The sequence below is a fragment of the Haliotis asinina genome, chromosome 14 (genome assembly GCF_037392515.1).
Source record: "Haliotis asinina isolate JCU_RB_2024 chromosome 14, JCU_Hal_asi_v2, whole genome shotgun sequence".
NCBI classification, from domain to species: domain Eukaryota; kingdom Metazoa; phylum Mollusca; class Gastropoda; order Lepetellida; family Haliotidae; genus Haliotis; species Haliotis asinina.
Window position 1 is genome coordinate 36,576,207 of NC_090293.1, and position 144,179 is coordinate 36,720,385.

At 38.0% G+C, this 144,179-nt stretch overlaps 2 protein-coding genes across 10 annotated transcripts in view; one reads left to right on the plus strand and one right to left on the minus strand.

Moving 5' to 3' along the window:
* Nucleotides 1–12,744: 12,744 nt before the first annotated feature.
* On the minus strand, nucleotides 12,745–121,324 carry LOC137261938 (MAP kinase-activating death domain protein-like). 9 transcript variants are annotated; one of them, XM_067799747.1, is made up of 33 exons: nucleotides 121,263–121,324; nucleotides 106,311–107,038; nucleotides 104,139–104,280; nucleotides 98,444–98,602; nucleotides 89,331–89,462; nucleotides 88,961–89,074; nucleotides 83,658–83,738; nucleotides 76,952–77,122; nucleotides 75,929–76,087; nucleotides 71,734–71,950; nucleotides 64,424–64,534; nucleotides 59,203–59,408; nucleotides 58,889–58,950; nucleotides 58,530–58,755; nucleotides 56,793–56,910; nucleotides 55,512–55,592; nucleotides 52,907–53,018; nucleotides 52,575–52,761; nucleotides 49,982–50,176; nucleotides 48,787–48,895; nucleotides 47,911–48,066; nucleotides 46,368–46,807; nucleotides 44,551–44,710; nucleotides 44,287–44,407; nucleotides 43,963–44,179; nucleotides 42,986–43,093; nucleotides 42,160–42,324; nucleotides 40,143–40,215; nucleotides 39,645–39,751; nucleotides 35,969–36,041; nucleotides 26,836–26,882; nucleotides 25,193–25,289; nucleotides 14,262–14,321 (listed from the first exon to the last, which is right to left on the minus strand). In XM_067799747.1, the coding sequence occupies exons 2-33, from the start codon at nucleotides 106,919–106,921 to the stop codon at nucleotides 14,317–14,319; spliced, it is 4,962 nt and encodes a 1,653-aa protein (XP_067655848.1). In that variant the 5' UTR covers nucleotides 106,922–107,038; nucleotides 121,263–121,324; the 3' UTR covers nucleotides 14,262–14,316. The 9 variants fall into 9 exon arrangements, with proteins under 9 accessions (XP_067655849.1, XP_067655848.1, XP_067655851.1 ...); XM_067799750.1 differs by lacking the exon at nucleotides 25,193–25,289 and adding an exon at nucleotides 32,025–32,079; XM_067799752.1 differs by having other exon boundaries at nucleotides 76,952–77,020; nucleotides 121,263–121,319.
* Nucleotides 121,325–144,177: 22,853 nt separating this feature from the next.
* LOC137261831 (uncharacterized) overlaps nucleotides 144,178–144,179 on the plus strand; it is a 14,976-nt gene continuing 14,974 nt past the window's right edge. The window contains exon 1 of the mRNA XM_067799629.1: nucleotides 144,178–144,179. This exon is cut by the window's right edge and continues 113 nt beyond it. The gene's annotated coding sequence lies outside the window, so the exon portion shown is untranslated.

A 144,179-nucleotide genomic window follows, 5' to 3' on the forward strand; every position in this document is an offset into this window, starting at 1 on the left:
TAACGCCCTGCATAACCAAACATCTCTCAACATAATAACCATACTTCATAATGTAAACCTTTAAAAGGATATATTAAGTACCACGGAGGAGAGTACAAATAGTAGTACAAATACATTATATAAATATATTGTATATTTCCTTCCCTTATTTGTTGTGTTTTACGTTAAAAAAGACTGATGGTTTATGCAAAATGAAATAATTATGAGAAGAAACTATGCAAAAAATTGCATAGTTGGTTGTAAACTTGATGTGTTTACTAATAAGTGTATTTTGAAAAAACAACCATAACCTTCACAAATTAAAAATACAAGATATTTATTTTTATAATGCATGTTTTGGGATAAACAGAGAGGACAGAGTCTTTCTTGCTATGTTGTATACAGTTGCTGCATCTGTAGCGTGGTAAGATCACTTCCATCTCGCTAACATAAGGCTTTAAGCGAGATGGAGGTGACGAGTTCAGGTAGTGTTCCACAGTAGACAAAAATTAAGCAACACCTGAATATTATGATGAATAACTGACGAAATGAACTTTGTTGAGCCAAACAATTGTTAATGAAATGTAGTACCATCAATTAATTTCCATGCACAGTGTCCACGATCATGCATGAGATTTTCATGCATTTGCATCAGGTGGGAGTCACCGTCATTCACATGGTTTTTCTCACTTGTAATCTGACATTGAAGGTGATATTCAGTAACATTAGAATGGATCGAACTCATGACACTGCAGCTGTGAGGTGGAAAATTGTTGGCATGCATGATGTTGGTATGTCCTAACGTCAGACTGGAGTTGCTGTTAACCTAGATTACAGTGTGGTAAGCATACTACTTTCAAAGTACAAAGACACCGGTGTTGTTAAGGATAGACCCAGATGTGGTCCTCCATTGAGACCACTGCCAGGGAGACTGTTATCTACTGGGCTTGGCTCGAAGAAATACCTTCAAGTCAGAAAATCAACTATCAACAGTGACAAGTGATTGGTGGAACTATATATGGTAGTTTGAAGGCATGTCGATCCCCCAAGCATGCACGTTTGGACTGGGCCTGTCAACGACGTCGTTGGAACCTGAAATCATATTATAGGGATGGACAAATCCCGATTTGGATTGCGCGTCAGAAGAACTGTTGGAGACATACTGAACCCAAGATGTGTTCTGCCATCAATACAATACAATTATACCATTCATTCATGCCAATGACATTCATGCCAATAGACACTTAATCCTCCAAGACGACAATGCACATACCTTGCAGGCGTTGTGCAGGACGTCAAAAACATCTTTAGAATGACCCAGTGTCAGTCCAGACCTGAACCCGATAAGACGTGTTTGGGATGAAATTGGCCGCAGTATTACCAGACATGACAATCATGTTGACAACTTGAATTAGCTCAGAAAGGCAACAGTCCGTGAATGGAACAGTTTGCCAATGCAGTTTTTTTAATAAAGTTGGCTCGGTCAATGTCCAAAAGGCGTGCATCTGTCATCAAACACAGAGGAGGATACAGTGAATACTGATTGCTTCCTGTACACTAAAACAGTGCTGGTGACATTCGACTGTTTGTTCCTTGCACTATTGCTCTTTATTCCTTTCGAACATAATTTTTTTCCTTCACATCGATTCCAAACATGTTCACTGATGAAATTTGTCTTTCGCTTACGTTTTGTTTTGTTCTCAGTAAACATGGGTAAATGTCTTTTCCCTTCTACTTCAGTTCCATTGTTATATCGTTCGTGTAAGACACAAAAACCAAACATACCAAGATTTCTATCCAACTACAGTAACTCCTATTTTGAGATGAGTTTTACACATTTTCACATGAACACCTTCTATTATGTTGCTGTAATTATATCCCCAAAATTCAGCGTCACAGCATAGGATAGGAGTAACAGTACTGTCGCACATCTTAAACATATCTTTACAACGAATATCATCTTGTGTCCTTTGAGTGAGTTTAGTTTTACGCCGCACTCACAAATATTCCAACAATATATGGCGGAGGCCTGTAAATAATCGAGTCTGGACCAGACAATCCAGTGATCAACAACATGAGCATCGATTTGCGCAATTGGAAACCGATGACACGTGTCAACCAAGTCAGCGAGCCTGACCACCCGATCCCGTTAGTCGCCTTTTATGGCACGCATGAGTTGCTGAAGGTCTATTCTACCCTGGGACCTTCACGGGTCCTCTGCTATCTACTTTATAACCATCACAGCTTTAGAACTCTGGCAAGCAAAAGAAAATTGAGCCGTATCAGGTTTTGTGAAATAGGCTTACAGTGGGCTTTTATGTACACCTGGTGGTGCAAAAGTTAAGCACCACCAAATTCAAAAAGGAATTTGAAGTATAAAAGGCCCTCATGAATACAACCAGTGCGATTTCCACCAAGTACCTACTTCCTACATGCTTGTTCAAAATCATGGCAAAATGTCAATGATTGTGAAATGCGTTCATCTACGGATATAAGTTGACCACCCCTTCCTCTGGAGAATCACAGTTTATCTGGAAAAATCTGACAAGCCATATTTTTTCTCTATTAAGTTCGTGCTGTAATCATGCACCGAAAACTATCCCAGGACACCAGATGGCAGATATTGGGTATGCACAGAGGTGGTTTGTCGTGTCGTGCCATCGGTAGAGATTTGAACATTACTGTGATAAGCAGACTGATTGACGAGCACCATGCCACTGGTAACGTCAAGGACAGACCAAGGTCAAGCCGACCTCAGAGAAGCAGTGCAAGAGATGACCGAGCCCATGTGCGCTTAGCCAGAATGAATCTTTGGCAGAACAGTAGGCAGTTACGCGAAGAATGCCACCAGATAACACAGTCTCGTCCAGTACGATTCGTCGACCGTACCCGACTAAGTGCCGGCCAACCAATACGACGGAAATTACTGATGGCCAGACACAAGCAGCTGCGGCTAGAGTGGTTTACAGTTCGTGAACAGTTTAACTTGAGATCTTGAAGGTGTGTCCACTGGTCAGATGAAAGCAGAGTTTTGCTTCATGTTATCGATGGTCGGGCATACGTGTGGAGAGCACAGATGACCGCCTACGCCAAGCGTAATATTGCTGCGGAAGTTCCATTTGGTGATGGATCAGTTATATGGGGTTGTTCCCATGATTGCAAACTACAGCTGGTTCAGGTTCATACAAACCTTAACGGACAAGGATACCACCAAATTCTTGACCATGAGGTCGTACCACACTTTGATGGACATCCACTAGCATCCAGACCAATATTTATGGATGACAATGTCAGACCCCATCGCGCTCGAGCCGTCACCGACTTCATACGAAGGGACGCCATTGAGACTCTTCCATACTGGCCAGCCCTAAGCCCGGATTTAAATCCCATTGCAAATATGTGAGACAATAACTGTGCAAGAACTGGCTCAGGCACTCCAAGAGGATTCCAATGTGGAGAATCCAACGACTGGTTCACAGCATGAGAAGACGTGTCTGAAATTTTATCCCTGTGCAGGATGGTTATACCCAATATTGGTGAGATTACACAGAGCGATGTTGCATTGCGGAATCCATGATTGGGCGAGATTGCATTGGTCAATCGTTCACGGTTTGTGACTGTCAGAGTTGTTTCAGGTCCCATGTGATAAAAGTTACGATTAAAGTCACCATTTTCGGCTAATTTGTTCCTTGTTGTGCTTTTCACAGTTTTTCACCAATGGTGGCTTTTCATCGAACACAAAACACCACGACACATAAGCATTACATACCCAGAGGAATGTATTAATAAAGCACTAACATCATAAAGTAGGTGGTGCTTAACTTTTGCACACTTTATAGTTCACAACAGATCGCCTACTAACTGAAAAAGTTACTGTGCATAACAGAAAATTGTATGAAATTAATGTTATGACGAAAAGGTCTAAAAATAACCATAAATATCCATGCAGTAAAGCAGTATACATGAAATTTGATGTCGAGCATAGCATATAGCACATGCATTCTCTAGCCTCTTATTGCAGTGGAAAACACGTTATATTCAAACTAAACTGCACGTACGTCATGCCACTGCTCAAAAAAAATCAGCGTCTCCGCATCGTGGGTGTACTTGAAATTGGAATGGCCTAAAAATGACTGGCCGTCCACGATGAGGCCATCAATGAGAACCCATCTGAGGATTCGATTCCAGATTGCCAGTGTGACTGCTAAGACCATTCCTGGCTTACGTCGAATCAGTTCCAGGACTGTACGGAACCAAATGGTGGAGCACAACAATCAGTCCCGACGCCCTGCAGTACGTTCAATATTGCTCCGGCATCTCCAACAGGTATGCTTTCCCCGGTGCCGACTGAATCTACACTAGTGGATGACAAGATTGGGATGGTGCTTTCGTCTGGACAGTTCTGGTGGCAGGACAACGGTGTTACAGACGATAAGGTGAATGGTATGCTGACACGTGGGCTAATCGACATTTTGGTGGTAGAAGCCTTATGGTATGGGGGTTAGTAATTATCAAGGTCAGGCACAAATCTGACAGGTCGCAATACAGGGATGAGATAAGCGGGTTTCACGTCGTGCTGTGACATATCCCATGGGACAGCTGGATATTCCCAATGAGGATGAACAGTGCATCAAACCTTTAGATCACATTGTCCTTCTTCTGATGGCTCTAATGACACGAAACATTTCTTAACTCAATCTTTTTATTTCGTTTTAGTTGGCAAGACAGACAATGCTTTGAATACATTAAATCTGCTTGCACAAATTAATATTGTACATCATACTAAACAAAAACAAACTGTACAGAAACGGATATTTTCAGGTTTAAAAACCCTAAAAATCACAACTGAAGTTGTAACAGATACAATGTATATGAAAAAGGATAAAACAGATTAAGTTAACAGTTTGTTTTTGTGACATGATTATAACATCATTGATAAGGATTGAATAGCTATACTCCAATTGACAACCCTCTAATAGTTTATTTACGTATAGTAATTTGTGCATGTCAGAATTCCTGCACTGCACTTTTTTTTCTCATGAACCACCACCCTTGAGAACGAAACACCTTGAGGTTTGTCCCACTTACTACACTATTACACTAGGCATATCAATACACTGGCTAAGAATTGTTTGTTACCCTTTAAATATAGCTATGATAAACTACTCATGGCAATTCTTACCTGTTTCATCAAAATCCATCTGTCTAAAATAGTGTGTCAACAGTTAATATGAGAAAAAAAGCTACTAGGTTCTGAAGCTCACCTGATTAGGTAGAAATAATGATAGCCATGATTATAAATGGGACTGGAATTCTGTGAGCAGTTTTTTTAGACCAATCCTGGAATTATACATAGCTTATTTCACCATTATAACAAAATATAAGACTTTGATAGTTGAGCAAGTAAACGTTTCTGAAGATCAAATCATCAACAGTTTGTTGTTTTGCTTTAAATTCTTCACTATCTGCAGAAATGCACTTGCTTAATGGGGAAAAGTTTCAATTAAATAGAAATGTGATAGGGAGACAACAGTTCATATATGGCAGCTTCAAAACTTAATAATATAATCGAACAATAAAATCTAAACTTTAAACTTTGTGGTACTGTCCTTGGGTTTGGCCTTTGTGATTTACACATTTTTGTGTTTTCTGTAAAATGAGTTACGCACAGTACTTGCATCAAGCCACTGATTTTTCCAAATTTGATAGAAAACATTTTAGATGTGAACATACTGTGGTTGTGAATGAATAGGACTTGTAATTCACATATATAGTGATAGACACCATGAACTGGAAGGAGAGGATTTGTAGCAAAGAAGTGGGATATTGGATATGAATTAATGGACAATTACATAAAATGAAATGAAACAACATGACCCTAAATCAGACCCAAACAGTGATATGGGATTTTCAAATAGATATCCTGATAGATTAGACCCAGAAGAGAATGCTGTGGTAGATTTTTCATGGAATAAAGTTTGTTTTCATGGTTATGTGGTACTGTATTTTATCCTAAGATTAGATCAAACAGTAATTTACAATTAAAAGTGAAATATAACTAACAAGATTAAATGCATAAAAGCAATTTTACATTTGGAAAAGAATCCAGATTGATGTTATTCAGCAAGATTCCTAACACCAATTACGAAAAGGTTTGTGAAGTTTTTGTGAATTATTGTTTAATTACCCGAATGTTACCATATTTTAGATTGTATGTTGATTGTCTTTCTAAAACATCCACCACAGCCTATATAAATGTACATTTGGTTCCATGAATGGTGATTTTTTTTTTTAAATTCACAAGTCACCAACAGAATTAAACAATGTTTCAACTGAAGTGGTGGAAATGACCTGACTTTTACCGTAGAGATGGTGGATATTCATAAAATGGATGGACAACAAATACCCATGACAAAAGCTCAGACAGAGAATATCTCCCTGAGCTACAAATAGTTTTAAGATGAAAATATACTTCTAATGTCTAAACATTTCCGACATACATTTGCACAATTAGGATGTAACTGAACCTCCACTGTTTTGTTTCCTACCAATTCTGGCGACCTGAAATAAACATGTCACACAAAGCATAAATAAAGGACTGATGCATATGCATTGACTATACAATATCAGTGACTGTCTTACAAACACCATGCTATATAACACTATCATAAAGGTTGCATGACAAAAGTAACATTAACAGAATCCAATCAAAAAGTGATTGGTCAAGTCTCTACATCCTGCCGTGTGTAACACAGGGAAATGTCTCACTCCTCCACAACTATGTACAAAATGCTACAGCTGTACATATTTTAAAACTAACAGTCTCAAACACTAAAAGACTATTGCATATTTGTTTATCTTGCATTTATGAGAACCTATAAAATCTATAAACACAAAGTAATATCAAAAATGAGTAAATGAGTAATGAGAACATGTTCTAGATATAGCTCCACTAAATCATCTTGTTTTGTGAGTAACAAGCGCTTAATTTCAAATATTATGTGAAACTTAAATTATTCTGCCATGTCTCAAATCCTCTACATTCACAATAACTTCTGCGAATACAGTTTAGTTCATTTTTAAAGTAACTCTGAGAACTATTCAAAAATTATGAAAGTAACTGTTAAAAATGTGAAAACAGCAATAAACATGCTCTGAAACTACTGGTAACATTACTGCTGTGTGTATTATCCTTTTAGCTAATAGATGATGCACAAACACCTTCTTTGACACTAACCACTGCCAGTGTGTTACAACAAAAACTTTTCTTTGAGAAGCTCTGTACTGATAATACTTCTGGTGCTTTGCTTCTTTGTTAATTCATTAAAATGCAGTTTGACTACCATATCCCAAACTACAACCGCCAAACCTACACATTACTGATTGTACATCACATGCTCACAGACATAAGTGAGAATTATATTATTGAGTAAGGCAATGACACCACTGTACAAGGGAAAATTGGGGATACATATATACACATCTATACAATATCATGCCCATTTCTAACTGACTAGAGAGGAGAATAGTGTATATTCTAAAAGTAGGTTAATATGATATCCGAAAGAGACCAATGTAACATGCTTTGGAAAACTTAGGGAAGGTAGGATAACTATATAGATGAGAACTTGTTTATTATATTATGAGACATTATGGTACAGATTCTAATACTGTTGTCTAGCAAAAGTGACTTGTAACAAGTATTTCTTTGCACAAGAAAAAAGTAGTGTGTATCTCTCCTGACAATGAGTGAGCAGATATCTAACTCTATATCTGCTTTAAAATACTTTTACTCCAATCTTGCAAAAAATATGCAGGGATTTAGCATGCTTGAAAATAAACTGATCCATGCATGTATAAAGCATTGTGAAAATCATCTCACACCATTCAAGTAACCACTTAACATACATCTTTTTAGTCATATATCTGAATCCAAACAAAATCAGGCATAATCCAGCTTTATTAGACAAGAACATATAAATTCTAAAGAATGAATATTTAAGTCATAGAAAAATGAATAGAATTGTTATTGGTAGAAGTTATTGGCCAAAATGTTTGGTTTCAAAACCCATGTTATGATCAGTCATAAAATGCAAATAGAAAAAACACATGCATGCACGCACGCACGCATGCACACACACATGCACGCACACACACACAAAGAGAGAAAAGTAAAACTGCGTTAGTGCCATGAATATGTATTTCTACTGACATCCTGCATAACCAAACATCTCTCTCAACTTAATAACCATACTTCATAATGTAAACCTTTAAAAGCATATATTGTAACAGAAAAAGTATGCATCAAATTATTGACAATAGTAACTATTGTTTGAGAATTTGTGCGATAACCAGACCTGTATTACACCATTGCCAAAATAACTAATGGGACAAAGTCCTCAAAGAGGCTTCAGTTGGCTCTGCATTAGTCCCTCATCATAATCATGATTATAGATTCCTTTGAATGACAATGACAATGAACTTCTTTCTTCTGGGTCTATCAGTGTTCTTGCTTCTTCATTTGTTTCACCTAAATTATGGTGGAGAACAGATGTGGGTCAAAGCATACAAGTCTGCCTTATGCCTTCCAGCAAGAAGTATATTTACCTTAAGATTATAGTTGAGGTGCAATGAGGACAAGTAGCTCTGTGAGACAAAGGGCAGAGAATTGTGTCAAAAATCTAAGTTGTTGTTATGAACACAACACAACAGAATTATGGCAATGTTGTGTGCGAGGTTAGGTATTTGTAGGAAAATCTCTTATTTGATCAAATACTAAACTCGACAACTCTTCAGAACTTGATCTACAGTCATGATGGAAGGAAGGGAAGCCAATTATTACAAAATATTCTAAGTAACTGGTGAACTAAGAATCATATAGGATCTTTACTTAGAAAATTAATCACAAATATTACACATACACACAAAAAATGAAGAAAGCTATGGAAACACTAAATTATGAAACACATGGTTAAAAAACTGTTTTCTTTGAGAATAGACTTATGACTGTTTGATTCTTGTTAAAGTTATGTTTCTTGTTCACTTTCAAACAGAAAAAATCCATCTCATTTCTGATATGATCTACAAGATATTGTGTCAAAAACAGTTTGTTTTACAAAGATTATTTTTATACTATGTACAAACATTAGGCAAGATATACTGGTATATAATGAAATAATCAAGTGACCTTTCTACAGCTTCAAAGAGACAAAAGCAGCTCTGATGAAACCACCGTTCTAAGACTTTACTTTCACATCCGATAGGTCATTCCATTTCACATGTACAATAATACTATGTTGTAAGATTTCATGATTAATAAAAATTCCAAAACCTTCATGATTATAGTATCAATATTTGTAACTTTACAGTGTTGTCATTCATGTATAAAGTTTTTCTTAAAACACATCATTAACCACTCTCTTCCAACAGAGATTGCTTCCCACGTACCTCTGTTCTAATACTGCAATATTTCTTGATTCTCATAACATCCTCTAGCAGCAATAAAAAACCAACATGAATTATCTCCTTTTTGTTATCAAATTAGAAAATGTGTTACATTGACTTAGATCCAGTATGGTGGGTGCCGTTAGTGGTGGAGTGGAGACACAGCAATAGGGAGTGAAGGTATCAGTCGACAAGATGGGTTTGTTTATACCACAACTGGTTGTGGCAAGTCACTAACTTATTCAAGTCTCCCATGTGCAAGTGAAACCAAAACGATCAATGTTCACTTTTGCGGTCTCATTTCTTTTATGGAAGATTAATGTAAGTTGAATTCATCAGCGGACTTGTGTTAATGAGACTCACACGACACGGAGTAGCAAGTTTGCTAAAATGCTACTGATTTGTCATGACATGACTGAGTTCTGTCTAGAAGAAAAATTTGCTCATCATGCAAGGGTGAAGAAGTTCTAGATCCCCAAAACTTAATCTGATTGCAACCAATCAACAATAATGAACGTTCACCAAATGAAAGGCCTGTATTAGAACAGAAGTACGTGGGACAATATGACTAGAGTAACTTCTGTGGGAAGAGAATGATCCCAATTCTTAGTAGACAGAAAAAAGAAAAAAACAAACATTCCTTAGTGTGATTATATATACTTAACATTTATCCGCATTTATATCCATATTAAATGTAGGATGCAATGCATTAGCTACTAAATTATGTTGTTGTTAATTAGTTGTTCAGTATCAGGCAGATTTTTGTTCACTTCAAATTTAAACAAAGTTAAATAAAAACCATATTGTCACATACTGTGTATGACTGAATGTGATGAAATTTGCTTTGTTTTAGCCTTTAAAACTTCGGACAACCATGAGCACTGTCTTTTATATCCCAAAGATTCATACCCTCATATTGGTATGTTTTAGTAAATCCATGCCAGTCTCAACTGTAACCCAAGTCAAAACCCAACTAGGACACAAGTCTGTACAGTTGTTCCACTTACCTAACCTAAAAACACAACAGACAACTAAAGACTAAAGTTATCACTGTCATATCAAGAAGGATCCATAAACCATTACCTAAAGCCTAATATTTTCATCCTTGCTCTCTGGAAGCACATCCTCATGCCACATTAGCTCAACGAATGAGGAACCTGAAGTATTTGCATCATTGCTTTGGAAATACATCCAAAACACAGCAGAGTTTTTAACTAGTATGCCTCATGCTTTTGAGTTACCTCACTTAGAATACTTTGAGGGCTTCTTTGTGAGTGATGCCTCTCTTGTAAAACCCATGCTTTTTAAAGAAAACTTTAAGTCCCTGGAAGTTACAGCTCAAACAATACTAACGAAATGACAGTTATACACACCTTTTTCAGTGAAAGAAGCAACTTTTCTTGTTTTTTCAATCAATTATGTCTCACAAGCACTTACATCTTTTCAGATAAATACTGACAATAAATGATTCTTTCGCATTACCATCACTGTACATGCATGCAATATATCAAATGGGCAGTCCTTTCCAAACTTGTTAAACCAAAACAGGAGGTTGGATAAGTGCATGAAACAAGTACCTCACAACCTTACAGGATATACTATTAAATTTATTTGTGATACCATTCCAAGCAAAACCAGCTAGAAATCCGGTGTAGATTTTAGTCCACTAAACTCTTGAAAAAAAAATGAATTGCTAATGTGTTATTTTTTCCCCAAATGTTTAAGAAATTCCTGGGCAATAAAGCAGATTTACCAGATATGATAACTTTAAGATGTCAATGCACCATGTGATTGCAAGATCAGATGTGGCAGCAGTGGTCAAATTTTTAAAGCATTTCTTTTTACAAGGGCCCGCAAAATTCCTTTTGTTAACGTAGAGATCTCGATGCACATAACCCAATAGTTAGCCTGGATCATATACATGTTCACGCTCAAATCCTTGAGATGGTGACTCCAAACTATTTTATGATTGAGAAATAACTCAGATTATATTTTACCCAATCTTTGGTGGGTATTAATCAATCTATATGCAACAACCACGCCATACTGTATTCCTCTGTGTGACACAAGAGAACCCTATAATCTTGCCTCCATTTGCCAACAATATCACAACAGCATAAACTAATGGTAATTCAGAACCATAAAAGAACAAAGCCTACCACTAGTGTTTTTTAACACAAGTACTACTAGTGAAATATATATACACCATTTCAGTGTAGTAATATGTTTCAAGTATATCATGACAACCATCTCTCTATTTAATAAATAATGCACACTGAAGTTAATTACATTGTTGGTTAAGAGGGCAAATAGGGCTACTGCAATAGGTCAAATGCTTGAAAACAAAACACCCATATTTGGATGTTCAGCTTACTAGAATTCAAAGTTTAAGAGATATTTTTAAGTGTTTAAGCCACTTTAAACTTCACAGATGGATATGAAGGTAACTCCTTTTTAAAGAAATAATAAGAGCCATAATTTAAGCACAATTCGAATTTTGAGTGCATTTTTGACCAATAACATAGCTGGTATCCAAATATCGTTTTTCCGCATACCACACAATACCTTTTTACCAAGATGCATATAGTATTTGCTGAAACATATTCCCAAATGACATTTTCTACGACAACAGAAAAATCAATGAAGCATCTTTCCAAAATTCCAAAAGAGTATAATGCACCATGTTGCATAATGGTTCATTAAGAAATTCTGAAGTGATATTAAAATGAATCCTACCCTCATACAATCCTAAGTCAATAATTTTTGGAATCTTTTTTCCAATCCTTGGATAGGTAAAGTCAGATGAACCTGCTTATTGAATGGGATAGAGAGGGTCTATTCACTTATCTTCCTCCTTCCGCATGAGAAGATTCAAGTTACAGTCTGCAGCTTGTGTAATAGATCCACATTATACCATGTGGTTTGTCTCAAATTTATCACTTAGTGGAGCAACTGATTTGTGATTTACTATCATATGGCCTTCATATTTTGAGAGTTTGAAATATCATCTATGATTTTTTTAACTGATCACATGACCCTGACATGCCACAAAGATGATGATCCAGGGAAACATCACCAGCTCTGAAAAGTGGAATGCCTAGGGAATGCAGCTCCAGACATAACAGAAAGGCCATGTACCTCATCACATTAGTCTCTTTCAACAACACTTATTATTGCATTACCATTCCTCTGGCAAATACAGTAACACTACACGAGGTCTGTATGATACCAAATGATAAAATGTATATTCTTTTTCCTTAGGATACATGTGTTCTAGTTGATATTTTCATACATTATCAAAACCAACCACACGTTATGAAATGCATTTTAAAAAACAAACACTTATCTTATAAAACATAACAGATTCAAGTTATTGTATGGCAGAGAAATGGTTTACATTTACACAAAATTCTTTCATTCAAAGTCAATTAAAAAACCGGTTAGTAACAGTAAAGATGTTATTTACATTTACAAACAAGAAATGCTACACTTAATAGTTACCACAGGAAATCTCAACTAACAGATACTACAGAGCACAATTTGCATGCATGTTGCAAGAAACAATGAAGATGTCTGTTGAAGAGCTTCTCTGTAGACATGTATCTAATACTGTGTTGATACTTGAAGACAAATTCAAATCCAGCAGGCTTATTCCATGGCTGACTCAAACTCTAAACCAAAACTACGTTATGAGGTCAGTCCAAATACTATATAAAAGTGACAGGGTTGTGACAATGGCAGGAAATCCAATTACATCTGAAGAGTTTTCAACTATTTTTGAAAAAAAATGACAAAATAACGCAAGACTCCATCAGTGTGATTAATACTAGAAAATTTCATAAACAGCAGAAGAAAGTTTTGCTCTTGGGAAAATGTACACATTTGCAGATTGAGCAAAAAGACTACAACATTATCAGAAAATGTGACAGATATATTTTGTTCATAAATGGGAAAACTGAAAAAACAAAAGTGATTTTAATTGAAAATCTCTTGGTATCAACAGAAAATACTTCACATGAAAAAAAGTAAGTTCTGCATAAAATAACATAAACATAATTTAGCATTTCACAATGTTGTCAGCTTATGTCATTTTTAAGGTAGTTTATTCTTTGTCAGTGTTTGATAAAACAGGCAGCAGTAGAACAGACAACAAACTGATCACAGTCACTACATAAGCACAAACAAAATACCTCCAGATTTGACGACAAATTCTAACATGAATGATGTTTGATGCATTACAAATCATTTGTATAAGTATATATATGTATATAATATATATTTATATGTAAGTAAAAAATAAATAATTTAGCACTTTACGAGGCACAAGAATATATTTATACATTAACAGTCTGAGCAGTATGTTGATTTTTTCAAGCGGTCAACAATGAGAGATCTAAACAATAATATCATCAAGCTACTGGATTTCCACTGGAATTGAACACAATGAAATATGCATACTGTTTACATAATGGTGGATGAATTTGATTCATGACCATTAATTGTTCTGACCATAATGGAATATTCAAAGGACAGTTTCTATTTATTCTGGCTTGGAAGACAATCCTTCCAAACAATTGAACACACAACTGTTGCAGAATAAATGTACTATCTGAAAAAATAGCTTTAAGCACCAATGAATTAAGAATACATTTCTCAGAAAAAACATAAGCTCTCAGTTACACTGTGGAATGAAAAAGAACTTGCTGGAGCAGATTATAAGATCTATGGTATCAACTGACTATCTGTTCTGACGGAAGGAGGGACAAAATGGAAGAATGTATCGTCAGGAGGAAGGCTAGAATCATCAATTGGTGACTGTGTCAAGATTGTTTTCTCTGTTCTAAACCTGCTGCAACATAAGAGAACAAACAGAGGACTGCATAGCACATCTGGTCAGCCTGAAACAGAAAGAAAACATGATTGTGAATTATCTTTCTATTAGTATCTTGAAAAGTACAACAGCATTATTATCTGCATACAATTATGACCATAAAATGCAAAAGTGAAAACACATATACTTTATGACAACTCAACAATCTTCACTATCATTAAAAATATAATAGGAAAAAGCCTTCAGTACATGTTCCTATTCATAGATATTCATGGGTTTGTAAAGGAAAAGGCACTTCACAGGAAGTTTTGAAGTCCTGGAAACATGGAGAAAGAAATGTCTTCATCTGTTACATAACTATAACAAATATGACAAATCATACAATATTGATACTGTTGTGTTTATGAAAATACAATACAATATAAAATTAATTCCTATCGATTCTTTCCTTCCAGCTTAACACAATACTGATCCCGAGTACATATGCCAGCACAGTATCATATATGCATTCTGAAATATTACTTTTTTGGTAAAAATCTTTGATGCAGGATTATCTGATTATATAATTTGAAGTGGAACCTTGTTGAAAGATACAAAGTCAATCTAATTTATAGGTTCATTGGTGAATTACTTTCATTGTGTATTTGAAAGATTTTTTCAGTGTTTTTATATAATGTTTTCACAGTGGTTTTGTTATTTAGGAACCATACACAAACTGGAATTATAAAAAAAAAATGCAAAAAACTGAATATGGTAACACTGAGAAACATGCTTGTGAACTTGACACATTGGTATCCAAGATAGAATACTGAAAGCTGACACAATTACAAGAAGACAAAAATGCTTTGCTTAGACTTCAGTACACACTGCACAAACGAGTGACAAAATCAAGCAAATGATAGCATGCATTTCAAATAAAATGAAGTGTTCAAATTCATAACTGTTATCAACTGGAATCACGCAACTTTCATTGCCTATCTACTAGATTTAACGTGAAGTTTATAGGCAACAGTGTTGGAACTGCAGGACTTGTTTTGAGCAATTTCCTACTTACATACTGTATCAAAAAAGCACACACTATTTGAATGAACCAGAATGAAATTAGTGTGTTAATCAATCAATGCATTTTGCTAAGCTTAAACCAGTATTAGGTGTGGGCATGAGAAATGAGGAATTGTATGGTAAAACTTTTATGTTATATAATAATGACAAACACAGAGTTTTCTCAGCTTCCCTCTACAATGGCCGCTTTGAAATTTTCCTTCAAACAAAGACTGCAGCTCTATCAATCAATCAAAGACTCTGGTGAGGGGCAATGAGCTTTGTAAAGGTAGCTTGGTAAGTGCATAACAAAGTTCAACACTTTCTCCAAAAGATATATATTCTCCCTTGACTGCCCAAAGGCAGGACGTGATCTTCTAAATATCTGTCTTCCATACAATTCTCAAGTTCCATTATATCAGTATAAAAATCTAAAACTTCAATACTCTTTGTTTGAGACAAAAAGTAAAAAACTCTTTCAAAAGAGGTCACGCTTTCTAGGCAGGTGCTTTCACCACTAAACCACGGTTGCGGTACTTGGAATACAGAGCTGTCAAAAATGACACGAGTAGAAATTGGAGGCATCTGTGAATCTTTCGTAAGACGGCTTAAGAAAAGCATGTGGGCACATCATTTGCCGTTTCTCATTTAGAGCACTCCAAAGACAAACTTCCTATTCCCTCCACATGAATACATGTATGGCAGCACATGTGGAAAACATCTGTCTGTAAACAAGATTATCAGGAGAAAAGAGTCTTTTAACATTTTATCTCACTATAAACCACTTTGATTATCAACAAAATGGTCTCTTTGCCTTAAACTTTTTACCATAATAATATGGACCCTTTACTTCATACCGAACAGCCCTATTTTCTGCTCAGGGTAGTTAGAAGTAATTATTGCATGGTGCAAAATCTGAAATCTGTTAGATAACCCCTCTTTTCAACTACATGTGCAGAAGGGAACATTATTTGATTTTTTTTTACCTTCACACAAAAACATCATAGATTATTAATCAAGACAGACACAGACACAGACACACAAAGACACAGTACTTTTGTACTTCTGACTTCAAGTTCAATACTTTTTTATAAACAAAGCCAGTTTGACAAAGTTTGGTTGAACATGTGTTATTTCTGGAAAGAAGTGGGCCTCTCTCCACATGGAGACATGCCATGGCATACTGTTTGAGCTTGTTGAAGTGAGGATTTATATCTTCTGAATATAGAGCAGGAACATGCCGATTTATCTTTACATGCTAGGGAAAGATAATTTTAGTCCAGCTATCAGCTTACGTAGTTAAGTATGCGATGCTTTATCAAGAGAATTTTTGCATCAAGAAAGACGGAAATTGCAAAGACTGCATTAGAAGTTCAGAATAGACAGCCTTAGAAGTTCAGAAATCTTATTGTATACTTAGCAGTACTTGTGACAGGACATTTGGCCCCCCAAATATTGTGAATTGTCCCTGACCAATGATCCAGTACATACATGCTGATCTTCATCATCTGCATATTGATTATGTCCACTTCTCTCAATTTGATTAATAACATATGCATTGTGAGTGATGGAGATAAGACCAGTTGATAGAAGTTGTCATAAGTGGTAGGAAATGAACAAAAAGGACAGTCATGTGACTTGTATATGACCAAGTCAGTATGATGGACTGTTAATCTGTTATTCACTCACATTTCTTCAGGGAATCATCAAACTGTTACAGATCTTTCTTCAGGAAGGAAAGAGCAATAATGCGAAATGTCCCACAAAAGGGACATGTTTTGCAAACCCTGCATGCTTTGTCAACTGGCAGAAGCTTGAACATTCATAACAGATGGCTTCAATTTGAGTGCAAGGCCACTGAGTGAACACATTACTACCAAGGTCATACCCTACAGCCTGTGGATGGGTAAGCTACTATCAGCTACGATATATCCTTATTTGGTTTGGTAGGACTGCTTCCTGCTATATAACAGTGACTCACAGCTACATGTGAGTCATCAAAGCTATTTAGGTGGATGACAGTACACACCTCATACATGCATCAGCAGCAGGTTTCACAGGGTTGTCCCAAACTATCAACCTGGTTGCATCTTTATGCTGCCATTACCACAAAGCTGAGGACTCTCTGGTACAACAGTCTTGTCCATGGGCAACAGAAAAAGTCAGTCCCCACTCTGTTTATACATGTTTAGTCATGTGGACTGGTGTCTTCTGTGGGCGAGAAGATTGTAGGTGGATCCTCCACCCCACCCCCAGGATTAGACATGCTTTCAAAATGCATGCTAGATAAAGGAGACATCATCAGAATCATCCTCAGTAACAACCTTTCAATTCTAATACACCATGCATTATACTGTCAAAACTGAAAACAAATAACAGGATTCACTGAACTGATTGGGTTATACCCCTATTTCACTATGCTACAACCTATCAAGATTACCACAACTTGTGCCCATTTGTCACCTACAATGTCATCATTCTCAGTTGGCCAGATTTTTTACATAATATCCTTTTCTATGCAGTATCTATGGTAATTCTACACAATAGGCAATAAAGAGACTGTACAGTTAGATGTAAATGCAGAAAACAATGCGACTGAGGACCCATTGTTAATACAATTTCACCTAGTATTGGCTGAATGGCTACATTTAATTCATGTTTAAGCAGCGATATATCAATGACTCACTCCTGATTTCACACAGTGCTCGCCAACATAGTGATGTAAGGCTTATGACATCCCAGACTCACTGCTGTAATTGCTGATTACACGCGAAGATTACAGATCAATGCCGAGTAAAATATGCATAATTGCTGAGTAAGACTCATAAAATTGGCCTCTAACCTACAAAATGGTCCCGATTCATGGATACAAAAGCTGACGATGACAGCCGATTCTTATTATCTAGCAACATGCTCTTAACTGAACCACTACTTTCTCTACTGCTACAACATATGGGATAGAAGATAGATATCTATCAATACAAAAGGAACAGGCACCAAAAAGCAGAAGGGTAAGTCTGTGGTTGAGGTTGGATGGAAGATTGAACGTTGGAAACTATGACAATCTCATGTCTTCACTCACATTCGAAGACACGTCTTCTTTCTTCAACTATCTATGCCTCCTAATAAGTCTGATGAACTGCTTAATTCCATGTTTCTCAGATGTTTTTAAAAAGTCAGCAACTTCAGGAAAGCTGTATGAAGTTAGCAGTTACTATGAGGCACCTACTCTCTGGTCAGCAATACTAAAGTGTCAACACACACCACAGCCATCGTTCACCCTGGGGTGTGCAAAGCTATCGTAAAGCACTACAATTGTACAGTGATTGCATATCCTGTCACACATGGGCATTGGAAGACCATCAGTCTGGAATATGAGATGGAATCTCCTTTACGCTGCTGAAGCCTTCGATGGCAAACACATCGTGATTCGTAAGCCTGGTTCTAATACAACTAGAAGGGTTTCTTCTTCATTGTCCAGTTGGTCCTTGTAGATGCTAATTACAGATTTCTAACGGTTGACATTGGAGGCCTGGGTCATATGTCATATGTTAAAATCTTCAATGCCTCAGAGTTGAACCACTGTAGAGAAAATGGCAGCATATCCTTGCCAGCTTTCGAAATAATTGCCAATCCGGAGGCCCAGCGTCAGTTGTTATTACATCGGGCTAGCAGTTTCAAATACATGTATTTGCAGGCTTGTGTTGCCTTCTGTAAATTATTTGTCTTTTTCAAAATGGAATATTTCCCATATTTTTTCCTTTATTACCGTTCTGAAATCATCCATGATCCATCATGTTAGAATAACTTACAGTTTCACTTCTTACTATTTCAGTGCATTGCGCATATGTATGTCAACACCAGTCTTCCACAAACAAAAGTTTTTCTCTGCACCACAGACATCTAGAATTCATCTGTGGAAAGTCTGTTTTCAATGGTTTGACTTTGCAGGGTTCATTCAGGCCCTGCTGATTTTAAAGCCTACAGGCAGCAGCAGGTCCTAATGGCCAACTAGCAAATTTACATACTGCAAACACTGGTCCTTGCTTGAACCTGAACCATTACCAAATGATGATCTTGACAAGCCTCACTTCATACTTGCAGATGATGCATTTGCCCTTCATCAGTATCAAACAAAGCTTCACTAAACAAGAGCTCTGTTAGAAGCTGACCTGACTGCCAACTACAGGATCTCCAGAGCAAGAAGAATCAAGGAGAAAAGGAGAATGCTTTTCGTATTCTTGCAAACCGATGGCAATTATTTGTTTCCATGACATAATTTGTATGGGGTTCTTGTTTTTCAAAAAAATATGGCGGAAAAGGTGGATGCTGAATACAACTTCATCCCTGGGTAGTGGCGTAGTGCTGATCCATTGATTGTGGAGGCTCGCCCTGAGAGACATTCGATAACGATTCCCAGGGCTCCTTACACAAAGCACTAAGTTAACCTTAGTGCAATGTTAAAGAATGGGAGTTAAGGTTAAGCTCAGTAAAGGTTACTTCATGACAGGAGTCTCTGGTGGTGAGGCTGTTCTCTTTGTTCTTGCCATGTTTGCATTAAAGCAGCTGAATTTAGGGTGATGTTGATTATGATTGCCGGTGCTTTTATATCTTTTCTGTCAGTCTGATGTGAATCGTACAAATCGTGACTAAAGCGAGAACATTACGTAACTGGATTGTGTCTATTTGGGAGGAGTCATGCTGATGCGTGGCTTTGACAACTCTGCTTTGTTAATCAATTAGCTTGTCGGTTTCATATTGGAGATGTGTCATGAGTTAATCATGATTGTTTGGGTGTGAAGCCTGGCATTAGCGGGATGACATATCATCGTTTCTGCCTCTCATTAATGGTACGACTCATCTGCACACTTCACCCATGGTTAAGCCAATTGCTCATGATGCCTGCTGATGCATTCCCGACAAACTCCCAACACACTGGTGACTATCCCATTCAGTCACGCATAATCTTTCAATTTTTTCAATCAGCTGTTCAAAAACTTGGGCCGATTCAAAAATCACATCCAGATTATGCAGACACACTCACATATCTTGCTGATATCTGTCAACTTCTCTAGGTATACTTCCAACATCATATGATCGCTGGTGATTATTTTTATAAACTACAATCGGGATCGAACATGGCTCAGTGAAATGGGGGTATTAAAGAAGTCAGGAAGGACTAGGTAAGATACAAAGATTGATTAGTCTTTATGACAGGTCCAGTGATACTACCTTAGCCTACACCCAACAGAGTACCCCAGTGAAATGTAATTTCTAGTTTCCTGCACAAACATGAAGGAAGAGGGGTTGTTGTACCCTCCACAGAATATAACCTATGCTGTAACATATACATGTATTCAAAGATTTGTGAAAAAAGGCAAATCCAAGTGAAAGAAAATGGAGTAGTCTAAAACTAGATGAAGAAAACTTAATGTATGATACAGCAATGATACAGCAATGAAATCTGGAAGACAAATGTTTTGCACACTTCATATACCAAAATATATAACCAGAATATTTTTTTCGGTATTTTTAGGGATTCTGGCCACACTGGATTCTAAGATAATTAGGTCTTCAGACGAATTTCGGGAGGCCTATTGTTATCATCCGAATATTATTATTATGTTTTACAGATTAAGATTGATATGCAGCAGAGATGGTTTGGGTGATCCTTGCACAGTCAGGCTGGTAAAGCTCATCATCAGCTCAGGGAAATCGCACCCTCTACACGCAGCCCAGACAGCGAATGGGACTTCTCCCAGGAAACAATGCCTAGTCGAACCCACCAAGGACCTTCCTGAGAATATGGAGGCTCCCCAACACTGCAGCCTTCTGCATTACCCAGATTGTCAGAAGGGCTGTGTTCCCGGTGGACAAGAGATCAGGAGGTACCAAACCAAGGGCACCGAGAACAATGGGGAGACTGACGACAGTGTACTGGGGATGCAAACGAGACATTTCAAAGGCGAGGTCCGCATATTTATCATGCTTTTCCTGAATCTTGACAATCACATTGCTGTCAAAAGGGACAGAAAATTCTATGATATAAATAATTTCATTGGTTTTATCAGAAAGGACAAGATCATGTTTGTTGGCTGGAATTCATCTCAGGGTGTATCTTGGCCTATTCCACAGAAAGTTTGAAAGCATCATTTTCCAGGACGCCCTGGACATGTTCAGGGTCGTACCATGAATGGACCTCGGGGTCAAAGCCGATTGGTGATTGCGAGTGGGAAGTGACTGGTCCTGAGCAGCAAAAAGGAAGCCCTCAGTTTCACATTTGAGACCAGCCGACTTCAGGCGAAGGAGTCGATTGGATTGCTGTTCTGTTCCACACACTGCATGTACACACAATGCAATGGCTTCTCAGACAGCTTCTCCACAAAAGCCCGACTCTGGGTAGACTTGGTAAAGGACTTCACCTGGTTTACTACCATCGCTGTACAGTACAGCAGTACATCACCATCAACAAAATGAATCTCAAATTTCATATTGTGTCAACAACCTTGGCACACTTAAAATAGCTTTCCTTGCTTTCATCATGAGTCTTGACGTGCATCACCAGAGGATAATCCAATAAATAAATATGTGCAAAAGTACAAAATAAAATTCTATCATGAAGAGACTCCACATTCATCAAACCTCAAGCTCCAGAATTGATTGGCATATATAAACAATTAAGAGAGGAACAAGGGTGGTATGCTCTGTTATCAGACATGATCCTTCTGGTCAGGCAGTCAAGACTCTGATTGTCTCAATTGGTCCAATCAGTTACTCCAAAGGAATAGGAGAGGACTGGCACAGCAAAAGTATTGGTGGCTTTGACCTTGTTTCGTGCATTTAGCTCTGAGCTCCAGATTTACACTCGGCCCAAAGCATATCTTGAATCTGGGCATTCTGGAGCTTGTCTCGACCTTGCATTCCAAGATAGGTGTATGTCTGATCTTCCACAAGATGCTCAATAACTCCTCCCCCTTGTAACCTGACCAATCCATCATTAGTTACCTTGCCACGTTTCAAATGAAGAGTATTACATTTGTCAAGTCCAAGTGTCATGCCAATATCATTAGAGAAGGACTCGATAACGAGAACCTGTTCTTTCAAATTAGTCTCTCCTTTGGCAAGGAGCTCGATTTCATCCAAGTAGAGGAGATGAGTAAGAGGTGTTGGGGATTTGTGCTGAGGAGGTCTGGGATGGTAACCCTCCTCCCTATTGAGCGGAAAACTCAAAGGATTCAAATTTAGACAGACTAAAAAGCAAAGGACAAAGGGGGGCAGCCCTAACTGGGTGATCTATGTTCAGTTCAGGGAATATAATTCCCCTTTTATTATTTACAGACTAAGATAGAATGCAGCAGAGAGGGTTCGGGTGATCCTGGCACAGACTGGTAAACCTCATCATCAGCTCAGGGCCAAGACAGCGAATGGGACTTCTCCCAGGAAACAATGCCTAGTAGAACCCACCATTTTTGAAAATCTTCTTCTACAGGACGGAATATATCACAATCAAGTTTGATACACCATTAGAAAGCCCATATACTGGAAAGCTTACTTTGTTCAAGGCATCTTGATATCTTTAATAGTTTCGGAGTTATCGCCCTTGAAAGTTGGTCAAATTTTCAAAGACACGTTTTCATAAGGTTCATAAAAATGTCATAACTCTGCAAAAGTACGATGGATTTCATCGTTAAGGACATCAAAGTGTAGATAATTGAATGGGGAACATCTTTGCTTCACATTATGGTTATGTAAAAATCAATACTTACGTCACATATACCACGGAAATACAATTTTCGCATTTCCAGCCAGAATTAACTCAAGTTTTAACAAGATGTTCCCATGTCGCACTGACAAAGAGATTTCAATTTTTAACGCCGCGATGGCACACTCAGAACACAAGTTTCTCTTCATCTGCATTACACTGGGTTAGCACTGAATGTTCACAGAAATACATGAGCATTAAGGAAATAGTTGATTCTGTAACAGCGAATGAGTTGAATTTTACTTCTCACTGAGCAATATTCCAGTTATTTGGCTGCAGTCTGTAAATGATCGAGTCTGGACCAGACAATCCAGTGATCAACAGCATGAGCATCGATCTGCGCAACTGGGTACCTTTGATAGGCCGTATCTCCTCTGTTCTTAGGTCTACAATCAAAACAATTAGTCTTCGGGACATGTCAGACTCTAATGTTTCCAGTAGTCTTTATATTTAACAGTCCCTTCCTCTCTGTTTTTCTGCCGTTTGTGCATTTTGTGTGTGTGTGTCAGCAGCGTTGAATCAGCGCCCAGTTAATGTAAAGAAAAACATTGTCATGGACAGTTCAGCTGGCATCCAAAGAAACTGTTCAAGTGAAGATAACCATGGTGGGTGCATGGGGGAAGTCTGAAGACCGTAGTATTGCCTTTGAGGCAAGCCTAGTTTTGCATTTTTCCCATGAATTCCTACTTTGAAAATCATTTCTTGTGAAGAAAGAGAAGTAAAATTGTCTCTTTGATGCTCTGAAATGAAAACACTGAAAATCAGAATGATTGATCTATCTTGTCTTTGAAAACATTTCATCTTGTCAATAGTTGCATCTTAAAAATTAGCTGATGAATATTTGCAGTTATCTCCATTGCACAACTTTCATAATTTTATCTCAAATTGTGTCAGTACATGAAAGGACAAAATCTACTTGAATGTTTTTAACAACTTCAGCGTCACTAGTTTATCTGCCAAGTAAAATGCAGGGAAATTCGGGTGGATGGCACTGCACCTTTTAAAATTTTGCAAATGGGATGTGGAACAAATGAGAAATTACTACTGGATTAACACAAACTAAGTGAAGAATGACCAGTTGCTTTGTAATGTGTCTACATCTCAAACAGTGTCATTACTAGTTTGAGATTGATAAGTTTCTGTAATTTGTAAATATGCAAGATACAAGGATACAAGGAAATTAGCACAACTTAACACAAGGGACACAACTACTGATTTTGTTCTAACATATTCAGACTGTTCATACCGAACACCCAGACTAGTAATTTACAGTGAATGGGGATGTATCATGTGCAGTGCTGAATTATGAAGAAGATGGTGCCTAGAAACATGCAGGTGACTGCAATATCACAGCATCCAAGAATGTTTCCTTCAGGTCCCCCAGTAAATATTATTCTGATCTTCAGTAACCTATGCTTGTTGTAAGAGAAAAATAACTGGGTCAGGTGGTCAAGCTTGCTGACATATGCCATCCTTTCCCAATTGTGCAGATCAATGCTCATTCTGTTGATAAGTAGATAGTCTGGTCCACAATTATTTATAGACCGCCACCACATAGTTGGTACTTTGCTGAGTGTGGCGTCACTCACTCACTTCCATAATATTTTGGCTATTGTGAGGGGAGCTGAGACAACTTATCTGTATTAGTAATAAATATGGTAACAGTGCTTGTTGGAAAATGTCTTTTCAGACAGGAACAGAGATCTAAGCCTTGGTACAGATCAAGGTCATAAGATAAATAAGATAAATCAGTCCATACATGTTCTAAAGATGACAACATATTACTCCAAAAGAAATATATTTTGTAAGTCCTCATGGCAGTGATATAATTTGAATCAATGTAAATTGACTTCATTTATATTTTCAATTGTGCCAAGGTCAACAAGTGAACACTTATCTTAAAATACAAAGGTCTATTGAAAGCACAACATCAAGCAAATTGAATAGTAAATACAATGTGTTAGTTGCTGAAATCTAAGACAATGATGTACTAGTAAACTACCAGCATTTGGTTTAAAATAAAACAATGCTAGCTAAATTTGTAAGCAAGGCCAGGTTAGGTGATGGTTGGAACGAAGGTTAATAAATCAGGCATGTAAAGCTATGGAAGCAGATGGTAAAGAGGACGTGCGTACTGTTTCCATTTTCATCAGGTAAAAGTAAGGCCTTGGCTCGTAACTTGGCGTATTGCACAGAAAATATCCTATGCATCATGAGTGCAGCCTCGTTGGCCTAATAAAAACAAGAAATTCATGCATAATCATTAACTCAGGGATAATGTTTAGGGTTTCAGGACAAGCTGATAATGGTTGTTGCTCTCTGTTATCTTCTTTAAGGTTTTCGCATTTTCTCTGTGTTTTATTTTTAATTTTTTGTTTTGTGTTGTACTAGCTGTAAAGACATTCAGAACAACAAGTCCAAAGAGAATAACCATCATGTGTATGACTCTTTTCCACTTATATCTAATGGCACCTAGGTTCCATAAAATATCAAAATGATTTCTTACATTCATCAATTCATTTATCGGTGTAAATTTAACTTTTCATTTCATTTTTTCTCCGAGTATTTTTTCATAAACATGAATGATTTGGGGGAAATGTATGCAGCAAGGGACAAAACGTACACAGAGGCCGCAAAATATCAAAACAAAATACCCCAAACAAAGACAAAAGCCACACTAGTATGTTTCTACAGACACACAAATCATTGTTATATATTTTATACACCAACTAGAATAAAAGAAAACAAAAACATGACACAAAATCCTTCACGACAAATATTAATAGATACGGAAAAAAAGAAAAGTCTGTTTAATGAAAGTAATCATTACATCTTTCGTATTTTTCCAAAACTAACTACATTGTAGAGATTTTCCATGTTAACATGGGTTAGGACAGACACCCTTTCATCTAACACAAACAACAGATTAATACGTGTGTTTCTGTTACAGGTTGATTGCATGTTTTCATACACAAGACAAACATACTTTTTTTTCAATTTCATGGATCACATGAACTAATCATGTTCATAGGAATAATAACTTGTAACTTCCTGATCATACTGAAAAGATTATCAACATGGTAATCCTGAAAAGCTGCCTGTTTCACTAGATGCATTGTACAGACCATGTTGAATGAACCCCCACCCACCCCCTCCCTCACCAAAACAATTGTTTTGTTGTGATTGTTTCTCCTCTTCATCTGATTTGACGCATTGATGTGCTATGGAATGTCTCTTAAAATATCAAATGCCTTATTCGCGATAATTTCAATCACTTTTGAAATCTGTATAAAACTAGTATCACTATCTTGACTTTGCATGATTATGCTCAGGGCTACTGTCCAGGGCTCACTTGCACAAAACGGTCTTAGAGCTACAATTATTGTAAATCCTTAAGATCACGATCTTAGGCTTTGGCTACAATCGCCATCCACTTGCACTTGTGCATGTGGATTAGGGCAATTGTACGGTGATTGTAAAGTTGATTGTAGGGGCCTAAGATTGATTGTAACTAAGACTGCTCTCTGCAAGCGGGCCCTGGCATTCTTACAACTGACCACACCAAATCAGTGTTCTTGCTATGGCTACTCAAATGGTATCAGTGCACTGTAAAATTACAAAAAAAGGCTGCCCCAAATTCAAAATCCTTTTGAAAAAAGGTGAGTCTCCAAAATGTAAACCACACTAATCATGTGGTAACATGATGGGCAAAGCAATGCAAACAGAAATGACATAGCAAAAAGTACACTATTTGATGTTCAAGGCAACTCTCACTTACCATGCTGGATTTGAATTTGTGCTGTATTACTTGTTTAGTTTTGGGATCTGAAAAAACAAACAATTGTTTTCAAACAATGCAAAAGATGACTACTAGAGGCAGAGAAAGGAGAGTAAAATGTAAATAGGAATACTGAGAGACATGATGACAGGGAAGTTAAACATCCTGATGAATGAGGGTACACCATACTGTCTTGCACAGCTTGTTCATGGATCTGTCAAATCTAATTAAAAATGATCAAAATCAAGCACATTACATAAAATGAAACCAAAAAGCTAGATAAAGTGGAATGTAAAATACTGTTGATATATGCTTTGTAAAAGTGGATAAGTTATAACATAGTACTCTGCACTCATGCCTGTTTGAGCTGTAGAATATTTATTACAAAAACAGAAAAATGTAAATGTAAACCTCTGATAAGGTAACGTAGGAAAAGATAACATGTCATTTATAACATCATGAGAACATTCTTAGAGAAATTTAACACAAACTACAACCAATACTCTTTCTCAAAAAACATTTAACATTGTTCTTTAGATGACAAAGTTTCATTTTCAGGTCTCAAAAGATCATTTTCTTTTAAAATGAAACAAAATAAATGTAGGGTAGAACTGGGTCTATGCTTGACTTTTAAGTGACAAGCAGGTTGAAAAAAAACCAGACAGAATAAATGTGATTTTCAAAAAAACATCCTTGAGGTTGAACAGTATAAATGCACTATTAAAACAGACTATTAATGAGTTAAAACAGGTCTGTGTTACGAATCCCAACACCAGTGTGACAAAAATAGGGAATACAAACATCAGCACCTTCCATGATCAGATCACTATTCATCAAATAAACCTAAATTTTAAGTTTGATAAGATTCAGCTTAAACCAGAGACCATCTACTGGTCTACATCCCATCACTCATATAACTTTCATAAGCAACAATTTAGCTACAAGATAAATGTTTACATAAATAGTGTAAAAAAAGGATTAAAGTTACACAGAACTGATGTAATTGCAGTGTAGGAAGTCACATTACACAGTATTTTCAACATAATATGCTCTGTATGTCCAAATCATGAGGTTAGAAAAAGTCTGCCGACTTAAACCTACCCAAAATTAATTTTGTGTGTGTGTGTGTGTGTGTATGTGTGTGTGTGTGTGTGTTTATAATGTTTCGATTACTCAAAGATGGATATAATTTGATAAACAGATTATCACACTTTTACATTTCACTACCATATATCACTTAACAGATAAAGTTGTGAACGGTGCTAAAAATTATACCGTACAAATTTCTTGTAAATAAAATGGAAACACTTGAGGGCAATAGCATCTAATTTATATTTTTGATACAAATTTATGTTGAGTGCACAGACACTCTACACTGTCACAAGCACACACTTGTGTTTGCTCATTATTACAGCAACTAGTCAATCATCCATTTCTGAAAATACATAGAAATGAAGAGTAGGTTGATAATGAAAAACATTGCAACTGACTGTTACAACTGATCATCAAAACAATGGTTAGCATGAATGCATGCAAGCACAATGCCTTTCAGGAAGAAAGAGGCTATTATTGGGAATACAGTTTCTCGGCGAAGCAATGATTGACTGAATAGGTTGAGTCAAGATCAGAACCCGTCATCTCAGGCTCAGGCAACTAACAACAGTCTGCAAACAAAGTCAGTTATTCATCACACTCAGCCACCAAAACTGTGGCACTTTCCAAAAAGGCATCATATAATAATAGTTATCACAGTTCATATAATTCTGAGAATACCACATTTTTTCATATCATTACCACAGTCCTATATTTTGGCTACACTAACTCCATCTTAAGATTTTTAACAAGAGTTGTACACTAATACAAACATAGAACAGAGTCCTCATGTGGGAAAGATGAAAACAACCTAAATTCACTTCTGTACAAAACCTGCCAACTTGACAGATGTTAAAGGAAGTACATTGAATCAAAAACAGTAACTCTTGTTTCAATCATTCTTGCACATACAATGCTTGTATTTCATCATTGTTAGAAATTATCAAAGGGTTGGAGAGTTCTCCCTCAACAGACATCCTGGACAGTACAAAAATGGATTGAGACTCTGTTGTTTCACTGTGGCTTGAAATTCAAAAGGTCATTGAATCAAATGACTTCAACAGCGTTTTTTGTGACAGATTTGTCTGAAGCAGTCTCCAAACGATAGAAAGAAAAAACATTCTGACTTTTTTTGTGAGGTTTCATTGCTCAGTGTTCTAACAGGACATAGGAATCAATCAGGATGAAGAACAGGCTGACTTAAGGTATAATATAAATTCAACATCCCAGACATGCGAACTGAATCTTGACTTAAATGTATATATTTACATCTAACTGCAACTCCAACCATCAACATGAATGTGTCCTGCTCAACCTTGTTCATAGTCTAATTTTCAAGCAGCTTCAGCTACAGCTAGTAGAGAGGTTGTCTTTGTGGATAGCTGAAGGAAGAACATCCCTGCTGACCCTGCTGAAGCTGTGTGTGCTTTATCAATCAACCACACAATACCAGAAATGACAAGTCCTACTTTTGAAAGATATGTGGAATGATGTCCTTGTGAACAAGGTGTCTTGCTTTGACAAGGCAATAATGGTGATCTGATAATGCACTTACTTTTAAGGACCTTGGAAGTCTGATGCAATGGAAATTTGTCATTGAGAGAAGAAAATCATGTCCATGAATTGTTTACTAAATCAATATTCTGGAAATGGAAAAAGATGTTTTGTTTCACTAATGCCCTGGCAGGAAAAGTGGTCACCTAAACTTAAAAGCTATAAGGTAAAAGACAATATTCAAAACAGTAGCTGTAATGGAAATGCATTATAACATGATCAAACCCCATCATTTGCACTGAAATTTATGTGAAAGGTTACTAAAGACCTTATAGTATTTTAGACATAACAGCCAAATCAGCAGTATGAAATGACTACATAATGGAAGACTTGAAATCTGGATACAGAATGACTTCATTCCCCACCTCTGGAAGTATGGCATGTCTCCGGTGCATAAACAATTTGTTAACCTTTAGTTGCAGTGGTCCACAGTGGGTTATGGCATTTTCTCTTGATTTCGATTTCTGATGCATGCTACTACTCACCATCACTCTGACGTTGACAGACTTGACACATTACTGACAAAAACCATGTCTTAGACATTTCCACAGTTAGTTTAGTTCCAAGTGAGAAATTACTTCTTGATGTACTTCAATACTCATAATAAGCATCTTCTATGAACACACAAAAAAAGAAATGCCCCAATTGGTATAGTCAGCAAGGATCAAACCACTATCAAGCTTCTCTTCCTCCCCTGGACTGAGTCAATGTATATCTGACCCTGGACCAGAGTTTCAGTTGGGAACTAGTCACAATCCTTCCCAGGTAATGTTCAAATCTGAGCCCAGAGCTTGTGTAGATGGTTTTCAATTTCAAGTTTGTCATGATTATCATTTCTTTGACTAAGTTGCATGTGCTCAATCTGGATGTATTGCCAGTGTCAAGTTTGAATCTGTGATTGATGAAGGAAAAATGGTCACTCCTCCAAAAATTCTGGCATGGACCAGCAGCTTCATGTTAGTTCATGCTAAATAAGCGTCTGTGACAGTAGATTGACCTCTTTGTGATTTCCTGTTTACTCAAATGGCATTCCTGCAACAGTCCTGTAATGTTCATGAAGAGTGTGGAGAGGTTACAAGTCTGACAGGCAATGATGTTCCTTCCTCAAACTGTGTAGTTGGAGGATGTTGGCTGGATAAATCAAGAGAACTACTACTCTGATATCTCATGATCTTAGAATTGCTAAGCTAAAACACTGAAGGATAAAGCCATGGGCAGCTGCAGGTTGCCTACAGTTCTCTTGAGTGTTGAATGGAGACAAGGTTCGGCAAATGAGAGAGGCTACCTTTATGCCACTTTTAGCAACATTCCATCAATATCACTGCACTCCAAGTACAGAATCCCACAGATGTTGGATAAAGACATTTTCACATCTAAATCTGATAAAGACATTTTATATCCATGTCCTAACGGCTGCTTCTTTATGCTTGGTTTTCTAAAATATCCCAGCAGAGTTGAGAGAAGATGAATGCAAGAGGGAAGATAGAGTATTTCACAGCTTGCACCATATGCAACCAAAAGCAGTAATCAAGATGCACCATCAAAATATTGTCTGCATCATGTACAGTGACATAAACAATGACATTGACAACACATGACTGTTTAATAGAAGTAATAGGGATGTTCATAACCAACTTCAACACCTCCAGAAAAGCTCACTTTACCAGATGTCTGAAAGGATATAACTAACTGACTGTTTCTTTTCAATTGAGATGTTCATTCATAAATATAATATATTTTCTACTTAGCAAATACAACTTGCCCAACAAAACATGTGACGTATCATACAGAGACATATAACCTTTCATAAAATGTAACAAGACTGTAAACAATGTGTGGTGACTGTACGTAACTGACTAATTATTTAATGAGCATGAAAACAGACTTATTTACATTTTTTGGTTCTGGGACTTAATTCATGTTTCTATTCACTTCAGGAGACTTGATTAATACTGGAACTGCTGCAATGCACATGTGGAAAATGTTACCTGCACTGACTGCAATCTGGCAATAGAAGTTACCTGTACAATTAATAATTGGTGCAGTCTTGATTACATAAAAAAAAAATCGATCACTTGAAGAACACTACTTTCTAAAATTGGAATGCCCTGATCATACATCATGGCACTTTGAAAAAGATAATAAATCATTCACACGTCTTGCAATGGGTATAACGATGTCAAATCATTAATATTCTGGATCATTCTGCAATCTACATCATTAAATGTAAGGGCATGTCAATGTGAACCCAAACAAGTATGTGCAATGTCAGTTTCATCGGTTTCCTTGGTCAGACAGACCGGTTTTAACCAATGCTGATCCGATTAATTGAAATAATGAGTTAGTTTAGTTTTACACTGCACTCAGTAATATGCCGACTGTATGACAGCAGTATGTAAATAATTGAAACTGGACCAGACAATCCAGTGATCAACAGCATGAGCATCAGTCTGCACTACTGGGAACCAACGGCATGTGTCAACCATGTCAGCAAGTCTGACCACTCGATCTTGTTAGTTGACACTCACAACAAGTATAGTCACCTCTTGTGGCAAGTATGGGTTGCTGAAGAACTGCTACCCCAAATCATCAGGTTAACTGAAATAACCAAAGACTGGTCACAGTGACTAAACTACCAAGGAAAATGTTTTCTCATAATCAAACATAAACAATTTTAGAACACCTGTTTGTTGTTTCAAGATTTTTCATGAGGTTGGTTATGTCTGTATTGTTACAGTTACATTTGATAAGCACTACAAACTCCTTCTAAGTCATGACTAAATTTATCTTATAGACTCCAGGCAATTTATCATTCCTGACATCCTTCAAAAGTATGTCATTTTAAAAAACCAAACCAAATAACAACATGTTGTTCCCTTATTTGTGCATTAACAAACATGACATGAAACTTTCATAAAAGACACCAACCCATTATTTTCACTGATCTGTTGTAATTAGCCAGTCATCAATTATGGGATCTGAACCAATTCACAACACTAGTTTTCACAGTGTGTTTGCTGACAAACAAAATGTCACAGCATTGTAGCTCAACTGGACATTCAGTAACAGGTGAACAGGAAAGAAGCAGGCTTTCAGTCAGGAACCAAAAAAAGAGCCACATGCTTATGTGGCTCACAAGGTTGCCAGACAAGCAACCTATGACATGACCATTTGGCTTTCAGACAAGTGCAATAGTTCATATTACGAGAATTAAGAAGTCTAAGCTCTAACAGTGTTTTAATATAGTTTCACCAACTGTAAAATTATTGCAATAGTTTGACAAATAGCTATACCATCAGAATTCTACAATACACATTTCCTTGTATGATAAAACACGTCTGCAAAAGCTCTTGATTCACCAATATGCTTGGGAAGCCACTGACATAATGGGGCTATCATTTAGTTTCATAAGAATATATTTACTTACTGAATGGCTTTTCCACTTAGGTCTCTCTTGGAAAATGTAATGAATGAACAGAATGTATTCACTTACTTAATGTATATAAACTATTGACAATGCAGCATGTCTTAAGCATTGATCATTGATATTTGAAAATTTTACCTATAAATTGGATATTTGTATGCTTACATTATCTCACATCTTGTACGCTTTCTTCAATTCGGCCAGCTGGAGTGGAAATGAACTGCAAACAAAATCCTAGGCCTCCCTTGTCCAGCCACACCATTAAAACATTTCAACTTTTGATTCACTGCCATGGCCATGCACAATTTTGATGCTTTGATAGATCAATGTTTCACTCTTAATGAATACCATGTGCAAAACATCACTTTCAAATTACTATTCAAAATATTTCCATATACAGAGTGTGGATATATACATACACTCAGAAAATGTGGCCAGATGTTTGAAAGCCTGTGAGCTGGGCACATATCACTAAATAAAGGAAACAAACATGACACCTTTATAAAGTGGTGTTCATAACTGTGTCATGAAAGTTCCGTAAAATGACCATGAACATGAATTCCAACAGCTTCATCTGGCACCCCATGCCCTGATGATCAGATCATTCTTCCTTTTTATGGTTGAAGTATACACTTAGAAGCATGTGGGATAATATCGCTGTCAGATCCAACAAGAGTCATCAGAAGATGGCATATCCCCTTGGCCCCATGGAACTGAGAAAATAACACATCATAAAAACCTGTAAATAGCAAAAGGCACCACTTTGGGGTCTGCCACACATATCTACCAAGTAACACTGACAGATATTAAGAAGTTTTTGAGTTCTTCTCCGGAAACAAAACACACCTCTCACTTTTGAGAGTAAGTCCGAAACGTTTCCAAGGAAACCGATAAAATAATAAATCACAAAAAATTAAGTAGCAAAATGCACCATTTTTTGGTTCTGATTGATACATCTACCAAGTTTTGCAGAAAAATATTGAACGGTTTTTGAGTTCTGCTCCGGAAACGAAGCACATCCCTCCATTTTGAGACTAAGTCTGAAATGTTTCCATAGAAACGGAGAAAAACAATAAATCAGAAAAACATGTAAATGGCAAAAGGCACCACTTTGGTGTCTGGCACATATATCTAACTAGTAAAACTGACAGATATTAAGGGGTTTTTAAGTTCTGCTCCAGAAACCAAACACACCTCTCACTTTTGAGACAAAGTCTGAATCGTTTCCATGGAAACCGAGAAACTAAGAAATCACAAAAACCTGTAAATACCAAAAGGCACCATTGCAGCTTCTGACTGGTATATCTACCAAGTTTAGGAGAGAAATATTGAACGGTTTTTGAGTTCTGCTCCGGAAACGAAGCACATCCCTCCATTTTGAGACTAAGTCTGAAATGTTTCCATAGAAACGGAGAAAAACAATAAATCAGAAAAACATGTAAATAGCAAAAGGCACCACTTTGGGGTCTGGCACATATATCTAACTAGTAAAACTGACAGATATTAAGAGGTTTTTAAGTTCTGCTCCAGAAACCAAACACACCTCTCACTTTTGAGACAAAGTCTGAATCGTTTCCATGGAAACCGAGAAACTAAGAAATCACAAAAACCTGTAAATACCAAAAGGCACCATTGCAGCTTCTGACTGGTATATCTACCAAGTTTAGGAGAGAAATATTGAACGGTTTTTGAGTTCTGCTCTGGAAACGAAGCACATCCCCACATTTTGAGACATTTTGAAACATTTCCATGGAAATCCAGAAAATAATAAATCACAAAAATCTGTAAATACTGAAAGGCACCACTTTGGGGCCTGCCACACATATCTACCAAGTTTTGCTGAAAAATATTGAACGATTTTTCAGTTCTTCTCCGGAAACAAAGTCCATTCCTCCATTTTGAGACAAAGTCCAAAACATTTCCATGGAAACCGAGAAAATAATACATCACAAAAACCTGTACATAGCAAAAGGCACCACTTTGGGGTCTGCCACACATATCTACCAAGACGAAGCCCGCCCCACCATTAGACTTACACCAAAACGTTCCATGGAAAAAGAAACAAAATAAAAATGCCAAAACTCTGTAAATAGCAAAAGGCACAACTATACGTTGAAATTATTATATCTATCAAGTTTGGTCTAAAAATACTGAATGGTTTCTGAGTTATGCTCCGGAAACAAAATGATTACGGATGGACGGGCGGGCAGACGGACGGACAGATGGACAGACGGGACATCAACTATATCCCCCCCCATTACATAAAAATATAAACGTCACATATCTGTAAACAGCAAAAGGCACAACCATAAGTCCAGTTCATTATATTTACTAATTTTGGTAAAAAAATATTGAACGTTTTTTTTGTGTTAAGCTCCGGGAAAAAAACGACTACTGACGGACTGACACACAGACAGACAGATGAGATGTCCACTATACCCCCCTGCATTACATGCCAGGGCATGAAAAGGAGATTTCAAAAGTATGGCTTTTACAATACCTTCTCCATTTATTCATTAGTTGGATGATGCTGACATTTATTGTTAAAACAAACATATCCATGCAAATCCCTTACAGAAGGGCCTGATCTGTCTACATGTAGGTTTGACTGATATCCATTACCCATGGTGGATATTCTTCACAATAGTCACAAAGAAATAAACAGTCTTCAGTTCTATGTTTCTTGCCGGATAACTGACAATAGACTGAGGACAAAACAAGGACGACACAAAGACAATGACAACACACATCTCTGCAGGCTCTCATCTGCCTTATATCTCTCAGGCAATAATAGTAGTATATTCAACACCTTTGGGACAATTGTGAAGAAAAACACGCTCAATAAGAATAAATCTTTAATAAGTATCAAATATTGTATCAAACCAATATTCCAAATCGACAGAATAAGACCACAATAAATGACATGAAGTAACATAAAAGGGCATGCAAAACCAAATTACCAAGCATGCAAGACAGAGTAGGATATATAAAAATAGAAGTTGATTATAAAACATGAAATGTAGAAATGGAAGAAAGTGTGTTGGAACTGGCTTGATCTCTTACCAAATTCTTCTAGCACAAAAATGCCTCCCTTCTGTGTGAAGCATTTCCTGATACGAGTTAGCTCAATAAAGAACTGAAATATAAATGTGGATGAGCAACTTAACATCAAATAAACAGTGGACTACTAGAGTGAGAGAGAAGACAACAAAAGGCTGTGGATGAGATGGTCTGTTGTACAGCTGGTGATGAGAAATGAAACACAAAGATAACAGAGATTACTGCCTTCCTACCACACAAGATGCATGACAGTTCACGCTCATAACAATCACACATCACACAAACGTAGCTTGGAGAAGGATTTCATAGAACTGAATGTTGATGCAGATAGATCCACGCCTTATCAGACTCCAATTTCCCCATAAATTTGATAACTGACATAAAATATAATTTATGAATAGATGTATGTAAGGTAAATAAACCTTGTTGCTTGTGAATCATTTAACTTGTCAACAACAAAAGGCAGCATGATCTGCATAAAACAACTATGCATCCTTTTCCAAATACTTCACCTTTTGTTACACACATCTGTCCATGACTACAACACAATGCAGGGATTAGCTGCAATGTTTCCACAATGAAATTTAACTGAACAAGTTACACACTGTATATAGTTTCAGTGTTGACAGAACACAGTAATAACTTCAGTGGTGTTAGTAAACTGTTCACACGTAATTTCATTGTGATAAACACATGTAAAGCAGACTAAATAGCCATAGATGTGGGGGGAAAAAAGGGTGCAATAAATGAAAACAAAAACTTAAAAGTGTAGAGATGAACAAAGGAACTTGAGAGATGGCCGCTAACTGCATTGACACTAGGACAGCATATTTCTAGTGGACCACAAAGTCTTTTACCTCAATCTCCTGAAATCACCCAGAGGAAAGCAGTTGTAAGAAGAAAAGAAAATACAAGCTGTTAGAGGCGATTGAGAGCCATCACCTTGTTGGTGAGAAAGCCATAGAACTCCAATGGTACATACGCCCACATTCAATGTTTGCATGAAGCACTCAATACTCAGGTCTTCATAACTTTTCAGAGACCTAGCACAAAGATGAACAGATTGACATCTTGGGCCATACAGATGCTGCAGACACTGGGTGAGCTATTGCCTGCTGGGGTACAATACAGATATTACACTGGGGAACACGTTTTCACTAACAGTTGGAGGGGCAAAGCTCTAACTTTACATTTTTTTGAGAAATTATACATGAGGCAGTATGACCTCCATTAACACAAATGCACTAAACTTGAAATTCTAATTTCTTCACAGTTATGAAACTCCTAGCTTTAGGTCTCTGCAAAGCATGCCTGATCAATGCTGATATATCTTCAGGATGTGGTGGGACCATCTCAAAAGTTCTGATAGAAGCACAGAGGTCATGTCAACAGCAGTACTGGGGAATTAGCAGATGTAAAATGTTGAAAAAAGATATCAAAACATGGCTGCAAACATATGCATTCCTTCAGCACTGAGAGAAAACAAAGACTAAGTTGTGCACAGCAGCTAGTAATAATACCCATCTACTGTTGGCTCAGGGAGATATGGGAAGTCACAATCAGATGTAAGTTTTGTTCAATTGGGTCAAATGCTGTCTCCCTGTTTTCAATGGCTTGTACCATTTAGCTTTAGTAACTGTGTATAATTTTCTCAGTGTTTAAGGACTGGAAATGGATGTGGTCAGAGGACCAAAACGGAAAATACTGTCATCCTATATGAAGAAAAATTAATGCCATAGATTGTTGGATTTCTTGCTATAAGACCTCCAATTACTTTTCTGTCACAAAACTGACAATTTCAAATTGCTTAAGAAAATAGAAAAAGAGCATTTGGACAAATGTTGTGTTACAGTTCCATATTTGGTAGCTTGTGTGACATACTGTTGAACATCATACAAAAGACCCATATACTTCTATCAGTTATTGAGGTCTCTGAAACAAACAATTGTTAAGCTGTTTTGCTTTGCTTTTTTTTTCTTTTATGACGACACTATTCAATGCTTTAATGACTAGCACTCTACACACTATAACTAAAAATGGAACTTTATAGGTTAAACCTAATTGTATTTTGACAGGTGTAACTAACAAGACAATATATTAACTTCTTGCATGAGTTAAACACAAAAGACAAATCAAGGTTTTGGATCCTGTTAATTTCCATTGTCAACACAAATGTATGTATACAGGAAGTGTCTTTTAACAATAGTGATCTGTTTCTAATGTTTTGTTTCACACACACAGACATACACACATGCTTAATTGCTTTTCCATTTTCAGTCTGGTTTTACATAGGTGTCTTCCTTGTGTTCTGGCTTAGGGAAGTAGGGCCCATATCACACAGACTAGGATAATCTGGAGAACATTTATCTGGATGATGTGAAGTGTGCACACTTGTCTTCTCATAGGAGTACACTGGTAATGTCTCTTACATAAACAATGTACACAATAAATGCAAATACAATCTATGTTTCATAACTGCAATTTTAAGTGAAACTGAACACAGCTGGTAGATTGTTACTTACAGGATGTTAGTGATACTAGAGTCTACAAGCTAATATCAGTGTGAACTACTTGAAGTGGACAAGTTAAGTGCACAGCACCTTAATACGAAAAGATTTCCTTTGACAAAATAAACTGCACTTACAAATGTGTTGGCTTTAATTTTAAATGTTTTCTCTGTAACTGTTATGTAATTACATATCTCAAGCTTGCTATATTTGGATGTGAGTATGCATGCATATAAATAGTCTATTCACATGTGCAACATCAACTACTTCCAGCAATCATGCACTAACGTTACTAACTACAGCCTATATGACTCGCCATTCTAAGCTGGGGATAAGCAAGCAAATTGGAAGATTGTGGATTGTCTCCCTTTTGAAGCAGGAATGATCTGCCCAGAATTTTTCAAGGACTCTTCAAAATACTTTTGAAAAATCTTTCTTATTCTACAAAAATAGTTCTAAGGTGGCTTGGCAAATAAAAGGAGATAATCCAGGTACAAAAGGCAATCCACTAGGATTTCAAGTTGACTTTAGATGAGGTCTTAGCTGTTGTTCTCACAAGTTACACAACCTGTTACCTGAGAACTACAACATGAGAGCACATCCATCAATCAAATAACATATACAAGCTGCAGGCATCATTTCAAATGAGAATCCTCACAAGCACAAAAATGCACAATTCATGCACAGAAATGGATTTTTAAATCCAATTAACCAAAATTAACTTCCTCAATGATACTGATCATAAACAAATTGATAACAGATTTGTGAAATCATAACATAGCAAGGTATACACAGTTTGAAGTTATCAACCATTTACTCACCTCCAATCTAATTATTTTACAATCACTGGTAGATTTCAATAACAGTGAGCACAAGACCTGCAGCTTGCACAGTGATCAAAATATGATGACTGACCATTTTGGCACTTTGATCCCAATTTTGAATCTAACTTAATTAAAATTAAATCTTTATTGCATCTATTTGGAGTGAAGAAAAATATGGAATCCATAGACCAATACTTTACCAAATAATTAACAAAAACAGCTAGTAAACAGTAAATGCAGTTACTTAATTACTGAGTGAAATAATCTAAGTAAATGCTGAGAGGGCATTATGCTACTGTACAGTGAAGTGTATCTATCATGGTGTTCAGATTAGCATGTGTGTCTTACTTTGCTGTTGGCAAGAAGCAGGCCTATTCCCTCCATACAGACTTGCAGGAGACCTCCCTGACCTGACCGGAGATCCTGTACTGGAAATTCCCCACCTAGCTCAGGACCTGCAGCGTACCAGTCATCTCAGCATTAACCTTACCAGTACACAGAACTACACAACTCTTCTCTCTTTAACACAAATATTGCCATTCAATATGGTTCAAACATATCAAGAAGAAAAAATATGTTCACTACAACTAAAAAACATACATATATGTGTGTGTATGTGTTCAAACTTAATGAAGGATGCAAAGGTACATAGATTATACACACAACTATTGGTCTGTACATTCAGAATAAATTATAATTACACAAAGGTTGGATGAAGCTAGAATGTGACTATGCTGTATGGTCTGTGTAATATCTATCAGTGTTATTCCTAGAGTGACAACAGCTACAAGAACATGCATGCTGTCACTCAACAAAGATAGACCCAGACAAGAAGACAAGATGTACCTGGAAGCTTCCCAGTGTTGCGGCTTGCAGCTTTCTCCATTGATTCCTTCACACAGAAGTACAGCTCTCGGCACTAAACAGAAAAAGATGTATACATGTATCATCACCAGCAGGTTATTTTTCTGAATATTCACATCCATGATGACAGCTCTCAATGACTACAGTCACATCATCATTATTTACCATCACACAGCTGAAGAAACCACATCACTGAGATTTGAGTTATTTGCTGTTACCTTCTAATAGACGTCTGATTAGGAACATGCCACATTACTAACCCTGCCATAATATACATGAACATTGATAGTCACACATGAACTTAATCATGGAGGGGCCTTTTAAACTCTAAGGCATATGTAACGTTTTGTGTGTTGAATGTGCACTTTACACATATTAAAACATGCAGTTAAGCATCTGATTTGAGCGCAATGAAACATTGTCAAAAACAGCTAAAAACATGGGGTTTGAAACTCATTAGGTCCATGTTTGATTCAAACTCCCAAACACAACTGCCTAGTGCATGTAGACAACACTATTCCTACGCACGTTAATGCTCATCGGAACTTTTGTTGGTTACTTATAATTGCAACAGAGAACCAGTCACTCAGTGTGCATGCACGTATGTATAACATTACAGCTTCCTATATATAATAATGGACATATGTCATTTCCTGCGTAAGGACTATAGTACAATCAGACATATTACAGTTCTACATGGCCAAAGACAGTAATAGAAATGGGAGGGAGGAATTAACAGCTATACGCATATAAAATAATAAATACGAAGATAAACTCAGTATGATATCATCAAAAGAAGACACATTCTATGCATCACAAAATTTTTCTTCCCTTCAATATCAGAGAAGTTGGCAGCATCAACACTCCACTGAAAAAAATTAAGAGGACATTGCTTTTCCTAACATCTCACACATGCACAAGAAGTTTCTGGCCTGGGAGATGAAACAAACCATTACCAGTGTAATTGTGGAAAAATGCTTAAAATCAAATTAACACCTTCCAATCAAATTCAGGTATCATTAGTGGGTCCTACAAACCATCTGCCGTCCATTTCTTATGATCAAGGTTTTGACAAAGCAGTCACAAAGACATTATGAAGTTCTAATGAGGCTCTGTGTATGTCTAATAATAACTTGTGTACAGTCATGCCCCGTTTATCCGAACACTTGTGTTTTATTGAAATTGTCCGGATAAGCGAATTTTCGGATATCTGAACCACGGGCCATATGTACAAAGAAACGTACAAAGAAACAACATAGTAGGCATCAGACATAATCTTTATTGATTAGACATAAACAATTAACAGTGCATACATAAAATGTCTCATACCTGTTCATGCAGTTATGCTCACTTGAAGAAATCAGTCATTGCTTTTTGCACTGATTGTGTAGAAAAGCAAGAGGACTTCCACCGATCAGTTTGTCACTGTCGACATTCACAAGATCATTGGCAGTAACAATCACAGCTGCAATCCTTGTGCATAGGATCGTAGTGCATCGAATAGTTCCAACAAGGCCATGTCTTCTTGTGGGTCCTCATTTGATTGGATAATATCCACATGACGAATGCAGTTAGCAATTGTCTTTTCGCTCACAGCTGTCCATACTTGCTTGATCATCCGGATTAATAAATAATAGTGACCCACTAATTGACATGCTTCAAAATTAACTCAGTGTCACCATGCTACTCAGAGGTAGTTAATCTTCTCACGCTTCAAAGACTGTCGACTTCTTTCATGTTACGGCACGCGAGGCCCTCGGTAATAGCGTGTGTAAACAGACAGGTGCTCAGCCATCCGGATATACAAGACAAAAAAATGCACATAATTTTGTGTTTTTTAAGTGAAAATGACTGTACGGTTATGGAAATCGGATTTCCGGATAGGCGAGTAATTTTACAACGTTGTGAATTCGTTTTAAGGAATTTTCGTTCAGAAGGAGAGTTTTCCGGATATCTGAGGTGCGGATAAACAGGGCAAGACTGTATAAAATGTACACACCTTTTTGGTATAAAATTGGTTGAGCTGGACTTTGTCTGCTTGTTTGCGCCACAGACAGAGAACCTTCGTCTTAGGGCAGTATGTCATATTGACAAGCTTCTCAAACCACCATCTGTCATGTATTGTGCCTGTCACACTGCGCAACAGCAGGCAGTCATCACACACCTGCAATAGTGTTTAATATGCACAAAAAATTACATATTTTCCATCCATCATTTTCATAATTGTTCCCTGAAATGCTATAAAGGGTATCAAGATACACGGAAGCAGTTGGGCAGCTCACTTTGTAAGCTACAAAAACAGATAATGCAAAGAGTGTGCAATGATGTTCCAATATTACCTGCATATATGCTGAAGTAGGAAAACAATCACACATAAAATAATAAATACAAAGATAAACTCAGTATGATGTCATCAAGAGGAGACACATTATATACATGAAAAGATTTTCCTTTCCATCTATATCAGAGAAGTTGGCAGCATCAATATTCTACTGACAATCAAATTCGTAAGTGAAGTTAGCACTGAGATCCACCACCATCTACCAAATTCAATTCCAGTTTGAACAAGCATTGTCACAAAGGTGACATATCCTCCATTTCACATTAAATGTGCAGCGGGGGCTAACAAAACTGAGTAATGGTCAAGAGCAGCTTTTTCAAATGAACTGGCAAAATGGAAAATCTGAAAGGAGCACAGTCCAATTACAATGGTATAATTTAATTTGTCAAATTCAAATCTCAAAAAAAAAACATGGATACGTGTTTCACATGAAGCTGATATTGATGATACTGGATATTGAGGATATTGAGCAACCTTGGCCTACCTCCATGAATAACATATCACCACCATTGTCAGTACCCCAGTGAACAGTGAATGACTGTTTCTGCATCTGCCGGCTTCCAAGAGGACGCAGGTCAATATCATTACCATGCTGAAATGGAGGAAAGAAGAACAGCTACAAAGTGGCATACACAGCAGCAACAAATTCAGTGAGGTTGCTACACGCAAAGTAAGATCAGTGTCCGTACCATAAATTTCAACTCAATTTGTACAAATGACCAAACTAGTAGGGTGTATACATCAGTTCCTTTCATAATGTGTAAAATGCAAGTAAGTTGCAAATCTGTGGAAATTCAAATAAGGCTGTTAATAGTGCTACATTTTATTTTGTGTAGAATGGAAGAAATTTCTATAAAATAGAAAAGCACAAACATACAGTAGAGAGTGGAATGCATGAATCCAATGACGCTTGCTCTTTTATTCCCACAGCAAGTATGGAAAACATACTTCATGAATAACATTCATTGCTATTTTGACCCTTCCTGACACTTTCACAATGTAGTCCCTAGGATGACCTGTACCCGGCTTCATTTCTTAAAGCTATGATCTGGATGACTGTGATCTAATATATCGACCAGACTGATGAGATGTAGAAGAGGCTAATAACTGAATATGCTCTATACCGTATATTCAGCAAGATTCATCTGAACATGACAAATCCTCCAAGCCTCCACATATTTGCAAGAACAAATCATCTGACAGACACTTGATGTTTTTTAAACTAAATCCAAATTGTTTCCATAGAAATCACAAAAAATAGAAATGTTCATTATCTGTAAACATCAAAAGGCACCACTTCAACAGCTGTTAGATATCTCTGCCAAGTCTTGTAGAAAGATATTAAAAGGTTTTCTAGTTGTGGTCCAGAAAATGAAACCCATCCCTCCCTTTTTCCCATGGAAACTGGGGAAAATAAAAAGTGGCGGCTAAAAGAAATTGTAAGAAAAATCAGATTCATACCAGGTTGTTGATCTGATCCAGAAGATTGTTGACATCCTGACTGTACATGAGTCCAATGTGAGATTTACCCAACAGACGTCGTACCTTCTTCTTCACCTCAGACTTGTGAACATTCATCATCACCATAAATCCCACTAAGTTGTACAACATATGGGCCAAGAGACGGTCCTCATCATGTTCTAGACGTTTCCGCTCCATGTCACCAAGGGATCGATACCTGGCAAAAAGGAGTCCAGTTGAATCTTTGCTCAGTGTTTATAGCATAAAAGGCAGTTCTGCATTTTTTATTGTAAGTCCTATCAATATCCAATATTTTTCACTTACCGCTCAATCATCTCTGAGGGACGTTGGTCCATGCCAATAATGTCTCTTTCCTGAGCAACAGCATCTAGAAACAAGTCCTCCCAAAACTGCATCTGATCAAACAATCGACTCCTACTTTTGCCTGCAAGACAACACACATAATTTCTGGTCATGGTAAAACTCTGCTATCCTCCTTTGCAGTAAGACTAAAAATTGTGATTCTGGAAAGAAACTCTAGGTGTGTATGGATTTGCAATTTAATATATTACAATAACAAGTACCAACCAAGCAAGCCTTCAAACAGGTATGTCTTGTAGAACTCTGGGTTCTGTGGACAGCTGGTGTTGATCATCTTGCCTTCACTGTAACGAAATCCTGTACTGAGATTGCTCTTGGAGCTCCACACACTTGGAGAACGGTTTCTCTTGTTGTGACGTGCAGACTGCTGTAATTGTTAAGTGAGGGAGTTGGGTTTCAAGACTCTTCTAGTTACATGTCACTTAAATCATTGTATGTGATCTTTCTGTTGTGGGAAAGACAGAAGAAACAAAGGTCTAATTAATTTTTTACCATTCATCAAAATCTTTCTAGCAGGCTTTGAGGGCCCAAATGCTCCCTCGCCCAACCAACCAAGGTGGTACACATTTAATGTTGGTGCACCGACACACAACATGATCAACACAAGAGTCATCAGAAGATGACATATCCCCGCGGCCCCCATATATTTGAAAGGATAAATCATCTGACAGTTTACTTGATGTGTTCAAATTGTTTCCATGGATATCAGGAACAAGAGTCAGCAGAAGATGACATATCCCCCGTCCCCCACATATTTGAAAGGACAAATCATCTGACAGTTACTTATTGTGTTTTTAGACCAAGTCTGAATTGTTTCCATGGAATTCATGAAAAATATAAATGCCATATATCTGTAATCAGAAAAAGTCACCATTTCAAGATCTGTCTCATATTTCTGCCACACATATCTACCAAGTAACACTGACAGATATTAAGAAGTTTTTGAGTTCTGTTCCAGAAACGAAACACACCTCTCACTTTTCAGACTAGGTCCAAAACGTTTCCATGGAAACAGAGAAAATAATAAGTCACAAGATCCTGTACATAGCAAAAGGCACCACTATAGGTTCTGATTGATATATCTATCAAGTTTTGCAGAAAAACATTGAATGGTTTTTGAGTTCTGCTCCAGAAATGGAAGCCCATCCCTCCATTTTGAGTCTGAAATGTGTCCATGGAAAGCAAGAAAATAATAAATCATAAAAACCTGCAAATAGCAAAAGGCACCACTTTGGGGTCTGCCACACATATCTAGAAAGTTTTACGGACAGATATTAAGAACCTTTTGAATTCTTCTCCGGAAACAAAACACACTTCTCACTTTTCAGACTAGGTCCGAAATGTTTCCATGGAAACAGAGAAAATAATAAATCACAAAATCCTGTACATAGCAAAAGGCACCACTTCAGCTTCTGATTGATATATCTACCAAGTTTTGCAGAAAAATATTGAACATTTTTTGAGTTCTGCTCTGGAAACGAAACACACCTCTCACTTTTCAGACTAAGTCCGAAAAGTTTCCATGGAAACCGAGAAAATAATACATCACAAAAACCTGTACATAGCAAAAGGCTCCACCTTAGGTTCTGATTGATATATCTACCAAGTTTTGCAGAAAATATTGAATGGTTTTTGAGTTATGCTCTGGAAACAAAACGCACCCCACCATTTGACTAACACCAAAACATTCCATGGAAAAATGAAAAAAAATGCCAAAAATCTGTAAATAGCAAAAGGCACAACCATAGGCTCAGATTATTAGATCTATCAATTTTGGTCTAAAAATACTGAACGCTTTTTTAGTTATGCTCTGGAAACAAAATGATTACGGACGGACGGGCATAACTTATAGAAATCCTAGGCTGATCAGTGACATGTTTCATTCCCACAATCAAGTTTGGTACCACAGTGATAACCACATTGATATTTTGGGAACAATATTATTAATAACATTTTCATTAACTTTCATAATTTCAAATATTAAAGTCTTCTACACTATTGCTTCTGCATTTGTATGTCCTTACCCCAGTTGAGCCTTCCATCTCACTGTCTGACATAGCTCCTCTAATGGTGTGGTGATTGATTCGACTTCTTTTACGGTTCTCATCATTGTTGTCTGAACTGGTGCTGACTAGAGTGCTAGCCTCTGATATCTCAGAGTCCACACTGTTAAACTTATCTAGCCTACTGGTCTTAATCAACTCCTTGTTCTTGACAAGCTCATGCATCATGTCTTCCCCTTCTCTGGAAGAACTTGTGTCAGTCACGATGATATCACAAGTTTGGGCTGGTGTTTTGCCAATGTTCCTGTTCATGTCGGTCATCTGTGGGCTGAGACCTGTTTGTCTAGAAACACCACCATTACTTCCTCCAATTCCAGAGTTTTCTGAGTGACCACTGCTGTCTGACATCACAGGGATCTCTATGTTCTCAAACTCATCACCATTTACAATCACAGGGGAACCTAAACAAACAGGGCAAGTTAACACTCCATATCAGATACATAAAAGACAGACAAAAAGAGTTTTTTCACAAAAATACAAATCAAACTTTAAAAAATTCAGTTGATTGTGTTTCAGGCACTGCCATAAGCACAAGAGCTCTGTATATCTGGCTTTGTTTATTAACTACGGGCATAATGATCAAATACAAATGGCATGTCCGTGTTGAATCACAGACCAGCCTTTTCGGATGTGCTGTTGAAACTTACCAATTTAACCTCCCCTATTTAATCATGTCAATAAAAATTCCATGCAAGCTAAATCTCAGCTGTATTGGAAGTCATTTTGTAAATTTGACTGAAAACAGCTAAATGTGGCAAGTGTCTGTATTTCATGCAAAAGACTGAAGCAGAATAACTCCTATCTAAATACCTCAACCAAAGTGCTCAAAACCTTACCACTTTGTCACAACCAAAGAATAACAAGTCCTAAATTTCACCCCACTACAACAGAATACTTCTTGGGTTTCTTCTCTAGTATTAATTGCAAGTATTTCAATAGAACATTCCATGTGAATGCAGCTATTAACAAATAAAACCCTAATTCCTACAGCACTAATTATATAAGAGTCTTTCATAACATTGTTATGGCACTACATTTGCCTTTCTTATGATACTCATAATTATGAAAGTAAAATCATATCCCATTAATGCAGAAATGAATGTTGTCTTTCCCTTCATTGTTTCATTAAACATGCACTCTTATTTTGGAGTCTTATTTAGAGTTGTTGCTGGAGCCTATTCAATCATAGAGTGTTTGGTCATCAACAGATTACAGTGGAGTATAGTGTGAGCGCCAGTTATGGACATGATAATACGACTTACATATACAGTGATATTTCAAAATAACCTTCATGTCCTCCATTATGCATACAGTATCAAGCATTTAAGTTTCGTACCACTCACTAAGCTGTAAAAACCAAATATAATGAACATCTAAATGCCACCTATAAAACAGGAAAAGATCATGTTTTATTCAAATGTAACAACAGGACAGGCCAGAGACATAAGCACACTATGCACAATGACTTGAACAAAGCTGGCTGGAACTGTTGGGCTGCACGGACCTGACTCAGTGCTGGTGCTGGTACTAGAGGACGACTGGTCAGAAATGCAGGCGGCACTGATTGACTGTGACTGGTCTCTTTCTCGCTCTGCCCACCAGCCTGTGCTGTCCTGTCGGCTGGGGGACAGTGGGGGTTGGCGAGGGGACGGGTTCAGGCCTAAATGTACACAGATAGAGGATGCAGCCAGTCACCACAAAACAAACAAAAGCTAGAAACATTCTGCTATTTGTTAGAAACTTAGCTGCTGTTTCATAGGAACTTGGTAAGGATTTCATGTTGGCTAAATGTAAACCAATACGGACATTTAACAACTCAGAATTGTTCTTTTCTTAAAAAAAAACCAGAACAGTTTTGACTAAGTTACATAATATCAACTATTTGTTCAAAAAATTCTAATTCACAGCAGAAAGTGACCAATCATTGTCAAGACATCTGCATGATAATCAAGAAACACAATGCAAATCTGTGCTGTCCCTCTTCAGTTTCTGTGTTCTAAATTAATCCATGCTCATATATTACATAGTACAGGTACATCACAATGTAAGCACCAATGTTTTCACCCAGAGAAAATATGAGTGGGGGAAAAATCAAAACAATACAGACAAAAGTTATTCCAGTCTTATATATGTGGTGTAATAATCATGTTTAAGACTACTGATGCAACAATACAACTCACAGGCATTTACAACAGGAAGAGGTCTTGACAGGTCTTGTTTTATTTAAGTAAGTACAATTGTTGTTATCTTCATAGCCAGTTGAAAGCTTGGGTGGAAGGAGATAAAAGCAATGCAAAGTTGATTATAAAGCATGATGCATGATTATGAGCCATGTAGCCTCCACCATAAGAATAAATACATAAAAGAAACTTATACTCACTGATGGTAGCAGGCATGTTTTCTGTTTCTGTGAGACTTTGGTTGTCTATCCTCTGGGAGTCTTCTCCCTTGGAAGAAAGGCTCTCATGACTGCCATGCAGAGAGGACACCTAACCATCCCAATCAGAGAAGAAACAGACATGGCTCAATGGCAATGTTAGCAAAGATATTGGTAATTTCAATTATTTGTCTCCAAACAGAATCTGGTTTGGCATTTGTAATAGCTGACAGGTTTAAGTCAAAATGCAAACAGATGTTTTGAAAGGGGTACACATTCTGGGTGTGTTATCAATTGGGCCTCTTGGCATCTTTGATGATGTGAAACAAGGAGGATGACTGAGGTAACTTGCTCTGATGTTGAAAAGAAGCCAATGACCACTGAATTCCTCCTGATCAGGCACAGGCTGCACTGAATCAAAATAACTTCTTGAACAACCAATTTGTCTGAAAAGGTGTATCTGGTTTAATTATGGTCTGACGATTACTGGTTCTTTGATGTGGAGGAAGAAGATCATGCTCCCTGGTTCTGTCTTGAGATAATACCAGACCTGCAAGACCAGATTTCCAAATGGCTTTACAGCTACCAATAAAGCTTCCTCTTACAAACTTCAGCTTAAGAGCTCATGGATAGGATTTATCCATCCTTGGGGAGGATGCCTATCTGTTCCGCAGAGCCTAGTGTGCCTTACCGTTTCAGGAAATTAGGCAATCAGTATGAGAGGGACATTTTTGTAACAAGTTGACAATGGGGTGAGAATTTTACAAATACTTAATAGAAACACTGGTGCTGGGATTATTCATCCGAATTTCACCTCCTACTCTCATCTGCCAATGGACAATACACAATGTGCTCTGCTTGCAACAACATAAGCCTACTTGAATTTCAGTCAGGTGAACAAAAAAGGGTATCAAAATAGTTAGGGATTGCTTTCTGTCTGACTGTTTAGATAGGACTCAATCATACCAAGTTTGATGAAAAAATTTCTGGACCATATATACACATCATGTCTTCATGTGTCTCAATGTATTTCAACATGTGATGTTTATCATCACTTAGCAGAGACAGAAAATTACTTATTCACTGCCAAGTACATAATGAAATCATCTTGTGTTTAGTGTTATGAGGCAGTATATTTATTCATGAAGCATAACTATGTTAAAGTGCTTCCCTGATAAGTGAAGGTAACCAAACTTACATCTGGTGTGAGGCTGGTGTCACTACGGTTACTGCTGGTGATCTCACGGGCCCAATAGTGTGTGTGTAGAATCTCCATTACCATGAAAGCACTTGCCATACCTCCAAGGCCATGGTTTTGGAATGTGTGCTCCAGACCATGGACAATTGCTTTTACCATTGCCAGCATGCCCTTGAACACATTCTTTGTAATACACTGTGAACAGGAAACAAAAAGACACATGGATTTGGGTGCACCACAGCTAGCAATATTAATTATGAAAGTCATTTCAAGTAATGCTGCTTAACATTGATGATGAATACATTGAAACTATATGATACATTTATTTCCAATGGACAATAATCGACATAAAAAAATTTGTATAACATCTTTGCAATACACATTATATAACTTTATGTAACACAAAGTCTTGGCTGTGTTCCTGAACATGCCTTCTAAGGAAAATGATTCTTCAGCCACTAATTTAGGTCTTAGAAAGTCTCTCCAAAAGGTAACATTAAAGGGGCACTGCGGAGCAAATAATGTTTCTCGCCAAGGGTCTAATTACAAAACCAAACTGCAAATTGGTCAGCATCCGCTCCCTCGACCGTGACAGACACAGGGACTGGGCTCCTGTCTACATTAGCAGAATTTCTTCACCCTAAAAAGTGAGGATGCCGTTATTTAAAAATATCCATGGTATTCCTTGCCTGATTGTAACAAAATATCCCACCAGTGTAGTTTTTATTTTTCTGATGCCTGGATGGAATAGTGACTGGTCCAATTTGATCATATTTCTGTGTTTTTTACCTCAATATTTAGTCATGTCATGTGAAAATATGATGTCTACATACACGTAGCAAGCCATTTGTTTCATATAAGTCTGAAAGATTGCAAAGCTTTATATTTAGATTAGTTTATTATTTAGATAGTTTTGAGGATTGGCCCAGCTGTCATAGCAAACATCATACATAAATTTTGGTAGCTACCACCCTGGTTTATTATCTATGATAATAAAAACACACAGTTGATTTGTCTGAATTTGTAAACTAATAACGACTTTGTCATCGGTAGAGAAATCTGAAAAGTTTCTTACATAAAAAAAACTGATTATACCCATTTACCCAAGTACACAGCAAATGCCTATGTGTATTTCTTATGTAACAACGAAGTTCCGTTGGTATCCTCAAAACAGTTTCGGTCCATAAGTGTTTTCACGCTGATTACATATTCCTTGCTGTAACTCGTGTTTGATGCTATAAACCTACATGTGTTATTTGTCATCATTCACTTGATGGTCAGTTATTGAATTTATGACTGGTATAATTAGCGGTAACACCACTAAAATTACTCAACAAAGGTTCCCATTTTTTATTTCTCCTACCTGGAGTAAATACTCAACATTATAAATTAAGGTCTGTAGTGGCAAATGTATTGCATGTTATGTATTGTAATATATGCATGTAAGTGATGCAAGAGGGTTTATCAGCTGAGTTACAAAAACAAACATCGATCAAAGGATTTACTAATAACACACTGATTGATTAATTATTTCCACAGTCGATTTGTCAGAAAGGCAGTGTTTATGATGGTAGATTTACAAATCTATACTGAATACGCCCTGTCGTAAAGTATAAGCGTAAAAACAACATCATTCCTACAAAGAATTAACCACCACTGCCTTGATTGATTGATTGATTGTTGCTCATTATTGGTTAACTAATGGCGGACATCATACAGTTAGTTGCCAGGTGTGCTATCCTGGGTGACAAATGAGATTATGTACACAACAATTTGAAAAATGTTCAAATGATCTGTCACTTTTTCGCATATTAGACTGTTGAAAGACACAACACATAGAGCAGGACAATTTACCAGCTGCAGATGAATGGAATATTGTTCTTTTATGCAGATATTGATGGATACATTCCTGAACAAGGTAATAGCCTGGCATTGTTGCTATAACTTTCTTCTGTCTTAAATCTAATATTTGTATTTTGTTTTAATTTATTTCTTGTAACTTTCAGCAGAATCTGTACTACAGAAAACATGCACTAGGTCATGAATAGGCTGTGTGTGAAATATAATCATGTTAGAAATTCACTGTAAGTATAAGCAGACCGTGTGGGATTTTTTTATTAACTTTCAAAATGCATACAAATGTGACAAGGAACTAATTACCTTTATAAGACAAAATAGAAAGACGTACACTGATTTTGTAATTTTTCAGACCTAACGGTTTGTTTATACCATTGGCAGATGAGTCAACTTCAAGGCGTTTGATTTGTTTTCATAATAACGAAGTAAAATGACTTCATATATGTTCATCAGTCTACACATAAAATATCAATTGCACATATGGGTGACGCAGCAGAGATCACGAACCAGTCATGAATACTGGGATATCATCCGGGTACTCACAGGAGAAAAACAATAACAAAAGAAAAACAACTGGTCCACAGAAATTGCTCCGCATTAGTGCCCCTTCAACACAAAAACAATTTAGGTCCTGGCAGTGGTGCATTTACTGCAAATCTTCCAACAATGCTCATTGTTTTGGGGCTGCAAAAGTATGTTCCATTCCTTGTTTTGTGGATGTGACCCTGGTACTCACTACATCCTCAAGGTGATTTGCATCATCAGAAATTTTTTTGTCAAGATTACGGTTGAGTCGACTGATAACAAAGTTCCTATAGTTCTCATCTTCCATCAGCTTCTTCACGCGATTCAGCTTGAGCCATCCCATCCCTTGCCCATCCAGGATCAGATTGACCACCTCCTTCAAGAATTGCTGGTTTTCACTATAGGTACAGAAGTATTTGTGATCAAAATATGGTCAAGATTATTTTCAACATTCCGTAATAGTTTCAAGTTCAGGATAATCTGATTCTCTACTGATACAAAAACTGACAAAGATAACATAATCATATGTCAATGTTCACTTACCTGTTTGAAGAACCCCGAGACTCCTGTGGTGCTGGTTTCACAGGCTCTTTTTTCTTCTGACTGGTAGCGTGTTTCACTAATCCAGACTTCTCGACAAGAGCTTTACGGGTACCTGTCGAGTTAATTTGTAAAACCCCTCACTTCAGGAACTGCAGAGTGATAGAACCTATAAACTAGTAACTGTAACGATTTCTCAATCACCATCTTTATTCGTAACACAATGTCTGCTTATCTAACCCACCCAATTGATACAGGAATGGTACACATTTATCATACAGGACACCTACCTACATATTCACATACCACACTGGATTACATTCCAAACTCTAACCCATAATGATTTTGTTTTTTTCAAATGAGCAATGATTAATCATATGATATAGTCATTTCTGTCAAATCTGGACAAGACGAAACACATCTTATGTTTACTGCTAATATTCAATCATTATAGAGCATAAGAAGACAACTCCTGTCTGTGACATCACATCTGGAGACCCTAGCACTTACTGTGAAAATGTTACATTTATGATTTTTCATTTCATTCCCTTCCTATACTACACTGAAAGTGATAGATGAAACACTCAGTGGATGAGAAGTTTCTCAACTTTTGCCAAGGTTTATACATGAAAGCAGTCAAAACTTTCCTGGTATTAAAAGAGCAATATTTCATGCATGGACAAAGCGTGTCATGTTTTGTTTTCAGTAAAAGAATACAAGACAGGATGTATGTTGCACAGTGTCGATAATAAGAGTCATCAGAAGATGATATATCCCCCTAGCACTCGCATATTTAAAAGGAGAAACCATCTGACAGTTACTTGATCTTTTTTCAGATAAATGTTGAATGTTTTCCCTGGAAATCATGAAAAATGTAAGTGTCATATATCTGTAAACAGCAAAAGGCACCACTTCAAGATCTGTTTCACATATCTGCCAAGATCAGTTGAAAGATATCAAATGGTTGTGCTCCGGAAATGAACCCCATCCCTCCATTGTCAGAATTGTTTCCATGGAATCCGGGAATATTGAAAATAGCAAAAGGCACGACTTTGTGGTCTGCCTCAAATATCTGCCAAGTTTCAAGTTGTGCTCTGGAAATGAAACCAACCCCTCCATTTTGAGACTCAGTTTGAAACGTTTCCATGCAAATAATGGAAAATAATAATTCACAAAACCCTGTAAATAGCAAAAGGCACCAGTTTGGGGTCTGCCAAACATATCTACCAAGTATTGCTGACAGATTTTAAAAAGTTTTCGAGTTGTGCTCTGGAAACAAAACACACCTCTCACTTTTGAGACTAAGTCTAAAAGTTACTAAGTCCAAAACATTTCCATGGAAACCGAGAAAATGGTAAATCACAAAAACCTGTAAATGTATGTATGTAACAAGTTTTGCAGAAAAATATTGCACTGTTTTTGAGTTCTGCTCCAGAAACAAGCCCATCCCTCCACTGTGAGACTAAGTCAGTATCATTTCTGTGGAAACTGAGAAAATGATAAAATAAATACCAAAAGGCACCACATTAGATTCTAACTGATATATCTACCAAGTTTTGTATAACAATATTGAACATTTTATTGAGTAATGATCTGGAAATGAAGCCCATCCGCCCATTTTGAGACTAAGTCTGAAACACTTCCATAGGAACCTAGAAAATAATAAATCACAAAAACCTGTAAATAGCAGAAGGCACCACTTTAGGTTCACTGATATATCTACCAAGTTTTACAGAAAGATATTAAGAAGTTTTTGAGTCGTACTCTGGAAACAAACCCACCCCACCATTCGACTTACACCAAAACATTCCATGGAAAAACAAAAACAATAAAAATGCCAAAAATCTGTAAATAGCAAAAGGCACAACCATAGGTTCAGATTATTCTATCAATTTTTGTCTAAAAATATTGAATGGTTTTTGAGTAATGCTCTGGAAACAAAATGATTAGGGACGGACAGACAGACGAGGCGTTGACTGCATACCCCCAGCATTACATGCTTGGGGGATAAAAAGTCAGCACTGAATATTGCGAAAAAAGGACTATGAATACAGCACCATCAATAATTAGACATATATCAATGCCAATATGTGCTGGACAAATTTACTGATTATTTCCCATAATCACTTGAAACTCCTGAAGAATTGGTCTGAACAAGCTTGTAAAGGTTCAGTATGTTTCCAGATATTTACACGGTGAGTGAATGCATTCTGAGATGAAACAGTACCATTGCTGGAATGCAATTCAAGGTGAAAATGGAACATTTTCCAACATCACCACTTCCAACATCATATTTTGAACAATTATTACTGGGTAATTTTCAACATGGCTTCAATATTACAACCATTACAAAATACAGCTTGGGCCATACAAGCCACTGAGTCGATCAAACTACCTGAATTCCGGCTGAGGTTTTATGTCCATGACACAGAATTTACAGCATCAAAAGAATATGGTGTGTACAACAAGCAAATATTACAAACCTAGCTTGTAAGAACAAATGACAACAAAAACACATCCAATGGCAAAATTTCAAAGAAATTACATTGTTTTTCAAATGTACCAATAAACAACACAAAGAAAAGAGGACTGTCTGATCAGTGCTCACCAAGAGGTGTGTATGGTTTGGCAGCTGGCTTGTTGTTGCTGGGCTGTGGTGGTGGAGGGGGTGTGGCAGCCTTATTGCTTCCTGCAACAAATGCACACCTTTTTGTAGCTCTAGAGTGATCACATAGTCCATAATTTCCTATGTATTATTTTTTCTTTTGTGATTACTAATACATTCTTTTTATTGTGTAGAACACAATTATGGTCTGTTTAAACAAAACACATAAATCAAAAAAAGTTAAAATAAGATTGAAAATCTTCATAATTTTACCTTGCCAGTTGAAAATTTAAACCTTAGAATTTGAATCAACTTAGAGAAAAAGCTATATAACAAATGATCATAGTTTCAAATCACTTATATCGGTTTGTATTACAAGGGGGTAAGTGTAGTAGTTGAAATAGTGACACAAATGCACATGCGATCCGTGATGAGTGTTAACTTAGACCATCCCTCGTTGTTTTTGGTGTGTATCACCCCTTGTAATACAAACCAATAATACCGATTTGAAATTATGGTTGTTCATTAAACAACATTTATCCTAAATTGAATAAAATTCTACGAATTAAAATTTGAAATGGCAAGGTAAAATTATGAGGATTCACAATCTCAATATCACTTTATTTGATTTACTTTTTAGCTAAAACTAAAATTCATTGGTACCTTTTCAAAGCAGAAAGACTATGGTCAATCTCTTATTCTGATTGTAACTGGGAGGCTAGGTTCATGCAGCTACAAGATTCATCCTAAACATGAATTTGTCTCCAAGACAAACAGCACACAATGAAAGTCTGATGAAGTGCACAACAATCTGAAATAACAGTTGGTCTTTGTCTCTTGTCATGTGATTATTACTGTAGGAAGGTTGGCAACTTGAAGAAAGAAAGACAAACAGAACCTAAAAAGAAGGTAAAATGATATAAAAGTGTATGTTTGAAAACAGATATGAGTGAGTGAGTGAGTTTTAGTTTTACGCCGCACTTAGCAATATTCCAGCTATATGGCGGCGGTCTGTAAATAATCGAGTCTGGACCAGACAATCCACTGATCAACAACATGAGCATCGATCTGCGTAATTGGGAACCGATGACATGTGTCAACCCAGTCAGCAAGCCTGACACCCCGATCCCGTTAGTCGCCTCTTACGACAAGCTGAGTCGCCTTTTATGGCAAGCATGGGTTGCTGAAGGCCTATTCTACCCCGGGACCTTCACGGGTGGAAAACAAAGATGTTACTTGCAGCAGCTCTTAGCACATGCAACAGGTGTTAAATTGGTAACTCACCAAACAACTCGGACATGGTGTTTGTGGCTGACTGTGCCATGTCAGTCAGCTCATTGCTAATGGTTGATATAATGGAGGAGGCTGGAGATGACCTGTCAGAGTCACGATCAGATAGGGACTAAAACAAACAGCAAACATTGTTAGCTTTGTGTATCATTCAACAGTACATCAAACCTCCCCAAGTACTCTATCACAACACCTAAAACTCTAAAGAATTTAATGGAAGTCTACAGTATTGTCAAAATGTTTTAGAAACTAGTATCTTAACACTCATGCTTCCTGTGCATGTAAAAGGTACCATCCCTCCAAAGTCTGTATATAATATACTAGAGTTGGGATATATCCCAGCCCATTCTTCTCTGATGCACTGTCACTCCAAAAGACAATTTCTAGATCTAGGTTAAGTGGGTTTGCCTTTCTGAGATGTAGGTGTGCTGTTTGTTGATCATGGCTTGCAGTGTTGCTTGTTAATATATCATAAGTTGCCTGCACCTCACCTGCATCATTTTGAATAAGAACACAGGATGTCAGAATGTGAAGTAGAAGCATTATTGTAGGAAACACTGTCTGCCCCGACTTGGGGTAGTCTGGGCTTTCAGCTTGCAGTTATATCAACATATCTGACATGGATGCCAGGGCCTTGAAGTCTTGATCACCATATTGGTCTTTTTCACCTTCAACATTGTCAAGGACATCTTTAGACAGGGAGGAGCACTGAGTGCATCTTGTATAGAGCATACAAAGCCTGTGGGTATCTTTCTTGTACATGTGGCACAAACACTTCTTGCAAGAAAGAGAAGGCAGAGCTGGCATTGTGGTGACCCTTGATTTACTCAACTATTATCACAAAAACCCAACTCCAGAAACAATGTAAAGCTTCTGCTGGAATGGATAAGTAAAGCTAAAAATCCTAAATGAAGATTTATCTGGTGATGACTACTTCCAAAACAGTTGCAAATAGAATTGAGAAATGATGTATAGATTGATTCACTGGATGAAATAGAGGTCTTTTCATGCCTAGGACATAACTTCCATTAATAACCTGAAGAATTCTAAAGGCTAAATAGTTTACACAAAAATGAACCTTTCTGTCTTGCACTTTTTTCATCATAAAATTTTAATAATAAAAAGTGTTTGTGAACTTGTTTTATAGACATAACAGTATGTATATCAGAAGTAACTAATTTAATTTCCGTGTTTCATATTATCCACATTATTTAAAAGTTTCATGTCAACAATAAACACACCATGGCTAATGTCCCCTGGAAATGACGTCATTGGTGCTCAACTGATTTACAAATGGCAAATGTCATGAAAATTAAATACATCGTAATTCCATCCAGTTTTTGCATCTGCTCATTGTTGGGCAAATGCATTGAAAATTACATGTATCATAATTCCATCCAGTTTTTGCACAAGACAAATCACTATTCATTGCATTTTGAATAATTTATAGCATTCTTAGTTCAAATGTTGAATTATACTGGGAGAACTGAGTTGTACAAGTATCAGCTGCTGTGCTGAGAAACATGTTTGGAATGTTGTCGATCTCATATTTCACACAGGCCTATGTAGACATCAACATTCTATCTGCCACTACATTCCCTCCATATCAAATGTCGAATGCATAACGACAGTGAACTCATTGGATTGTTCAGACTCAAAAGGACAATGACAGTATTTATGTAAATTATTCTACAGCAAGTAAACGCACTCAAGTATAGAGTTGCTGCCTACCCTAAATCCCTTTTTAGTAGATCCACTTGAGCCACCACTAGACGTGCTACCCCCTCTCTGCTGGCGATTCAGAAGGCTTCTATTTACACCTGGGAGATTAGGACTGATGCGGGGTTTCTCATATGTCTCGAACGCAGAGTTGTTGCTTCGTGTTACTCCTTGGGGTAAAGGTGATTTTCTTAGTGGGTCAGAGACATTCTGTGCCCAACCTGCAGTATCTGGTCGACTGAAAGAAACACATTCATGATAAGGGTTGACATTAAAACAATACATATGATGGGAGCTTGAAAAAGTGAAAAACATCAAAAACCACTGTTTTACCTCAATCAGATAATGACAGCACAATATATTAATCTCACCTGTGTGAATGACTGGTGACAGTTACATTACCGGAATCATAACGGAATACTGTGTTTTCGTCCTGAAATTTAAGATACAAATTTAATGGCATAAAAAACAATTCTTTCAACATACACTGACATGAGACAAAACTACAACAAAAAGCTTTGTGCCATGTTTGAAAATGTGACTTCTTAGTGGCCTGACATTACACAGGTCACAGTAAGGTTCCTGTGATTAACAAGACTCCACGAGATCTTGTGTACTGAGTTCCATTACGCTTGTTTAAATACCTTACTATACTTTTTGTTAATTCAACAACTAAATTACTTACCTCTACATCCTTGCTGTTCCTGTCTCGTGGAGGTGAACCATGGCTGTAGGTAGGACTTGAGGATTCTGAGGAACTGAGATCACTGTCTGGGAGAGACAAAGCCGAGTCACTGGTTGTTGTGATTGTCTCAGGGACATGCAACTTGTTGGGGGGACAGAAGACTTTTGACTCATCTACAGCCAACACTTGATTCTCTGGGAGAAATGCTGAACAGACGTAAAATTCAAATGTACTACAAAATTTTCGCCACATGGATCTGTCTGATGGCTTGATTTGTATATTCTACATTTTAGAGTCAAAATTTCATTTAATACTTATCCTGTTTCATACTATTTACTTTTTGCTTATCTCTCTCATAATCCAAGATTCAGTAGAAACATGCCTTACCACTGATCATGTGTGTAAGCCTCCCATATGGCTTGCCTGTGACTGTCTCTCTATTTTCATAGTTCTAAATAGTTAAACAAGAGTCATCAGAAGATGACATATCCCCCCCAGTCGCCAAACGTTTGAAAGGACAAATCACCTGACAGTTACTTATTGTGCTTTTAGACAAAGTTTGAATTGTGTCCATGGAATTCATTAAACATATAAATGCCATATATTGTAATCAGAAAATGTCACCATTTCAAGATATGTCTCATACATCTGCCAAGATCTTTTGAATGATATGAAATGGTTTTCAAGTTATGCTCCGGAAATGAAGTCCGAAACGTGTCCATGGAAACCCAGAAAATAATAAATCACAAAAACCTGTAAATACCAAAAAGCACCACTTTGGTGTCTGCCACACATATATAACAATTTTTACTGACAGATATTCAGAAGTTTTTGAGTTCTGCTCCAAAAATGAAACACATCTCTCACTTTTGAGACTAAGTACGAAACGCTTCCATTGAAACCAAGAAACTAAGAACTCACAAAAACCACTTTAGGTTCCGATTGATATATCTACCAAGTCTTGCAGAAAAATATTGAACAGTTTTTGAGTTCTGCTCCGGAAACGAAGCCCATCCCATCATTAGACTAACACCGAAATGTTCCATAGAAAAACAAAAAAAATATAAATGCCAAAAATCTGTAAATAGCAAAAGGCATAACCACAGGTTAAGATTATTATATCTATCAAGTTTGGTCTAAAGATATTGAATGGTGTCTGAGTTATGCTCCGGAAACAAAATGATTTCGGATGGGCGGGCAGATGGGCAGAAGGACAGAAGGACAGACAGACGAGGCGTCTACAATATCCCTCCGCATTACATGCTGTGGGGATAAAAAGGGATGTCTCCTCCTTTGGAACTGAAGAAGTAAATCATAGAGATTTTGTGGATCCCTAAATGTCTTAAGATGATCCGTATATGTTAGGTTGTAAATTTCATTGAACTGTATCACTCATGCTCTAAATTACATAGTAAACATGGGTGTATGGATTCTCAGTCAGTCAAGTCATGTCATGTCCTCAGTTTACGAGACAGTAACATGATTTCCTCGACTCTACATGATAGTGGATGAGAATTATCATTTTGAAGGAGCTGTCAATTGTTGCGCTGTAACCAAAGGCCCTATTTGGTGAATACCAGCAACACTGTGGTTGAAAGACAATGCCAGACTTCCAGAAACACCTGTCCATAATGAGTGTGATTGGGGCAGTGGCCATGAAGTGAGAGTGGATGCCATGGCTCTCACTTCATGCAGTGTGAATGCCATAGCAGTCCAACCTCTCTGTAAGCTCTGAAAAATACTGCTCTCACAAAAAATCATTTTGTTGAACTGAAGACTACTGTAGTTTGGTGATCAAGGTATAAATAACCTCTTGAACTTCCTTCTTCTTAAAGCTGTTCTTTTCAGGTATTTTCAAAGAAATATGACTGAACACTGATAAAACTTCTGTATTTGAGTTGATGTCTGCTAGCTAAAGGCTTGCTGGGGTTTATAAGCACTGGTCAGATGTTGAGGGGCTACATTTTCCCATGCCATTGCACTTACTTACTGCTGTTCATCTTCTAGTTAACGAGACCTCCAAATTGTGATGAGTTCTAGAACCAAAGTGAAGTTAACTCCACCATCCACTACCTAAAGTGAAGTATTAGCAGAAAGCTTAAATGTTCTGTAGCTTGAGGATGAGTATCCTTTTGTCTTTCAAACTGGAAAAATTGTTTCCATTTATCATCAGTGAGACTGCTATTAGATATTTTGAGATCTACAGAGGCATCCCTGACTGCTTGTGCTGAACATCCTCCTCTGATAAGACAGTGAAATTGAAAAAAGTGTTCAGTAAGGTTGTCTTGAGTAAGGATGAAGAAAATTTGGCCAGTATGGAAACATTAGTCTTGGTCTTCCTGCTGTCACCATCAGACCTGGCAACCACTTTCTCAATGGCCAGGAAGGCAGAAACAAAAGTTAGTCTTAGGATCCTCATTTGCACAATCTTCCAAAAGACTCTTGGAATGAGCATTAGTTGATGTAGCACATGTTAGTAAAGACATTCCCCAGATATCACGCTCATATCAACATTCCATGCCAAATGGTCCGGAACTGGAGATACGAAAGTTGCTGTCTGTTTGTTGAATCTTATTGCAAACAGATCTATCAGCAAATAACTTTGTTCATGAGCTGCCAAATAAAATGCTTCTCAATGTTACATCCTTTCTGTTGGTGATGGTTTGTTTGGTAGCTCCTAGAATGTGTCTTGCTCTCATCTTAAGTTTGGACTGTCTGTCTCTTCATACAGCTAAAATGTCGAGCATGAAAGACTTGTTGACCTTGTTGTGCCTTTTAAGTTGATGTAAATGGGCTGAAACTACTTTGCCAGTGCAGATCATCAGGAACTTGTTCTTGAGTTGTTGAGCCAAGTGAGACATGGCTCTGACTGTCGCTTCTGTGTTAAAGCAAGCTCCCAAACTGTGCATTAAAGTGACTACAAGTAGATGGGGCACATACATCAGCCCTTGCAAAATGGGTTCAGACCTTCAACTTGACAGTCTACCAAAGAATGTGTTTTTCAGATTATCAGAGGACACATTGTGAGATCCTAATGATGCCAAAGTGGTCTGTGGGACCGAAAAATAGGCCTTAACTAAAGTCTGAGTCTCACCATAAATGTTGCGCTGTGGAGTCCTTGTATCACCTGCAGCTGTTTTACTGTTGCTTTATTGTTGAGTTGATGGTAGATAACTCTGGATTTATATACACTGATATTCTGGTACTTCAATGCAATGTACAACCATAAGATCTTGTGAAGAAAGAACATCTGTCTTCTAATACTTGTTAAATAAATCTTTGTGGGTTAACAACTGATGTTTGAGTAGCTTTGATCATTGAAGAGCAGCAGTTTCACTTATCATGAAAATGTGCCTCTATGGGTTTTGTTACCTTTCGTAACAACACAGGGTCATATATGTCCCTAAGGAAGTTTCCTGATGTTGACCTTCTGCATGATCCAAAGAAACTTCCCAGATCCTTGTTGCATGGGAATGAGAAACACTTCTTGATGATCTATGCCAAGAAAATCATTTGGCCTCATTAGGTTGTTGAAATCAATCATGTTGCAAATTGTCAGAATTTCTTGCTTGCATTCTTCTGTGGTACCAGAAAAATTGTTTGTCTTTGTCAATGTGAATCTTCTTTCCTTAGCTTTCTGAATACCATATAATAGACTTCTAAACTGAGTTATGGGAATCAGTTGTCTGTACATGTTCACAGTTTGTACTGTCTAAATCAGCATTTGTTCTTTGAAATCTTAAATGACCTTTTATTCGAACTTTGAATACAAACCCCCTGGGCACCCCCGAGTTGATGTAGCAGGGGCTTTGAGGAGAGGTCCAACCACTGAGTACTTGTAATTGAACTCAGCAAAGTATGCTATGCTGAAGAAGAGAACAAACTTGATCTGATATTAACTCTTGGTTCCTCTTCTGGCAACATTCAGGAAAGGAACAGTCTTTCCAAGTCTGTTAGCGAGTTCTTCAAAGAATTCAACATGGCCTTTTCAACAGCAACAGACATGTCTAGTCCAAGGGAAGAAAATCTGGTAGTAGTATCTAGCTACACGAACTTCTACCTTCTTCTCAACTTTGTATCACACATGAGAGAGAGTCTTCATAAATTTCTCACTTTCTTTGAGTGGCATGTTTAGAAATTGGTGAGTCAGATAAGGACAAACTTTATGGATGAACGACATCTCTATTCAGGTGGCGCGACGTTTCAATACAGATTCTTGTATCATCGTCAAGCAAGTATGATAAGATAAGTTTAAACTTTATGGATGAACAACTTCCTTATTCAGGTGGAGGAATGTGTGCATGCATAGAGGAAGCATACAGGTGAGATGATATTGTACTTAACAAAATATTTACGATAAGTGTTTTTTTATCATGTGGGACAATATAAATGGTAGGATATGCAACGGCTGTTGTGTGGGAAAGATTAAGAAAATTAAAATCCATAAAATATGTAAGTTATATATGACAACTTCCAAATGCTGCTAAAAGGCATAATACAAATCTTGATGGAACATAAAGAAAGCTGAAACTTGACTAATAAATGATTGTACTGAGATCAATGATGGCACTTAAGTTCTGCGACCTAATGAAGACTCTACAAACTTCGACAGTGGTTTGTTTGTTTGTTGCTGAATGTCACACTGAGCAACTTAAAAATGTGGCATCAGAGTTGTCCCCATCTGTGTGATAACATTATATATTGGGATGGCTTTCAATAAGGATCACAGACATCAATAGTCATAGACTAAACATCGATGGGGAATCTCTAAATATCAGAGAGTTAACCCAATGCAAAACTGACAAAACAGACCTTAAAGATATTAACATATTTCACATCATTGGTGAGTCATTTATGAATGGATTACTAACAAATACAGCATACTGACTGCAATTTGGAAGCAACCCATGAATAAAGACATAACTTTGTGTGGTGAATGTGTAAAGTAAATGCTATTTCATCACCATCGTAAAATATTATTGCTGACAAATTCTTCCCACTGACAATATTTCTGATTTCTGATATTCAAGTTTACGCAGATCACACCGAGAAACATATCATTGTTGCATTGTTTGAGAATGTGGATAATAAAAATGTAAGTCTTAACTATAATCATGCAAGTAAACATCTGGCATGGTTGAGAAAACCAATTACAGTAGTAATGGCAAGTTACAAGTGAAGCAAACAACAAGTAGCACATCACTGCTCACTACTAACTGACCTGGAGACTCCCCATCAATCTCACTGTTGACCATATCAGTTACAAAGTCACTGAGGGAGGAATAGGATGAGCTGGTGCTCTCAGCACCTTCACTGTCACTGCCACTCTCATCTGTAACAAACACCCTTTCTTCAGACAGGGCCTGCACAAACAATTTACTACTTCATTCAAAATGAGAAAGCTTGCATATCAACAGACAATTTTATTAAAATCTAAATATTTTAGATATTTAAATACTTACCTTACCATAGGTCTTATGAATATTACCTCAAGCTCCGCTTAAAAGAGATCACACAGTTGTTGATTAAAAATTCTTCTAGAATGGCAGCCTCAAGAAACAAAGAGTATATCGGAACAGAAATGACAATATCTCCCCTCTCGTGCAAGTGAAGTCAACCCCCAAATCACTAAAAAAATCAGAGGAACCCAAAGGAAAACATATACACGAAGCGAAAGTTAACCTTAAGACCAACAGGTACTTTACCCTAAGGTAAAGAGAAGTAGTTACCTAGTGGGGTAGGTTGGGTGAGTTGCAAGGGAACTACCAAAAGACATTCGTAACCACTCGTCTCTTTCCATGACCTATAGTATTCCCAGAAATTATTGAGAATCATGTTGCGTCATGTAACTCATTACGTTTATTAACTTCTGGCGTTTTACTTACATAAACATGTTAAAACATCATCCTTTTACAGTCTCAGTCTTGTATTAGTACTTTGTTCGACCCCCTCGCTCAGCAATGCATGCCTGAATACGCCTAGGCACACTACCCATCAAAGTTTGTAGGTAATCGTGTGACAGGGTATCCCAATATTGGACCACCTTGGCCTTCATATCTTCAATATTTCTCAGTCCCTTTTGGTTTATTCTGTCCTTCATGACTCCCCACACATTCTCAATTGGGTTTAGGTCTGGGCTGTAACTGGGCCAGTCTAAAACTTGAACATTTTCGCCCGACAACCACTGTTTTGTGTAGCGCGCAGTGTTTTGGGTCATTATCATGTTGGAAAATCCAATCATCTTCATACAATGTTTGTGCTGTCGGAAGAAGGTGACCATTTAGAATGTCAACGTATCTTTCTTTTGTCAAGTTTCCCGTGAAAACACACAATGGCGTCACTCCGCGAGCCGATATGCCACCCCACATGTGAAACTTCGGGCTATGTTTTGGTCGCTGGTAGATAGGTTTGACAGTATCTTTGGTCCAAATTTTCACACAATTAGGGAAAAGCCAAACAGAACTTTCATCCGAAATGAAAACATTATCCCAATCTTGATTTTCATGAGCCCGACACCAGTTTAAACGTTTTTCCTTTTGTGCATCTTTCATCAACGGCGAGGGAATTCCACGTTTTTTCACCCAATTAAGTCTCTGTAATTCCTGCCTGACTGTTTCATTGCATACCTGAGGACTTCCTCTGCTAATCATTTCATTTCTGATGTTCTCAACACTTTTCAATTTGCCCCTACTCACAATCTGCCCAAGTCTTCGGCGATCCACAACACTGAATTTCCTAGGCCGACCTGCCCCTGCTTTGTGCTCTATCCCGGTTCCTGTTTGAATATTCTTCAAAGTTCTGTATACTGTAGACAGAGGAATACCATGTCTACAAGCTAACACTTTAGCATCAGCCTCACCCCTTTCAAAATTATCTAGAATGAGCTTTCTTTTCTCTCTTGCTGTAAATTCTGCCATGTCAACACAGGAAGCCGTCTGCTCAGACAAGGGAGATAACTCTTGACGTAATGAGCTGCCTTCTAAGTCTTCAAGAGTTGTCTCCCTTATTTAGTATGCTTAGTGCATAGTGAAAGCCCTTTTTCCACTCTTAGCATCATTAGAAAAAAAACAAAGATTTTCTCAATAATTTCTGGGAACACTGTACAAGAAGACTCATACAAGAATCATGGCAAGCCAATCAAATTGCACGTAGTAAATCGCATTTCAAACCATGAAAATGGTGAGACTGTTGAACTTTCAAACTTCGCTAAACTATACCAAGCATAATTTAAACATAAACTTTGAGCTTAAGGATGAACAACTTTCAACACTAAAACATACATGTAAAAGTAATGACCGTATTGCTTATTTGTCCATGGGATGTTGGATATTGTAAGAGCCATGTTTGGAAAGTTATCTTTCCTGGAAATAGTACTAGACAATTTTTTATCTCCATGTCTGTTTGCGCTTAGACAGGACCAAGTCGTAAACATGGCCACGAGAGGGGTACGAGATGCCATCCGGTTTGCCAGAATGACACGAGTAGATACGAATGTACCAATTGAGTGAGTGAGTGAGTTTAGTTTTACGCTGCACTGAGCAATATTCCAGCTATATGGTGGCGGTCTGTAAATAATCGAGTCTGGACCAGATAATCCACTGATCAACAACATGAGCTGCGATCTGCGCAATTGGGAACCGATGACATGTGTCAACCAAGTCAGTGAGCCTGACCACCCGATCCCGTTAGTCGCCTCTTACGACAAGCATAGTCGCCTTTTATGGCAAGCATGGGTTGCTGAAGGCCTATTCTACCCCGGGGCCTTCACGGGTCACAAATGTACCCAAAAACTGATGTCCCTGGACATCCTCAACAGCCAAGTCCCGCAGGTAGTGTCTGGCAAAGACACAAGAGGTCTTCCAGAGACAACCATCCATGATGGTCAGAACAGAGCAGTTCCTGTGGAATGCCATGGTCGATGCCAGGGCCCTAATCTCATACAGGTTGTTGACTGCTGGGTGAGGGAGATCTTCTGCATTGCAGACAGCCTGGTTGGTAATACGCAGCCAGAGAGCAACAGTGTTCCTATTAACTTCACCCTTTACCCCAGAGAACTGGATTAACAGTCTCTTGCGATATTGTCTCCTGGATGAAGACCGGGAAATGTATGTCTTCAGAGCCCTCAAGGTACACAGTAGCTGTTCACCAGTGTCGTGGGGCCCTAAAATGGAAGACAAAGGAGGAACAGTAAACATCCTATCTGCTTGACCCAGCAGCTGGTTCCTGGCCACGAAGTCCTAGAGCAGTCCCAAATGAACTTTTCCCTGCCAAGACCGCTTGAAACACTCTCTGGTGACATCCAAAGCATGGATTTCACTAACCCTGGCAGCTGCGGCCAGGACCTGAAGAAAAGCTCTCTTTCTGGAGAGGTTCTCAAACAAGGCAGAGTATAAAGGCTCATGAGGAGGACCTCTGAAGTTACAAAGAACGACGTTCAAGGTCCAAGCGGTAACCAAACCTAGGTTCGAGCCTCCAGCTTGAATGCTTTAAGCATGGCGATGAGCTCAGGCACCTTGGGTATCTTCCTGTCTCACTTGACTGCCAAAACAAGATGAGCGCCGATAGGTAAGTATTGACAATACTACCTTTGAGGTGCAAAGATTTCCAAAGAAAAACTAACTCTGCCACAAACTGCCCAAGCCACCGGGTCTGGAATTGCTGACACATACACCAAAAGTTAATGGTTGAAATGTGTCCCTGGTTGCCAATCAGCCAAACCACCATGCGGTTGTCCAATGCAATCAGGAGATAGGTGTACTTCAGGAGGGGTGCCCAGTGTTGGACCACTAGTATGACTGCTTGGAGTTTCAAGCTGCTGATGTGCCATCCTGACTCAGCATTGGAGTCTTCCTTTCGGGAAGGAACAGGCAGATCCAGTGCAAAGCACATCCCTAGTCACTGCCAAAGCCAACCCAAGGTGCACCAATAAATCATGCAAGACCCTGCCCTGCCACTGAAATAAAGTGGTAAGATGAATCAATGTCCTCAGCCAAATCCAACACCACTACCAAAGAAGCAGAGGTCAATGCTGAAACCGACATTAACATATGCTTAAGTTCCGTATCTATCACCAGCATCTCATAATCTTCACTCTGTACAATGACTGAGGGGATCTCAAGAAGGACTAATCCAGGGTAGAGCCAATCATCCAATCATCAGCAAAATCCAAACTGTCTATCCACCTAACGTCTGGGGGAGTGAGACATAGAGCAAGACCAATTGTGGCAGTGATTGGCGTCAGAACTACAACATGGAGACTTGGAACAGGGGCACTGTCTGGGCAATAAGGAAGGGGAACATCAAAAACAGCATGAACACTCAGCTTCCAAACATTAGGAACATTCCTCTAACAATAGGCGCCACAAATCTTCCTCTCTAGAAACCATAGACAAAGGTAACTGTTTAGGAATATGATGAGCAGAAAATGGTGTTAGCATCAGCGTTGGAGGTGGCCCTGATTAGTGCAAGAGAACCATAGTATCAGTGCTAAGTAAGGAAGGAGTCGGCGCTATAACGGCACTAGACGAAGAGAGTGTCAGCACTTTTAAGGAAGAAACTTGGGCAGCAGCAGCAGGCAGGCACCTCTGGATAAAATAAGGCATCCAGCTGAGAAAGATCATTGAAAGCATCAGATGAGCCTTGAACCTCTGCCATCAGCGGTCGAGACGCAGGTGTAGAACCACAATTAGACATCTGTTCTGCCACAGGAAATTAATGTTCATCTGGAGTCTGTGGAAAATATGTACAGGTACCAAAGAGGTAGGTGAAGTCTTCTTTCTGATATGAGTGTGAATGTGAACGGAAATTGGAAATTGTAACTATAAATTGTATATTTATATACTTATCCTATCTCACGTTATGCATCTCTCTTCCTCTCTTCGACCCAGTGTGGAAACGTGCTGTCAGCTAAGTTGAATCAAATCTTCTTGGCCTCTGACCACCCGACCTCTGCACCCATCCTGTCAATCATCCTGCGCGCACAGCTGATCACATGACATTCTCTACTTGTCATTCTCTTCTTGGAGCGCCAAGCAATCTGTGATGCGGGGAAGGAAGGGTGATTGTTGAGACCGCATCACTTCAGAGTGAATCAAAGCGTTCGCATAAAGTGGATGGGAAAACACCATATCGATTCCAACCCTACCACTTAAAGTGAATCGCCGAATCGGACTCAATCAGCTGAGCTGCAACCACATTATGCCTTGAGTGGTAGACCGAATCACACTAGAGAGTTTGTGAGTCGATGGATCGGTCACATGAATTGATGAATACTGCGGTATAGTCACAACAGACACAATGAAGGTTGTGGTTGTGATAAAACCACCACACATGGTGGCAACGATGATTCGCCCACATCCTGCAAGGCCTCCAAACTACTAGGACAAACAATCGTCTCAAATTCTCACTCAGATATAAGTCCAAGGTCTCATTCAAAAAAGCTTCATCTGCTAATTTCGAAGATGACCGCATAGCAACTAATTTGTGTTGTTCTTTCCTTGACTTTTAGGAGCAGATTGCCCATATTCTGTCCGCCGACGATCTCCATCCGACGACTGTCTATTAGCTACCTGCCAATACAGAGAAACTCCTCATCTGACGTCTAGTTTCTATTACATTGACTGCAATGTTACGCTTCTTAGGTACCTTCTCTTTAGATTCACCCATGTTTATTCACAATTCCAACTTATATCTTCACAGACACAACACGCGTCCACACTGTGGTGCGACAAGAAAGAGAAATGACCAGCAGAGAATGTCATGTGATCGGCTGCGCGTGCAGGATGATTGACAGGCATCTATTGTGGGGGCAGAGGTCAGGTGGTCAGAGGCCAAGAAGATTTGATTCAACTTAGCTGACAGCACGTTTTCACACTGGGTCGAAGAGAGGAAGAGAGAGATGCATAACGTGAGATCGGATAAGTTTAAAAATTTAAGGATCAAGAACACATGAAACCATGCATGGATATTATGTTGAAAGAGACATATGAGTACACAAGGAAGTACATGACAAGAGGAAAAAACACTTGTGACACAGGAACACACCCCAAACTGAAGTGAGAGACACGAGGCAGCAAAGGTTGATGAAATTTATTATAATTCCTCTTCACCTACACATAGAAGACAAAGGACATACAAAACAAACATACCAAACACACATGTTAACTTTAATAGATGAAGTTGTAGCATGTAACCGTTTGTGAAACAAAACGTGTGGCATGTTGCACACTTGAAGTAAAAGTGATTATGGATAGACCTCGCTTGTGTGGGAGGGGAGATCTTATCACTTCCTATAAACATGTTGATTCACAGCAGCCATTCTAAAAGAATGGCAAATCAACAACTGTCTGATCTCTTTTAAGGGGAGCTTGAGGTAATACGCATAAGACCTTTGATAAGGTAAGTAAAAAGTTGAACAACAGATGAATGCAGCTGTCTGCCCCCTGTAGAATGCTCCTACATTGTGATGTAATGCAAAATTGTTCAATTTTGAGGGGGCAGACTAGGATGGCACAGTGACGCCAATACATTGTGACGTAATGCAAAAAGAGTACACTATTGTGTCATAAAGTACTGTCGGATCCTTTTATCTTTCACGGAAGCATCTTAGAATCTCCAGCTAACCACTAATAGTGTGTATCAAATTGTCCTCATACTGCCACTGACAGCAAAAAATAACAAAATCCTCAATTCAGATCCATGTAGCTTGGCTCTATATATTACAAAAAAAAAAGAGCCAAAATATACATCCACTTCTGCGATAGCACTATAAGGCGTTATTTGTATTAGGTTGTGACTGCAATACCCAAAAAGTTATATCAATCACACTTATTACATACAACTGTTATATACAATAGGAATGTGTACTGCAGGAAGAAAATAGCAACTCAATATTTTCCAATTCCGTATCTCCATATATTGCACAAGACATAGTTTTGATTGGTCAAAATGCATAAAACAGCAGTTATTGTATGTACAAGAAAAATATGTACAATCATCTTTGAATAACAAGCTGTAAGATTCTTTGATGTTGAGTATCGTTTGAAAGCTCTGAACATGAAATGCCAAAACATCCAAAAGAATTGTTTATCAAATAACATTGCGCAAAATAGCTGGCAGTGTTGAACGTGCCTCAAAATATGGTGAACTGAAATGTAATACATGTCAGACATCATGAAAAATGAGATTTAATAAATGAGCCATATGTCTGGTTCTTAAAATTATATATCATTTCGACATGACAACTGCCTGGACAGTTGTCCAGACAGAGATGTTGAATGGGTTAATTATCAATGAGAGAAACTACCATGTTTGTTGGATATATTCTTTTTTTTTATTTTGTTTTTTGGGTAGTTTTAGTTCCTACAATGTTTCAAATGAAGTACATGAATTGAACATTTTAAATGAATTCTTACAATTCTAAATACATTTGTTCAATTCAAAGTTCAATCAGACACTATTTCAGGAAGCAACTGTCTGGTGGACATTTTTGAAAAGGTAACAGCACAAGAATCCTAATAGTGGAATGCTCACCTGTAGGTATTTCATCACTGTGAATTTCATTGGCTGAGGAGATGGCAGCACCCAAAGATGAATTCTCATCATACACTCTGAAGTCTATAGGTTGTAGCTGATGAGCATACCACTTGGGTTTGTCTCCAATCAGAGATGGATCATATACTGCTGTCTGTACACGTAGATACACCACATTCTGTGGACTCAAAGACCACTCTGCAAAATATTCCACAGCCTGAAACAAAACATAGAGACACATTAGCTATTAGTTATCTTAAATTACAATGTTACAAGTCAGAACAAATTTATTTAATCGATTGACAAAAAGACTCACAACTGCATTACTGCATTGGAACATTTCCACTCAAATTTCACCAATGGGCGATCTTTTTGTTGTGAGGAGCAATAACTCTCCTTTAAAAATGATATAAACGCCAGTCCAACTTCTCGCTTCTGGTCTGGTCCCTGACTCAATGTGCACTGCGACAATATGCTACATGTAAAGACAGAACCCAGCTTACACGTTGCTGTGTTCACATTCACTGAAAAACTATCGTTTACGACGAAAAGTCATTAACTGACACGTTTTGCTTTCATTTTTTGTTTAGAAAAGCATCATTTGTTTAAAGGTCACATGCAACCAAAAAATCAAAGATACTTAAAACACATTTATCACTTATTCATGACATATAATATACATTGCTGCTTTTAAAAAAACAAATAAACAAAATTATAAGCGTACAATCGCGATTCAAGAGTGCAATATTTTGTACTTGGGCTTACTTGCCCCGAAACGAAGCCCTCGGGAGACCGAACACAGTCATAGCGGGTGGATATGCACCCAAGTTTAACGACGGCTTCCGATTGGCTGTTTCAATTGCTGACATGCTGAGGGTTCATTGTACAGAAAGATGATCCGTTTGATGGGCATTTTAGAAGTATAGCCAGTCATAAGAAAGTAAGATTCTTTATGGATAACAACTTCTTTTTGTGTACTTGATTCGTCGTTTCAGTATGGATTCATATACTGTTGTCAAACACTAAAAGAAGTCGTTATCCATGAAGAATGTATATAGAGATGTTGAGTTTGGAAAATACATGTTCTCTGAATTTGCGCTCGATCCACTAAGAAATCATCTCAGTAGAGATGGTAAACTACTGCGTAACTGGAATCTGTCATTCGTCCAAGTACAAAGCAGGACTTGAAACTGACAAGAGTTTGTACCAGTTTCCGTCAGATCCAGTCATCCGAAAAAAATGAATGTAGTTTGTTTGCAACCCACAGACATAAAAACATGTCATGTGTATCACACGTGCCTAATTACATAATGTGGCAGACACGGGACTCGGGTGCATGAGTCATAAATCAACTTGTTTTCTTTATGTCGTATAGTCTGATAGGTGTTAAGTTCAAATTGCATGTGGTCAATGATTGAAGCTGTGTATTGCATGTTGTCTTCAGCAGACAGGCAGACATATAGGTGTGAATAAAGCAGACACTGAGCTTTCTCTGTGACAGAGACTGCTTACCACAATCAACAAGTTGTTTTACGTAACAAGTAGATTATTTACTTGTTTGCGTACACAAGATTAGACTACTGCTCACGACCTCAGACTCTGGGCATGCATACTGTTTCAAGCTCCGCGAACTTATTCACTGCGCATGCGTTATGGACGCAGCGCAGCACAGTTGTTGAAACCAGTTTTCCCCCCAGCGCTGGGGGGAATTTAGTAAAACGTTTGAACTCCGATTTCGCGGGCTTTTTTTCATCGCGTTTTTTCAACTTTATAGGTTGAATTAGCATTTTTTATGATTTGTTTCGGTAAGTGCATACCGAAAGGTACCAGAATCTGCAAAGTTGTGTTTTACGTTGCATGTGACCTTTAATTTCCAAGTGCAAGAGGGAAGATAGATAAAGAAGACAGATAAAGAGGGAAATCGCAATGAAAAAACAGTATACTGCCAAGGCATTTTCTACGACATATGTTATCAACTCCTATGTTATTTCCATTGGTAATTCTTTAACTATTGCCGCATTAAAATCTTGCATATAGTTCCCATAAAACCATCGATCTCAATGTGAAAAATCAGAGATACACCTCCAACCAACGAGTATTCCCTGGAAGCTCTTTATCTCCAGTTTGTGTTTATTACACATTGCTGACCATTGAAGAAATTCTGTATGTAACAGTTAGTTAGAAATATATTGATGACATTTTGAGCAGCAGTTCCTCACTCGTCTGAATCCATTTTGGTTCTAAATTCTGACACTACACTACATTTTTATGTACACTAATAAAAGTGCTAGACACCTATTATCCAAGCTGTTAGTTGGTTGCATCAGAAACACCAGTCATCATAGTTCGCATTAAAATATTTACCCCTTGTAAAATAAGTCCATCAGTCAGTGTTGTGAGTCATTTTATATATGTGAATTTATTGATTCATTTCTTACAAAAATTTAACACCACTTGAAGCTCTTAATATAAGGAGTCATTTACAGAGATTTGTCTCAACAAACAACATATAATTCTAACCCCCAAGAGGATGTGTATGATAGAATTACATTACTTATGTTTCTCTTGTTTTGATAACGTCATATTGACAAATAATTCCCATGACAGACCATATATTATCTAACTCTAACTTTGTAATCCCATTCTCATTCAACAGTTCTAAAGGAAAACTTTAGATTATGTAGGCTTGTTAGGAATTAACACAGAAAATGTGTCCAAAATCAGATATATGTTTTTGATGACATAAATTTGAATTTAACCCCTCAATTATTCTATGAAGATATGTTTATGCATTTATTTGTATGTTTACATATTTATCATATAATATGTACAATGACTGAATAAAGTCATGCATGCGTAGGTACACACGCACCACCACACAAAAACTCAGATAGCATTACAACATTGTACAGTGCAGCTACAATGTAAAGTACAAAAAGATTCTGATTTTGTATATATATTTGTGTCAGAATTTGAAAAATCAATTTATTGCAACAAAACATGAAGAGGTAGGTCTAATAAATGAAATACGACTATAATAATATTCTGACTATTGTGAAGGCAAGCTGTATGTGGACACTGCATTAAAATGTAAACCATTTGTTGCTTTAAACACTTAACAGTGCCATTTATTATACTAGAGATAAAAATTAATAATCAGTATGAACATATGTATTTTTTTCAGTTATGTAATGAAAAAAAAAGAATTTGGAAAGTGCCCTTGAATGTGTACTTATCCTAGTAGTAATTTTTCCTCTGTGTCTGAAATATTATATTTAATAAATGCATACTGTAATATTATTCCCTTTAATAAAAAATCAGGAAAAAAAACCATTTTAATTTATACCCTTTATTCAGGATAATTAAAATGCAGTAGAAATTTGCAATGTTTTTATGCATTATTTGTCCATACAATGATTTCATATTTTATGCATCACAAACCATTACAGATATAAAAAAGTAGATTTTAGTGATGACCATGTTTATCGTATTTCAATATTGCATGGCCATACATGTAGGTGATGATTTACATAATTCGTCCGTTACTGTAATTTTACACTTGACCATTGTTTCTCACCTCTCTACCTGCTAAATATTTGTGTTGTTAAAAATCTCAATCCCATCTTGTATGACCATATGAAATTTATGTTAACAAGATTTTCAGTGTTTCCCCTTTTCACACACAGCACCACATCCACGCCACAGTAAAGTTCATGAATACAGCCATTTTGGTTATGATACTAAAGCGATTTGAGTACATATACAATGAAAACACACTGCAATTTTAAATGTGTGATATTGAGACATCTAGTGCCAGACTTAAATTACAGATTGCGAAATGTCAACAAAACGACAAAACATGACCTGAAAATGATCAGCTGATTCCACCGCCTGGCTTCAAACTGCTATTTCTCGATTCATTTTTGCAATATAAGCAGTCATGACTATCCCAAGTGCGTCATATAATCATTGAATAAATACTTCAGGACATAACCAGTGTGAACATTCCCTGTGACGGTGAAGGCTGTACTGGTTAACTGACTCTAAGTGTAATAGTACATTGTGCATACGACATGTGCTGTCAGTTTAAGGTTGGACCGTCCGGATTAGTGAAGGGAAGACAGATTAAAAAAGATCGCTCATTTCAAATCTAGTTAAAGTTGCTGTTTTCCTTTGTCTGTTGTGAGCATTGTACCTGTGTGCGGGCAAGTCTGGCTGTGAAGTGAGTCTTGATGGGCCTTGACTTGAGGAAGCTGTACATCTGGAAGGCCACAACTGGACGTGGATAGAGGCGAAGGGTACGCGTGTGTTCACAGAAGTTGCCCATGATGTTTGCAGAGTTGAAGAATCGGATCTTTGAGGTACAAAAAGTAAAAATTGAATTGTGGAATATTTACAAAACAATTTAGGTTTGATGTATGTTTGTAATACATACTCACTGAATAAAAGAAGTTGTATATCCATAAATCATAGTCCTCACTCTTCATCTACTCAACTTCTAGAATGTAATACTATTACTCATTTAACTTCCCGTAAGTGTAATCTCAAAAACAATATTACAGTATACTTTCTAATGACCGCAAGTGTATGATGAAATTTAATTAATCTGTATTGTTTGTTGTTTCAAGTAATGGGCTTATCTGAATTTCAAAAGTACAGTAGGACATAGCTTCCTCAAGAATATAATTTACATAGGACATACATATCTAACTCATTTTCACTCAATATATCCAATATGTCAGCTACTAATCCAATGGTGACATGATTTTCCAATATCTATAACACTAGATTATCTCGATGTAAAATTAATGCATTATTTCTATGTACACTACTACTTACAGTAGTGATTTAGTGCCAAGATTTACCAACCAGCATATCCCTACGCTAATGCTCTGTAGAAAGAATGACCATATTCTTTATGAATACTATTTCTCACAGTCAGTATTGACCATGGCTACAAGATTCACCAATATGCACCAATGTATACTGTATTATGTTAAATTTTATGTGAATGAATGTACCTACACTTGTGAATAAATATACTGGGAAAAAAAAAAAAAAATGTCAGCTCAGATATCACCCACAATACAATATTTATTACTCATCTCGCAAGACCTATTTGATAAAATACTGTTACCAAAATTAGCCTAGACAAAATCATGTCTGAGCAGCTGTGATCAGTAAGTGCATGTTCAACAAGCTGATCTCTTCCACCCACCATGGCCACTCTGGTAGCAACATCAACTGAGTCCACATCATTGCCATAGATGAGCGGGTTGAATCCAGTCTGTGAAGAGAAACTTTCACGTCGTTGCCATGCCTCTGGATTTTGAGCCAGAGCATCAAGGTTTTTGATTGGCTGAGGAGTCATGCTCATGCTCGCAAGTGCCTGCAACCGATCCCCAAGTTAGTGTGTTAGTCATGCAGATGCAGCCAACAGCAGACCTCTTCATAAGTAGTTTATCTTTAGGTATTCAGATCAAAAGATCTTCATGCATGTCTTATACTGTTACAGAACCTTAGGAAGAGGTGTGCATTTTGACAAGGGGCCTTGTTAGCAAATGAAATATCACATGTTAATTAATGATGCAACCAGTAAATATATATATTCAATGTAGGCTCCCTTGGGGTAGGCAGTATTGAAAGAAGAAGTCAAACACACAGCACACAACATCAGCCATCGCATGATTCATCTTTGACCACACTTCAATGATTCGACTTCTGGCTACCGGTAACTTGTTTCACAACAATGAATATCTTTTCTCAGGCAAAGGCTACTAGGAATTAGAATGAAAATTCTGAACCAGAAGATATTGTAGCTCACATGAACGCTTCTGCCATATATTGTAAAGGTCATGATGTGAATGCAAACAAGAACATATGTAAACTTGGTAAATAAAGACAAGAGAAATGTTGTTGCCGAGAACCAGCATGCATTATTAAATCAACAGTAATGTAGCACTGGCAAAACTGCAGTAGCAGCTCAAAAAACAGGAGTGACTGCTCTTTTCGTCATTAGCTAATTTCTATTGTAATTAATCTTCCTGATCAAAACTGTCTTTTCGTCCTTATCGCTAGTCACTGGATAAGAACAGAAGGGAGCAACTGTTATTGGGTATTACTTAATTTTCCTTACATAAACAGTCTTCACCACAATTACAATCCTGTCTTTTCTATCTCACCTGTCTTGATTGAATATGTCTCTTTTCACCCATACTGTTGTTGACTAAGAGGAAAGGTGATGTTACATGTGCAGGTGTTAGTGTCTGTGCATCATGAAATTAACTAATGCAAGTTAATGCAAATGTTGACCCATGGCCTAATATGTGTTATGAAATAAATATGTCTTTAACCCAACCTTTTTACATTAAAAACACAATCAGAAAACAGTAATAAAACAGGTGGTTGAATCATTGTTTCATGGCATGTATCCACTTGAAAAAGAAGTAGACTAAAGGTGATAAAAGAAATAAAGAGGTATCGACTTCACTAAAAACATCAATATAAATGTCAAGGTATTCTCTACATCAGCATTTCAATGTACCTTTAAAGAAGTGCAAAATATGAAATATTTAAGGACGATGGTAACGACAAGAGTCATCAGAAGATGACTGGCCCCAACAAGTTTAAAAGAACAAATCATCTAACAGATACTTAAAGTCCAAATCGTTTTCATACAACTAATGACAACATAAATGCCCCAAATCCACAAATACCAAAGTACAAGATCTGTTTGATATTTCTGCCAAGTTACTGAATGGATGCTGCTTCAGAATTGAAGTTCATCCCTCCCCTGTCAGACCAATTCAAAATCATTTTCATGATAAACAAGAAAGACAGGAAAAAATTGTGGCCATGTATACAGATACGGATACTGATACGGATGCTCCCGTTGCTGTATTAAGAGTTCCCTACAGTTGGTGTGCTCTGGTAAGTAATTTCTAGTAAATAAATATCATGACTGACTATAAAATTGATTGATCATTAAATAAATATATCCCAAGTGTCTAAATGTATGTCACAATGAACTTACCACAGTATAATTAAACCTATATCAGGAAGGTTCTTGGTACAAAGGTAAATAAACTAGCAATAGCAATATCACACTGGAGGCAAGTGAAAGCAATAGATTGTTGTAGAAGCTGAAGTGCTCAGATTTAGTTCAACAAAATCGAATGTCTCTAAACATACAAAAACAAAATACACATGCACATCTTTAGAAACTCTATGTAAGATATATACTGGACAAAAATATTTAGGGATATATGCAAATTTTGAAATTTGTTTTGTACAGACAGACCCTATATGCCCCCAGGCCCCTACCCAGCAGGGGTCATAATAAATATGCCCAAATCTGCAAATAACTAGAGGCACCACTTTGGGATCTGTCCCACATATATAGGCCAAGTATTGTTGATGGATTTTGAAACTAAATCCATCCTTTATCAATTCTTGTATAAAATTATTGAATTGTTTCTGATTACATCCGTCCAGCAAGACAGACAGACAGAGACATTGAATACATCCACCTGCATTATATGCTGGGGAAAAAATGATGGACAATAAGTGATAGAATGAGTCCACATTACCATTTAGACACGAACAGCTATTGTCACTTCCGATTTTGATTGCTACTGCAACCATCTTATAAACTGGCTGTCTATGAAGGAATTTTGGAAACAATACAGCAGCAGACATTTAAACGAAATTTCACAATCAGAGGTGAAGACAAAATCCACTTGCATGGAGAAGTCAAATTTCACAGTCATACAGGAAGAGATGGCTCATTTATGACATTTTTGCAACTTTTCATACTGGAATACAGTTTAATAAGAGCAGCAGATCGTTAATAATAACTTTCAGCTCGAAAAAGCCTTGTACTTTAAATGACCTTAAACTGCAACAGTAAATGGACGACATGCCACTACAAAAGCTCACTTGACTTTCTATCTCGTGAGTTGCAAATGCAATAAATCTCAGTAAATAAGATATTTAACTTGTGCAACAAATAGACAAGCAAGATATACATCATAAGCTCACTTGAATATTTCATTAAGAGGAGCTAGAAACATCACTCAAATCCAGTTAATAATTTTTCAGGTTAATTTCTACCCAGTGTAAATTAAATAGCAATTTAAATTGTGCAATCCTGTTACTCAGTTAGATTAGGATTATCACAAATGAGATTCACTCTAGTCTACTAGAAGAATGAATCAATGCGAATAATGAGTCGAAGATCAGTTTAAGAACAATCCTATTAAACTTGATTTGGATGCATAACAAGGCAGATTAGAAGACAGCAGTTGGATTAATCAGGTATAATAATCATGCTATTATATTTCAAACAAGGTATTATTTACTACGCTATCATCATATAAGGTTTTATTAAAACATTTCCAAAAATCTATGTACAGAATTTCTTCTCTTAGACATCAGATCACAAAACCATTCACTCAGTGTCATTAAGAGGCCAAATCAAGTTATGCTAGATAATCACTCTCATACCAAACACCAAATTATACATTCACACAATGTTACATTTGTATGAAAGGGTTGTTACTGATCGCTAACACATCATAGCATAACAGACTGTCATCTAATGAAGGAACAAAGGACATGACTGGACATCAAGTGTCTAAAAGAAGAACATCTGTATTATGAAGTTAATATATTAATATATTTACAAATACATACTGTGAAAGTTCTGCAAGTCAAGTGAATATCATCATGCTTTCCAATAATAATGATATCAAAGAATAGAAAACTGTCTGATAGTGAAGCCATTCCATAGAAACACTGAGCTCTAAAACAACGTTTAAAGCATTCTCTTTCACATACATCTTTCAGGGTAAATAGGTGGCAATCACATGATAGATAAAATGTAACACATGATAGATGAAATGTTTCCTTCATGTGGAATCATACATGAAAAAATATTACCTGAATATATCAAAGAAATATATGCACAAAATATTGTGCCAAATCATTGTTGCTCATCCCTGTATGTTAACAGTTTAAAGTGACAAGAGTCATCAGAAGATGACATACCCCTGGCCCCCAACATATATATATATGAAAGAACATATCATCTGACAGTTACTTGATGTATTTTTAGACTAAGTTTGAATAACTTTCACAGAATTCATGAGAAATCTAAATGCCAAATATCAGTAAACAGCCAAAGGAATCACTTAAAGATCTGCCATTTTGAGAATAAGTCTGAACTGTTTCACGGAAATCCAGAAAAAAAGTTATCTCACATAGCAAAAGGCACCACTTAAGGGACTGCCTCACATATCTGCCAAGTTCTGTTGAAAGATATCAAATGGTTTTCGAGTTGAGCTCAGGAAACAGAGCCCACCCATTCCTTCCAAGTCTGAATCACTTCATTCAGTAGAAAGGCCTACAGAGCGATAACAATAAATGACATTGTCATTGAGTTGCATTAAGCAACATAAAGGTGACAATTTCACAATGAGGAGTTACGCAAAGAGCTTCTTTCATGAAATTAGAAATGGACGAAGTCTTGTTTAAACTGTTCTGTAAAATACTGATAAAGATTCAATTCAAAATCAAAATCATTTCAATAGAAACTTGGAAAAACAAAAATGACAAATATCTGTAAATAGCGAAAGGAACCACTTCGGGATCTGCCTCACATATCTGCCAAATTTTGCTGAAAGATATTAAGAAGTTTCTGAGTTCTGCTCCGGAAACAAAGTCCATTCCTCCATTTTGAGCCTAAGTCTTAATCATTTCCATGGAAAACGAGAAAACAGAAAATCACAAAGTCTGTAAATAGTAAAAGGCACCAATTAAGGTTCTGACTGATATATCTGCCAAGTTTCACAGAAAAATATGAAAGGATTTTTTAATTATGCTCCAGAAATGAAGCCCATCCCTCCATCTTGAGACTGAATCTGAAACATTTCCATGGAAACCAAGAAAAAAAAAAAAGCCAAAAGATCTATAAACAGGAAAAGGCACAAACTGAGCTTAGCTCAGTTTGTTATGTCTGCCAATTAAATCTAAGTATTTCTTTTCTAAATGGCTGCTGTTTTCCTGGAAAAGTATTATTTATTATCATAGTGTGTGTATGTATGTGTACAATGGCCCCGCATTATGACAGATGACTCTGATGGTATGAATCTGGTGACCTTTCTTTCACAGTTCATAAGCCTTATGTTTGTTTGTTGCTGCTACCACAACACAGAGATCTGAGATCATCTCATTACAAGCTATAGCAGAACAAGGAACATTTAACGACAAATAAAAAGAACAAGAGTCATCAGAAGATGACATATTCCCCCAGCCCCCGCATATTTGAAAGGACAAATCATCTGACAGTTTCTTATTGTGTTTTTAGATCAAGTCTAAATTGTTTCCATGGAATTCATGAAAAATATAAATGCCATATATCTGTAATCAGAAAAAGTCACCATTTCAAGATCTGTCTCGTATATCTGCCAAGATATTTTGAAAGATATGAAATGGTTTTCGAGTTGTGCTCTGGGAACGAAGCCCACCCCGCCATTTTGAGACTAAGTCCGAAACGTTTCCATGGAAATCAAGAAAATAATACATCACAAAAACCTTTAAAAACCAAAAGGCACTACTTTGGGGACTGCCACACATATCTATAAAGTTTTAGTAACAGATATCAAGAAGTTTTTGCTCTGGAAATGAAGCACACCTCACACTTTTGAGACTAGGTCCAAAACATTTCCATGGAAACCGAGAAAATAATAAATCACAAGATCCTGTACATAGCAAAAGGCACCACTATAGGTTCTGATAGATATATCTACAAAGTTTTGCAGGAAAACATTGAATGGTTTTTGATTTCTGCGCCGGAAACGGAAGCCCATCCCTCCATTTTGAGACTAAGTTCGAAACATTTCCATGGAAACCGAGAAAATAATAAATCACAAAAACCTGTAGAGAGCAAAAGGCACCACTTTGGGGTCTGCAACACATTTCTACCAAGTTTTATGGACAGATATTAAGAAGTTTTTGAGTTCTGCTCCGCAAACGAAACGCACCTCTCACTTTTCAGACTTGGTCTGAAATGTTTCCATGGAAACCGAGAAAATAATATATCTCAAAAACCTGTACATAGCAAAAGGCACCACTTCAGCTTCTGACTGATATATCTACCACGTTTTGCAGAAAAATATTTAACGGTTTTTGAGTTCTGCTCCGGAAACAAAACACAACTCTCACTTTTGAGACTATGTCCGTAACGTTTCCATGGAAACCAAGAAAATAATAAATCACCAAAACCTGTAAATAGCAAAAGGCACCACTTTAGGTTCAGACTGATATATCTTCCAAGTTCTGCAGAAAAATATTGAACGGTTTTTGAGTTCTTCTCCGGAAACGAAGCCCACCCCACCATAAGACTAACACCAAAATGTTCCATGGAAAAACAAAAAAAATATAAATGCCAAAAATCTGTAAATAGCAAAAGGCAAAACCATAGGCTGAGATCATTATTTCTATCAAGTTTGGTCTAAAAATGATTACGGACGGACGGACTGACGGACAGACAGACGAGGCGTCGACTATATCCCCCGGCATGTAACAAATGATAAAAATTTATAAAGCAGAAACATAGCATGCAACAAATAACTAAAAACTCTGAAAACAATGAAAATGATATTTAACAACACTTTGAGAAACAAAGACACTAATTCTAAATATATATGATAAATATCATTAAACGACATTGTGATGGGTACAAACATCCTGGATCACATCTGACAGAAATAAGTATCTAACTAAGACTCAAATGCTATGGTGAGAATTAACACTCTGATCAACAGAGGTATCAGCTGGTTTGCTCTTTGTCAATAATGAATCCTGCCTTCACTCTGCTCAAAATCTGCATGTTCCAGCCACCAGTGGAATGTATAATGTCTCACCTGCTTGAGATGTGTCTTCAGGCTAGCACCTTCAGGATCTGGCATTGGAGGCAGAGCCTCTGCATTTGTGGGCATGGTGATCTGGAACATTGTTGACATGAAAACCTAATTCCAGTATTCCTCAAAAATTGAATTACAAAATTTGCATTTGAAAACAAACAAGTGTTTGCCAATAACATGGCAATGTCCCCCACCTCTAAAGAAGATATATTCAAAACATAATCACTACTATTTCCTTTTTGGTCACACACAATATGGCTGAAATGACTGGTGTCTGGATAATAACCCAATGTAGGCTGTCAACAAACACTGGTTGCAATGTTTTATGGAATACTGCATTAAATTAAGTTCAAAAAGTGGACAAAGTGTTGTGGTCATATTGCAAATAAGAACAAGGTCACCCAAATAGACTAGTGTCCGTGCAATGCCCTAATGTAGGCTCTCACCAAATTTCAAGACACTGGGTACAACAGTTCTCGAGGTATCACATTAACAAGAGTTTGAATAGTGGTCAAAGAGTCACAGTGACCTTGAAAATAAGTTCAGGGTCAACAAAATTGCGCATCCCCCATTTTGTAGGTTGTCACCAAATTTGAAAACATTGGGTACAGCATTAACGGGAAACGGGACATACATATGTATGTACGGACGGATGTGCATACGGACGCTGCTGATTACATGGTCCCCCGTTCCGCGTTGCGGCAGGGAACAGCAAAGAGACAAAGTCATCAATGTCCCCCGCAATGCAGTGTTCACGAATGGTGTTTCAAAGTAATAGGACATTGGGTCCTGTAAGTTTTTGATGTCTGTCTCACACACCAAAATTTGCACATTTGTAAATTGGCACACTTATCAGAAGGGTACACAAAGTACGCAGTCTAGACTACCAGTTGTCCGACTTTCATTTTTGTGGAAGTCACAGTGGCTGACTTTGTGTGCTGGTGATTAGGTGATTGACTCTGAGGGTGCGGGTTCGAATCCCGGATGGGACTCAAACAAAAAAGTACTAGAATTTGTACTTTATTGAGAAAGTGAAATTCCAAATATGACATGTTGCATTTGACCACTTTGTAAATGGCATTGTGTAATCATAGCTTTAGGCCGTGGGAGCCGTGCCAATTTACACTTATCAGAGGGGTACACAAAGTACGCAGTCTAGACTACCAGTTGTCAGACTTTCGCTTTTGTGGAAGTTGCAGTGACTGAGCGCGTTAGGCGGCTGACTTTGTGTGCTGGTGATTAGGAACCACTTTCTAAATGGCATCATGTAATTATAATATTGACGCCGTTTCATCAACGTCAATGTCTGCTGTGGGCCAAACATCACCTCTAATGGACCCAGAGACTGGAATCAGTCATGTTCAGCAATGAATCCAGGTTTATACTCAGATTCGCGCAGGCATAGCATCTGGAGATGATGTATGCCCCATGTTGTGTACAGGAAGTCGACAGATTCGGGGACGGACATTGCATGGTGCCGTGTGCTTTCTGTGGGAACAACCATTCCTGAATTCTGGTCATCCATGGAAACCTCACCGCGATCAGGTGCTCACCCCTGAACTCGTTCCTTTCGTGGCAGCTCATGGTCCAGGTCTACAGTTTCAGTATGATAACGCTCAGCCGCATACCCCGATTTTGACACAAAATTTCCTTCAAAACGTTGCAATCAACGTCATGGGCTGGCCATCGAGGTCCCCAAAAGAGCACATTTGGGATTCACTTGGGAGAAGGCTTTGTGGTCTTAGGAACCAGCCTCAGAATTTGCAGGAACTTGGCGCTGCCTTGCAAGGGTAATGGCACAGAATCCCCAACCACGTGTTCACAAGCATCAGGCAGTCAATAAGGAGACGGTGTTTGGCAGTGGTGAATGCGCGGGGTGGTCATACACAATATTGAACTGAGAAATTTTTATCCTTGTGACTTGACATTCTGTATACCCATGTTTTGGAACGGCGGTGTAGCCTAATGCTACTGATTGTGGGACTGTCAGTGTATCGTGTACATCATACAGATCTCAGCAATGAAACAATAACAATGTAACCATCTTACCATCTCTTGTTTTTTAATAGTGCCTTGAAGAAAGAATGTGAAGTTTCTTTTTTGACTCAGTATATGTGGAGATGTGCGATACATAACATACATTGTATTTGGGTGTGCCAGATATTTTAGCATTAGCATAATATACAAAGGGAAACCGCTCCTATCTTGTGCAAAACTAAGATTAGCTCCCCTTGATTTATTGAATAGGGCATGGCCACTGCTAATCGTTACTATCCTTTCCTTGTTTATCAAAAGGGTATGGTGTTCATACTTTTCCAACACTGAATCGGGTGAGAACTGTACTTTATGATATCGACTCAATAATGATCTTGTTCTCTACTGCAAATAACAATATTTCTGACATTAAATCAATGATGCATTCTCTGTGTCATTGAAGTGTCGAGGCGAATGATACAGTTTTATGCAACATAAAAGCAATCCCCAAACGTAAAACTAATTATCTGCGTGAATCATCAATTGGACTAACAGGAACGATCATGGCAACGGCAGTAAACAAACAAGTCCACATGCATCGTGATGCCGAAGAAAATGTGCCATCCTTTCTATATATCCAACTATTTTATCTGGAATTAATTACATGGTGTGAATAGGTAAATGTTATTGTATCTGCACAGAAATTACCATATTTAGCGAGTTTATTTTGATTTTGTTTGATAAACCTTCCAACATTCACAATGTTGACAGCCGAAGGTGACCTGAAAGGGCGTGGCCAACTTTGCATTTTTTCGAAGTGACAAGACACGAAGGACGTTTGAAAATATGCGTTCATAAGCAGAATCTGAACTCATATACATTGAAAGAAAACGACAAAATACCTATATAATGCAGATCAGGAAGCAATATCCCAAAATTTGTAATTGTACCCACCCTTGATGAAACCGGAAGCGCATACACAGCATGGCACTCATGGAGGTAAAATATAAACGAGTTGGAAAACAACCATTGATACATTTTCTAAATTGATTCAAATTCCCTTAAGATCCATACTATACAACAGAATTACCTTTCAGTCATCCTCAATTATTTACTGTCAGTGGTGTTCAATAGCAGTTGTCATTTGTTGCTTGTGTTGTAGTATTTTTCCTCAAGTTAGCCGTCGATGTGTTGATCTTTAGTTTAGCAAATCCGAAGACGATGATTTTCGTGGTCTATTCTTTTCAAAGAATGTTCTGACACGGGAAGACTTATAAATAACATTATATTGTTCTGTGTATATCGTCACAAGAAGTACAATTTTGATGATTGAAGATGTCATGAATGAAATCATTTTTCCTTTCGCAGAAACGAACGAAACCAGAGCTAGTGTGAGAATGTAACGTAAATGGATTTAATAAAAATTAATGACTGCTTAGAAAACAACTGTCACCGTCTTTGTGAATCAGTATTTATTTTAGACATTAAAACAACTAAACATCACATCTTTTGTTCACGAATTTGGAGCAAAATTTAAATTATTCTGTTACTCCAAACAGCAGAGCTTTCAAAGTTAATTCTACCTAGTATAAGGCAGGTAATTTTTCACATCAGATAGGCTGCCTTGTGTGCATATTCATATAAAAAAAAATCATGTCATGTGGCTCATTCCATGCCTCCATATAGCTTTTAGATATTGCACTAGTGCAACCTGAACTGCAAAATGTACTTCATATTTATGGCCATACTTTTTACCTACTTGCACACTGTCCATGTCCATATTTTACTGTTAAGAACAGACTTCATCTGGGAAACAGACTGATGATCTAAACTGTCTTGAAGCAATGATTACACTTTCATTTTCATGTCATGAAATTTTGTGAAGTAAAATAAAATTATCATACCACACCCAGAATAATTTGGTGGTAGTGATGTTGTGAATATGGAATATCAAAACTACAAGTGACAGATAATTAATTGTTGAGCAGGAGGGGCAACCTGTGTTAGTCTGTGGCATCAAGGTAATCATATAAGGTGGCACCAGGGGCAAACAGATTTCTTTTCCCTAATAGTACTGATCTCTGTAATGAGTGGGGTTTTTTTTATTGATTGTCCAGTTTGGAGCTATTTCATTAAGATTTCAATTTGGAATTTTTCATTGCCATATATATGTGATAAAGACATATATATCAAATGCTTCAAGACCCTAAAGAAAGAGTGCTCAGGCCTTGGCATCTTGTTATTCAAAGAAGACTGTTCTTAACATTTCTTGTTTTATGATGGTTTAGGATACTGAACACTAAATAATTTGAATATACCATTATCAGACACTTCAGCAAACAGCAACAATCCTTGATAGTTCAATAGATTAATTTCATATTATGACATTGCTCCTAAACCCAGTAAAAGAAAATAAGGCAGGATAATTTCTATTTACAGAATGTGAGGCCTGTTTACTTTCACCAGAGACACCATATAACTTATTGCATGTATGTGGACTCTTTTTCATCAAATGATAACATTTTCTGATAAATCTACTGTTACCTAAAACATAAATGACATTAGTCTTTCACCAAACAAAGAGGTACTGTTGAAAACAAAAATAGTTCATCAACCATTTGTATTTGATGTACATTTTAGAAACAAAATACACAAAATAATATGTAACATCTATCCTGCCTGATCTTGTCCTTTTGATAAAGCCAATCAATTTATTTATATCACTGAATTTTCTGTCCCTTTTGACAACAATGTGACTGGAAAGATTCAGGAAAGGCATGATAAATATGCAGACCTCGCCTTTGAAATGTCTCGCTTGCATCCCAAGTACACGGTCATCAGGCTCCCCATTGTTCTCAGTAACTTTGGTTTGGTACCTCCTGAACTCTTGGCACAGAACAGGAGAGTGCCTGGGTTCTCCACTGGAAGCACAGCCCTTCTGACAATTTGGGTAATGCAGAAGGCTGCAGTGTTGGGGAGCCTTCATATTCTCCGGAAAGCTCTTGTTGGGTTTGACCAAGCAGAGTTTCCTGGGAGAAGTCCCATTCGCTGTCTGAGCAGCTTGTAGAGGGGTGAGGGCCCTGAGCTGATGATGAGCCTTACCAGCCCGACTCTCCCAGGATCAACCAAACGCTCTCTGCTGCATTTCAATTTTAATCTGTAAAACATAGCAATAACAATAATAATAATCTAGCATTAAGACTTCCCATAACATCAAACCAATCGGACAATAATTTAACATATTCATCTGATAATGAGGCTAAAATTGTCTCCATACAACACGTGGATTCATATTTACTGTGAAGAGTAAGATGCAGGAATTTGTTTACCTTGTTGGAGTCAAGGTCTATAAGCCACACATCATCAGGCACCCTGAAGTCTTTCTTGTACAGGAAGAAGCTGGCAGGAACACCAATCAGGTAGGGGGTTGGGGCCAGCAACAACTGCAACAAACACAGACAAATAGGACTGATTAGTTAACTTGAGTGCATGTGTGTTTGCTTGCTCTGTGTGAGCCTGGGTGCTTGTGTGTGTTGTTGTTGTTGTTGCTGTTGCTGTTGTTGTTGTTGTTGTTTCAGAGACTTATCTTGGATCTGTCTGGATCTGTGTTCAAGAGTAAAAATATTTTGACTAAGGCTGGACAGGTTTGTAAAAAATTCAATGCTAAGCCTGTTTAGTCTAAGCATGTAAACTACCCACCTGCTCAGCTGATGCCATACAAGTAGGCAACAGTGGGATGACAGGGAACATGTACTCCAAGGGATATAGCATGGACACAAATGCCATCACACTCATAGATAAGGCATTGTAGTCACGGGATTGGAGCACCACCTGAAACACATATCCGTCAATTCAAATTACACAGCAAGAATGAAACTTCAGTGATTTGGCTCTACAAATACATTTCCTAGAAAAAAGAAATTAGGTGTTTATATGACAAATTCAAAAACTGAACTAATCAAATCCACAACCTTTTCCTAAACGTCCCAAAACTTAACGTCCCAACCAGTTCTTAATTGTTATTCTACCATGACTCAAGAAAATACTGGATTCTGATTGGTTGTTCAGAAAAATCAGACGGCATCAATTCTGGATTGACGCTATCTGATTTTAGGCCATTTCACTGCGCATTAACAAGACTTATTGTGAGAACTACTTCCATTTGACCACAATGATGGCGGGTCATAACAACTAAATGGATTTTGACTCAGGAATTTGCCACATAGATCTATGCAGTTCAAAAATTTTGGATTGAACATGTGTCTGATTTCACGGCACTTCACTACACATGTATTTGCAGAGCACAGCGAACAATGCAATGCATTAGCATCACTGATTGAGACAGCAATATCAAACTTCTATAAAGATGCCATTAAATCAGCTACTGGACAGAAAGAAGTGTTCAGCATTGCCAGCAGAATGTTGTTTAAACGGAACTCTCTTGTTCTCCCATCTCACACATCTATTGTTGACCTGCCTAATCGTTTTTCTGATTTCATCACTGACAAGATCAACATCATTCGTCAAACTTTCAAAGATCACCATGACGCTACGCAAATTCCTGTAACCACGAACTCCCCTCCTTTGTCATCGTTCAGATCTGTGACGCAAGATGAAGTGTCCACACTTGTCTCCAAATGTCAAGTGAAATCATGTTTGCTTGACCCATTACCAACATGGCTCTTGAAACAAACCATTCCATCTCTTCTTCCTATCTGGATGTATATCATCAACAGCTCCCAAGCCAAGCTGTAATGCCTGATCAACTGAAGACAGCAATTATCACTACCCTCATAAAGAAAAAGAATCTTGAATCATGAAGATCATGAATTTATAAAAAACTACAGACCAATATCGAATTTGACATTCATCTCTAAGCTAATTGAGCCCATGGTTGATTCTCAATTCAGACATCATATAACCAGAAACAACTTCTATGAAGAGAGCCAATCTGCCTATCGATCCTTCCACAGTACGGAAACTGTTGTTGAAGGTTCAGAACGACATCTTCAGAGGCATAGACACCGATGGAGCAGTCGTTCTTGTATTGCTGGATTTATCGGCAGCATTTTGACACTGTCAACCACTCTGTGCTACTCTCTACCCTTGAAAACAGCTTTAATGTCAAAAGTCTTGCTTTAAGGTGGTTTGTCTCCTACTTAACTGACCGGAAGCAGGCAGTTGTCATTCAGGGTGAAAGGTCAGTGGCAACATACTTGAAGTTTGGATTGCTTCAGGGCTCCGTCCTAGGCCTTCTACTTTTCACATGTTACACATCTCCCCTTGGTGATATTGTGAGGGCCTACAGCTTAAGTATGCATCTCTATCTATCTATCCTTCAAGCCATCTAACTCATCTTCAGCCAAGTTCTCCTTTTCAAAAGTAGAAAAATGTGTTGATTGCATCAAGAGATGGATGTCATCGTATCATCTCAAGCTAAATGATGATAAAACTGAACTCTACGTCTTCAAAAAAAGATTCTGCTTCCACAGTTTTGCATCGGTGAATCTGCAATGACATGTTTGCAATCTTGGTGTAATCTTTGACTCTTCCCTCAGCATGGAACCCCATGTTATCAATGTCAGTCGTCAATCTCATTTCCATCTGCATAACATCGGTATGATTCATCGATACCTGGACATGAAATCTGCAGAAGCTCTTGTTCAGGCATGTGTGACATCATACTATTGTAAGTCTTTGCTGTATGGTGTGCCAAAACAAGTCCTCTATAGGTTAATGATGATACAAAATTCAGCCACACGATTGATCTGTCAAATTAACAGGACTGATCACATCTCTCCTGCCCTCAAAACCCCTACACGAGCTTCCAGTCCACTTCAGAATTGACCATAAAATCCTGCTCCTTGTTTACAAGTGCTAAAACGGTCTAGTGCTAAAATAGCTCTCAGATCTCCTGACACCATATCACCTAACTAGATCACTCCGCTCAAGAGACCAGTCTCTCCTTGAAATACCACAAACTAGAACTAAGTCATATGGTGACAGATCTTTCTCTAGAACAGGACCCTTCCTCTGGAACAATTTACCATCCATCCTTCGTTCCAAAATAGAACTATCAAATATTAAAAGTGGCCTCATGATGCACCTCTGTACACGGATAAAGTCAACTCAGCACTTTTGAGCAATTGCATTGATAAAAAGCGCTGTGTATGAACGCAACAAACGTGATGGAAATGATGAGAAAAACCATTTATTCAAACTAAAAAAATACAATTATATCATATTTCCTCCACACTACTATTGGAAGTTCACTATCATATTACCCTCTATTATAAAAACATTCAATTACAATACACAGCCCCTAACATAAACAATATCTAACACATAAATCAGAATGCCTTACCAAAATACACCCCTATCTATACAAAATTGTGCAGCAAAATGTTAGAAAACATTTACCTACCTGGAATATGGTATATTTGTTTCCATTTAGAATGGGAAATTTGCGAGAGTCTGGCGAAACACAAATTTATGCTACTCAAACTCCATCATATCACAATAATATCTATATGTAAAAAATTGAACCACCAGAGTTCTGCTCTGCCATCATCCCCGCAAGGCAGTCACTGTTATGCTCATACACTTTGAGAAAAGCTTGGCCTCAATCCATTTACATATGATGAAAACAAAGTTTCCAGGAATCTCAAGTTAGTTGCATGTACACACATTTTGACAAAACAGCACTGTCACTCTTTTGCCGCATGCCCATGTGGAGGCAAGTACATGAAAGCAATATCAACACTGCTGAGCGTAAAAATCAACAGTTTTTGATGAGATACAGACCGTAGGTACATCAGAAAAGGATCTTTTCTTCGATTCTGGAGGGTTCTGATTCGACATCCAGTCGAAGTATTTTCCACTTTCACGTCAAATTTCAAACTTTCACAAACTGTAAACACTATTTCACCCGCCATTTCAAACTGTTGCATAACTCCACTTCCATGAACATAAGTAGGTCAGATGATTCCATTATTGTGTAACCCAGGGGGTAGAGTATCATGGCAAACAAAACAATAGGCTGGTTTCAGTCGTGTAGAGTTGGGATGATAAAAAGAAGCACTCAGGCATTACATTATTGCACTGAACAAAACAGTTGTTTGTTTTCAGTGAGTGCGACGTTTCGACATCAATACTAATGTCGTTGTCAAGCAAATGGTATAGGGTAATGAATTTGTGGAGGAATATATAAATGAATTGTTGTTACAATGAATGAGAAGACGATGAGTTGTTTCAATAATGGGATTGATGTGCACAAGCTGATGGGAAGCCAGAAGTTAATAAGGAGTTGGGTATAGGAGATTGGAAGCCAGTGTTGTTATAACAAAGTGGATTGAAGTACAGAATTATTTTATGAAGTGATATGCGAGTGGGATTTGGTAACCCTCATCTCTGTTGATTGCTGGTTCAATCTTCATGATGTGGAGTGTCGCTGGTAGCTTGCAGATTTTATAGTCTGATTGGTTCGTTTCTAAGATTTAGATGTTGTTCCAGTTGATGGAGTGGTTTGGGTGGTCTCTGATGTGGTCGGCAATGGCTGATTTGGAGTCTTGTTTATTAACTTGGGTCTGGTGTTCCTTGAGTTCCTTGTGTCGCCTGGGATGCTGTGGGCCTGCCTGTTGCTTACAGGAGGTTCTGGATGGTGTTGCCTCTTTGGAAGGTGACATCAATGTCGGGACCTACGCATCATTCCCAAAGCCTCCAATTGAGAAGCCTGATCACGTCACCAGCCGCCAACAAAATCCTCCAAAAAGTCGCCCACCTCCTTGTCAAAGAAAGAATTCAGCACCACCGTAAGATGAAAGCCCTAACCCTCAACTCCATAGCCCATCACCAAGAACAGCTCAGGTCATCACTCCCCTCTGCCACCTTCAACAAGCTACGCAACCTCTTAACAGCCACAAATCAAATACTGGATACAAACCTCAAGAAAAATCACATCACCAAACTTAAGGACAGAAACTTTAGAGGTGCATTTTGCATTGGTTCATATGGTGCTTTCTTCAGGGATTGAAAAACTCACTAAGACATAACTATCCCACTCAGGAAATACTGCTGATTCCAAAATACCATTAATCTGGAAGGATTGGATTAATGTGTGAAGTGAGCTATAAGAGCCTACAGCATGTCCCTGAATACCACAGATTGCAAACGAAGTTGTTGGATACTGTCGTGGGATTGGCAGGACTTCCGCTGTCTGAGAAGGCTGTACCACTGGGGAAGTTGTAGTGGAGAGTCTATCAAGAGGTCCTGGAGTGTTGTGAACCACAATCTGGTCAGCCAAGATGGTGCTACCAAAAGTGTTTACGCAGTGGTGTTAGTAGACACAGTCTGAACACAGGGAGGGTGAAGGCTATCTTGTTCTCTGACGATAGTGACATTTCATACACTGCCCAAGCTGTTGATTCTGATACTGGGCTGACATAACCTGGTAACTGATCATTGTGGCAAGTTACAAACAGATCTATCATGGGATATTCCAACGTCTCTTCAATCTGGTTGAAAGTGTCTCTGAGTAAAGTCCGCTCTGTTGTGATGACCTTATCTTGTCTGCACAGACAGTCGGTGAGGATGTCCATCCATCCAAGGATTTGACAAACTCTGATAAATCACTTCTTAGAGTCTGTCCTTGTTAACAGCTGCTTGATTATCTGGGGAAGATGCCCTTGTGCTAGTGCTACGGTCAAAAATTTACCGTGACAAACGGTATAAGAAATCCCCTCAGAACCAGCAAAATATAACACAGACAAGTCTAAACTTTTCAGTAATATGTATAAAGAAGTCAAACAGCATGATACAAAGAGTCACAATAGAGGATTCATGTACAATGGAACACTGTCAAATTTAAAGTAATAGGCCAGAACTATAATATCAACTCACCAAAGTCTTGGTTTGAGATTGACAGTGAGAAAGAGTTACACTGAATGTAACACAGAAAGCGGTCAGGCAGCGGTTAGGTAGGTCAAACGTTGATGGAGAGGCAGGCAGGCTGGTAGGCAAATGATGTACTCCACTTATTTTGTGTGTGTCTCCGTTTCGTGAACACAATAACCAGCCTTTATATACAAGGTTACTGATTCTTGAATATTCAAGCAAATGCGCCACCATCGCCATTAATGTAGAACTTTCTCGTAGTCTCCGGGAATATGCACAACTTATCAAAACACACTCAAAGGGACGTAACTCAAAAGTGCCACCTTAAAGCCTGCTGCCAAAGTACGAAAAGCACTGAACATTTATGATCCGTAATGTGACCCAAAATAATTACCACTCAAAACTTTAAACATTTTGACCCAAATAATCATTTTCTCTTAATCAATCATACAAATTACAAAAAATACACTCTCATAACACTAGTGATCCACATATACCGGTCGACCAATCACATGGAACGCCAATGACCACGGTTGCTATGCACTGGACTTCAGTCACACTGCTCGTGCCTTTCATACCTGCCATGGTTTAACTCTCTGGGCTGACTCTGTGAATGTGGCCAGATCATAGTCCACTGGTTCAATCACACTGGGCTCTTATGACTCTTATGCCAAGCAGGCTTCATGACAGTGGGGTCCACCGCAAGCAGTATAGCCCATGACTAACGCTACAGCCCTTGCACCAAGGGCAAATCATGCCATTGTCCCATCCATTCGACCCCCTCAACATTGTCCCATCCATTCGCAAAAAATTGCCTCTACCTCAAGGGGGATCGGTGTCCAGTTTCAGACTGTGGGTGATACACAGCTTTCCCCTGTAGACCACCAGAATAGTTTTCAAGCATAGACTATAAAATATGACTCCTGCCAGTGTCATATGAGTCTGCATATCTCATATCTGACTGTTAGCTGTCTGACCCAACTGCTGCTGTAGTATGAGTGATAAGAACAAGTACAGTGGCACTATGCGGTCGTCACCGCACATTATCAAATCAAACTTAAAAAGAAATGAAAGTGAAGGTCGTAGTTTAAGATGAAGTAAAATGTCAACAAAAATATTACTCCCAAACTCTCTTGATATCTTGCATTGTAGTTGCTCAAACACAAAAATATTCTGAAGAGTCACTTGACCAGTGTATGAAACCCTTAACACAGTCTCCATGACATTGTAAATTAATCTGAAGGTCACCAAATTGACTGGGCCCTGCATCTTCTCTTGATAAAACTTGGTGTTGAAGACAAGACGTGAATGGTTCCCTTGAGATGTCTCACTCACAAGGTAAAATTCTAAAGTCCCCTTGTGACCTTGAGATGGAAGGTCAAGATCACCAAACTGAGACCTTTCTTTTAACATGATAAGTGGTGATACCAAATATGAAAAGAATCTAGTCAACGGTTCTTCAGATATTCCAATCCATTCATCCATCCATCCATACATCCATGCATACATATAGATGACCTTGAAAATCAACTGACGGTCACCAAAATTGAATGGGCCCTGCACCATCCCTTGACAAAGCTTGGAGTTGCATACGGAGAAAGTAGAGTGAACGGTTCTTGAGATATCTCACTGACAAGCTTAACATGCAGCTTAGAATGCTGAAATCTTCAAATTGTCGTCGTGATCTTGAAAATTATATGGAGGTCAACAAAATCAACTGGGCACTGAACCTTTCCTTGATAAAGCTTGGTGATGACTACAAAGAAAATCCAGTGAACGTTTCTTGAGAAATCTTGCTCACAAGGGAAAACATTAAAGTCCCCATGTGACCGTGAGATGAAGGTCAAGGTCATCAAAACTGACTGACACCATTCTTTCACTGTGCAACGGACATACATACGGACGTACAGACGGACTGACAGAGCCTAATACTATATCCCCCCTCTTCGTGCTCAACACACAGCACAAGATTGTAACACTGTAATGAAGGAAAGGTCTATCTGAGAAGGAAGAGTGTGAGTCGGCCTTAAATTTGCTTTTGGATTCCGATTTGCAGGAAATTGGAATAGATCTGAAAGAATTCAAAGATTATGAAGATACAGACAATTCTGTTTCTTTGAAAAAGAATGACTGGCGTCCATCTTAATCCAGTCTTCCCTAGAAAATTCTTGTCAAAGTAAACAGCGATGTTCTAGGAACAATGTCCTTTTAGACATGCGGGTAAAAGGGACTGAGGATCCAGATAAGACATGAATTTTGAAATTGGAGACATCTTGTTTCAGCTTGAAAACTCCAAATAATTACTTAATATTCACACAAAATTTCACACAAAAGTTGTGAATGTCATTGTTCAAATAGCCAACACTGACCAATACAATAATTGTTGAAAAATGGGAAGAAAACATTGACGTTTCATTTCTGATCTGTCACAGGTCTTGCACATAGCTCATACAGAAAAATTACTTGGGTTTCAAATAATCCCACTATGTCACATAACTACATAGACATACCACAAAGAATAACTATGACTTACAGTCCGTTTCACTCAAAAGTTGACTGATGAATTTAACTTGTTTGTTAAACAAGTTATTCATTTTCAGGCCATAAATTCTGCAAAACTCAAGATCATGATCAGAGTTTCACTGAGTATTATATGTTTATCAGTTTTCAAAAACTGCAAATCATTTGTCCACTGTTGACTGAAATAGACTGTAGTTCACTTTTTTATTTCCATTTGCGTATGTCTCATTGGTACCTACAGGTAAAAAACAACAATAAATGAATAATCCAAACGGGAAAACTTGCGACATAATTAACCGCAGTATAACCTATGCTGATATCAATCATCAGCATGTAGCTGAGAAAACAAATTGCTAAGAAAGTAGATCTCTGATTCAAGCATCCAAATGTTTTTCAAAACTATTACTGAATTTGTGCAGCTTAATTATCCAAGAGTATGCGTTTCACTTTTGATCAACTTCAGTCTCACCAATCAACTTAATCACAGTGAATTACATTTGACCCTTAATTTATTTCTACCACTGTTTTTGATAAAGTTAATAATTATTTCAGTATGATCAGAAACAACCTGCAAGGTACATGTACGCATTCAACTTTTCAATGATTTACCAACAATTCACTAAACTTGACCTTAATTTCAAAATAAATTCTAAATTTTAAGACACTGTCAGGACCTGATAAACAAGTCTGTTTAAGTTACTACAATTGTTACTCATCACATATAAACCTTCTTCTATAGTGTGCTTCTCACTATATATTAGGCCATCTCTTGTTTTCCCAGAATAACTGCATTTGAGGTTTTTGTTTTGGAGGGACAGGTTTTACTTTTCGTTAGTAAGACCACTTCCCAGGGTTTACTTTTCCTAACTTCATATGAACAGCAACATTCAAAAGATACATGAGTGTTTGAAATCAATTAAAAAATATCATTCAAGATTAAAGTCACAATATGAAGGTTTTCCAAAGCGGGATTGGAACCACAATTCTCTCATCCTTAGGCAGATGCTCTACCAAACGGCCACCGAGCCGACGAAGGTGGAGGGGTTAAATTATCTACTTATAGTTACTGTCATTAAATTGATTTTACGTGCGCTTCATTGGGGTCAGGAAATCCATCCCCCCCACCCCCTGGTTTTACATTGTCTACCAAAACCTCAGAGGCCTGTTTTCTCCTATACTTCACTATTTCCTGTAAATTTGACCAGTGCAACACTGACCAATGTAGCTGCTTATCAACCTAACCTGCCAAATATACATGATATAAGTGACTATCCAAGTATCGCACTTGCTCAGATTTCATGAACATGTGGCCAAGTTATCATCAGGACACAGAGTGAGAGTCATCAAATACAAGAAAGATATATGAAGCAGCATGGAGAGACTAAAATGTGTGAATGTACCTTGTGTTCCAGTATGACTGCGGTCAGCACCTTCAGACATGTGTCCACTCCTAGTAGCTCCAGAGGCAGGTGAAGAGGGAAGTCAATGAGTGTAAAACGTGTATGGTCTGGTAAGGCAAACAGTATGGGTGGCTGCAGGTCCTTTGGTAGAATGGTTACCTGTTCACAAAGAATACACCTGGTATGAGAATATCACCAAACTTTCCAACCAAAGATATACCAGAGTAATGCAGTTATTAATCATAAAGTATGGGTAATACATGCAACAGCAAAAGTAGTGCTACAAGGGCTGGCTGAAAAGTTCTCAGCCTGAGTGTTTTTTCCCCACCAGGTAGAGACAGGTGTTTGCCACCAATGAGGACAATCATTTAGTGAATCATAGACACAAGAACTACAAGCTAGTTTTATCTCAACTACAGCTCTTTTGGTAAACCTACCCTCTGAAATCATCAGAAATGGACAAAACTGAATACAGGGCAGTCATCAAGTACTTGCAAAAGAAAGGGATGTCCACAACACAGATACATGCTGACATGGTCTCCACTCTAGGGGATGATGCTCCTTCGTTTTCCACAGTAAAGAAGTGGGCTGCAGAATTTAAGTGTGGCAGACAAAGCCTTGATGATGACCCACGCTCAGGAAGGCCTTCAACAGCAACCACTCCAGAAAACATCACGCGAGTGCTCGATATGTTGATGGATGATCAACGATTGACTACTCGACTTATTGCTAGTGTAGTGGGCATCTCTCATGAGAGGGTTGAGCATATTATCACCAACGAATTAGGAATGACTAAAGTTTCTGCAAGATGGGTGCCAAAGCTCTTGACAGCAGAACAGAAACGTGTCAGGTTCCAGACGTCCTTTGACAATTTGCGTCGTTTTGAAGCAGATCCCGATGATTTTGTGGCACGATTTGTAACCATGGATGAGACCTGGATACATCACTTTCAACCAGAAACAAAACTACAGTCAAAACAGTGGAAATATCCTGATTCACCAGCTCCGAAGAAAGCCAAGTCTGTTCCTTCAGCTGGAAAGGTGATGGCATCAGTCTTTTGGGATTCCAGGGGTATTCTGCTCATTGATTATCTTGAAAAAGGTCAAACTATCAACGGCAGATACTATGCTGATCTACTGAACCAGCTGCGAGAAGCAATCAAAGCCAAACGACGAGGGATGATCGCTAAAGGTGTCCTCTTCCACCAAGACAATGCGCCTGTTCACAAATCGGTGGTGGCCATGTCAACAATCCGCGATTGTGGCTTTGAACTCATTGACCATCCTCCTTATTCACCTGATTTGGCTCCTTCTGACTTCCACCTGTTCCCCAAAATGAAAAAGGAACTCGCCGGTCGCCATTTTGCAAGTAATGATGACGTCATTTCCGCTGTGACTGATTTTTTTAGGGTAGCTGAAGAAGATTTCTTCCTGACCGGGATTCGGGCCTTGCAGCATCGCTGGCAAAAGTGTGTGAACTTGGAAGGGGACTATGTAGAAAAATAAATTACAAACGTGGACTTTGTAACTTTTTTTCACAGTGAGGCTTAGAACTTTTCAGCCAACCCTCGTATCATTTCCCTATTGTTTAAAGGTCACATGCAACATAAAACATAACTTTGCAGATTCTGGTACCTTTCGGTATGCACTTACCGAAACTAATCATAAAAAATGCTAATTCAACATATAAAGTTGAAAAAAACGCGATGAAAGAAAACCCCCGCGAAATCGGAGTTCAAACGTTTCACTAAATTCCCCCCAGCGCTGGGGGGAAAACTGGTTTCAACAGCTGTGCTCCGCTGCGTCCATAACGCATGCACAGTGAATAGGTTCACGGAGCTTGAAACAGTATGCATGCCCAGCGTCTTAAGTCGTGAGCAGTAGTCTAATCTTGGTTGTGTACACAAACAAGTAAATAATCTACTCGTTACGTAAAAAAACTGGTTGATTGTGGCAAGCAGTCTCTGTCACAGAGAAAGCTCAGTGTCTGCTTTATTCACCTATATGTCTGTCTGCCTGTCTACTTAACGACAACATGCAATACACAGCTTCAATCATTGACCACGTGCAATTTGAACTTAACACCTATCAGACTATACGACATAAAGAAAATATGTTGATTTATGACTCGTGCACCCGAGTCCCGTGTCTGCCACATTATGTAATTAGGCACGTGTGATACACATGACATGTTTTTATGTCTGTGGGTTGCAAACAAACTACATTCATTTCTTTCGGATGACTGGATCTGACGGAAACTGGTACAAACTCTTGTCAGTTTCAAGTCCTGCTTTGTACTTGGACAGATTCCAACCACGCAGTAGTTTACCATCTCAACCGACATGATATTTGAATGGATCGAGCGCAAATTCAGAGAACATGTATTTTCCAAACGCAACATCTCTATATACATTCTTCAGGGATAACGACTTCTTTTAGTGTTTGACAACAGTATATGAATCCATACTGAAACGACGCATCAAGTACACAAAAAGAAGTTGTTATCCATAAAGAATCTTACTTTCTTGTGACTGGCTATACTTCTAAAATGCCCATCAAACAGATCATCTTTCTGTACACACAATGAACCCTCAGCATGTCAGCAAATGAAACAGCCAATCAGAAGCCGTCGTTACACTTGAGTGCATATCCACCCGCTATGACTGTGTTCGGTCTCCCGAGGGCTTTGTTTTGGGAGAAGTGAGCCGAAGTACAAAATATTGCACTTTTGAATCGCTATTGTACGCTTATAATTTTGTTTATTTGTTTTTTTAAAAGCAACAATGTATATTACATGTCATGAATAAGTGATAAATTTGTTTTAATTATGTTTGATTTTTTGGTTGCATGTGACCTTTAAGAAAGTCTGCAATGTGTAATGAACCATTCAGAAAAAGGAGGTGACAAGATGGTTTGTAGAAACATGACATACTGAGGAACAATATGGAACATTACATAAGTAAAAGTACTATAATACTTTTATCTGTATCATAAATCTCCTACTAGTACTAGGAGAGTTATTTACTTCTTCAGTACTATTTGCTACTGATGCTTTTTTATCTATGCATGTTTTCATTGGTGATACATGGCTTGGGGGAATATTTACTTTAAAGAGTATCTAAAGTGCCACATACAAGTATAAAACTATATTTACTTGTATCACTAGAAGAACAGCATCCCTTGCATGTATCAATTTATTGGCAACCACTTTCATTATTTGCCACTGGTAATACTTGTCTTTAAATTTCAATAAAATTTTCATGGCATAAATTCGTTAACTAAATACTTTTCTGGTTATAACAAACATATATTTTCCATAAAGGCCATATTTGGAACTGTTTTTAATACTAGCTATTCAATTTTAATGAAACCTTAATAACACCATTAATGAACATACTTAATGAAGTTTTATTGTCTCCAACTGCTGGTGGATTTTTTCTATACAATCAAATCTTTTTTACCTCTACATTTTGAGTATGTACATTTCTTGATAAATAGAGATTACAAAACGAAAGGGTAATGAATATGGAAAATATCCAATGAGATACATAATAACGTTTTCATTTATTCACAACTTTTTAACCCATGAACAAATTATTTTCATTGCAATTTTTTCCAGATCAGATTCAACATACACTAGTTTTGTGATCATTACATACAGGATAGGAAAACAGTGAATTCACAGAATAAAAGAAAAATTGTTGAGTGACATTACAACGCATTAAAACAGTGACATACACTGTCTCTTTTGTCTCAAGACTGTACATAAACAATTGGTCTAGTTTTCATTGGGAAAGCATCAGTAAAGTCAGTAGGGAGTAAACTTAAAATTTGTATTTTTAAACAGACAGGAGTACAGGATACAAGTAATTACATTTCTCAGACAATGAACGCTAACTCCATCTCTCAAACATTGAACATGTCACTGCTAAACAACGATGACCTGCTATGGACAAAAAAATACCAACTTAGCTGACTTTGATTTAAGAAGTTAACTGTCATCAAGTCTCATTTTATTTTGGGGGGGATCAAAGTTGTTTACATTGATGGTACCTCCATAAATGGGGACGGATAAGATGCACTACTCCAACTCTTCACTTCTGTAGCTAGTTGTCTGATTGCTCTAGGTAGCCAAGTTGACAACAGCAGTGGAAGAGAGACTACTCTCATTTTGAGAAGTATGAGGGCTGGTCAAAAAGTTCCAAGCCTATCACAGACAACCAACGATTTGGTCAGATATCAATATTTTATTATTTACACATAATAACCCCTTGACTGCAATACACTTCTCATATCAGAGTGGGGACAGGTCAGATGAATATAGAGGATGAGGGAATTCTTTGAAGCCACACTGTTGTATTGCAGACTTTACCAATCAAGAGGAATGAGACGAAGCACTGTCATGTACAATCAGAACTCAGACCTTAACAAACCACAGCCCTTTTCTTTGAAAGATGCTCTCAATCTGTGGAGTAGATCAGCATAGTTGGCACCGGTTATAGTCTTTTGACTCTCCAGGTAGTCAACATGAATGACGCCCATCGCATCCCAGAACACTGTAGCCATAACTTTCCTAACTGACATTGAAGACTTGAACTCCTTGGGTGGAGAAGTGGGGTGGTGCCACTCCATGGATTGATGTTTTGACTCCAGATCATAATGATACATCTATGTTTTTATCCCCTGTTACTCATGTACTTAAAAAATTTCAAAATCACGCTCCATCAAAATTTCCGCTTAAATTTAACTTTTCTCTTTCTTCAATTCACTTATTCAGCATTGAGAAACTTTGGGACCCATCGTGCTGATACTTTGTTCATGCCCAAATTATCACAGATAATAGTTTTAAAGGATCCATGGCTTAGATCCATTTCTCGTTCAACTTTAGCAATAGTAACTCATCTGCAAGAATGCATTTCTCCACAGCTTCTACTGTTTCATCATTAATGGCTGTAGACAGCCGTCCACACCGTGGGTCATCATCCAGATTTGTCATGCCAGACTTGAATAAAGCAACCCATCTCTTAAATGTGGTGTATGAAGGACAATCATCCCCATACACCTTCAACATATGTGCATGCACTCCTGATGGCTGAATGCCTTCCAGTGTCAAAAACTTTATAACAGCACATTGTTCCATCACTCACATTGAAGCAGGTATGTATACCCTAGAAGGCTTCAAGGACCTGTTGCTTTTGAACAAGTTGATCTATTTGAGTAAAATGACCGGAAGTGCTGATGAAGAACACTGTCCAACAACACTCATAAGATTAGTTGGTGTCACCAGTCTAGAAGTTATGTAGGCTTAGAACTTTTTGACCAGCCCTAGTATTTATATGAAAAAGAACACTAGTACCCATCGACACCAAAACTGAATTTTAATTATCCACAAACTAATGTTTGCTTTTGTTGACATTTTGGGTCAAAAACTGCTTTCTACGGTATTACTATGTTAATTTAAGATATCAAGATGGCAACAGAAAAGTATGACATCACTATCATTGAAAAACCTTGTTTGGTTGGATAACTTAATACCAGTTACACAAAACTGTTTCAAACAACCAAAATTATCTTAAAGATATTCAGAACACGTGCGATAAATCACAGCATCATCCAACCCGTCCAACAAACACATTCTCATTCTCTTCCAAATGTTGGACCATTACATCAGATGTGAAAAAGAAAGCACTACTGACCTCCACTCTTGTCTTTCCAGGTACAGGGACAGGGGCACTGAGCAGGCGCAGGATCCATGTCTCAATTTCCCGCACCTCGTGCATCACAAGCGATGAGATGTTGTCACTACAAATCCCTGTCAACACACCCCACACTGTGTCCCTGCAGAGCAATGTAACAACACATCTTTAAGATTTCTAAGGTTTTAGAAGCTGTATGTGACCTGTTCATGAGAAGTGAGTAAGAGAGTGAGTGAGTGGGTTTCATTTTACATGCTCTCAGCAATATTTCAGCTATATGGCAGCAGTCTGTAAATAATCAAGTCTGAACAAGACAAACCAGTGATCAACAGCATGAGCACTGATATGGGCAAATGGAAACAGATGACGAGTCAACCAAGTCAGCGAGTCTGATCACCCGATCCCATTAGTCACCTCTTGCAACAAGCATAGTCAGCTTTTGTGGCAAGAACTGGTTGCTGAAGACCTATTCTACCCTGTTCCATGCAAAGAGACCACCCTCTGTAAGTTTCATAGTTTACTTTCCCGCAGTTATATTTCAAGATAAAGGGGCCACAAGCTGGGAAGGGAAATAACCCTGCTAAAGATTAATTTCTATCACAAAGGTTGGTTGATTCAGTTCTTTGCTCAAACCAGGACTTTACATTATTTATAGATAAATTTAATGGCTTTCATAGAACCTATAATCATACAAATACTCACATGTTTGGATACTGTTGCACTAGTAACAAATGTTTCTTATGTGGACAATACTGCACTCAAAATGAATTCAAACCACATTCCGTTGAAGAATTGAATTTTTTCTGGTGAACTGAACCTCAATGTAATCAGAAGAACAAATTATGAGTGAAGATGCTCAGAGGTACACAGCTGATAAAATTGACGATCTGCTGGAATCATATCTAACAGTAACAATAGCTTGAGATTGACTTGACATTACTGGATGCGATATCAGCAAATTAGCATTCCTTCAACCAGTGCAAAATTTGCAACTTGTCTTTCTGGATAATTGCATTGACATCAATAAATGACTACGGCTCTCAGTACTGCCTAAACCAGAGATACTACATGGTGCACTAACACATACGACATGGAATATTGCCATAAAGAATGTTCCACGAGAAGTTGGCATGTCCCACGTGTTGTTCTCATAATTGATTTTAAATATAAGAAATATCCCTTACTCATTTCCCATAGTTGGCAGCATTCGGTCCCTTTCTTTGAAACAGGTCACATACATCCAACTAATAACAAGATGGTTTGGATCATAAACCTTTTTCTTACATCTACTGGCAAGTGGTGAAACTAACAACTTACTAGGTAACATTGCCCTGAAACTCTACAACAACTGAAAAATGATGTTAAAAATCTGGCATTCTTGTGATTAATAGCAACAGAACATGTGCACATAAAATTATCCATTTTCTTCTTGCAGACATTCATATTTGCAGTTTGTACATGGTCTGAGAAGGCAGGGTTTCTGCATTTCACGTAATATCCCCTTAGCAGTAACACATTCAAACTGTCATGAATTATAGGGTAACACTATTAATCACCCCACAGGTTGATTCAGTAAACAAGAGTACAGAAGCTCACCATGATTGCAAATTGGAACATTAAAGGGTAAAGACATGCTTCACAACTTTCTTTGTGTCACTGACAAACTCCACTTACCATGTGTCATACAACCTGTTTCAGAATCAAGATCTTGATTTTCGCACATTTTGTGCAAATTATACAACACTCAGCTTATTTTCACCATATAGCTTGTATCAATGCATACATTATGTTGCTTGTATCAATATACACATTATGTAGCTTCTATCAATGCATACATAATGTCTATCACTTTTACCTATGTCACCAGCACAAACTGCATGCTTTGTTGTTTCCTCTAAAGAAGGAGTAGCATAACTAGAGACTTCATAAGTGTGGCAACCAAAAAGCTGCCTGAAGTGGTCATTTTAACGAACAAAACAATGAGACATGCCAAACATCATAAGAAAAAGTGATAAACAATCTGCAGTAACAAGCAATGCCTATGAATCTTTAGTTTCCATAGCTTTTGTCAGAAATGGACTTTGCTTTTAGAAAAAAAATAGAGCAAACTGGAATTGTTTGGATAAAAGAATAAATGGGACATGTTGCTGATAATGAAAAAAGAGAGCTCACCTGGTCAGTGCCTTTGATCCACCAATCCTCTTGGTACAACTTCTGTCATGACAAGCCTCTATCAGTCTCCTTAGTATAAACAAACATTCTCTAAATGTTGAAAAGAAAGGGTGATGACTAACAATACATAATGATGTCAGAGTGTTGTTGCGAACACGGCTTGCACTTCTTGATTTCCGTTTTGTCCTTGGTGACTTTGGTTTCTCATATTCCAAGGAACTGACAATATCTGATGAGTTGGTGCTACCTATGGAAAGATTTAATCTATCGGTTTTCTGCCAGTCTGAAGAATAACTCTTTTTTTCAAATGGACGAAAGAAGTTAACACAGATGCCATATCTGACGATGCCAGAATCCTTTTCTGTCAGTGTGAAGACAAAAGATGTTGTCTCGCGGAGGCTCATTCGCTTTGGTCCAACGCTGATGCATCCTTCAGGCTGGCAGAAGAAAATGACATCTGTTGGTAAGGGGAAATCTTTGTGATCCTCTAGAGGATACCGGCGGAGTAGTTCCGGAGTCTGGGCAACATGGTTGTTATGGTTGGGGTGGCGACTACCAGTTATAACAATATAATCAAGTAGTCGTGGGCAGAAATATTTCCTCTCACACATTATGGGATCAAGAGTTTATATCGGTTTGTGACTCGGACCATATTTATCAAATGTTTATCAATGAGTCTTGATACATGTCATCTTACTCGCTCTTGCATATCCTTTACCTTGGGAAATCTGAAAAAAAAGAGAAGCTTGCAATCAGTTTGTAACCTGATATGTGTTGTATCCTAAGTATACAACTACTGATGTTCACTTTCAAACAATCAAAGAGTTTGTTAATTCTTTTAAACACTTAGGGAAACCCCCTTACTGGCATTTCGTTAGCAAAAGCACATATCAAGAAAGAAAACCAGTGTATTCAAGTCTCATTACGTTTGGTTAAACTATACAGATGACACATACCTTCAAAAAGACACATAGATAATTCCCTTCCTACCCAGTTGTAACGGCAAATCCAGTCCCTTTCATGCCATTGAGGATGATCATTGTAAGATCTCATATGATTGTGGAATCCAACATATTAGAGTTATGACACACCATTAGAATAAAAGAACACAAGACTTCTCCTGCCAAATCTCACTTGACGCTTCTCTTTTATGAACATTAAATCACATCAACACTCATAGCAACATTATTTTCTGACAGAACAAACCAACTCCTCCCTTTAGACATCAACCACTAGAAGAAGTATTGAAATTCAAAGAAAGATGGCCCCATGAATAAGCTAACAGAAACCAAGGAAGATCAACCCAGTGTTTTCTCTACTGAGTTTTAACCCTTTTCAGCAACTATTACTAGCTTGATCACAGTGTAAAAATCTACACTGAAATGTTACGGTTTCCAATGAACACAAAGTTGTTATCATTGAGTAGTATGCTTTATTATTGTTTTAGACATATACAATAAACTATAAATATGGTAAATTACCACAGTTAGAGTGGTGTCGGGTATTACCGAACAAGCGGCTATTACCGAACAAAATTCCATTTCCGTATTGTTCACTCAGTTTGCCGATCGCTACAGCAGTTTTTATGCGCATGTCATGAAACGGAAACTTGCTCTACCGGAAAAACGATCGGCTGCTCCTTAAATATATTTTAAAAAATGCAGAAAAGAAAACTGACGAAAACACAAGCAACTTGAATCACATCCTTAAACGTTGTGCGCATATCGTTGATAAGTTGGCTAAGCGAACACGTCCTTGTCAGTATTGGAATATCCCATTCTAAATATAACACCATGTCTATTTCAGTGCTTTACACAATTCCAAACCATAATACAAAGCTTTGTTAGCCATATATTGACTGTACCGTCCGATCAACATGAACCCATCATTGTGCAGCCCTGTCGTCCTTTACCGAACAAGCGCCACTGACCTCAGCAATTTTCACTGCTCTATGTAGAAGTGGCCTTTTGTGTCGCTTATTTGTTGACACTAAAACGAACTGTATAAATTAATTCATCTGGTTTATAAACCGTCAAGCCAAACACAAAACACACTCATTATGCGTGTCTCCATTCTCTAGTCGTAGGTTTTAACTTGTGGGTAAATAATCGTTAACTTTGGAAATGTAACCTGATGAAAAAACATGATTTTCATAAAGGAATCGTTTTATTGTACAAGCTATTGCGTTCTCCCAAGCCAAATATTTTAAAATCACACATTAACTCCAAATATTAGTCCGCGGAACAACTTACTTTTACATCAGGAACATATTTGTTGAAGCATGTCCATAAACGTTTGAGATATTCGACTGTGACCTCATAGGAATATCAAGGGCAGTTAATTTCCCGACTTTGTTGAGGGTGGTTTCCCTTAGACTGTGTTAGACGGTTCTTCTGTCGTTCCCTCCGCCCCCTGTGCGGAGTAGAGGATAGGCGAACCTTCCGTCTGAGCGGACCCTTTGCCTGTGACGGGTCTCTCTTCCTCGGAGCTTAAACAGACGTCACCCCTTAGTAGCGAACCCTTTCGTCCGTTCCACCATGGCATTCGCCTCCTTCCGCACTCAGTCGGTTAAGTGGGACCCTCACACCTTGTGTAGGCTTTGCAAGAGCCCCTGCACACTTGCGCAGAGTGTGAGGTTCTATCTGACAGGGACTTCCACCAGTACTGAAGAAGAGTGAGAGGGAGTCTCACCGGAAGAAGGCAGCACCTTCGACAGGTTCGCCCGTTTCTTTGGCGTCGTCCAGACAACCGGTGCCTCCCTCCGCCTCTGTGGAATTAGTTATTCACAAGGAGGCAGAGGAGTTCGACTCTCAGTTTGACACAAGTAAAATTCACCATACAGAGGTCTTCTCTTGAAGCCCAATGTTGATGGTATTGTTGGAATATCACTAAAAGCCAACTCACTCACTCTTCTCTCGAGCCTCCAAATCTTCAACCAAATGGGATGAAACACCTCCATTAGATCAGTGTCTATTCTAGAACTGAAAATATACGGGGGGGATTTGTCACCCCCTTACAAAAAAAGGAGGGAGAATTTGGAAAATGTAGGGGGGGAATACCTGTATTACCATCTTTCAAAATAGTGTGGATGTATGAAAGTTATTGCAACCACCACCAGTGAAACAATTGCTCATTTTATTTTGACTACAATAGTCACATATGGCACCAAGCTGCTCTTCAAAGAGCCATGGCCATTCTTGCAACTATTTTTTTCTGAAAAACACTTGGTTTGGGGTTTTTTTAGAGTTGGAGGGACCAGGGTCAGTCTCAGGGTTTTGCTCTCCTTTTGATTCACATGTCTCTTTAACAGACGTATCGGTCTGGCGAGACATGGTGGACATTGTCGCTTTCTCAGTGGTATTTTGTTAAAGAAAGTCAGGTATTTTCATTCTTTTGAGTCGCATTATTCACGCCAAATTACCACAAACCGTTGTAAATAAGAATGTCGTATTCATTTGCAGTCAAATGATAATATTGTCTGATTTGGAAAACAAAGCTAAAACGAACTGATGTTCTAAAACAGATCGATGAAACTGTGTTTTGCAAGTGCTGTACACAAGCACTATGTTTAGAGTTCATAGTCTAACATTGTCAATTAACTAATTAATCAAATCATAACTTCATCGAAAAATGTTATCTACTTTCATACTGATATGAATGGAATTTCATTTCCTCAGTGCCGATAATGGTTTTAACCAAGGGAGGTAACTCTGTTATGTTTACATGTTGTCACTCGAACTTGACTCTGTGGCCGACTCCAATTTAAAAAGTCATTCCTTGTCAATATAAAGCTTCTTTCGTATGTTTCTTGAAAGGTAGTTACGGAGCAAATTACTATGCACAACAGTTCACGCTCTGTTGTTTTTATGAGACGCAATTTGATCATTATTAGCGTGAATCGCACGTCCTAGAATAGACACTGTTAGACTGTCACAAATATCCTGTTATCTGACAATCAGTCAGAATCTGGTGAGATAAAGTTTTCAAAATTTTGTTGCATTAGGATTTCTACATAAACACATAAACATGAACTGCTATGCATGTACAGGTGGCCATTGTTACGGTTAAAAACTGCCATGACAAAAGCTGTAAGAAATCCCCTCAGAACCAACAAAATATAACACTGCTTAGTCTGATATTTTCATTAATTTTGTATTCACAGGGGTGAAAATAACCCATTGCCCGACGTCCCAGTCTAGTGGTGTTTTCTGTCAGGCAAGTTAATTTGTATATCACACTGTACCGGTGTCCAGTTGACTTTCCATTGTTAATTATGTTGTTTATTTAAATAATCAACAATAGAATGGGCTGGTATAGTGGAAAAATTATCAGGGCAAGTGATTTTACAAGTGCCACTGTACTGGGGTACATTAGCAATTCAAGAATTATTTGATACGAAATGTGACCCATAATAATTATTATGTAATTAATAATACAATTTACAGAAAATACACTCTTGTAACACCATGTCTCAAAGAAAGACATTGAAACGACCATCTATTACAACCAAGACTCACTTATTCAAGGGCCTTTCCCTTTTACAATGAAATATCAACTGTTCTATCCTGTAATATTCATTCCATGATTCTATGATACACCTGGCATAAGCATGACTGCTCACATTTGCAAGTATGAATCACGAAATGGCAGTTCGAAGACAGGCGGTATAATCAGCTGATCATTTTCAAATCATGTTTTGTCATTTTGTTGACGTTTTGCAGTCAGTAATTTAAGTCTGGTACTAGATGTCTCAGTATCACACATTTAAAACTGCAGTGTGTTTTCACTGCATATGTACTCAAATCGTCTTAGTATTACAGCCGGTATGGCCGCTGGATTCATGGAATTCAATAAGGTGGGGTGTTATGTGGTGCACGAAATGTGAAACACTGTCTTGGTGCGTAAATTTTATCAGGTCGTTCATGATGGGATTGAGATTTCGGACAACACAGATATTTAGCAGGTACAGATTAAAGTGAGATACAATGGTCAAGTAATTGTAAAATAATAGTAATGGACGAATTATGTAAATCATCGCCTACATATTCCATTGAGCCGGAAGCTGGCAGGGGTAATGGAGGCAAAGTACGATCTGAATACCTTCAGTGGAGCTTAAAATGTTGAATAAAACATATTTCACGTGAATAATTATTAAATATGGGGTTGGAAATCAGAGAGCACAACCTTGTGAGGAAATGGGAGTGTACCTTTGATGGTGACGATGTTTTATTTTGACATGGAAAATACTTTTTGAACCGAGGGAGGGAAAGGCAATGCCAACCTTTGCGCAACCACATTTGCGCTACAGTTTGCCTGCCTGTGCTGCACTGTACAATGTTATAATTCTTTGTATGCTGGTGCATGTGTACTTTAATATTACATTGCACATGCATGATTTTATTCAGTCAATGTACATTGTATTGTTACATTTGTAATAATATAAATTAATGCATCAACATTTCCTTTTATATAACAATCATGGGGTTAAATTCAAATTTATATCACCTAAAACATATATTTGATAATAAACACACTTTCTGTGTTAATTCCTAACAAACAGACATAACCTCAAGTTTTCTTTAAGAATTGTTGAATGAAAATTAGAAAGTAAGATAGTTAAAGTTAGATAGAACATGGTCTGTCATGTAAAATATTTTGTCAATTTAATGTTACCTAAAACAAGAAACATATGAAATGTAATTCAATCATACACATCCACTTGGGTGGTCAGAATTATATGCTGTACGTTGAGAGAAATCTCTGTAAATATATTAAGAGCTTTAAGTGGTGTTAAACCTTCATAAGAAATGAATCAATAAACTCACACATACAACAGGACTCACAACACTGACTGGTGGACATATTATACAAGGGGTAAATATCTCAATTCAAGCTATGATGACTGGTGTTTCTGATGGAACCGACTAATTGCTTGAATAATAGGTGTATGGCTCTTGTATAGTACACATAAAAATATACAATAGCGTCAGAATTTAAAACCAAAATGGATTCAGATTAGTGAGGAACTGCTGCTCAAAATGTAATATATATGTTTCTAACAAACTGTTACATTCTATACTGAGTTTCTTCAATTGTCAGGGATGGGTAATAATCACCAATTCTCCATAAAGAACTTTCAGGGAATACTCATTCGCCGGAAGTGTATCACCGACTTTTTTACATTGAGATCGGTGGTAGTATCGGAACTATTCCTAAGATTTTAATGTGGCAATAGTCAAAGAATTACCGTTGGGAATAACATTAGTGCTGATAACATATAAAAAAGAATTTTCATTATTTCACAGATGCTATGACACCCGACACTTGCTCTATCTTGTGTTCTGTCATAGGAAATGCTGTGACAATATACCACTTTTCACGGCACTTTCCCTGACATCTTCTATCGTGTCAATTCGTACTGCATTTGGAAATTAAACGAACGATGCTTTTCTAAACGAAAAATCAAAGCAAGACGTGTCAGTTAATGGCTTTTTGTCATAAACGATCCTTTTTTCAATGAAGGTGACCACGGCAATGCGTTTGCTAGGTTCTGTCTTTACATGTAGCAAATTGTCACAGCACACATCGAGTCAGGAGCCAGACCAGAAGCGAGAAGTAGGACCGTCGCTCATATCATTTCAAAAGGAGAGTTATCCCCCTTGCAACAAAAAGATCGTCCATTATATCATGATTACAACCGCAACAGAATAATTTGAAAAAAACTCCAAAGCTCACACCGGGATTAGCATCAAGCTGTCCACTTAATAACAGTTAAGCTATAAAAAAAGGTTGACAAGTATGGACATCACTTTAAGCAATATCACATCTAACAAAGGTGATAATGAATTAGATACCATAGTAAATTTTTGCAGATCTATTGAGACCTATTCTCTCATTCTCAACGATAAATATGATAAACATTTATGATTTATTCATCACAAATTGTCTGCTATTTCTTGCTTGCAGAAGTTCTGCCAAGTTTTTGAACCAACATATTTATTCTAGTTTGATCTCAAAATCAATCTGTCCTGCAAATCTAAGACTGCAGACACTTGACAGCACTCACAGGAAACTGAACAATATGCCCAAAAGAGACTGGCTGCCAACTTCCTGGGGCCTGTAAACTTGCCTTTATCAACGTCTACTTTCCACCATCACCATTTCAAGACTACATTTTTCTGATGAAACAAACAAATCTGGTCAAAGTGGTTAAAAGTGCATTGTTTTAGATCTCACATAACAGAAAACAGTAATTATTTAATTTTTTTTGACAACTTTATACTTGTCACACATGGTCTGATTGTTTATTGGCCCCTTGAATGACTGGGGTAGAATAGGCCTTCAGCAATCCATGCTTGCCATAAAACACACTCATTGTTTATTGACAAATCCTTTCTTGGCAGCTCAGGTTCAAGCAAGAGAGATCTTCCTGCATTGTACCAATGCTCTCCCACCTTGAATGGGCTACTATTGTACTGACTGACATATCTTCAGATACATCTGGGACATAAGAAAATGGAAAATCATCGGTAGCAGAAGCTGTCTGCATAAACAAGATCAATGTCAACTGCAACAAGATGTCATACATCTTGCTGCAAAAGCAGACTGTCATTACAACAACAGATGACTTTGTGTAAGAATGCCAAGACAAAGTAGTGTCAGTAGGGGTGCTGACAATGAAATATATGCAAAGCCAGGACATGAATGAATAAGGGTGGACAATCTCCCGCACAACAGATGGCAGATTTCAGAGCAGATAGTAGTCATCCTTGCAAGGTGGTGGTCCAGTCAGACTAAACCATCAGGAGCACTATGACCCTTGCCATCGACAAATGACTGAATATTTGTAAGCTTTCTGCTGGTAGTCCATGAGTCAATGACTGCTGATCAGTGTATGCTGTTTGATACTTGCATAATCATTACATCATTTCATACTTTTCACCTATCAGTGAATTATACATGTCAAAGACCTAGGGTCTTGTTTAGATAGTCTACTAACACTTTAAACCAAACGTCACTGTGTTCGTTAATCTGACTGGTTGAAAAAAATGGTAAAAAGGTATTCGATTCCAAGAAAGTGCAGGACTATTCAATGCGTATTGACACATACAAACATCGCAAACAGTTGTATTATCGCGTGGTCAGCAGTGGTGGCTTCATTCAAATTATATTGTGGCATAAAGTGGTAATGATGTCACAAATGAGCAGTACCACAGTCAGCTGATGACATTCCACTGCTGTACCCGTACTCAAAGTCAGTAAGTGCAGACAGTCAACCCAGTGGGCATTTTGGTTTACTTTTGTGTTTACATTGTCAAGACACATGTGTTGGCCAATTTCTGGGTGTGAAATATATCTATTATTTGATGCACAGAAATATCTAATTTTAAACCTCTGGCTAATGCTGTCCATTCCAAATGAGTTTGTATGCTTCAATTACTCAATAACACCCAGCAGTAGGCCCACACATGATGTTTATTTCCTAAATAAATATTTGTGTATTCAATGATATTAACCTCTTTTGAAAAAAACACAACTGAATGTGTAATGATATGAGCCATATCATTACAAACACATTAATCCATTCAAGTAAACATTCTATCAGTACATACCTTAATGGCCTAAAAATGGGGAAAAAGCTGATTGTATGTCAGTGTTATAGAACTAATACTGTAAATACTGTTCTAAGATGCTTCGTTGAAAGATCAAAGACACCTACAATAGTTTATCACACAATACTGTGCACTTTTCGCATTACGTCACAATGTGTTGACGTCGCTGCTCCATTCCAGTCTGCCCCCTCGTACTCAATTTTTTTGCATTACGTCACAATGGATCTCAGTTGCCATCACCTCGTATAGCCTCCCACAGTAAACTGCTTCGTCGCTAACCGTTTCTTGGTTTGCAGTTGCATCTAACAGCTAACATCACCGGTGGAAGCATTATGTTTATGTTTTCCGAAGGATAAAATGCCTCATAGTTCGACACAAAACTTTACAGAGACATGGTAATGTTTGCGATGTTTATATTCCCACAATGCAATCATGGAATTTTTCCATGACTACTCAGCTTCAGCTGAATGAACTGATCTAAACTTTCGTTGGTAGTAGAAATGCAACGGTCATTTTGCCTTGTATGGTTTAAGAGAATCACTGATGTAATTAAAATGATCTAGAGAAGATATTTAACAAAAACATAAACCTTCACCAAACTGTTCATCATTTGTTTTTCTAGTAACGTTTGTCTTAACACAGGGCTGACACGTCAAAAGAACAGCACATCAGTTAGCCCTGTGCGAGGATTCTTAATTTAGGTCACAGACACCGTCGTTTGTTTTCTGCCATAGACTAATCGAAATTAGGCTTAGAAATTATTAAATATGGTATCTTAGAAAAGAAATACAGTTCGTTCTAACACCATGTATAGTGTAATAAAGCACACTTTTGCCCTGAACTATTATATCATTAAAGCACTCGGACGCAAGCGTAATCGTGCTTTAACTATAATAGTTCAGGGCGATGTGTGCTTTATTACACTATACATGGTGGTAGAACGAACTGTACTTCTTAATTATAATTCAAACATGGAGCACTGATCAAAGTCCTTTGCGTAAAAGGAACAGATGCTGATGTCTTTCCTCAATGTCAAGAGTCTTTCGTTCAAAAGATTAAGAAAACAAACTATGCTTCAAGTGTGTGCAGCAATCTCTGTAATCCAGACCAGTTTAAAATGGATGGAACTTTACAACTTCTATGGTATAAAGGATAACAGGCCCACATGTGTCACAAGACAAATTTTCATCCACATAAGGCAATGCATCCTGAACAATGTGGCTTATAGCTTGATGACAGTGCCATGAAGGATTTTGGCAAAATATGAGTAGTTATACTACATTCCACTGTACACATCTAACTTAGATGAACAACAAACTGGTTCCATGTAAAAAGACTCTCTTAAAACCATCCATAAACATTCGATTCAAAGAAAGCAATTCACAAGGGATACAGTTTGATTCTCATAATACACAAGTGAATTCATAACAGGACTACTGGCTTGTCTGTACACTACCCTAAAGGACTTTATTGCGTAATATGCCTTTTTAGACATGCTCATCATTTATGATTTGAAATACAGCAAATTCAACTGATACACTTGAGTAACAACTCTGAGGATGTCTTCCATACATAGTTTCCTGGGCACCATTTCATTATGTGAAAAAGGACAGAGCTGGATGCTAACTAGTGCTGTAACAGTGCATCAAACTATCAATGAATTGCAACTGTTGAGTTTCCCATAGCAATTAATCAATGCCACAAAATGAAAAACTATCAATGCACTGATAGTATGTGTGACTTTTGGTACTGTAATAATTGCCTCCTGTTGATAAAAACACAGCACAAAATACACAAAGTACCTGATTCATTCAATGCGTAAAACTATCACTAAGTGTTGTAAACACCTTTCCAGTTTGGTCAAATAATAAGATGAACGAGAAAGAGAGAGGTTAAAGAACTATAGCACTCAATCATCACAAGCATCAATGGCTGATCATATCAGATTGGCGAAGTGTCACACTTTTCACACACATCAGATACACCTTAACAAATTTTCTCAAATCATAAAGCTATCACTATTACTTGCAAACACCTTCACTTGATGGTATATACACCTCATAAAAATTAAAGGGTATATGAAAGAAATTTTAGAATAATAACTAGAACCACTCAAACAACGCCAATGGCTGATCAGATCAGAAAAGCAACACGTCACATTTTTCACAAATACACCCCATCAATTTTGTTTAGATTATGTAACTATCACTATTACTTGCAAACACCTTTCACCTCATAAAAATTAAAGGGATATGTGAAAAAAGTTTTAGAACAGTAACTAGAAACACTCAAACAACACCATGTAGTATATTTCAATGGTGGATAAGATCGGCAATATGTCATATTTTTCACACACCTCAAATACACACTAACAATTTTTGTACGCTATAAAATTATCACTATTACTTGCAAACACCTTTCAAAAAAAGATATATTTCCCTTCTAAAAATTAAATGAATGTGTGATAGAAGTTATTGTTGACACAATTTAGGGGGTTTTTTTTGCAGTGTACTGAGAATGGAAGCCAGTGTGCTATAACATGCCGACTTGAAACTTAACAACAAATCTACTCTACTAATACTGGCACAAATAACAATTATTTGACTTAAACTGAAGTGACAAAATAGTTGACTTACATGTAGTCTTCCAGTTGTCACAACACTCAGCAAATTTAATCAGCTGTTGAAAATATTGTTATAGTGTCTTCTTCAGGACAGCCATGTCCAAATATTTCTAAAGACCAAAAACTATGTAGCCAGGTCAAATGATATTTAACTATTATTATTCAATCTGCATTCTTAATTTTTTTTTTCACTACCGCAGAGTACATTGCAGTTGTCAACAGGCTATGTACGGTGACTGAAGAACTAGCTCATAATTAAGATGAACAGCATGTTGACGAAAACAAATGAATACATAGAAGAAGATGAAGGCATAGTTTAGTTCGAACTTCTTCAGTTGGTTTCACAAGGCATGACAAACAAGTATACATGAATGAGGTAAGCAGAGTTCCAGCTCAACCCCAGGCATATATGGAATGAAACTCAGAGTTTGAAATTGTGAATAACAATAAGTTTATGTTTTAACTACTTTCTTGACTTGGGTTTCAAACGTCTTGTCAGTCATTAAAAGAAACTACTTCAACTTGTTCTTATTTCATATAAACTATACATTCATATGTGTACTATTGACCTCAAATAAGACAATTCAAGGAGAAAAAAATGCAACAGTATTGCAAGAGTTGGTCCTAAAAGACTCTCACTTTCACAATAATATGTTGCAATAGACAATAGATACTGCAATGACTGTTTCCCCCTTAGTGGTGACCCTAATGCTAACTAATGTTGCTGGATACAGACATTGATTATTATTTTCTTTATTGACATTAATCATTTCATAATTTCAAGATCACAGGCTGCCATTAGCCAGAGCTGACACCACTTAACGAGGCCATGTGTCAATAACAAGCAGTGTAGCATAACAGTAATTTGGCAACAAATATTCTGGGACTACTGCACACCTGTGCCAGTGGACTTACAGGTTACTAAATTTGTGAACCAATTTTTTGACACTAGATTAATTTTCTTCAAGGACATCACAATGCATAGGGTTAAATCTAATACATTTCGGTATAATCCTGCCAACCGTTAAACAGTGATCACGAAACACACCACAGATCATGTTATTATCTTTTAAAAATAGCATAACACCAAATAATGCACAGTTTCTTCTTCCATTAGTATATTTATTTCATCAAGAATGGCATGGCCATAAATTTCCCTATTAGTGTATATCCGATGTGGGTTAAGACAAGTAGAAATACTGATCCTTGAGTAAGAGTATGACAAGCTCATTTTGGTATAAAACTGATAACCAACACAAAATGTTTACAGTAGGTATCTTTGAGCACACAAAAACACAATTTCCTGCAAAAGAATCACATTGTGTCTTTTTTTGCACACTGCCAAAAGTATAAATGAATACAACATATTTTTATTATATTTCTAAAGTCACACTAGTATTTTTCATGAATGACTAAACTTTCAAAAGCAATTATATCGAAAGTAGGAATTTGTGGGTTATCACTATCTTCTCCCGACCTATTCAATTATTCATGCAAGACTTGAATGTATCATCAGATACACACACAGTTTCTAAAAAAGTGAATATTCTAGGTGTAGACAGATAGAACTACAGTTCCACTTGGAATCATTTGCTTTCTGATCTTCTGGAAATATGTTGCCCCCGAAGGAATCAATCTGAACATTTCTTGCATACAAAGCCTACAAGGCAGAAAACCAAACTTATATAATGAGTGTAGTTTTAGGGAGAAAAGACAAGCAAACATGAGCACATTCAGTAATGAAAACTGTGGAATAGAAAAATATATCAACTCAATCACAATGTTATCATCCCGTTGCAACATAACAACTTTAATGGGGTTGTAACACATGATGCTGAACTATATATGGTCTGTCAATAATGAAACTCGACAAACTGGTAGCCTGGCCTCAAAATCTCAATTTCCTCTGGCAACATGTTCAAATTTCTGCTTGTCAAATATCACCACAAGCTGAGCTAAAGCAATGAAAACTGCCCTGATATAATAGGCCAAAACTAATGAATATCATGGCATTAAGTGAAACATAAACATGTTTGCTAATTTTTTTGGTATATCATGTGTATAATTTCCATCCTGCACCCAATCACTCAATCTTGAAGTACTGTTTGATGGATGAAAGATGCATACATATCACATAAGAACTTGATAAGGAAATTAATGCCAATTAAGCTCTATTATCGTATGCATGACAGAAGGAAATTGGCTCCACATTTACTGATTCACATGCTCTTTGTTCTCATAACACAGTCATTAAGTGATTTTGTTGTTACCAGTTCCAAACCACAATAATAAGAACTCCATATATATATTATTTCTTTTCATGTCAAGGTGATCTGGAAAGTGATATGTGCATGATGTGCAAATAAACCATTAACATGACGTTTGGATAAAATATTATCAAGATTTGAACAGTAGAGGATGCAATGTGTATGCAAGACGGTCTCCCGTTACTTGTACACATGACTGACTGCCTCAGAGGGGGTCACTCACTCGTGTGACTGCCTGATCAAAGAGAGAGAAATTCTGCATGTCACACAAAAATATGTCTTAAAGTGTTATTTAAGAAAACAATTAAACAAAATTCACTACAGTCATTGATAAATGTTCAAGTAATTGGATGACATGAATGAAAACATAAAAAGAGGAAATTAAATAGTCCAACACTGACAAAAATGTGACTTTATAAGAAATGTAAGCAGAAAATCATTGAGTGATGATGATCAAGAAATACAGCTTGAGTCCTTTTGATGGCATACCACATGAAATCAATTCGAGGACTAAATCAGAAAGGATTGTTGAGCAGGATTAGCATTTGGGGGGAAATTACCTAGTAAAATGAAATGGGTCGTCACAGAAGTTAAAAGAAAGAAATGCATGGGCAAATTAGCAAATGTGACAATGGAGCTTTTGATAATCATTGCAAGATTGGAAAATTCAGTTTTTCGTTGCTATATGGACCTTCTTGTTAAAGTACCGAAATGTAGAATCCCACGTCCGCCATGTTGGATCATGCCTGCAAGCTTAATAAATGGACCGATGGGTTGTGGATACTTCACTTGAATAGCAATGAACAACAACGGATTGTGCAAAGCCTAATCATAAAGCAGAAGTGCATGTCCCCGAGCACATATATTATCAATACTTCTAAAACTACGAAGAGACGGTGCGATAGTGGAAAGGTTGCCTTGCAACATACCACTGTCGCTGTCTTGTACGAATCACACAGATTCGCCAATATGGAATCACAGATAAGTCAGGCAAATCCAGTGTGATATGCAGCTCAGCATGATTCACAATAGAGTATTGACCACCTTTTCTTCAAATGTCATCGCCGTAATGGACATTTTCTGTCCATCGAATGTCTCATCATGGCAGCAAAATATGTCCTCGTATATATATTCCATACGTGGCAAGACGAACCCTACAGAATATTAAAAGACATTCTAAACTGGAACTGAAGATGAAAACGCTATTTACCCTGTTCCTTACACAATATGGACATGTAGAATACAAGATGTAGAAAAGACCCGAAGGCATATGATCATTTATGAATTGCTTCAGATCGTGTGCAGTCGGCTAAAAGGCTATGTTGTTCCACGTTCAGGACTAATTTCACGATCCAACCCAAACACAAGGCCCTAATGAATCGACAGTGTCAAAATACATTTAAAAGGGATCAACAAAATTGGAAATAGGTGGAAAATTATAATTTCTTACCAGAAGTGTCAACCCGACGATATGTTAAGCATCCTTTGACGTCAAAACATCCATGAACGCCCTCTAACGTACAAGGGGAGGTAATGCTGAGTCCCTTGTATAAATTATCACTATTGTGTGTTTCAAAGTTTCCAGAAAGACTCTGCTTTCAATGTTTTGACTTTTCACCATCGTTTAAGCGTTATAGACCTGAAATTATCTTTAGGGCGTCATTTTTACGTGTTTCACGTAGGCATCAAATTCTGAACGTGGGTCGCAATATCAGGCAATTCTTTCAATGTCAATGAAAACGTTTCAGATAGATAAAAAGATGGGTTTTCTTGTTCATATCTGTATCTTCCCTTCCCTTATCACCTCGCTGTAGGAAGCATGTATTTCTGATGACACTATTCTGGATATTACCTCTCTAAAATCCCATCATGATGTGGCCAAAGTTGTTATAGTCTGTTTCAATGTTTACGATTAAAAAAACGATTTGTGAGTTTGTCGAAGTGAGAAGGATTAGCACAACTTGGTGATGGTGATCTATCTATCTATCTATCTATCTATCTATCTATCTATCTATCTATCTATCTATCTATCTATCTATCTAGTCGATGTGCAAATCTCGAGGGAGGCGGTATGTCAGCCTATGTGAGTAGGTGTGTCCATCTTGAGGAAGGCGATATTGTAGCCTATGTGAGTAGGTGTGTCAGTCTCGAGGGAGGCGGTATGTTAGCCTATATGAGTAGGTGTGTCAATCTTGAGGGAGGAGGTATGTTAGCCTATATGAGTAGGTGTGTCAATCTTGAGGGAGGAGGTATGTTAGCCTATATGAGTAGGTGTGTCAATCTTGAGGGAGGCGGTATGTTAGCCTATATGAGTAGGTGTGTCAATCTTGAGGGAGGAGGTATGTTAGCCTATTTGAGTCGTTGTGTCAACCTTGAGGGAGACGGTATGTTAGCGTATGTGAGTAGGCGTGTCAGTCTCGAGGGAGGCGGTATGTTAGCGTATGTGAGTAGGTGTGTCAATCTTGAGGGATTAGGTATGTTAGTCTATTTGAGTCGTTGTGTCAACCTTGAGGGAGACGGTATGTTAGCGTATGTGAGTAGGCGTGTCAGTCTCGAGGGAGGCGGTATGTTAGCCTATATGAGTAGGTGTGTCAATCTTGAGGGAGGAGGTATGTTAGCCTATTTGAGTCGTGTCAACCTTGAGGGAGACGGTATGTTAGCGTATGTGAGTAGGCGTGTCAGTCTCGAGGGAGGCGGTATGTTAGCCTATATGAGTAGGTGTGTCAATCTTGAGGGAGGAGGTATGTTAGCCTATTTGAGTCGTGTCAACCTTGAGGGAGACGGTATGTTAGCGTATGTGAGTAGGCGTGTCAGTCTCGAGGGAGACGGTATGTTAGCCTATATGAGTAGGTGTGTCAATCTTGAGGGAGGAGGTATGTTAGCCTATTTAAGTCGTTGTGTCAACCTTGAGGGAGACGGCATGTTAGCGTATGTGAGTAGGCGTGTCAGTCTCGAGGGAGGCGGTGTGTTAGCCTATATGAGTAGGTGTGTCAATCTTGAGGGAGGAGGTATGTTAGCCTATTTGAGTCGTTGTGTCAACCTTGAGGGAGACGGTATGTTAGCGTATGTGAGTAGGCGTGTCAGTCTCGAGGGAGGCGGTATGTTAGCCTATATGAGTTGGTGTGTCAATCTTGAGGGAGGAGGTATGTTAGCCTATTTGAGTCGTTGTGTCAACCTTGAGGGAGACGGTATGTTAGCGTATGTGAGTAGGCGTGTCAGTCTCGAGGGAGGCGGTATGTTAGCCTATATGAGTAGGTGTGTCAATCTTGAGGGAGGAGGTATGTTAGCCTATTTGAGTCGTTGTGTCAACCTTGAGGGAGACGGTATGTTAGCGTATGTGAGTAGGCGTGTCAGTCTCGAGGGAGGCGGTGTGTTAGCCTATATGAGTAGGTGTGTCAATCTTGAGGGAGGAGGTATGTTAGCCTATTTGAGTCGTTGTGTCAACCTTGAGGGAGACGGTATGATAGCGTATGTGAGTAGGCGTGTCAGTCTCGAGGGAGGCGGTATGTTAGCCTATATGAGTAGGTGTGTCAATCTTGAGGGAGGAGGTATGTTAGCCTATTTGAGTCGTTGTGTCAACCTTGAGGGAGACGGTATGATAGCGTATGTGAGTAGGCGTGTCAGTCTCAAGGGAGGCGGTATGTTAGCCTGTATGAGTAGGTGTGTCAATCTTGAGGGAGACAGTATGTTAGCCTATGTGAGTCGTTGTGTCAACCTTGAGGGAGACGGTATGTTAGCGTATGTGAGTAGGTGTGTCAATCTCGAGGGAGGCGGTATGTTAGCCTATGTGAGTCGGTGTTTCAATCTTGAGGGAGGCGATATGTTAGCCTATGTGAGTAGGCGTGTCAGTCTCGAGGGAGGCGGTATGTTAGCCTATATGAATAGGTTTGTCAGTCTTGAGGGAGGCGATATGTTAGCCTATTTGAGTCGTTGTGTCAATCTTGAGGGAGGCGGTATGTTAGCTAGTGCGTCAGTTTTGTATGTTAATTAGCCTAAGTGGGTCGGTGTGTCAGTCTTGAGAGAGGCGGCATGTTCGCCAAAGTAAGGCTGTGTGTCAGTCTTGCTAGATGTAAAACTTGCGAGCCCTGACAAACATCTTACCTGCTGCCCTCAAAATATCGTCTTACACATGTCTAAATTTTAACCCGAACATCGGGCAGGCGAAATAGAGAATCTGGGAGTCCGTCTTGAAAATCACCCGTCCCGGTCGGCCGGACAGGGAGGTATTCCAAACGCTGTCTTAGTGTACATCAGCACATCTATTTGTAAATATAGTAGTTATGTCGCGTCTGGTGTTATAACAGAGACATATACATATATGTATGTGGTCCCTTAAGCACTTTTAGTCCCTAATAGTGGAGGGGTTGGCAAACGAGAAGATTTTGCCCATATTAAACTTGACACGTGTGCATGTTCATCATCATATAGTCATGTGAATCTATTCAGATGATCTGTAAATGTTATGTTCGTTTCAAGATACTGTATGGTTTGTCATTTCATCGAGCACCATTATCAAAATATTTCAATACATGTATATATTTTGATATATCGAGGGGTTAGAGCCAGAACTACTTAATAACCACAGAGGCACGTGTTGGGAAACAGCATTCAAATGTTTGGACAGTTAAAAAAAAGTAATAATCAATTCTTGTTTACGGTTTAGTGACTAGGTGACAGAGTATGTTAGTACATTCATGTTGCTACAAAACCATATATATAATCTGGGATGGCCTAAAAGCCGGGCCAAGAAAAGTCGGGCCGGGTTAACGATGAAATGTATAGTTTATGTATAGTTAACGATGAAAAACCAACATTGATAACATACCGAGAGTCCCTGAGAAAAAAACACTGTCTTGTTGTTGTGCTGATAGATACGGCTTGACCCTACCTCCCCACAAGAAAAAGTGGAACAGTCTGATTTTTTGGTCTACTTGGTCTACTTACTTACAGACAGGAGGCCAGCAATTCCTGTATGAAGGGTTCAGGTATCGCACAGCTGTTCAACAGATATTTGAAAACCTTGACCGTTGATAAAGCTGCAACAACACCCTCCTTTGATGGCATCGATGCTCGTCTCTAAAGGCACCGACGAAAGAATCTTCCTCCACTCTCAAAGACCCTAACTGATATGTGCATAGAAGACCAGTGGGCTGAGACCAGTGACGGAAGTCAGCTCCTCGCCATAGACGATGGTATATCGACGACAGAAAGAAGAAAAATCAAGTGGATCATGGCAGAGAAAGAGTCTGTCGTGAACTTTATTCTCGTTTGCAGATACTAAAGGAGGCCATTCATCAAGGTCGAAGGACAAAGCTGCATTTTGTAGATGCCTCCGGTGATCTTTTGAAATTGAAATTGTAGACTGATGGTGTTATTATAATAGTGATAATAGTGACAGGCAGGCGTTAGCAATAAAATGTCTTGTACCTGTTTTACTAATGTTATCTACTATAAATAAGATATGAATACAATCAGTATTGTGCTATGTTATTCCCATGCCTGATTTTTCTCATTCTACCTACACTTTTATTATGTCTGTAGGCAGAATGAGACGTAGGGAGAATGAGAGTAAACCTGACATATATGTATTCGCACGCGCAAAAATCGTATGTATTGCCACTGTATTTTAAAAAGCATAAATCCTGCAAAAATCCAATAGTCCGCAAGTATGCAAGTTTAAATTTACTAGTACACATGACAGACAAAATGCAAATATATCTACCTAAATAACACTTAGCAGAGCATGGGCAAACACGTTTCGTCAAAGCGCAGCACTCTTTTCTATATAGTCTCAACAGAGACACTGTTTCACAAGCGTTCGGTCCGGCTTTGCACGTTCCGCCAGAAGCCTCTTTCGCCCCTCAGATGTATCTTGAAGTGTATTCAAATCAATAGATTGGTATCATATCTACCTAAACATCACACTGTAGTGTTACAAAATGTCACATGTAAAGATATCCGGTCCGTTAAAGTGATTACGAAGTACCTGTCTTTCACAATTTCCAACATAGCCTCGACCAAAAGTGTGAAGTCTCGTTTCTGTCCGACTTGGCCCGAGCTCTCAAAAGCACGCCTCACAGATGTATCTTAAATTCTATTTAAATCCACAGATTAGTATCATATCTACCTAAATACGGCTTTAAAGAGTTTCAAAGAGTTGTATTTGAAACAAACACGTTGGTTAAAGTGAACCCTATTTTCTATACATTCTCAATAAAGGCACAGTATCACAAGCTTTCGGTCTGGCTTGGCCCGAGCTCTCAAAAGCAGCTTAAACTTAACCCATGTGTCTTGAATTGTAATCACACCCATAGATTAGATCTACATGTACCTAAATATCACCTTTTAATGTTACAAAATGCAACATATATAGATGATCGGTCCCTTAAAGTGAACCCCTTTTCGCTCTCCATTCTCAACATAGCCTCGATCAAAAGTGTTAAGTCTCTGATCGGCTCGACTTTGCCCGAGCTCTCAAAAACAGCTTAAAGATCACATATACTCTAGTAGGGTACAAATACAAAATCACTTGCTGACATCGCTTTAAATGAAACCCCGTCATTAAAAGTACTCATTTTAATTACATTAAATCGACCTTTTTGACAACAGTGCACAATTCTCAGCCGCAAACGAAATTTCAACCAATCAGAGCGGCGGGTGTCTGTGACGTAATTATAGGTATAGAAGTGAGAGTCTGTGCAGTATTCATCTACATTCATCTGTACAAACCTGAAATCGCGAAAGCTGTTGAGAAAAATGAAAGCTATGTGTTCTCACAATCTACTATCATTTAGTTGTGTCTCCTGCTTTGCCTAGTTTTCGAGTTAAACCCTTGTTTTTCTGTCAAAATCACTTGGTGTCGCTAGGTTGTAATATGTGTTAGGTGGTATAAACCTACACGTTATTTGTCATCATTCACTTGATGCTCAGTTAATGAATTTACAACAGGTATAATTAGTGGTAACGCCACTTAGATTACCCGACAAAGGCACCCATTTGGCATTTCTTTTGTCTGGATCGATCAAAGGATTAACCGATACACGCTGATCGATTAATTAGTTTTAAGCGGGTTTAAATGGGGGATTTGTCAAAAGCTATGTTTATGTATGTACATTTACTAATCTATACTGAATACAGTCTGTCGTGTCTGTGTCTATGTAAAACAACACCCTTCTTTCAAAGGATTAACCGCCAATACATTGACTGATTGCTCATTATTGGCTAACTAAATAACTTATAAAAAGAATGACGCACATTATGCGTTGCCAGGTGTGCTATCTTGGGTAACCAATGAAACTATACAGCAATGTGAAAAACCTGAAACGACCCATTACATTTTCGTATATTAGACTGTTAGAAGACACAATGGGGCGAACCATCCGATTTAATATATACCACAGGCTTCCACAACGCTCACTTCGCACACACTAACAACCAATTTAAGCACAAACTACGGGGTCCGGTGGAAATCTGTGCATAGTGACACCATCACCCGACCCCAAGGAACAATTGACGGCAACACAACAATTCGGCTTGTCTTTGGTGACGTCGAGACATCAGCAAAATGACGAGCTTCCTACACATTTTCTATACATTTAACTGTAGGGCTCTGGCGACAGAGTTACGTAACCTGTCTGCGGTTTCGTTTGCGGGCAAGAGAAAGCAGACGGCTTTTTAGCAACTTTTGAGCGCTTGGTATTAATTAACCACTAGTTGGGTCTTTTTTTGTTTTTTGTTTTTAAATGGTGTTCCGTTTATGACTAACCAGAAGTCCTTCATATGCAGTGATAAAAAGAGTACGAAAAATTGAGTTCAGTTGTTCTTTAAACCACACACACGTGATATATCAATATCCATAGAATAACATTATATATACCTAACTAGTTATTTATAGTTTCAAAACATAGTATTTGAAACAAACCCGTTGCTTAGACAGAAGCCCAGAGTTCGATCTGGCATTGCGCGGGCAAATGAATTTGATGCACCTGCTAATTACACCTGTATCCAGCTTGCTTAATTGGCCCTTGTCTAACTGCAATCAGCTAGGTGTTGTGATTCAATCGACATACTGTTGTCCTTAATTACCTGTCAGGGGCCTTCAGTGCTATTGATTACTCCACCGTTTCTTTATAACGTTTTTCACAGATGGACATACAATAACTGACTAAATCAGAAATGCTAAAATGAGACGTTTATTTCATTATATCTATATATGCATAAAAAACATGTACTTCAAAGCATTGTTGTTGTGTTTTTGTAGAGGGTAAAAAAATAGGATGTTTTCCGTACATTTTCCATAGCAAAGACATCAATGATTATTAGTACAGATACAGATAGTCGATTGGAGTTAATCATGGCATTAATTGAACATATCGGTAACTTAATAAATATCAGAAGACGTTAGCTAATACGAGACATCTTACGGAATTGGCTTTGACATGTTATGGATGCAGTATGAAAACCCGTCCACGGTGATGTCACTGGATTGTCCAGCTCAGGATCGGGAGAAATGTGTTTTCACTGCATGACCTTTGTCATGTGATGGCTAATCGAAGATGCTTTTCCGGATGTCGTAAACTTCAAGCCTTTCAGATAATCCTGTTTTCGTGAACACGCATACAGATAATAGAAGCATCAAAGAACAGAACAGAACATTTTATTTTCAAATATCACATATCGTGACACAGAGAACATACAGCAATTTGATATAACACGTATATTAAAACATTGAGCAAAGTCCAGTTTTGATGAATTTGGCAATTTAAGGGTTAACTGGTGAATAGTCACAATACATTAGATACACAAATATTTCAATAGTAGGATGCTTACTGAAAAATTGGGGAAGAAACTGATGTCTGAGGGCATTGAGTGCTGGGCAGTATAATAGAAAGTGAAGTTCATCACAGGCAGATGATGTACAAAACTGGCTGGTTCGTACCAAAGTCCTGTTTCACTGGGCAACCTGCGATTTGAAGTTCTAATTTTAGTTAACCAGCGTCTGTAGTAATAAGGTAATTGTAACAAATAAGGTTCTAAAAATAAAGAATGCCTATACATTACATAGTAATTACCCATCGATGAGTAGACAACAGCTCTACCAAAACTGCTTAAACTAATTCAACGTATATAATAAAATCTGGAGTTGCTTGTTTCACATTCAAAATATACTTACAAAATGTAAGATGGACACGTTCGATGATGGCAACATTTTCAAAGCACCACATTAAGGCGCCATAGAGAAGGATTGGTTTTACAAGATTATCAACCAATTTCAATTGGCAGTCTAGCGGAATATCAAGTTGACGAATGTGTTTAAAGATAACAAACATTGCCTTATTAGCTTGTACAGAAATGCGTTTGATCGCTCTAACGAACCGACCATTACCAGTGAGAGGTGCACCCAGATAGAGATATTCATTTCAGGTGTCAATAGTTGTACTATTTAACGTAAAAGTGTATTTCTTCTCACAATACCCTTTAGAAAATATAACAACATTCGGTTTTTTTCTAAATTCACACTAAGATAAGTGTAGATTATAAGTGTTCTTTGATTCTGATGTTTATGGACCGGGAGGTTTCACCTACATATGCCTCGCCACAGTCGCAGTTGATTTTGTAGACGACACCTATCGGTAGCTGATGTTGTTTAGAGGTGTTCCTGCCATTCGCTTTGAGCAGGGTTTTCAGCGGTGTAGAGCTGATAAAGTAGGTTTCAATGCCTGCTTGTTGCTTTAGGAGACGGCTGATGTGGTAGGAGGTTTTCCCAATGAAGGGCAAAGCGATGCGTATAGGTGTTGGTTCAGGTTTGTTGGTGGCCTCTTTTCTTGTGTGGAGCGTGGATCTGATGATTTTATCAACTAACTTTGGTGGGTAGTGTTTGAACTTGGTGAAAACATGGTGGAGGTGTTCTATTTCTGCACTGGGATTGTCGGAGGAGAGGGTTATGGCCCGTCTGGTGAGGGTAGAGATGATTCCAGTTTTGGTTTTCAGGGGATGGTTGGAGTCGAAATGAATGTATTGGTCAGAGTGGGTTGGCTTTCTGTAGACACTGGTTTCTATCTTGTTGTCAGGGGCTCTGGTTACAAGGACATCTAGAAAGGGAAGCTGACCATTTGTTTCTGTTTCTAAGGTGAACTGGACCCGGGGATGCTGTTGGTTGAGGTGTTGCAGGAGGGTAGCTGGGTCTTGGTCTTGACGTAGGATTATTGAAAATCGTGAAGTCAAATCCATTTGAATTAATGAGATTATGTATGGTTTGTTCTCATCAAGTTAGAAAATCAAAACTACATAAATATGTATTTGAATCATTACCAAAAGGACACAACCTGTAACATAACCTAAGCGAGGTCGGGGTCGAAGTGAAAATACTGCGCGATAAATTTCTTCACTTGCTAAATTTACTTGGTTTGTAACGTTCACTCGCCAGTATGTGGACACTTGTCAATATACGCCTTTATACTTGCCCTCATAATCCTAATTACTTACAATTAACTTATAAAAAACTTATACAATCATACTTGTATGCATTTTGAAACTTAATAAAAAGAAGCGATCTGCGAATGTATAACAGGAATGTAATATGTAGACATTTCATAGATTTCCTATATGAATCATAATTCGCAAGCACGCCCTAGTGTATGTCGTCTGCATCATTACACTTAAAGGTCACATGCAACCAAAAAATCAAACATAATTAAAACACTTTTATCACTTATTTATGACATATATTATACATTGCTGCTTTTTAAAAAAAACAAATAAACAAAATTATAAGCGTACAATCGCGATTCAAAAGTGCAATATTTTGTACTTGGGCTTACTTCCCCCGAAACGAAGCCCCCGGGAGACCGAACCCAGTCATAGCGGGTGAATATGCACTCAAGTGTAACGACGGCTTCCGATTGGCTGTTTCATTTGCAGATATGCTGAGGGTTCATTGTGTGTACAGAAAGATGATCTGTTTGATGGGCATTTTAGAAGTATAGCCAGTCACAAGAAAGTAAGATTCTTTATGGATAACAACTTCTTTTTGTGTACTTGATGCGTCGTTTCAGTATGGATTCATATACTGTTGTCAAACAAAATCATATACACTAAAAGAAGTCGTTATCCATGAAGAATGCATATAGAGATGTTGGGTTTGGAAAATACATATTCTCTGAATTTGCGCTCGATCCAATCAAAAATTATCTCAGCAGAGTTGGTGAACTGGAAACTGTCGTTCGTCCAAGTACAAAGCAGGACTTGAAGCTGACAAGAGTTTGCACCAGTTTCCGTCAGATCCAGTCATCCGAAAAAAATGAATGTAGTTTGTTTGCAACCCACAGACATAAAAACATGTCATGTGTATCATACGTGCCTAGTTACATAATGTGGCAGACACGGGACTCGGGTGCACGAGTCATAAATCATCTTATTTTCTTTATGTCGTATAGTCTGATAGGTGTTAAGTTCAAATTGCACGTGGTCAATGATTGAAGCTGTGTATTGCATGTTGTCTTTAGCAGACAGACAGGCAGACATATAGGTGTGAATAAACGAGACACTGAGCTTTCTCTGTGACAGGGACTGCTTACCACAATCAACAAGGTTTTTTACGTAACGAGTAGATTATGTACTTGTTTGTGTACACAACCAAGATTAGACTACTGCTCACGACCTCAGACGCTGGGCATGCATACTGTTTCAAGCTCCGCGAACCTATTCACTGCGCATGCGTTACGGACGCAGCGCAGCAGAGCTATTGAAACCAGTTTTTCCCCAGCGCTGGGGGGAATTTAGTGAAACGTTTGAACTCCGATTTCGCGGGCTTTTTTTTCATCGCGTTTTTTTCAACTTTATAGGTTGAATTGGCATTTTTTATGATTTGTTTCGGGAAGTGCATACCGAAAGGTATCAGAATCTGCAAAGTTGTGTTTTACGTTGCATGTGACCTTTAACGACGAAAACAATGATTCTGTTGAAAGCTACGACACTTATTTTAAAAAATGCAAAAATACAAATATTAAAATTAAAGTTACAGGAGCAATGTCAGGCTATTACCGTGTTCAAGGAATGTATCCATCAATATCCACAAAAACAAGTGATATATAATTCATCTGCAGATTTCCCAAGTGATGTGTCTTTTAACAATCTAATATACAAAAACGTGATGTATCGTTTCAGGTTTTTCACATTGCTGTATACTTTCATTGGTTACCCAAGATAACTAATTGCATAATGTGCGTCATTCTTTTTAAAAAGTTATTTAGTTAGCCAATAATGAGCAATCAGTCAATGTATTGGCGGTTAATCCTTTGAAAGAAGGGTGTTGTTTTACATAGACACAGACACGACAGACTGTATTCAGTATAGATTAGTAAATGTACATACATAAACACTAGCTTTTGACAAATCCCCCATTTAAATCCCCATAAAACTAATTAATCGACCAGCGTGTATCGGTTAATCCTTTGATCGATCCAGACAAAAGAAATGCCAAATGGGTGCCTTTGTCGGGTAATCTAAGTGGCGTTACCACTAATTATACCTGTTGTAAATTCATTAACTGAGCATCAAGTGAATGATGACAAATAACGTGTAGGTTTATACCACCTAACACAGATTACAACCTAGCGACACCAAGTGATTTTGACAGAGTCGTCTATGAAAACAAGGGTTTAACTCGAAAACTAGGCAAAGCAGGAGACAAAACTAAATGATAGTAGATTGTGAGAACACATAGCTTTCATTTTTCTCAACAGCTTTCGCGATTTCAGGTTTGTACAAACCTGTAAACGAAATAGTTTAACCCCTGAAATGTAGATGAATACTGCACAGACCCTCATTTCTATACCTATAATTACGTCACAGACACCCGCCGCTCTGATTGGTTGAAATTTCGTTTGCGGCTGAGAATTGTGCACTGTTGACAAAAAGGTCGATTTAAGGTAATTAAAGATCGAAATGAGCAGTTTTAATGACCGGTTTCATTTATAACGATGTCAGCAAGTGATTTTGCATTTGTACCCTATTAGAGTATATGTGACCTTTAATGGGCATTCTAGAAGTTGGTTTTAAGTTGTTTTTGACACTTTTGATCATGGCTATGTTGAGAATGGGGTGAGAAAGGAGATTTAGTTTTCTTTACATGTTGCAGTTGATAACATTATAGAGTAGTATTTAGGTAGATATGATACCAAGAGGTATTTAGGAAGATAAAACAGTCATCTGTAAATGAAAACACAAAACAGTATACGTGTGTTAGGTTAGAGCAAGGGCCAAGTCGAGCCGAACGACACTTTTGATTGAGGCTATGTTGAGAATGGAGTCAGAAAAGGGCTTCACTTTAAGGGACCAGTTTTCTTTACATGTTGCATTTGATAACAATATAAAGTAGTATTTAGGTAGATATAATACCAATCTAAGGATTTAGTTACAACTGAAGATGCATGTTCTTGGTTTAAGCCGTTTTAGAGAGCTCGGGCCAAGCCGGACCGAGCAATTGTGGTCGAGATGATGTTTATAATGTGGGGAAGCGATCGTATCATGCATGCTTTAAATACTATGAATTGTGAATTTATTGGGTGGTAAATTGGACATATACGTAAAGAAATATTTTCGGACCGACGGAAACCTGTATTCGAATGAAGTCAAATATTTATTGATTTTAAATCATGTTTCGTTTATCGATTCCACTTTTAGACCTGACTTCAGTCAGCCGGTTCGCAGGAAACTCGTCGTCTGGAGTTTTAGCCGATTAGTAAACTCTATATGGTACGCGTTTTTGGCTTAAAATTGATCATTATTATCAAGGATGTATATTGCATTAATCATTTGTAGGAATGGTGCTCATTAATGGGTTTATTCGCCAATAATATGTTTGGCCCGCCGTGGCCCGGCCCGGTCCGACTTTTAGGCCATCCCATATAATCTTTATAATTAAAAAGATATGATGAAAATAAACTTTAGCTTGTTCTGGCGTAAACGTAAAACTCTCTGGGCTCAGTGAATATGAGAGCGCAAACCAGTTTAATGGCAGTTAAGAATATGATGAGAATATGTTTCTCTTAGAGTCAAGAATGCGGTTGTCTTTAAACAGAAGATTGTGGCATAGATTGTGGATACAATTACCCAGTGTCACCGTTTCCACTAACTTGGGGAGAAGTCTCTTTGCTCCAAGAATTGTATCAGTGCGGAAGCTTACTAAAAGCAAAGACACCTGATCTCAAGATCACCGATATCATCACAGCCGCCAACCACTGTTTCCTCCGAGTCCTGTAACCATATCCCGCGGTAAATCTGCTTTAGGCAGTATCCTTCTCTCTCAGCTGGTGGCTCGAACCATTAACCAACAGTAACTAACTTTCTGTAATTGAATGAATTTACGTATAGCTTGCCGAAAATTGCGCTCGTAAGATGCGCTTCAGATGTTATCTCTGAAGACATAAGTAATTGCTTAAACCACCTTCATGCCTTTCTCACAGATATATTCATGAACAACAGAGTCACAATACTTTCAACATAGTTTCACAGTGCAACATTACTGTATACTATCTTATCGAAGAATATAAGCAATTAATATATAAGACTTTCAGTATTTTTAACTATTTCAATATCATATTACTTTTAAACAGAAATTCATAAACAGTACAGCTTCAAGGAACTGAATAGGGAAAAAAAATAAACACAGACACATACATACACAAATACACAACCACAGACACGCCCACTACATAGAGTCTAAGTAAACTTAGTCTCAGAGTATTTCGTTACACTCCACCACTGAGTCTAACAAAACCTAGTAGAAGGTCGCGTCAGGTAACCTTTGAGCGACCAATGACCGTCCAATCAAACGCGAGACGGTTAAATAGATTTACCCAATCAGACAACGGGTACTATTTAGGGATCGGCGGGACTTTCAAAATATTCAGGTCATTGACACAGATCTCTCCACAAACAAAAATCCGCATATAACACAGTTCTTTGACCTGCAGTATATACGCTTTGGGGTTTCTGTAGATATGGTTACCATAAGCTAATATTTCCGCAAGATGACATCCTTGAATATTGCCAAAAACACCATTTTCAGCAACTGTTTACTCACTGTTGTCATGGTTGTAGGTACGCCGTGTGTATTACCCGGAAGCGAGCGTACGCTAGCATTCGTAACTGCTCGTCTCTCTCCATGACCTACAAGAAGACTCGTACCCCTCTCTCTCCTCGTACACCATCATTGCCAAGAATCGTGGCAAGCCAATCAAATCGCACGTAGTAAAACGCATTTCAAACCATGAAAATGGCGGGACCGTTGAACTTTGAAACTTCGCTAAACTATACCAAGCATAATTTAAACATAAACTTTGAGCTTAAGGGTGAACAACTTTCAACACTAGAACATATATGTAAAAGTAATGACCGTATTGCTGTTTTGTCCACGGGATGTTGGATATTGTAAGAGTCATGTCTGGAAATTCAGAGTTATCTTTCCTGGAAATAGTACTAGACAATTTTATCTCCATGTCCGCTTGCGCTTAGACAGGACCCAGTCGTAAACATGGCCACGAGAGGGGTACGAGACGCCATCCGGCTTGCCGGAATGACACGAGTAGACACGAATGCGTACGCTATATAGCATTAGGAATCGTTCGGGTACGAACCTTTTCGAGATAAAAAGTTAAAAAGATAAATGGCATCGTGTCATCATTCGAAAGGTAAGTGCAAATGTCTACTTTCGCGATTTCGTACGCTGTGTTCTGATTGGTCAATCTCAAAGGTTACCTGATGCGACCTCCCATAAGGTTTCATGAGGTTTTGTTAGACTCAGTAGTGGAGTGTAACGAAAAGTACTGAGGATAAGTTTACTTAGACTGCCATTTCATATTAAGTCAAATTAGGGATATATGCAATAGGTTTGATTCATAACAAAGGTCGCTTGGTGTAACCTAATCGAATGATGATACTAGACTATGACATAGATGAAGACTAAAAGGTGTTGATGCTAAAATTACATCTGTTATAAGTGAAACAAGATTACATCACACAGATTCCAGTAGGACACTGTATAAACACTTTAAGTATTTGATGACATAAATAACTCTGGTATTTTAATAATGTTATCAATTGTTCTGGATGCACATGTTCATTATGACAGTGCAGTGCATGAAACCCCTTAAAAAACAGCAAGCTCACAGGGCTAATAACTGAAAAATGTTGCTGGCCCTATTAACATATAACCAGCCCTACATCAAAACAGGAAATTGACATAAGTTGTTAAAATAATGTAATTAATGAACTGATGTGTAATTGTTACACACTATAAGTTGAGAACAACACTGTTCATTGGCCGAAATCATTTTCTAGACCAATCACCTTTCAGTGTTAGATAAATGGGCAGGCTGATCTGTGAAGGTTATGGTTTGATTGACCATGAACGATACAGACATCGCCTAGCTACCACATTTGTAAATTATTTTCGAAAGACTTCCTGTAGTCTATGACATTGTCCTATAGGGCCGGTTATAAAATGAAGTTGTAAGCCAACCATGTAACTAACAAACAGCGGGCTGCCGGGCAGACACCATTTCATACACTGTTCTTACAGTGGTGTTAAAATGAATGTTTGTTGAATCTGAGCAGATCAATATGGATTCAAAATTTAAATGTTATTGATGTCCACCTCTTAACACTATTTCATTCTCTGTAAACTTGTAAATTATCAGATGGGAAAAGGTTTCCATAACTATGTCCTCTGGAAAGAAGTGATTTTTGTAATAAATGATGACCCTCGAAATAGTACAACATGACCTGTTCTTGGAAACATGGCATACTGTTTGAATGAAAGTAACTAAGAAATATATAAATTCAAATTATGACGCTATGATAATTACACAATACTCATCCATGTTCACAATCCAAGTGATAATTTATGCCATGTAATAGCACAAAGCAACGATTGTTGTTTCAGTCAGTATCAGGGCGTCAGGAATGGGGAGGCATTCTACTTTGTCAGCATCTGTCAGGAGTTGGTAATAGTTATGATACTCTCTCGGTATAATACCCGTTCGACAGACTGAAATAAGGTCTTTTTTCTTGGCTGAAGAAATTGCTTGTTTTCCACAGTACCTTTGGGTCAGAGTTTCACAGATACTCTGAGGTCTTCCTCGGCGACTGCGTGTAGACACGGATGTTTTCTGGGGTGTCTTTAATGTAGTGCATCCAGCACATTGACAACCAGTGCACACGACCACCATCAATATCAATTTTGGTGTTTCTCAGTTTGCCATGGGCATATTTCTTAAAGTCCGGTTGGTGGTACAGCCTTCAGCTGAATTTGCAGACATGATGCAGCCCCACACGATCCTCTCTGGGCATCCACTTCCGACCATACAAAACATGTGCCTCCTTTTGTGGCACGGTCATACACTGTAGAATTGAAACAGTTCTATTTTCTCATATAGAAAAGTTCACTGACAAGTAAACATGGTGTATAAAATACAGACTCCAGATCAAACGTTGCCACGAAAATGGATTTGTTCTTCAGAGCAAGGGCTTTGTCCTTAATCTTTTCTTCACGTGCTCTCATTTTTCTCTCTTGGTGTTGAGTGTACTCCTGTTCAAGTTCTTGCTGAACTGACCTGTTCTCCTTTTCTCTGTAGTACCTCTGGCACAAGGAGCAGTGATCTTTCTTTGGCACATGAAAAGAATAGTTAAACTCCTCGGTGAATACTTTCCTGGCAGGGATGAAGGCACTGCTTTGGTAGCATCACTGGTGCACTTGTCTTTGTACAGTTCGTACATTTGTTTTATAATTAGTGTTGATCCCAAACGCTTTCTGTTTGTATCTCGCCGTGTGTAGTGAACATCAACTGTTGGGAATGATTCTATGAGCCTATGTGCTCTCGAACCAATTTTAGTGTACCGGTGGGTGTCTTGTTATGTGGCTTGTGGTGTCCTCTATTTTCAGTTCCAGCGAATGTCCCCTGGTTCTTATTTAGTAGAGCATGATTGATATAGGATTCACCAACAACAAGTTTCCTGAAAAATGTTTAACAGGCATTGTGTCGTTCTCTATCAAGGTGAAACGTGTACGTTCGGTGAACTTGGCCTTTTTTCTGTAGAAAATTTTCTTCATCCAAGCATGTTCGAGTCTTTTTTCTGTTGTATTTGAGCAAATGAAGTCTTTCTGCCTTGTTTATGACGATATGTTCCAAAAGTATTTAAAATACTTTGGCGGGTTTCTGCAGAGATGTTTGCAGAACATTTGTACCTATATTTCGAACAGTCAACTGCTTGTACTGATCTAGCCCTCACAGTCATCCCTTCCCGATTCACATATTCTTGTCCAGACAGTCTTAAGTGCTTCCTTTTATTTTTAATCCAGGTTTCAGGAGATGATCGACTCTTCCTGAATAATTTCTTCTATGGAGGAGTGTTGAAAGCTGCTGACTTTCTTGGCCTCGGTGATTTGTGGACATTAAGAGTGGGTGTTGGAATATCTGCATCGTTTGTGGAAGTGCATTGTGATGTAGCAAAACCATTAAAATACCTGGGATGTTGCTGAAGCAGACGTCAATGCACCGCTGCCGTGGCAAATGTGTGTTGATGACGTAGATGGCATTGCTGGAGTCGTACAGGCATCAAAGTGGTCGGGAAATCCTGTGATTGATGTATATACCAAGACAATTCGTTTTCCATTCTCAATTCCTTGTGCTGTTGGCGTAATGTCTATGAGTGGGATAGATGCTTTGCTACAAAATATTCGAACACACTGCCCTGACCAGTTTGCCAGTGACAGAGGCAGGAAATCTGCAACTCTACTTGAGAAGAAGCCAGCCTCACGCAGCTTTTCTACTTCCAGCAAATACTCCTGCCATTTTCCTAGATTGCTGTCCTCCTTGATAGGAAAAAAGTCAATGTATTCGTTCATCCTTTCTTCTAAATGATCACAAATTTATTTCTCAATTGAGTGGCAGTCATACTTCCTGAGAGATGGATCGCTGACGCAGTAAAGAAGAAGTCACCATCGCGAGGCACCTGTTGTTTTGTGTATCCGTTAGACTGAACAAGCTGTAACAATCTTCTTTCATGAATCTGGCGCATTTGCGCTGAATAGTTTTGGACCTGTCGACCTTTGTTTGATGCCACTGACACAGCTGCGGGAGTACCTAGGCTTCCTTTGTCACGTGGCTTCTTTTTCTTCAATTTTAACAACTTTCGCTTTTTGATCAAAAGTTCATTTGAAGATTCTGAACTGGAGTAAAACTCTGAGTCTGATGAATCGAGTGTGGTTTTATCTGGATGATATTCTTCCCCTGACGATGATGTTGGGTCATTGATAGGGAACAGTCCTTTTCTACTCCTTAGTGTTGCCAATACTTTATTATCTGAACTGTCAAAGTCACTGTCACTATCCCTCAGAGATGACGTTCCTCTGCGTCCATAACACGTCACAAACGAGTCTGTAGGCGCATCAGTCTGTATTGGTACGTCTATGGGTGCATCAGTCTGCTCTTGTGTCGATAGGCACATCAATCTGTTCATGCATGTCTGCATCAGTCCGTGCTGGTATGCCTTTAGGCGCGTAACCCTGTTTATGTATACCTACAGGCGCACTAGTCTGTTCTGATATGTCTACAGGCGAATCAGTCTGTTCGGGTATGTCTATAGGAGCAGCATGTCCTGTTCATGCATGTCTACAGGTGCATCACTCTGTGTGATACGTCTTTAGGCGAATCAGTCTGTACTGTTATGTCTACAGGCGGATCAGCCTGTTCCGGTATGTCTGTAGGCGCATCTGTCTGTTCCGGTATGTCTGTAGGCGCATCTGTCTTTTCTGGTATGTCTATTGGCGCATGTCTGTTCTGGTGTGTTTACAGGTGCATCAGTCTGTTCGGGTATGTCTACAGGCGCATCCGTGTGTTCGGGTGTGTCTACAGGCGCATCTGTGTGTTCGGGTATGTCTACAGGCGTATCCGTGTGTTCGTGTATGTCCATGGGGGCATCAGTCTGTTCGGGTATGTCTATAGGTGCACCACTCAGTGCCAGTGTGTCTGTACTTACTTTGTACTGGTGTTTCAAACTGGGCGTAGTATCCGTCTTTACTTGTAAGTCAAGAGACACATCACGCTGCATTGATACAAACTGGGTTTGATTATCCTCAACGGTATGACCCAGTGCTGACTCATTTTCTTCCTCATTTGCGCCATACTGTACTGGCATATCCGATAATGTATCAGACTGTGTTTGGGTATCCAGCAACACCCCACATGGGTTTGATTCGTGTTGAATATAATCAGAATTGACTGGTATATTAGTGGCAAGTGACCAACTTGTAGATGTGGCAATGTCAGATTGTAATAATTCATCTTCATCTGCGTCGGACCATCATTCAGTCATCTTGCATACACCTAAAACCAGAGTACTAAGCTAAGGCACTGTCTAATATCACAAACTGAATTTGGTGATAATACAATAATTACACTCAATAATTACAGTTTCAGTTTTAATTAGTGCTGGCAAATTACTAGAACAGCAAATCTCGTAAGTGAATTAAGTATATTACCACACCCATGTCTGTTATATTTGTTAAATTTATATTTAGCAAGTGCTTATTTACTATTTACAGATATGACTTACCTGTGATGTTTCAGTGGGATTTCCGTACTGTAAATCTTTCGAATACAAACACTCACTTTGGAAGATAGCCACTCTCCCAAGCGCTAGGGTCAAAATACACTAACCCTGGCTAGTGTGAAACAAACCCTACAAACAGCTGGGAGATGCACGCTTATATAACGCCACAACAGAATAACAGTAAATAAGGCCATCTGACCCGGGAGAGAGAGGTCCTTATCAACTGTAAGTCTAAAGAGCCTGAACATATCAGCATGTTAGTTGTTTTGACCGGTAAGGGAAATTCTTGCCCGCCAGCATACAGTCTGCCAGATGCGACTTCAACTAGTTAACGGTTTCTGGCATGAGAATATCAAGCGTGGCTAGAGGAGTTGAGCAGGACTGAACGGTGTAAATTAACATAACATAACCTGGTCTAAACTGAAAGGAGATATAATTGATAAGTTGTTTAAACCCTGACGCATAACCAGCTAATTAGGCCCTTGATTGATATGGGCTTTTGTGTATGAGTAGAATACCTGTTTGTGAATGCATTAACACTGTTAACTAAATTTGACAAGATTTCTTACTTAAGGTGTTTTGGCACTAGCCCCTCGATATACTGAGAAACTTCACAAAATGCAATTTTTAAAAATAAATATTTTTCATTTTTTTTTAAAATAATGAATAATTTTTCTCTGATGATACAACTGTGTATCCGAAATGGGATCCCCATCTTTCGACTCTAGAAAAACGTTAGCAAATTCCACTCGAACCCTCGAGAATCACCCAACCCATGTTTGATGAACTTCTTGAACGCATCACCCCATCATTAAATAAGATGTCCTTGTTGGTCCATCTTTCTTTTTCTGTGGAGGCATGGTGATGTCGATGTTTCCATCTTGAAACTGAGGACGGAAATAAGACTGTCTGGGTACTTATAGAAATCAAACCAGGACATGTTTGCTATTAAAACTGCACATACTAGAAGCAAGGTAGCAATGTAAAAGTACAAGGAGATGGACCAGACAACCCAGTGATCAACAGCATGAGCATCGATTTGCACAAGTGCGAACCGATACCATATGTGTGAACCAAGTCAGCGAGCCTGATCACCGTATCCCATTAGTCGCCTCTTACAACAAGCATAGCTGCTTTTTATGGCAAGCATGGATTGTTGAAGGCCTATTCTACCCCAGACACTGTCACACATCCCTCAAAAACAGAAAGTTTGCAACTACCACAAAGCGTTGTAAACACCTTTCCAGTTTTGTCAAATAATAAGATGAACGAGAAAGAGAGAGGTTAAAGAACTATAGCACTCAATCATCACAAGCATCAATGGCGGATCAGATCAGATCGGAATGTCATATTTTTCACATACATCAGATATATCCTTACAATTTTTCTAAAATCATAAAACTATCACCATTACTTGCAAATGCCTTTCACTTGATGGTATATTCCCCTCATAGAAATTAAAGGGATATGTGACAGAAAGTTTTGAGTAATAACTAAAAACACGCGAACAACGCCGTGTAGTATTTCAGTGGCGGATCAGATCAGAGATATGTCACATTTTTCACACACCTCAAATACACCCTAACAATTTTTAGATTATGAAACTATCACTATTTATTGCATACACATTTCACCTGATGGTATATTCCCCTCATAAAAATTAAAGGTGTGTGTGAAAGATGTTTTTGAAGCAATGATTTGAAGCAATAACTAGAAACAACGCCGTAGATCTATAGTATTTCACAGAAGAGATAGGCGATATATCATATTTTTCAAAGAACTCAAATACACTAACAACTTTATAAGTCATATAACTGTCACTGCTACTTGCAAATACTTTTCGACTAAACGTACATTCCCCTCCTAAAATTAAACGAACGTGTGAAAGAAGTTTTTACCGATACAGTTCAGTCTATCTTTGCGGTGAATCGAGACTGGATGGCCAGTGAGCTATAACATGCCACCTTGAAACTTTACTACAAATCTACTGTACTAATACTGGCACTAATAACGATCATCTGACTTAAACTGAAGTGACAAAATTAAAGGTCACATGCAACGTAAGATACAACTTTGCAGATTCTGGTACCTTTCGGTGTGCACTTACCGAAACAAATCATAAAAAATGCCAATTCAACCTGTAAAGTTGAAAAAAAACGCGATGAAAAAAAGCCCGCGAAATCGGAGTTCAAACGTTTCACTAAATTCCCCCCAGCGCTGGGGGGAAAACTGGTTTCAACAGCTGTAAAGATGACAAGAATTTTTATGGATGATCAACTTCTTTATTGCAGGGTAGCGACGTTTCGGTATAGATTCTTATACCGTTTTCAAGCGCTTGAAAACGGTATAAGAATCTATACCGAAACGTCGCTACCCTGCAATAAAGAAGTTGATCATCCATAAAAATTCTTGTCATCTTTATCTCAGCAACTTCTAGAATGCCTCTCAAACAGTTCAACAGCTGTGCTGCGCTGCGTCCATAACGCATGCGCAGTGAATAGGTTCGCGGAGCTTGAAACAGCATGCATGCCCAGCGTCTGAGGTCGTGAGCAATAGTCTAATCTCGGTTGTGTACACAAACATGTACATAATCTACTCGTTACGTAAAACAACTTGTTGACTGTGGCAAGCAGTCTCTGTCACAGAGAAAACTCAGTGTCTCGTTTATTCACACCTATATGTGTGTCTGCCTGTCTGCTAAAGACAACATGCAATACACAGCTTCAATCATTGACAACGTGCAATTTGTACTTAACACCTGTCAGACTATACGACATAAAGAAAATAAGTTGATTTATGACTCGTGCACCCGAGTCCCGTGTCTGCCACATTATGTAATTAGGCACGTGTGATACACATGACATGTTTTTATGTCTGTGGGTTGCAAACAAACTACATTCATTTTATTCGGATGACTGGATCTCACGGAAACTTGTGCAAACTCCAGATTCCAGTCCTGTTTTGTACTTGGACGAATGACAGATGGCTGGAGCCACGCAGTAGTTTACCATCTCTACTGACATGATTTTTTATTGGATCGAGCGCAAATTCAGAGAACATGTATTTTCAAAACCCAACATCTCTATATACATTCGTCATGGATATCGACTTCTTTTGGTGTATATGATTTTGCATCAAGTACACAAAAAGAAGTTGTTATCCACAAAGAATCTTACTTTCTTGTGACTGGCTATACTTCTAAAATGCCCATCAAACAGATCATCTTTCTGTACACACAATGAACCCTCAGCATGTCAGCAAATGGAACAGCCAATCGGAAGCCGTCGTTACACTTGAGTGCATATCCACCCGCTATGACTGGGTTCGGTCTCCCGAGGGCTTCGTTTCGGGGGAAGTAAGCCCAAGTACAAAATATTGCACTTTTGAATCGCGATTGTACGCTTATAATTTTGTTTATTTGTTTTTTTAAAAGCAGCAATGTATATTACATGTCATGAATAAGTGATAAATGTGTTTTAATTATGTTTGATTGACCTTTAATGTATCCTCTAAATGTAGGTTTTCAGTTGACACAACATCTCAACTCAGCGTATTTAATCAACTGTTGAAAATATACCGGACTCAATCTTAAATTCCAAGCCGCCATATTGGCTACACTGGTTAAGTAATCCCCGTGAACATACGTTAAGGGGCTTTTCGATGAGTGACGACTTCGCTAGTTAGAGTCTCCCTGCTATACGGCAGAGAATAAATGTCCCCTCATTTTTTTTCAAACGAGAAGCGGGCACTTCTG

Bases quoted from the DNA above. Each gene is read 5' to 3' on its own strand.
- LOC137261938 (XM_067799747.1), bottom strand. From the start codon at position 106,921: ATGTGTGAGAGGAAATATTTCTGCCCACGACTACTTGATTATATTGTT. The intron at 36,042-39,644 runs GTAAGACACACA...TTTATATTTCAG, and splicing joins TGCTTCTTGCCAACAGCAAA to TTCTTTATTGAGCTAACTCG. The intron at 25,290-26,835 runs GTAAGTGAGAGT...TGTTTTTATTAG, and splicing joins ACAAATTCAAATCCAGCATG to GCCAACGAGGCTGCACTCAT.